This window comes from Poecilia reticulata, chromosome 18 (assembly GCF_904066995.2).
Source record: "Poecilia reticulata chromosome 18, P_reticulata-male-v2, whole genome shotgun sequence".
Lineage (NCBI taxonomy): Eukaryota > Metazoa > Chordata > Actinopteri > Cyprinodontiformes > Poeciliidae > Poecilia > Poecilia reticulata.
This window is the reverse complement of record NC_088847.1, coordinates 2,855,665-2,959,927: the sequence shown is the minus strand read 5'-3', so window position 1 is coordinate 2,959,927 and position 104,263 is coordinate 2,855,665. Positions and strand designations below refer to the sequence as shown.

General features: G+C 39.9%; 3 protein-coding genes and 1 non-coding gene across 5 annotated transcripts; 2 read left to right on the top strand and 2 right to left on the bottom strand.

The window, feature by feature from the left end:
• The first annotated feature begins 10,946 nt into the window (after positions 1 to 10,946).
• Positions 10,947 to 11,020, top strand: trnat-agu (transfer RNA threonine (anticodon AGU)). The gene has a single exon. It is a non-coding gene; the product is annotated as a tRNA-Thr (tRNA).
• Positions 11,021 to 24,046: 13,026 nt separating this feature from the next.
• zanl (zonadhesin, like) lies at positions 24,047 to 67,272 on the top strand. The gene is made up of 90 exons (XM_081599598.1): positions 24,047 to 24,449; positions 24,567 to 24,832; positions 25,069 to 25,153; positions 25,350 to 25,502; positions 25,716 to 25,880; positions 25,966 to 26,063; positions 26,356 to 26,434; positions 28,082 to 28,444; positions 28,546 to 28,739; positions 28,863 to 29,004; positions 29,167 to 29,411; positions 29,674 to 29,822; positions 30,029 to 30,157; positions 30,386 to 30,524; positions 30,755 to 30,896; positions 31,499 to 31,695; positions 32,059 to 32,194; positions 32,347 to 32,412; positions 32,514 to 32,707; positions 32,832 to 32,973; positions 33,132 to 33,376; positions 33,638 to 33,786; positions 33,993 to 34,121; positions 34,352 to 34,490; positions 34,721 to 34,862; positions 35,478 to 35,674; positions 36,038 to 36,173; positions 36,326 to 36,391; positions 36,493 to 36,686; positions 36,811 to 36,952; positions 37,114 to 37,358; positions 37,620 to 37,768; positions 37,975 to 38,103; positions 38,334 to 38,472; positions 38,703 to 38,844; positions 39,460 to 39,656; positions 40,020 to 40,155; positions 40,308 to 40,373; positions 40,475 to 40,668; positions 40,793 to 40,934; positions 41,097 to 41,341; positions 41,603 to 41,751; positions 41,958 to 42,086; positions 42,315 to 42,453; positions 42,684 to 42,825; positions 43,439 to 43,635; positions 43,999 to 44,134; positions 44,287 to 44,352; positions 44,453 to 44,646; positions 44,771 to 44,912; positions 45,075 to 45,319; positions 45,579 to 45,727; positions 45,934 to 46,062; positions 46,289 to 46,427; positions 46,658 to 46,799; positions 47,422 to 47,618; positions 47,878 to 48,016; positions 48,472 to 48,588; positions 48,879 to 49,003; positions 49,831 to 49,976; positions 50,199 to 50,342; positions 50,571 to 50,678; positions 51,780 to 51,949; positions 53,642 to 53,844; positions 54,110 to 54,254; positions 55,232 to 55,479; positions 55,607 to 55,784; positions 55,893 to 56,001; positions 56,186 to 56,280; positions 56,560 to 56,736; positions 58,011 to 58,219; positions 58,307 to 58,451; positions 58,536 to 58,633; positions 59,669 to 59,815; positions 59,916 to 60,080; positions 60,163 to 60,290; positions 60,448 to 60,719; positions 60,800 to 61,008; positions 61,427 to 61,571; positions 61,705 to 61,952; positions 62,032 to 62,161; positions 62,257 to 62,458; positions 63,945 to 64,106; positions 64,185 to 64,315; positions 64,410 to 64,612; positions 64,706 to 64,841; positions 65,254 to 65,394; positions 65,595 to 65,688; positions 66,497 to 66,540; positions 67,039 to 67,272. The coding sequence occupies exons 1-90, from the start codon at positions 24,161 to 24,163 to the stop codon at positions 67,092 to 67,094; spliced, it is 14,160 nt and encodes a 4,719-aa protein (XP_081455724.1). The 5' UTR covers positions 24,047 to 24,160; the 3' UTR covers positions 67,095 to 67,272.
• A 3,956-nt stretch (positions 67,273 to 71,228) lies between these two features.
• Positions 71,229 to 98,010, bottom strand: gal3st4 (galactose-3-O-sulfotransferase 4). 2 transcript variants are annotated; one of them, XM_008434969.3, is made up of 6 exons: positions 97,871 to 98,010; positions 95,589 to 95,868; positions 95,258 to 95,308; positions 78,516 to 78,632; positions 76,313 to 76,613; positions 71,229 to 74,339 (listed from the first exon to the last, which is right to left on the bottom strand). In XM_008434969.3, exons 4-6 carry the CDS (start codon positions 78,629 to 78,631, stop codon positions 73,236 to 73,238), a joined length of 1,521 nt encoding a protein of 506 aa, XP_008433191.1. In that variant the 5' UTR covers position 78,632; positions 95,258 to 95,308; positions 95,589 to 95,868; positions 97,871 to 98,010; the 3' UTR covers positions 71,229 to 73,235. The 2 variants fall into 2 exon arrangements, with proteins under 2 accessions (XP_008433191.1, XP_008433190.1); XM_008434968.3 differs by lacking the exons at positions 95,258 to 95,308; positions 95,589 to 95,868; positions 97,871 to 98,010 and adding an exon at positions 84,810 to 85,130.
• A 666-nt stretch (positions 98,011 to 98,676) lies between these two features.
• tm4sf21b (transmembrane 4 L six family member 21b) lies at positions 98,677 to 102,008 on the bottom strand. Its single transcript, XM_008434967.3, has 5 exons — positions 101,676 to 102,008; positions 100,927 to 100,992; positions 99,618 to 99,766; positions 99,311 to 99,503; positions 98,677 to 99,020 (listed from the first exon to the last, which is right to left on the bottom strand). Exons 1-5 carry the CDS (start codon positions 101,865 to 101,867, stop codon positions 99,018 to 99,020), a joined length of 603 nt encoding a protein of 200 aa, XP_008433189.1. The 5' UTR covers positions 101,868 to 102,008; the 3' UTR covers positions 98,677 to 99,017.
• Positions 102,009 to 104,263: the final 2,255 nt, after the last annotated feature.

Here is a 104,263-nt window from a genome sequence, read left to right as displayed (position 1 = left end):
TTGGTGCTCCGTCATTACATTCTCAAGTGAAAGCGCACGGCCATGCCTTGAATGTTTCTTTTTTTACTTCTTTAGTTATTAAATTCTTGATGCATTTATTTGTCGGTAACGTCAAGATTAATGCCACCACATGTGATTTTTCAAGTTTAAAAAACACAAATAGAAAATTAAAGTGCGTTTATATAATATTTGGAGTATTTGTTAAGGGATTTTTTTTCTTAACCCAAAACAGTTTTTACCACCTGGAGTAGACTGCAGCACATCGCCTTTGAGGGGCTGCCCAAAACCCAACAGGCACACACACATGTTAACCCTCCACCATTCTCACACCAATTCACCCAACATAAACACACACAACAATGGACGTCATACTCCCACTTGTCTCCCCAAACAAACTCTGTACTGCCAGATCCAGGTAACATCCCCTCAATAGGACAGCATGTCCCAGAAAGAGGAGATGGGTCCCTTCTTTATGGGGTGGAGGGAAGCAGACCACCCAAACCTCCGCAGCAGCCTGGACGACAGCCGGACGCCGCCTAAAACCAGCCGTAAGAAAACCAGCAGATCTGTGTGAAAGTTTCATTAAACACCATGTAAGGGAAAAAAAACCCCTCACCAACACTCCCCTCAGCACAAAGATGAAAAAACAAAGAGCAGCAGCAACTGGTCAGTGCAGGGACTTTCTCTTAGATCTACCCAGAGTGTTAGCGACACACACATGTGGCCACACATGCACACACCCCAGTCCATGTGACCCATGGAGAGCAGCATGTTCAAAATGCCAGCCAGATATTGTTAAACAATTTTTATTTTATTTATTTTACCTTTATGTAACCAGGTAATTTTCAACAATGACATGTTCTGAAAACATTAAAACATTACATAACAGAATACAGAAGCTTATCATGAAACAGAGGAAAGAAATTATAGTATATTTAGTCATTTATACTGACTAAACATACTATAACACATGAGCCAACAGTGTTTAAAAGTGGGTCCATTGATCATGTACTGTGGTTTTTAGTGAGTTGATAATGATTGATTTTAAAGTTAGCGTTCTGACTAAAGAAGAAACTAAAGAAGAACTGCAAAACAACTTAAACAAAAATCTCATCTCAGCAAACACACTTATTCTGAGTAGCTTTCTCTGACAAATATGAATTTTTCTTGCTCTGTACATGCGAAACAGGTAAGGCAGATAATGTAATACTCAGGTTGAGTTTCCTCACCACATGCAGAATCACACGCTAGAAACATGCTAACAGGTTAAAGGGTTAATTTACAAGAATTTTCACATAGAATGAGAAATGTGCTGATGTGCTTCTGTTTGTTCTGAGGATACAGGAGTCATTTTGTCTGGAGGATAACTGGATGAATTATGCAGAATGATGAGCTGCTCTGACTAATCATGAATTTTTCCTGCATACAGTGAAGTTCCAAGAGTTCCAGTTATTTGTGGGGAATCAACTATACTGCATCTGTGTTACAGCCATCTTGTCCATTGTCACTTTGAGAATAATATGACAGAATATGCCATAATGTTTTGTAATATTACTCACTGATACACAAGTAGAGAGGATAGAGAACGTGAACCGATGCTCGGAACTTAGAATGTACCTGGAAAGGCTGATCACCATTCACAGCGCAGCTCAAACAAACCAGTTTTAACTTGGTCTCATCTACAGACTTGTGAATTTAACTGTTCGCAGAATGTGTACATTGTCAAACACATAAAGAGTTATAAAACACAGGGGTGCTGTGGTGGTGCAGGGGTTAAGCATAACCCACATAAGGAGGCCTTAGTCCTTGGTGTGGCTATCGCAGGTTCGATTCCTGGCCTGGGGACGCTTGCTGCATGTCTTCCCTTTCTCCTTACCTAGTTCACTGTCTTAGCACTTTCAAATGAAGGTTATTAGAAAAGAACTTAAAAAGAACCCTTAGGACCTTACACAGAGCATGTTTCTGTAATCACAGCATGACTTGAACATGCCATCCTTCCTGTAAATCTGAAATCTGTCTATCTGTAAAAGACAATACAAATAAATCATCTGGATTGTTTGGGTTTCTGGCTGCTCAGGAAGCATTTTCTAATGTTCCTAACTTGTCAAGACTGGTCTTGACAAGTATCAGTCATAAGCAGAAGACTGGAACCGGGACATTTCATTACTCACTCAAATTACTGAGCATGTGTCTGTCCTAGCAGGAGTCCTTAGTAAAAACTCATCAACCCGGTGAGGAACCTGGACAGCTTGGAGGTAGAATATTTGATGTGGTTGTATGACTCGATACGATCTGCTGGTTTGTTTTTTTTTAGATAGAAACGTCTTTAAATAATGAACTGAGCCTGCTGTACTGTTTAATAACCAGGATAACTGGAATGTTTGAATTGAAGGGATTTTTCTAAGTGCCGTGAGACGACAGTCGTTAATTGGCAATATAGAAATAAACTGAACTGAAATTGAACTGGTACTTTTTACATGTAGAGAACAATTTCATTATTTATCCAAGCTTTGTGGGTCAGTTCCCTCAAGCAATGTCATCAGAAATGCTTCAGTAAAGTTCACATTGATACTCTTCACAGTATATATTTATAATGTGCTGCCATGTTGTATATATACATGTTGCACGTCTTTTGGTCGTGTTTTGGGGAAGAATTATTACTGCATGCTAAAGCGTAGATTTTAGGCCTGAGCTGATCCAAAATTCTGGTCGAGTCGAGAGAAAAATAATCAGCTTGATGGTGAGTTCAGGGTGTGGTGGTGCTCGCGCTTCTGTGGTGTGTTTATTAACCTTATATGTACAGCACAGAGAAATTTAAACGAGAATGATCCCTATAAAAGTTATGTTAATCTACTTGCTGCAGTCTAAACAGAGGAGCAGGCAGTCGACTCTGTTGAGGAAAGAAAGAAATGAAGGTGCAGAAGTTCATCAGACTGTAACAACTCAATCACTTCCCAGGTGATTTGTGCTTGACTCACCCTGCATTTACAACAAGCAACAACATGGAGCTGGAAGATGTTACACAAAAACTAAAATGGGAGAGGTTACAATCCTTATTCAAAGTGTAACCTAAAAACAAAAGCAGAAATACCTTAATTTATGTAACATATTGCGTCTATTTCAGGCTCAGGCAGATAATTAAAGTTAGTTAGTGGGGGTGGATCAGGCACAGACACCGTGCCTGTGGGACTGGGTCTGGTCGGGTCGAATATTTTAGGCCTGATCATAACTCTACCTTGTCCTGTACATTTACCAAAAATGACTGCTGTGATTCTGACATCACAAATCCTGACAGGAAAATGATTAAAAGGATTTCACTGGCCAGGAAAGCTACAAGCTCCTTGAACTGTATCATAATAAATCTTTGCTAAGAATAAGCCTAAAAGATATATTACTAAAAACAAAAAAATGAAATGTTACTTCAAATTTTTTTATCTATTCTTTCATATATGGTCATCGCCTGAACCATAATTATATTGTTTGCTCAGTTCTACTTTTATAACATATAGTCCTGTCTTTTCAAACATCATAGCCTAAATTCCACAAATCAAATAAAAAATAAAACAAATCAAAATGAAAGGAAAAGATTTAAAAGGAAACCTTAGTTTAAAAATAAAAAAAACATTAAAGGGGGAGTATTATGAAAAAATTAGTACTTTCAATAGATTAAAAAATTTGATCCAGTAATCACACTCTGGCGCTGCAATTAATCACGATTAATCATAATTAAGCACTATGTCTAAGTTGTAAACTTAAAATATAAATATGCATGTGGCTGTTCAAACCCCTTCTGCTGCACTCCAACCAATTAATATGCAAACAGTTATAATTTTTCGTCAGTGTGTGTAGCAGAAAGCAGGTAATGCCGTCTCCCAGAACTCAATTCTGACAAAAAGGAAACTTTCTCCACTACATGCATACGAGTAGCAAATTTGTTCAGGAGACAAAAAACAGATACGATTTTATTTTCCAGTTGTTGCCAATTGGACTTTTCTTTACAGCATTTAGTGGATTTTAGAAGGTGTTTACATATCATATCATTGCCTCTCAAGGTAATTTTTTTTGCCAAAAGTGACTTTGGCAACAAAAAAAGAACAAAAAAAAACCCCGTCAAATTTAGGACTGTGAAGATACTGAAACATTGTGTGTGAGAAAAGCACAAAACCTGTCAGTTCATTTGAAGCCCTACAGATCAACAAGAGCTGAGTCATGTAAGAAGAATCCTTTTTTCAGCGGTTCTGCTGCAGCAGAGGTCACCCTGCTGTTCAGTCAGTTCACTTTCCCTTCATTGTCAAGAGAGATAATCAACATTCTTACTGTAATATGGAAAAACTTCCACATCCCCCAGGATCTGATAGATTCCATAAAAGGTTGTGAAGGGGAACTTGGTTGGTACCACCCACTCATGTCTCTGTGTGTGTTTATTCACTGTAAGTGGGGCTCGCCACATCCATTGTGTGTCCTTTTCTCCCAGACATCTAAAACATGATGATCATTGAAAAGTTATTTTGAGATAATGTGAGGAGGATCTGTTGAGCTTTAAGTGTTTTTGAAATATCTGATGTTGTTGATGGAAGTGATGGAGGCAGAGGATGAGAAGGAGTCTTTGGCTGTCAAGTGATTGTAAAACCCAGATTATTTAGGAGGTTTAAACTGGCAGGTGGAGTTATTATTTGCCAGATGATGGGAAATTAATCCCATCAACATAAAGCAACTTGGATAAACAATAATCTCAGGAAGATATTACCAAATGCAAGCCTTGTTATGGCTTTATTTTTTTTTAGATGATTAATTTTATGTAATTTCTTATCCTCCAATGGGAACACCTTAAATTTGGAAAGTTTGATGTGTAAGAGCGACTAATCCAACAGCCAAAATATTGTCTGGAGGTTTTCAACTGTTTTAGGGTCACGTTGATGTTCTGAATCCTAAAATCACATTGGTTTTGCTCAATCAGGTCAACTTTCTGAACTATGGAGCAACATGAGCATCGAAATGCAGGACTTGTTCTCACATCTGGAGAATCTGATCAATGAGTGATGAGCAGGAGGAGAGATTCCATCAGGACAGGGAGAGACGGAGAATTTTACAATGAAGACGTGATGTTCAGGTCACATGTACTTAACATTATCAGTGTTTACTCAATTTACATAAATCCAAGTTTGTAACTTTTAATTAATACACTCTGTTAGAAACATTTTTTTCTCGTAAAATCTTTTTTGGATGTGAAATATTAATGGAAATGAACTGATGTCACAAAAATGTCAACAACTTAGTCAGAAGATCCGATTTTTCTAAATCAAATTAGAATAAAAACCTGACCTGATTGGGAAACATGGATCTCATTTTTGGAATAAGTTGTGCAAAAATAGTCCTAATTCAGTTGAAAAAAACAAAGACAACTTCCAAAGAATCGTTTTTTGTAACCCAGTGTTACGTACTTTCATATTACATTGAGTGAAACATTTCAAGTCTTTATTTTTTGGTACTTTTGATGATTATCATTTACAGACAACAAAATTCTAAAATTCATTCTCTCAGAAAATGTGAACATTACATAAGGCCCTGTCCCTCCGCCGCCCTCTGGAACAGATTTTTACCTTATCTATGTTCCACAGACTCAGTGACACTGAGCAGAAGAATGCAGAAAGCCCGCTTCCAGATGCTGGAAGGTTTCTGGAAATGAATCAATCCCATTTTAGTAGATGATCTGTTCAGTGGTGTTGAGTGTGTTCTCTTCTTAATTTAATATTTCATGCTGAAAAAGGTGATGAGGTAATGTTTGTTTTATTTGTGTCTCTGAAATTAACACTTCAAATGCTCATTCAAATATTTAGAACAAATGTGAAATGTAAATTTGCCAGCATCTTGTTTTAGAAGAGAAGCTGTTCTAAAAGTGACTAAGCAGAGCACTGAATCCTGTTCCCTTTCTGATGAATCACCGGCCCTTTAACCACAGGAATCTTTCCTTTGCTGTTTCTCCTGCTTTCCTTGGCAACCGAAAGAGAAACTTTTCAGATCTGTTAGCAGAGGTCAGGAATTGGCCTTGTGTCATGGTTCCCCAAATAGCATGTTGTATAGTTGCTGTCAGCAAACATCAATGCTTTTAGCAAAAGAGGAAGGAGGGGGGGTTCACTGAAAACCACAAAATTGTTTCTGCAGAACAAAGGAAAACATCAAATAACTGAAATAAAGCTGCTGTTGCGCTTTGTGTGTTTACCCAACCCACCACACACCAGGATTACTTAACTTTCCGTGTTCCCCCAACCCGCCTTGGCTGTCAAGGAAAAGCCATTCACACTAATCAAAGAAATATTGTGTAAATAGTGAGATTTTATCCACAGCCTCTATAAAGGATGTTTGTGTTTTTCAGGTTCAAGGAAAAGACATTTCAAAGCAAACAAATTAAATTCAAGTCCTGTTCAGTCTGTATCCTACGGAAGAATTATGACTTTAATCTCAGAATTCTGACTTCTGAGATTAAAGTCAGAATTATTTATTTTCTGTGGCCGTAATCTTCTTCCGTAGGGCCATAGACCTAAAAACACAAAACATGAGAAGTAATAATTTAAAAAAAAATCTATGTTAATGAAACTAATAAAGCTGCTAAAAATCTAGAATCCAGAACGAATGAAAAAAAGTGTCATATTGGGTTTGTCTCTGTTTGCAGAAGTGACCATCTAACACTATACAGATTGCAAATTAAGAAATACAGACTTATTTCACAAATTAGAATTTTATTGAAAACTCCATTTATGTCAGGAACTTTAATTGAAACATCATATGGATTAATTACACAAAAGGATGTGAAAAGCCTTTATTTCTGTTAATCATGATGAATTTCTGCTTACAGTAAACAAAAGCATAACATTTGAAATTAAAATATTACATTGAACCAATAAAACCAAACATTTTTAATACATAACTGTACACTTAATGAAAATGATGTTTAAAAGTACTTTTAATCTGACAAATGAGTCTCATTGGAATGCATGTTCTAGTTTATGGAATGTACTTTTTTGAAAATGCTTGTGAGGAGCAGTCACGCCAAAAAACAAGTTTGAAAAACAAGTTTAATTTATGGACTCCAGATGTGGTAGCAGACGATTGGCTGCCCAGACCTAAACATGCTTGGACATAGGTATGTGATAACATTTACTCTGCGTTGACCAGAACCCTCTAGAAGAGATGCTGTCCAGTGATCAGTGGGACTTCACTGTGATTGGGTCACAGGTTTCTCATGATTTGGTTGTACTGCTTCAGGCTGCAGTTTGTAATAAAACTTTGCTGTTCAATCATAGTCCAGCATTCAGACTCTTATTCCTGAAGCATCACCACACCAACATGAGGACACTGATAGAAGACACCATACCTGTGTTCCCACTAAAATCAAACAGCCAAGCTTCACGCCTCGCCGGCCTTACACTCACTGCATCATCACTTCATTTTTCTCATTTCATTTGGTGATGATTTGGCTCCAGTAGCAGCTGGAGCAGATACAGCCATGGACCCTGAGAACCAAGGTCCAAAGGCACACTCCCCCCACCACACCAAGCTCCCAGTCCTGACACCAGTGCAGAACCATCACTGCACTGGTGGAGAAAATGCTCCTGCTCCCAGTCTCCAAACCCAGACAGTGAACCGACAACAGGGGTGTGGAAAGACCCCAGGCCTCCCTGCACCCACTCAGATGTGGTAATTCTGTTTTCTGGATGTGGGAGGATGCTTTCCGGCCCAACGTTCTCTCAGAGTGGGATCTGGAATACAGATGTGTTCGCTGTTGCGGTTCGTCTCCTTCAACAAACAAATGACTTCATCTGCACAACAATGTCCTGCTGTTGATTCAAAGCCAGCCCAAAGCAAAACAAACCAAGCTCCAGTTCTGGGAGCCCAAACCATCAGGGGCCACCCATAAAAGCTTGAATTTGAGCAAGAAAGCAGTTTCAGCATAGGCAAATATTTTTAAAATTAAACTTTAATATAAGATTTAAAGGTTATGTCAAGTTTACTTTGAAAAAGTTAAAAGAATCTTTGTTTATTTTCTTTTCATCATGTTGTAAAGTTTGAAAGAGGACCCAGAATAAAAAACAAGTTTCCGTTCAATACTGTTAACCGTTCCTGCTTAGTCTGCTGACCGTGGTCAAAAGACACAGGGGAGATCTTCCTCCAGGGCCGAAGTTTCTACTTCGTGGTTAACTCCCTCACTCGCTCTGAACATAAACCATGCAGTGGCACGGAGGTGGTTGGAGGTTAACTTTAATAGCTCTGGCTAACAGGTGAAGGTTGCACAGACTTCTCTTAGTAGCCGCTGCAGCGCCCCCTTCTGACCGGAGGACGCCTGCTACACATCTCACTCACCCACACACAACACACCACTCACTGAGCTAACATCACATACAGTGGAGGCACTTTCCGCAACAATACTGTTAATTTTCAGTAGTTCGTCTCTACCGATCAGATAGCAAAAATAAAACAAAAAATAAAACAAAAAACAAATAACGTTTAATCAACGTTATTTGCTCATTTTGTTGTATTCCAGTTTTTGAAAGTCTATTAATACAAAATAATTTAGCTAAATCTACAATCTGCAAATTTAGCAGATTGCCGATCAACTGCAATCTGCTAAATTAGATAGAAAACTTTCAAACCTAGTTTGAGTAATGAACTGAACTTGACAATACTGTTTGATAAGTATGTAAATTTGTAATAGATCTGATTAGATTGACTTTTTCAACAAAACGTCTTGAAGTGACATGTTTTGTGAATATAATTGAAATGAATTGAACTTGAACTGAACTTTGTTTTTGTCTGTTGTTTGTTGATTCTGTTAAACGTTCTCCATGGTGGACCTGTTGCTAATAAACTCTTTTGTTTTTACTCTGAACTCATGGTACATTAGTGGAAACCATCACTACTGTAACACATCGCACCATCAGCCCTTCTGACCAACACTTTTGTTCTGCCGTCCAAAAATATGTCTTAGGTTTATTGGCCTCTATAAATTGTCTTTAGTCATCGGTAGATGAATGCATTGTTGTGTTGCTGCTGGATGGACCAGCTACCTGACATAGGGTGGAAACTACGTCACGCCTGTTGACAGTTGGAGGAAGGCTGAATGAGACCAAAAAATAAATAAGCATATACAGAAAAAAGTGGAAACACATCTCAAATTGTTTTACCATTTTTATAGACTGGCCCACCAGTCACAGAACATTATAATATTGAGGACTTGGCTTATTTTATATAAATAATCAAAGAGACAACTGGATGATTCAAATTGACGTATCTTATTTTTTTAGTCTGCAAACAACTCTGTCACTACTATTATGTTGATTAGTCCCTTCTGTTGTGTTCCTGCTTCTCTTGTTAATTTTTCCAAACATCATCATGTGGATTTCCTTAGAAAAGACAAAGTTAAATAGTAAATTGAGGTGGAGATATTTTTGCAGGAGAAAGTTAAATTTTTTTGTTGTTAGTGACTTTGACCTATGGTTTTGTTGTTATGACAAGGCAGAGAATTAAAAGAACATTATATTTGTTCCAAATGATGACTGTTGTACTAATAGAGTAAGTATGTGGTTAGGGAATAGGAAGCCCAAAAAAGCCTGTTTTTCGGATAAGAACCAGGAAGTTACTCATGGAAAACATAACTACTGCACACTGATGATGTGTGTGCTTCTATTTTAAGAACATTGATGAACGGAAAGTTGAAAGGTTTCTGTCTTTTCAGCCTAAAGGGAGAAAAAAAAGAACCTTTACAGTCTCAAATGAATCACAAATGTATCTGCTCTCCATTACAACATGGTTTTTTTGTGAGTGTGTTCCTGGAAGGAGGACTTTCTGGATTGGGTCTTGGGGATTTGGTAGTGGAGTGCTGGGAGAGTGATTTTGCCTTAAAAAATGTGACTAAATATAGTCCCCTGCAAAGGGATTTTTATTGCTGCTAAATTACACAATTTAATGTACAACCCTAATCATCTTCAATGCATTCATATGTTATTAAGGTACCGCTTCTTACAAAGAAATACTTTCAGCTTAGAAAGTTTTATGCCACTTTAAAACTCACACTGAGAGTTTACAAGTCAGAAAGGACAAGGCACTTTATTATTTCTATATTTCCAATAGATGTTTCTAAGCAAAACTTTGCTTACATTTAAATCTAGATTTTCTTAGCATTGATCTATTATTTTCAATTAGAAATACCATCCCATTGTTTATCTAGTTCTGCTCATAAAATTGATCATTCTTGTCTTAGTTTGAAATCTTCATTAAAGGTTACTTATCAAAGCTTTTAAGCACAAAATGTTTCCATTGGATACAGACTGGAGGAACATGCTAACCAAGAAAGTATTGGTCAAAAGGTCCTGTGCAACCTGGCTTTGGTGTTTATTCTTTTCATATATGGAATTATGAATAGATTTGCTTATTTAAATGGCTGAAACAGTTTTTCTGCATTTCGCATTAGGTATATTTGATTTTGAAATATTACACTTTTTAAAACTATTTTATGTTGCTTTTACTCTTTTAGTTGAATTAGTGCAACTTTTTATACAGTTTTTTAAAGGTTTTTATTTATTACATTTACTCCCAATTATGAAAGGCTTCGTCGTCTATGCCGGAATTATTATTGACCATATTTAAAATTACTCACAATTTTATAAAAAGAAAAATTCCAATTACTAAATCTGTGTTCCATTCCAGGGCTATCACACCTATATTTATGATACAGTAACTGGCATATCTGGTTAAAATATAATTTTTCTGTCGTACCTTTTAACCTTGGATTGGACCCGAACAACTGTGACCTGTTATATATAACTAGCAACATCTGGAAGACCAAATATGGCTGCGTTGACGGCGAACGCAAACGTAAAACTGTGCAATAAACTGGAACTACTTAATACTATCAATGTTGATAAGCAGTACCATTGTCATGTGACGAGAGCGGCGCCGTGGCTTAGTTGGTTAAAGCGCCTGTCTAGTAAACAGGAGATCCTGGGTTCGAATCCCAGCGGTGCCTTTTCCGTTTCAGAGTTAATTGCGTTCGGTGATTTGTGTTCTGTAGTGCCTATGACTCTTCATAATTATTAAAAATCAACTCAAGAAACTGTTCTTTTCAATAAAAAACTTTTCATTTAACCTCTAGTTTTCTTTTTTATAATAGAACACGCAATATCTCTGACGCTCCATTTTGACTGCTGTGTGCTGTATTGAGGAGCAACCTTATGGAGTCAGTCGAGAAAGTAAATACAGTCAAAGCACATTCTGCTTGACTGTTAGTAGGTTCTGAGCTTCGACTTGCTGCAGCAGACAGAGCCTTAATCAATAGTAATATATTGATAAAAAGGTTTTACCATTAACCTCATTTCCTGTAAAATCACTTCTCACTCAGCCAATCAGGAATAACATTCAGTTCAAATTCCCTCATTGGCGAACGTCAGTGATGTCAGTAGTTTTATGAGACGGGGACTTCCACAATTAGTACTGTAAAACACACACACAGACACACACACACACACACGCACACACACACGCACACACACACACACACACACAAAATGTGTTATCTTTCTTGTGATTCAAGTCCATTAAACAGTCAAAGGTCAGCAGGGTTTAAAAAATCTTATGATTTTCTTCCTTGTTATTCTCACAAATAGAACGTGAGCTGTTCAATATCTGATCAGAGATATTGTTGGCGGTACAAAGGCTAAACACCTTTCAGCATTCCAGGAAAAGCATTTTGATCTCATTCATGTTTAATTATGAATCGGACCAAAATTTAGTCAAACAATCAAGTTCAAAACTTTGAAATGAAAAAGAACAAACAGACTTAAGTAGACATTACTGATATAAAACCTTATCAACAAAACATAGCAAACTTACATGGTCTCCTAGAGAGCAGCTGTTTTCTTTCTCCATTTTTCTCTCCCTCTCTTTCTCTCTCTATCTCACTCTGTCACTCGATTTAGATTTAAATGTATTTTCATTTTACAGAGAAATTTGCTGATTAACATTTGAAAAACAAAAGAATGTGAGAGGACTCTTACAGACAGCAGGTGATGCCACACAGAGTAAGTTTGTATTTGTGATTTTCAAAAACTACGTGTAACATCCTCCATAATCAATGGGAACATTTTGTTCGCAGCTTTACAGGAATCAGTCCTTCTTGTTATCGCTGAGTTTTTTTTGTTTTTGTTTTGTATTTTTCACTGTTATTGATATTTTGGTGATCTTTCATAGGAAATGAGATCCAAGTCTTTCAGGATGGAACGTCTACTCACCATTAGCTTCTTCAACAGATCCTTTCATATTCAGGTAGGGACTATGGCTGGGCCATTCCCACATACATTTATCCTTTTTAGTCAGATGTGACATGTTGACGAAAATCAAAAAGATTATTTTAAACCAAAATCTCCAAAGGCTATTAAAAATTCTGGGCAAACAGGAAACCTGTCCTAAGGTTTTGGTTTATGTTATGTAAAAATGAAACCAGGATCAACACTTCAAAAGGTTTTCCATCTTATTGTCACATTTCTCCCATACATTGCAACTGAAAAACCAATAAACCACTCAGGAGGAAAAATTAAAAAGCAGCAATAACCTGGACTAACAAATAATGTCCTCACAATTTGATCGATTTGATGGACTTTTGGATGGTGGCATGACCAAATATTAATAAAAGTTACATATAGTATGCTGACTGACTTCTATCAACAGGTCGGAAGGTCGTTGGTAGAAGGTTGTATGTAGTTCAATAAGAAGTGGCTTCAACAAAGACTTAGTTTCAGGGTGTGAACACTCATGTTATCTAACCAGGTTATTGCGACCTTTTTGTTTGTTGGAGGACTCCACCTCAAACCTGACTCCTGAGTCGTTTTATTTTAAGTCTTGCTGCATCAGAATTCCAGTTACTCAGTCTCTTTGCCAGCCTGCAGCTGCTACTGTAGCAGCTTCTCTTTGAGTCTTCATTTGATTTATTAAGGATTTTACCTTTGAAGACGTAAAGAAAACATTTAAGATCAATCTGTCCATTGATCTAGGTTTTTAGCAGCTTTATTAGTTTCATTTTAAAAGTTTTCATGATTTCTGCTATGTTTAAATATTGTTTGTAGAACGAATAACAAAACGACAGCGCTGAGGACAGGAAGTGATCAGAAAACACTGACTTATGGGTTTGCAAACACAGTACATGCCAACCTACACTAGCATCAAATTAACATCAATAAGTAGATGACATTCAGTTTAAAACACAGATTAAATGAACTGAGATGACTGTGCTGCACCCAAATTCCACACTAAAAGTCCAGCTACAGAAAACAACCCAAATAAAGGCTTTCTTATCTTCAGATGGCCTGTCGCCTTAATCCAGACATTCTTCGTTCTGTTTTCAACTATTTTAAAGGGTTAATGTCTCCATTGTTCTGACGTTTCTCGTCTTCCACTATTCTAGTTCATCAGTGAACTAATCGATTCATGAATGAGTCATTTCTTCAGTTGTATGTCAGCCTTCGCTACAAAGGACAACAGAGGTCACCTACTGTTATTTAACCCTTTAACTCTCACCCAAAATACACTTACAGGCAAAATAGATAAAGATTTACATTCACCCTCACACACTTTTAATGATAGGATAAATAAACACTGAAAGTAAAAACTAAAAGTGAACTATTTTAAACATTCATGTGTTTACTGTCGATCAACTGACGGGACCACATCATTATTCTCAATTTATGTTATATCCTGTTGATATAACATAAATTGGGAGGAACAAAACGTCCAGAATTAGTAGAGTCCACTTTAGGAAGATCTGAAATCCTAATGAGATTTTTCCATACTCATGTTTATACATTTAAGCTATGACATATGAATACAGATTCAGTATTAAGAAGGTGTGCGTAATAAAGTGGCCACTGAATTTATCTATGTTTGTTATCAATTAACTAAATACATATTTTTGTATCATGAATAATCATCTAGTATTTTTAACAAATTTTCTCAGCACAGAAATATCATTATAGGAAAAAATTTGTTCTTGTACTCCCACTGAATTGTAAACTAAAAGGTACACATTACTTCTTCTTTTTAGAACATGTTTTGCTAGATAAATAATAGAGTGTATAATAATGTTTTACACATGAAATTGCATATATTTTCTTAGGAGCTAATGAAGAAGAGATTTTAAATTTGTTTGGAATATTATAGACATTTTTACCTGCGATTATGTAATTGTGCTCGTTTTAGTGGGCCATATTTTTTGCCAAGCTAAATGCCATTGAACTGAATGGCTGAAAATATTGAAGGTAATAGTTGTAAAACCTCTTGACCCGACCTGCAGTCACCACACCCGAACACGCTGATCTTAGAAATTGCTCTGTCTCATCATATAAAGATGATGGGTGGAGGAGGAAGAGACATGACTTTACTGTGAAATTACATGACAAATAGCAAGTTGCTTGGAAACCGTATGCTTATGAAATCTGTCTTTAAAAAAAAAATTATAATAATTGTTCTTTGAAACATTTTCTCCAGTTAAGTATTTCCTTTTAGACAAACAAACTAAGGTAAACTCTGAATTTATTTATTGTGGGATATATTTACCCCTGTGTGTTATGTATGTTGATTTTTTAACAAAGCCATTGTACCTAGTTGACTCTTTTTTTCCCATCGTGTCTTAAATGTCCTGAGGATGAGTCGGTGTGTGTCTTCCGTGACCTTTAACATCCAGCAGTGCTGCACACGCCTCCAGAATCAGGAGGATTCTTTGTGTTTGTCAGGCTTTCAGACTGGACTGCTGGCAGCATGCACTCACACAGTAGTTGTTCACACTTGCAACTGATATTAGGGAAATTTTGAATAAGAATGTCTTAAATGCTATTTACAATTTCATTTCTTCATTCTTGCAACCAAAGACAATAGCAGATTTAGTGGGTGGAAAGAAGGTTCAGATTCTTTAACTGATTCTGATGTGAAAGTTTTCTGACTCCTCTATTTCTGATGGCCAGAGAACTAATGGATTCAGTCTAGAAGAGATTATAAGATTTTTTAGAAGTAACAAAAGTAAAATGGGATTTGGCTCTAGATGACTTTTTCCCTGATATAATTGTTTGTTGACTCAGCTAAATGGTTACAGAGAGAAATGACTTCTGACACTGAAAGGACACTGAAGTATAAACAATTCAAATGCTGATGCAGAAAATCAGAGTTCGAATTAAACGAGTTACCTAAAAGTAAAAAAAAAAAGCAGCAGATAAGATGTCATATTTTTCTTATTAGATGTTTATTTGCTTGACTGTTAGTAGCTTTAAGGTTATTCGAACCTTAACGGTGCAAAGGATGTGAACAAGGGGCTGTGTGTTATGAACTCTAAATGCATTGACAGCTTGTGCTCAAGAAATCCACAGCAGTGTTGATAATGGAAGAAAGAGCAGGGTGGAGATCTTGTTCTTAGGAATAAGACCTCACAAAGTGCAGGAGTAGCAAAACTTCTTCAGAAATAGTTTCTATTGAAACTGAAGATATTATCTGGAAGATTACTGAAGGTTATTAAATATGAAAATATGAAGTCAACTTTACTGAATGTATATATGCTACTATGACTAAAAGTGAACCTCGTTTTTTTTTTTTTTTTTTTTTTGGGGGGGGGGTTGTTTTTTTTAAGAAATATGCTATCAAGTTACATGATTCTATCAGGTGACTTTAGTTGTTTTGCTGATGATTTGGGAATCATGTGGAGCCACAATGTGTCTTTTTTGGTAAAACTTTTTTAGTACTTTTTAATGTGGAGCATGATCTAACTTTACAATGACTGCAGGAGGCGCTGCTGAGCATGGAAAATGGTAAAGCTCCAGGGATAGATGGCTTTCCTGTGGGATTTTCTAAATCATGCTGCTCTGCATTGGTCGTCCTCAGTATCAGTGCAGTGAGGGGAAAGTGCTGCAGAGCTGTGCTCACTGTTGTCCCTAAGAAGGAGAATCTTTATGAGATAAAGAATTAGAGACCTGTCAGTCTGTTATGTGCTGATTATAACATCTTCTCAAAAGTTCTGGCTTACAGATTGAGAAAAGTGATCAAGTTATACATGTTGATCAGTCTTATTGTATCCCTAACAGATCAATAAGAGATAACATATCATTAATTTGAGATTATTTGGACATAAACTTTGCTCTGATTTCCCTTGACCAAGAAAAGGCATTTGATTGGGTGGAGCACCAACGTCTCTGGAACAGTTTGAAAGCTTTTAGTTTCTCCTCTGGTTTCATGTCCATGATTAAAACCCTCTATGATACTGAAGGTCAATAAAGGCTTAAGTTCTCCTTTTAATGTAAAGACAGATATTCAATTAGGTTGTGTAATGTCAGGAATGTTGTATTTGTTTAGCATTGAACCTTTGTTAAGTCAAATCACAAAAAGGTCACAAGGCGGAAAACTAAATTAAATTTCTTTACTTTTCCAACTTTCTGTACATGCAGATCATATTATTGTAGCTGCAACGGGACAGCCACATGTACTTATTTTAACTGAAATTATCATTGTTTTGGTGGAATTTCTTCATCCAAAGTTAATTAGAGTATGAGTAACTAATTTACCTGATGAATTAAAGTGGGTTCAAAATGGTTTTAAACATTTGTGTGTTTACTTGGGGGATCAGATGGAGGTCTTCCATCAGATGGAGGTTGGACATCCATTGGCTATAACTGGAACCGGTCCTCAACGAGGTAAAGCTAAAAGATAAAAACATATACTCCTTGAAATCATGAGTGTTTCATTCATACCATTTTCATTAAAGCTCATGTTCTTCAACGAAATCTGTGTTTACGTTGCTTATGTAAAATTTAAAGGAGGATATTATAATAAACATGAGTTTCTTTAACTGTAGTCACGCCTTTTCTGTTGGACTGTAACTATCATTATTATTTCATTCATTTTATTACTACCTGAGAACTTATAACATTATGTCATGATGTCATGATACTGATTGATATGAGAAGAGGCTCTGAGCAACATTCAAATATTTTTATATTAAAAAAAAATTATAATTGTCACTGTTTTTGGCTTCAGTCAGTTCCTCTTCTGCTTCACTCTATTTTTTCACACCTCTGGTCTTTTTTAAATGTGAAAGGTGAAATCATTCTTGCTTTTTAGATTCAGAGAAGAAATTTAAATGGGCCCCTTCAGTTTGTTCGGAAGCACAGGCAATCAAACACTGCACCAGATAAACAATTTAAGACTAATTTGTATTATTTTAATTTGGTGCATTTGTTTTAAAGTATCTACTTAACCCTCCTGTTGTATTCATTTTCTGTGTATAGGGAAAACACATAAAAATCTCTGTCATTTTGACCCGAGGACAACAGGAACAAAAGCATGAAGAAAAATGTACTTTTAGTGCATTTTGTTTTCCAAGGAGTGAACTACTGCAGCTGCCCTGGCGGGACGCATACAGGTGATTATACAATACCAAGAAGGAAAGGACTGTTGTACTGTAATTATGAAGCCATTCAATCATTTTACAGCAATGTCTCCAGTTTATTTCCTCAATTTGTGATCTGAGATAAAACATCGGTCCTGTTTGCCACAGTTCTCAGTTTATCTGAGTCAGTTTTGATTTGAAAGCTGTAAGGGGATAGTTTTATTAGCAACTATTCACAAAAAATTCTGGTGATTTACAGTGAAGAATTTTACATGATATTATTACAGTTAGTGCCTTCGTTTGTATTATTGAATCTGTTGTTTCAAATAGATCCCCTTCCTGTTCAATAAGAACAGGAAAGAGATTGTACAAAACAATAAAAATTTGCATTTATTCACACTACTGAGGAAACTTTGGGAATCATTTGGTGAAAGTTTCACATAACTGTATTTTATTTATGGATTTTTACATGACAAAATAATGCAGGAAAAAAGCAGTTGTTGAATTTTTTCCTCTGTGAAGTCAAATTAGAAATTTAGTTCAGCATGAAATAAAAGATACTTCAAAATGGATGAGGTGGGTGTGTTTCAGAATCCCTGGGATTATGAAGGTATTCTGTTTACTGTAAATATTTCTATGTGTTGATTTGAGATTAATGTTTATATGGATATGGACTGAATAAATCAGTTTTTATAAAAAAAAGTCTTACTTTCCGTCATAATGTGTTGGTTGAAGAGGATCCAAAAGCAGAGATGCATCAACGGTTAATGAAAAAAAAAAAAGAATTAGGAGTGCTCCCATGAATTAGGAAAATCATGGGAGCACAGGGAGCCAGAGGAGAACCAAAAAAAGCACAAGGAGAATGACTAGGGGAATATGATCTAGTGGGATTTTTAAACAGGAGGAACCAGCAAGGAGGAATGTGAGAGGGGTAAATAATTACTGGGAATGTGAATGCTAGAACAATAGACCAGACTGACTGACCAGGCAGCAGATGTGAGGGGAGAGAGAGCAAAAATGGGACAAGGAGCGAGTGAGAGCACACAAAACAGAGGAGCTAGGAAAATAAATCTAAGGGTAACAGAATAGATAAACATAATAAACTAGAATCACTGAGAAAGGACTGAACTAAAGTAAAATAGAAACAAGGCTGATGTAATCAAATTAAAAAACTAAGGAATTCAATAATAATGGAACTAGAATGAAAACACCAAAACAGCTCAAAACAACCCAACATCTTAACTCTGTCTTTCTTTCTTTCAAATGGCGGTTCTTACACCCTGGAGCTGTCGTTTCCAGATAAGCTGGGCAGTATAGGTGTCACTGCTGATGGAGTGTCCCAGAGTTCAAAGTGTAGATAGAAAATGAAATCAGTCCTGTTGCTGCGGGAACCAGTTGATCATAAATTGCACTAGCAAAACACAACAACAAAGATGTTGAAAATGGTAACGTGTGGATCCAACATGAAACAGTGATCAGGCGAACGAAAACCTGTTGGACATGAACGTATTCCACTTTAAAGTTTTGTTGAGCTGAAACAAATGAAGCGGCTGATGAACGACTGGGATCCACCGAACAAACTCGGCTCCTCTGGGCAGATTCCACAGTTTATGGCTCCTGAAAATGGATTGACTGTGAATGTGAAAAAGGAGATTTTGAGATCTATCTGGAGTAAATTGGCCAAAAGACAGTAGTGAAACTACGGTTTGCTTTTTAAAACATACTAAGATGTTTCCACAGTTTGTGTTGAAATAGAGCAGACATGTACTGTAAACATTTTATATTTCAATAGTTTGGTTTGTTTAGTTTTTCTAAGGAAGTTTTAGTCATTTTGACATCTCTGTTTGTTCTTAGTAGGAATATACTCATTAATGAAAATATACCCTTTATTTCTGTCTATGTCATCTTGTTTTAGTTACAAGACAACTTGACTCTTCCTCTAAATAAGGACTATTGACCGTTGTCTCCATGGCACCGCTGGTTGTATCTCTTGTCTGTGTTCCAGGAAGTTACACCCTTTGTAACTCTTCCCTAATTTGAGCCTCAGAAATTGATTAGCATATGATGATTGATTTCTTTGAAACTGTTAAAGTCAATGTCAGTTTCAGTTTGACATTTTTACAATGTTAATATTTTGGTAGTTTGGTTTCATGTACAATGGCTGTATCAGTATAACTTAACTTAAAAATCAGCGTTACATTTAATGTGATGAAAATGAGGTACCCTACCATGTGGTAACCCATTATGGTAGGGCTACCATAATGCTTCATCTCACCCTTCCTCCTCTGTCACACTAGCCATCTTTATCTTCCTCCTTCGTACCGTCCATGAACCTTTTGTGTGGTTTTTCTAATTTCCTCCTAACTGGAAGCTGCATGATGAACATCTTTTGACTTGATTATCTGATCCCTGATGTATTTAAAAAATGAGAGTATTATTGAAAAGTTTATTTATTTTAGTAACTCAGTGATAATTCCCCACAGACTGATGTTCTAGAAGCCTTTATGTCTGTTAAAATTAGAATATCAAGGATTAGATGATTTGTTTTGTTGTCATACCACCTTTGCTTGTTTGTGGTACAAAATTCGGACTCAGGTTCCGGATTAAGAAATCTAATACACAAATACAAAAATAAATAATAAAGCTATTTATGTGATATACAGATTGTATATTAAAAAAGTGTGTGCGTACGCATGTGTGTGTTTAAATAATTTTACACACAATATTATTAATAATAATATTGCATCAGACCCATAAAAAAATACTTTTATAGCAGAAACCTGCTAGGCTGCTATTTTCCAAAAGTATTTTTAATCTGCAAAAACAAACCTGCGTATGTTCTGGTTAATGAATATGACAGTAGGCATAGCTGCGCCTTGAACAGATCTCTCATATACCTCACTACTGTCTCACTGTCCTTCTCACTGTCCTTCTCACTGTCCTTGTAGAGAACCTGCAGCACCTTCAGACGCTTTCTGTTTAACCAATAGCATCATTCCTGTGTCGCTTATCTTTATATTATCCTTTGGTCCACAGAGACACCTCTTTTTTTCTGTAGTTCTCCATCAACCACCTTATAACAAACATCAGTTCTGCTGCTCTCTTTCAGCATGAAACCACATTGTTACTCACCTCCTTCTGAAGCTGGTCCTATAACTACAAGTCAGTTTAAGCTGAATGTGTTTCTGGTCTTTTCATAATATTCCACTGGGATCAGTAATAGAAGTGGAAGAAGTCCGTTCAGAAAGGCTCAATCTAATCCTCATTTATGCTTCACTCTCTTTGTCCCAATCTGTATTAAGCCGATTAAGAAGAATACAACAGTAGAGGAATTATATTTTAGTTGTAGAATATTTGATTTTGACAGGCGAAAAATATCAGCACAGTTAAATCTTGCTCTTAAAAAAAAACATCTGAGATTATGTACTGAGAAATAAAATTTTCAGACAGGAAAAAGGTGTTCCTGGGATCAAAGTATCCTTTTTATTACATAATCAGAACTTTTACAGTACACATTCTCATTGTGAATAGCACTTGATGGGCATCCCCACCCTGCTTGTGAACATTCAGCAAGGTCATCAAATAAACACACTCACTCACACCAAATTCAAACCCAAAGGGAACACACCCTGTCCCTATCACTCACAGTTACTTATTTACCTATTTTGCAACATCATGTCCAGTTATTCAGCCTCTGCACCACCCAGCTATACTCAGTTCCACGTGTTGGTTTAGACTTTCTCATCCACTATATATAGTCCCCCATCAGACACTCTGTCTTCTTATGCTGGTCATCATGGAAAGATTCAAGTTTCTGGTTTTGCTCTTATGGGTGTGTGGATGCACGGCACGAAAGGCACAGCAAAGGTTAGTTATCAGCATCAAAAAAATAAATCATCACATTTTCAGAAGTAACCACATGTGATAATCCACATGTGATAATTATTGTAATAATAATAATGATTGCCTTATAAATGCCATATTTAAAAATATATTTCATTATTTTGTTTTCCCCAAATCTTCTAATGTATGGTCTATAATTAACTTCTTTTAAACCCCTTTGGAGTGTTGATTTTATGATATTTATATTATTTATATTTATTTATGTGGTGCAGTGACCTTTAGGATTTGACAGCCATTTTTAGATCTAATTTATTGTGCTAGATAAAGTTGTTAATGCACTGCAAAACATTTGAAGGTGGTTTAACTTGAAAATAAAAGTCCACCTTCTGCCTTTAAAATGTAATTTAAGTAAACAAGAAAAATGTTTTGGTTTAACACAGAAATTAAAGTTTATGAAGTTGTTTCAATAACAAGAAATAAGATGTGTAAACATTGATTTTTAAATTCATTAATCTTAACTTGTGAGTTTTAACAATGCTGCAATTTAAACAAAATAATTATTTCACAATATGCAAGAAAAAAATGTCCTCACTTAGCTAAAGAGCACACATTTGGGTGTAATTTTTTACTCACAATATCAACTTAAAATAGCTACTTATTTTACTTTAGAATAATTTAAATTCTTCTTACAAGTTACATGAATAAAATGTCTGATCTAACAATGAATTTTATGAAATATCACAACAAATTCTGCTCAAAAACATTCAGTATGAACAGAGCATCATACTCAAGTTTTGCAAACTGTTAGTTGCATTAAAATAAAAATGTGTCTTAATAGCACACAAGAGTTAGATCAATGTAACACATTTCCATCTCACTCATATATATAAAATATGCCTCTTAGCACTCGGGGAAATAGTTTCCACTCCTGTCTTTTTCTTTCAGTTTTTTAGGTGCTAGCCTAAAAACTCTAGTTTATTCAACTGTTGGAAGTTTGACAAAATCAATAAAAAGTTAACACAACTTACTGCTGTAAGTATATCTTTCAGAAACTCGCACATTTGGGTTCAAAATCTAAAACTCACTAAATGTATTTACTTGTAAAGTAGAAGATAGTAGACACAACTAAATGCGGCTCAAATGTTTTACAGTGTGGTATTGTTTCCAGCTCAGGGACATTTGCGTCTTCATGTCGTGTTATATGGTTTAAACCAGTCTTACCCAACAAGCTCTGCTAATTCCTAGAAAAACACTGAAAATCCATAATAGTATTTAAGACTTTAAATTGAAATAAGTTTTTATTCTTTCTTTCTTTTACAGCCTGCAGAGAAACCAGAGAGAAGATGGTATGTTGCCTTTGATTTCCTGTGTTTTAACTTGTCTAATATAAAAGGTTTTCCGATTTTACCTTTGCATCTTTCATGATGAATGACCACAGATTCGTGTCGCAGCTTGATACTTTGCATCCGCAGCACCTTGGTGTCCTTGGGAATATCATAAGCTTTATCTAATTACTACTTCTTATCTTCAACGTTTTCACCCTGCCTTCTTTTGTTGGAACAGTCCAAACATTCAAAGGAAAGCAAATAAGCATACATTTTGACATCAAGACTCTGAAACATTAATCATTTTTAACAGTGGAATTTTATTGTATGTTTTTCTAACTGTTTATTTGATGTAGGTTGGGTTTCAATCGTGGCTAGGGCCTTTCTGTCTGGAGAGGAAATGTTTTCCTCTCCATGCTTTAGGCTTCTCCAGGGACTTCAGCTTCTTCCTACCCTCCAAAAACATATAGTTAGAAGGAATGAGGCCCAATGAACAGAAGGGTTGTCCTGTAATTCAAATATTGTATGTTTGATTCCAATATCCTCCTGCCACATGCCAGTGTCCCAGGGGCAAGGCACTAAACCCCAATTTTCCTATAGACTTGCTGGTTTGTCAGAATGGCTTGTTGAATGGTGTCTAGTGTCAAGCATTTAGACTGGTCTATATTAGTCCATTTAACATTTACCTGCCTGCTCTTAAGGCCATTATTTGTGACAATGTGTATGGATGGTTGTCTGCCCTGCGTGTTTCTGTTTTGTCTTTAGAGGGATAGTAAACAAATTAATTAATAGAATTGAACCAAAATAAATAAATAATTAAATAAATAAATAAAGTTTGAATTTACTTTGCTGCACTTAATCCAGTTCAAAGAAACTGATTTGTATCCTTTGCACTCACTTGGTTTGGTGTGAAAGAGATTGTATATATAGTTTTTGTGAAACTTAAGTCTGCAAGAAACCTGTGACACAAAACAAACAGCTGACCTGTAGAATAGAATAGAATAGAATAGAATAGAATAGAATAGAATAGAATAGAATAGAATAGAATAGAATAGAATAGAATAGAGGAAATTCAGGTGTAACAGCAGCATTAAGATATTCAGGTTCACATTAAAAAAAATTAAAAAGTTATAAACATATATGTAAAAAATAACAATAATAATGCTCTGTAAAAGATTATAAGATAAAACTACTGTTCATTTATCAGTGAACTCTTATCCAAGGAATGTGCAACTGACAGATTTTTTTATATAAATGTATATAATGTACATTTGTATTTGTGCATTAAAAAGACAACATACTATTTACAATATATAAAAAAGAAAAGTAGTGCAGACAAAACGATGTGCAATCCCAGTAAAAATGTTAATTCAAATTAGTACAAACTGTGCAAATACCAGCAAGGATGTAAACACCTTTTGATTTTACTGGGAGCAGTGATGGTTCTGGTTCTGGAGCCCAGCAGCTGCTGGGACGAAAGATCTGATCTTAGTGCGTTTAGGATGAATCAGTCTGTTACTTAAGGAGCTGTCCAGTTGAGCAACAGTTTCACACATAGGGTGGGATACATTGTCCATCAGTGATGTTATTTTACTCAGATTCTCCCATCACGTGTGCTGGTTATCCTAGCATAAAGCTGGCCTTCCTGATGAGTTTATGGACCGCTGTAGATAAGCCCTGCAGTAATAAAATGGATCCATGTGTATCTGTCATGTCTTCCACAGCTGTGCTTACCTCATGTGATTTTAATGACGATAGTGAGCCATTCTGCAGCTTCATTCAGGACACCTCAGATAACAGTGACTGGACCCGACATAAAGGTCCAACACCAACAGAACACACTGGCCCCAGCGGAGACTACCCTGATGGAAGTAAGTATAACTACTCTTAGTTCTGGAACGTCCAACAATTGAGAGGTTTAATTTAAAATTCTAAAAGGGAAATCTTCATGAGACTATGAGTTGTCCTTTTGTGCTTCTGTTTTTCAGACGGTTATTATATCTACCATGAGGGTGACAATGTGGCTAATGGACAAAAAGCTCGTCTGCTGAGCCCCGTCATCTCCTCACCAGCGTCTAAGATCTGTATTCATTTCCGGTACTACATGTATGGATCCGACACACTCAACGAGTTGAAGGTTCTGTCAAAAACATCCGGCGGTGAGAGCGAGGTCTGGAAAAAGACAGGCTTTCAGAGTTCAGCCTGGTTGGGAGATTCTATCACAGTGTCCAAAGCAAGCAGTGAGAGTGTTACTGTGAGTGTTTCCACATTACTACAGACATTCTTTTAGTTAGGACAAACATGTAGGTGAAAGAAAAGAATAGACATTCTTATTTAAAATTACTTCTACACATCTAATTTGACGTGCTATTTATAAAAGGTAGAAATTATTTCATCATAACATTATGACCGCCCTACTAAGATGTAAAGAAGACAATGAAACGTATGTCTTCATGTTATCACTGATAATTATTTTTTGTCCATGCACAGATTGTGTTTGAGGCTCGAAGAGGGGTCTCTTCATCCTGTGACTCAGCTCTGGACAACATAGTCATTACTGAGGGAGAATGTCCTGGTGAGTTCTGACACACAAGCTTGTATTTCTTTCATATTTATTTCCAATGATTATTGTCATCTAATCCTATTTGTGACGAATCCTATCCCTCACCACTCCATAACCCCCTGTAACTCTTAACCTAAACCTAATTAGCACATTAACCATAATCTTATTTGAAAAGGTAAATGATTATATCCCTTGGTTTTCTCTACAGCTTGTGACTCTGAATGTGACTTTGACACTGCGGGCGATCTTTGTGGGTGGACAGTTCACAACGATAACCCAGAGGTGTTCGGTTTTACCCAATATACGGGGCCAACAGAGACAGAGGGCACCGGACCTGAGGACGACTTCTCAAAACCTGGATGTAAGGAGACTCTGTGTCTGGTTTTCAATCATCGTGTAACAAAAACTTATGCTAAATGAATAAAAAGGTGTTTTGCGTTGTTCTTACCAAAAAGACAACTTGTGTTACAGTTAGTCATTACAAATGGAAGTCTTAAGTCTTTATGTAAAAATTTAAAACAAAATTCCAAAAAAGTCTACGTAAATTATGACAATTGTTTGTATATGTGTGCAGTTGGAGAATACATGTTGCTGGATTCTTTTGAGGCTATCGCTGGAGAGAGTTCTCAACTCAGGAGTCCTGTGATACCATCCACCTCTGGATGTTTGGAACTCAGCTTTCATTACTACCTGTATGGTACCAGCACCACCATGGAAATCAGTGTCCATGCCATCACAGGTAAAATTATAGATTCAGCTAATGTTACAATGACAACTTTGCCATACTTACTTGGTTTGTTTCCTATTTATTTATTTTATAACAGGTGGAAGCCTTGGAAACCCATTATTTACAGTCAAAGGTAATCAGGGTCAGGGCTGGAAACCTGCAGAGGTTCGCCTGGAAGGAACTGGGAACATTCAGGTAAAATTCATGGAAGTAATTTGTTCTTTATTCTTGTATATGTATGATCAGGACCCTGAATCAGTCTGCTAGCTTTAAAAAGACTGGGTAAAGACTGCATGCCAAAGGTACTGCCCCAACAATTTAACATAACAATTTAACATGATACTTACACAATGTGCAAATAAAAGCAAAAGCTCTTTATGTGGGATAGGAAACCCATTTTAAACCTTTTTTGCTCAATCTCATTTAGGTTAAAAAAAACTGCTACATAAGGAAGTGTGTAAAATTTCTTGTTTTGATTTCTTTTCAGTTTGCAATTGTTGGCAAATATGGCGAAACACCGCTGACTGATGTTGCTGTTGATGCTGTGTGTATCAAGTCCTGCACCGGTAAGGAATTTATGGAGATAAATTAGTCTCATAAAGATTCACAAAGCGTACAATGAGATTTTGTATATGTACAAGTGTACAAGAAAAGCTCAGACTTGTTGCCATAGCAACTGATAATAATGCCACTTACATGTATCAGGATACAACACCAAATATATTTCCCACACAAACACCAGAACATTCATTCCATTTCAGTATCATGTTTTTAGGCTTGATGTGTATTTTGCCATTATTAATGAGTGACAGCTATGGGAGATTAGCTACTGCTGCCTGCCGCTACTAGCTAATATAACACTGCAGATGTTGGTTTGACCTCATTTAAAAACCTGCTCTACTGATGAATTGCTGTGTATGTAGGTCGCCTTTTTTTTGTTACTGAATCGAAACACGCCGAAATCAACATCACACCTGAATATTACGGTTGTCAAAGCATCTCCCTCGCTATTTTTTTCTAATGATTAAAACTTTTTCCTGACCTTGTTAGTTGTCGTAATGTTGACAATGCGTCTCTGTTAGCTTTACCTTTAAAGGGGTTTTGGGGTGCTGTGGCAGCACAAGGGTTAAGGATGGCCCATGTGAGGAGGCCTTAGACATCGCGGGTTTGAGTTCCGATCTAATAAACTTTTCTGCCTTCTTTCCAACAGGAAAGAAGGCTCTCTCATTGCCTTCTTTCCTGTTGGTTCACTGTCAAATGGAAGCCACTAGACCAGTGGTTCTTAACCTGGGTTCGATCGAACCCCAGGGGTTCGGTGAGTCGGTCTCAGGGGTTCGGCGGAGCCTCTGCAGCGGAGGTAAAGACACACTTGTGTAAAGTTGTGATGATGCCCCGCTTTGCCATCACATGCTGCAGAGGATCACGTTACATTGCTTAGCCAATCAGGGGATCACGTTACATTGCTTAGCCAATCAGTGCTGCGGATGAGCACTGATTGAAGGAGCTCCACACTCAGCATGGATTTGAACTTGTGTCTTTATTTACTTCAGCAAAGCTCACAGTTTTTGCCAAATTCTGTAGCTTTCGGTGTACTTCTAAATCTGCTCCTTGGTCGCATCTTTTCGGGGTCGCTACTGCCTCTAGTGCCTTGGGGGTGGTAACACAACTAATATAATTACATTGCTAAATCAGAATACCGCAAAGTCTTTATTATTTATTATTAATTTTTCAATCTCTTAAGAATGTAGAGCTAATTAAATGATCTAAACATGACCTTAAAGTGGTTCCAGTTTCTCTCGATGGCCAACCGGTTGAAACTGTGGCAAATTTTAAATATCTTGGGATGTTCCTGGACAGTCAGCTCAACTTTGCTGAAAACACTGACTAAATTTTGAATAACTGTTCTCAGAGACTCTACCTTTTAAGAAGACTTGGTGATCTTTGGGGTGACTCCTACGTCTTGAATTTGGGGGGGGAAAAAAATCATATTTTATTTATCGCTACAGAAGGGTTCAGTGAATGTGCATATGAATCTGGTGGGTTCGGTACCTTAAAAAAGGTTAAGAACCACTGCTCTAGAGACAATAAAACCGTAAAAAACGTAGACTGAGTGTTTTTATTTAACTTCCTGAATGTACATAAACCATCTTTGCATAATAGAACATTGAAACAATACAATTAATTTCTGAAAATTTCCCTTTACTTAAATTTAGCTCTGCCAACTACACCGAAACCCCCAACCCATGGACCAACTACACCTAAACCACCAACTCCTCGACCAACTACACCGAAACCCCCAACCCATGGACCAACTACACCTAAACCACCAACTCCTCGACCAACTACACCGAAACCCCCAACCCATGGACCAACTACACCTAAACCACCAACTCCTCGACCAACTACACCGAAACCCCCAACCCATGGACCAACTACACCTAAACCACCAACTCCTCGTCCAACTACACCTAAACCACCAACTCTTCGACCAACTACACCGAAACCCCCAACCCATGGACCAACTACACCTAAACCACCAACTCCTCGTCCAACTACACCTAAACCACCAACATCACGTATGATACATTTTGGACTATCTTCACTTTTTCTAACACTAACGATTTAATCAATCTCATTCCAAAAGTTTAATCTGCTGTTTTCCTGTTTCTGTGAACAGAACCATGTCCACCTAATGCAGAGTATATAGATTGTGGTCCAGCTTGTATCCCTACATGCATGGAACCTTCCACCAACTGTTCTGGCTCCTGCATCAGTGGATGCTTCTGCAAACCTGGATTTGTCTTCAAGGGACGAAAGTGTGTTCCACTGGATAAATGTGGCTGTTTGGATGATGACAAGAACTATTATGAGGTCAGATGCCATTTCATGACAACATATCTCTAATTTAAAAATAACAAACATAAGAAGCAGCTCATGGCTCTGCTCCTCCAGGTGAGTCCAGCAACTGATTTCTTGTTTTTCTTCTTATTTCAGCCCGGTGAGCTAGTATCAGGAGATGGGTGTTCAAAGCTGTGTCGCTGTTTGGGGAACTACACCTTTGAATGTGTTGATAACTCCTGTGATCCAACTGAAGAGTGTCGAGAGGTTAATGGTGTTTCTAGCTGCTATCCTAAAGGTAATGATGCCTCAAATATTGGCATTTTCAACAACTGTTTAGCTCTCAAACATGTAACAGAAGTAATTTTCATGCACTAGAACATTTAGAACAAACTGTATGTATCAGAAAGCACTGCTAAGAATCATGTGATGTGTAGCTTGTAGTTTTTCTTTCCCCTAGGTACATCAACATGCGTAGCAAGTGGAGATCCTCACTACACAACCTTTGACAAACACAAATACAACTTCATGGGCAACTGCAGCTATCTGATGTCTGCACCTTGCAACACCACAAGTCTGCCGTACTTTGAGGTCCACACAGACAACGAATACCGATACAACAGGCCCACCATCTCCTATGTCAAGGCTGTGCATGTATATGTGTACATGATGAAGATCTCCATTCTCAAAGGTGGAACTGTGCAGGTAGGAAATACTGGGAAAAAGTTCAGAATTGCACTTGTTGATTAGTCAGCATTGTCATCACAGCTGCTCTGAACATCTGGACCATCTTTTGAGATTCATGAAGCTCTTGCTTCTGACAGTATTTTTTTATATTTTATTTATTATGGTTAATGTTTTCATTTTGGTAATTGGAATAAAAATCATTTGCTGTGTTTTAGTGACAACATTTCCTGTTTCATATCATGGATCTTCATGGTTTTCCTCACCTGCTTTTTCCATCCAGGTGAATGGGACCAATGTAAACCTTCCAGTGAGTCCATCCCCTGGTGTGTCTGTCTTCAAGTCAGGAATACATTACACCGTGTCCACAAACTTTGGCTTAACTGTTCGCTATGATGGAAACCACTTCATGGACATCAAAGTGATCAAGGAGTGAGTGATGACCTCACTTTTTATTAACTTCTGCTGTCGTTTCTTCTGTTCTTCTACTGAAGCAGAGACAGTTTATGGTTCATATGTCTCAAATCCATGGACATCATAAGACATTGAGACAAAAAGCCACCAATATTTCTGAAGAAACATTAATCTCACTTACATTACTACAGAAGTATTAACCAGAAATGTTCTGTGAACCACAGCTATGAGGACAAACTGTGTGGACTGTGTGGAGATTACAATGGAAACACTAAAGACGACTTCCGTAAACCAGATGGATCCTTGACAAGCGATCCAAACGACTTTGGTCACAGCTGGAACACTGATCCAGAGTGAGTATTGGACAAATAAAAACAGATCCTGAAAACCAACAAAATGCTGTTTCTTTAAAAATATATATATATAATTTCTAAAGGGAATGAATGAGTTTTCAAATCTAACTTTAGGCCTATTCAGATGAATTCATCTTTCTTTTGATTCTGTTTGATTTATTCAGTTTATTTAGTTCAGTCCAATTAGCATAATGAATAGTAATTGATGAGCCCAACTCGTGCTGACAGGTGCAATCAGAAACCTAACACCACCATTCCTGGATGTGATCAAGAAGAGGAGGATCTTTATGAGAGCTCTGGATACTGTGGCATCCTGCTGGATAAAAACGGGCCCTTCGCTGCGTGCCACCCCAAAGTCAACCCAAACGTAAGTGGAGTCTAGTAGGAACATTTTATCTGCCAGGCAGCTTTACTGATGTTGTAAAAACCACAGATTATAACAGCTATGAAGAACAATGTAATTTATGAGGAACTCTTCATAGTCAAACTGAGTCCTTTGATGACTGAATGGTTGCTGCTGCTTTCTGTGACACATTCAACATTAGATCAGAGACACCATTAGTACTGTAACTCAGCAAATGAATTGTTTGTTTTCAGAATTACTTCAGGGACTGTGTGTTTGACTTGTGTGAACTGGATGGAGCCAGACCCATTCTATGTGAAGCTATTGAGGCCTATGTCACTGAGTGCCAGGACCGTGGAGTCACCATTGGACCCTGGAGGAATGAAAGTTTCTGTCGTGAGTATTGAAGCTGTGAACGACTAGATGGAGGTTAGAGTGAAGGCTGTGGTGGTTTATGATGCTCAGCTAAATTACTAACGAGCTAAAAATAGTTCCTACAACATGGACTTCATCACAGCTTCCATCAAATGATCAATACGATTAGCAAAGATCAACATTTGATGATCATTGCCACCAAATGTTAGCATTTGATAGCAATGCTAACATTACTATCAAATGTGTCCAGCAATAAACGTCAGTTTTGTAACATGATGAAAGTGTTTCAGGACATTCTAGATCCAAATGGCTTCATAAAGATAATCAGTTATGTTTTCTGTTAATTTCTGGGCATTAAGGTAATTTAACCACAATTACATCTTCTCTGTCAGCTCTTAGGTTCAACTTTTTCATTGTGGTGAAGTTTTTAGATTCTCTGTCTAAACAGAAAACTGACTTGTTTTCTTCCTAAAGATGTTTTGTTCAATCTAAATCTGTGAGATATACCCAGATTATATATGAACAAAGTTAGCATCAAATCTACCTGACTAACAGCCACTATTTAAAACAAATAACTACTGCACTTCTGCCCCTATAATTGACTTTTGGCTGTTTTCTCTTAGCACTGAACTGCAGCAGTAACAGCCACTATGAGCCCTGTGCTGACCCCTGTCAGGAGACGTGCTCTGGAAGACCTTCCTCCTGTGGCGGACCGTGCTCTGAGGCGTGTGTGTGTGATCCTGGTTATGTGCTAAGTGCTGGAAAGTGTGTCGCAAGTAATACTTGTGGCTGCAATCACACAAACGGACAGTATTATGAGGTACAGTGAGACAAATGCAAACAATACAAACTATATTGTTCTTTGCTTGTGGTGTTGTGTGATGAACCAAGACAAAGTTCTGCACCATTGTAAAAGGAAGAAAATTACACATAATTTTTTAATATTTTAAATGTATAAAAATCTTAAAACTCAGTTTATATTTCTATGAAGCTTTGTTTACTTAGTTTTCTAATCTCATATTTAACCCAATAAACTTCTCTTAATATTCTCTGAATCTACTTGTCATCCCAGTCCAACATGCACTTTAGTGTCTTTGTTAAATGAACAGTTGCTAAGAGATAATCAGCTTCTGTTTCCACGATTTTACTGTGTGAGATTTTGAGCTACTTGTGTTTGTTTCAGCCTGGAGAGGAGTTCTATGTGGAGGACTGTAAGCTGAAGTGCAAGTGTAATGCTCCATTTGTTACCTGTGTGGCGTCACAGTGTCCCCCGACGCACGAGTGCAAAGTGCAGGATGGAGAGTTGGGCTGCTATCCTAGTAAGTTTATCTCCTCTCAAAGTAAAGAGAACAGTTACCACAAGAACATCTAGTCAACCCAGACCAAGACCAACAAGTTGATTTGGTTTCATGTTCACATTACAAATGTTTTCATCTGATGTTTTCATGAGTTATTATTTTTATGTGAACAGAACCAACTCCTCCACCAACTAAACCACCAACTCCTCCACCAACTACACCTAAACCACCAACATCCCGTATGATACATTTTGGACTATCTTCACTTTTTCTAACACTAACGATTTAATCAATCTCATTCCAAAAGTTTAATCTGCTGTTTTCCTGTTTCTGTGAACAGAACCGTGTCCACCTAATGCAGAGTATATAGATTGTGGTCCAGCTTGTATCCCTACATGCATGGAACCTTCCACCAACTGTTCTGGCTCCTGCATCAGTGGATGCTTCTGCAAACCTGGATTTGTCTTCAAGGGACGAAAGTGTGTTCCACTGGATAAATGTGGCTGTTTGGATGATGACAAGAACTATTATGAGGTCAGATGCCATTTCATGACAACATATCTCTAATTTAAAAATAACAAAACATAAGAAGCAGCTCATGGCTCTGCTCCTCCAGGTGAGTCCAGCTACTGATTTCTTGTTTTTCTTCTTATTTCAGCCCGGTGAGCTAGTATCAGGAGATGGGTGTTCAAAGCTGTGTCGCTGTTTGGGGAACTACACCTTTGAATGTGTTGATAACTCCTGTGATCCAACTGAAGAGTGTCGAGAGGTTAATGGTGTTTCTAGCTGCTATCCTAAAGGTAACGATGCCTCAAATATTGGCATTTTCAACAACTGTTTAGCTCTCAAACATGTAACAGAAGTAATTTTCATGCACTAGAACATTTAGAACTGTATGTATCAGAAAGCACTGCTAAGAATCATGTGATGTGTAGCTTGTAGTTTTTCTTTCCCCTAGGTACATCAACATGCGTAGCAAGTGGAGATCCTCACTACACAACCTTTGACAAACACAAATACAACTTCATGGGCAACTGCAGCTATCTGATGTCTGCACCTTGCAACACCACAAGTCTGCCGTACTTTGAGGTCCACACAGACAACGAATACCGATACAACAGGCCCACCATCTCCTATGTCAAGGCTGTGCATGTATATGTGTACATGATGAAGATCTCCATTCTCAAAGGTGGAACTGTGCAGGTAGGAAATACTGGGAAAAAGTTCAGAATTACACTTGTTGATTAGTCAGCATTGTCATCACAGCTGCTCTGAACATCTGGACCATCTTTTGAGATTCATGAAGCTCTTGCTTCTGACAGTATTTTTTTATATTTTATTTATTATGGTTAATGTTTTCATTTTGGTAATTGGAATAAAAATCATTTGCTGTGTTTTAGTGACAACATTTCCTGTTTCATATCATGGTTCTTCATGGTTTCCTCACCTGCTTTTTCCATCCAGGTGAATGGGACCAATGTAAACCTTCCAGTGAGTCCATCCCCTGGTGTGTCTGTCTTCAAGTCAGGAATACATTACACCGTGTCCACAAACTTTGGCTTAACTGTTCGCTATGATGGAAACCACTTCATGGACATCAAAGTGATCAAGGAGTGAGTGATGACCTCACTTTTTATTAACTTCTGCTGTCGTTTCTTCTGTTCTTCTACTGAAGCAGAGACAGTTTATGGTTCATATGTCTCAAATCCATTGACATCATAAGACATTGAGACAAAAAGCCACCAATATTTCTGAGGAAACATTAATCTCACTTACATTACTACAGAAGTATTAACCAGAAATGTTCTGTGAACTACAGCTATGAGGACAAACTGTGTGGAATGTGTGGAGATTACAATGGAAACACTAAAGACGACTTCCGTAAACCAGATGGATCCTTGACAAGCGATCCAAACGACTTTGGTCACAGCTGGAACACTGACCCAGAGTGAGTATTGGACAAATAAAAACAGATCCTGAAAACCAACAAAATTCTGTTTCTTTAAAAATATATATATATATAATTTCAAAAGGAAATGAATGAGTTTTCAAATCTAACTTTAGGCCTATTCAGATGAATTCATCTTTCTTTTGATTCTGTTTGATTTATTCAGTTTATTTAGTTCAGTCCAATTAGCATAATGAATAGTAATTGATGAGCCCAACTCGTGCTGACAGGTGCAATCAGAAACCTAACACCACCATTCCTGGATGTGATCAAGAAGAGGAGGATCTTTATGAGAGCTCTGGATACTGTGGCATCCTGCTGGATAAAAACGGGCCCTTCGCTGCGTGCCACCCCAAAGTCAACCCAAACGTAAGTGGAGTCTAGTAGGAACATTTTATCTGCCAGGCAGCTTTACTGATGTTGTAAAAACCACAGATTATAACAGCTATGAAGAACAATGTAATTAATGAGGAACTCTTCATAGTCAAACTGAGTCCTTTGATGACTGAATGGTTGCTGCTGCTTTCTGTGACACATTCAACATTAGATCAGAGACACCATTAGTACTGTAACTCAGCAAATGAATTGTTTGTTTTCAGAATTACTTCAGGGACTGTGTGTTTGACTTGTGTGAACTGGATGGAGCCAGACCCATTCTCTGTGAAGCTATTGAGGCCTATGTCACTGAGTGCCAGGACCGTGGAGTCACCATTGGACCCTGGAGGAATGAAAGTTTCTGTCGTGAGTATTGAAGCTGTGAACGACTAGATGGAGGTTAGAGTGAAGGCTGTGGTGGTTTATGATGCTCAGCTAAATTACTAACGAGCTAAAAATAGTTCCTACAACATGGACTCCATCACAGCTTCCCTCAAATGATCAATACGATTAGCAAAGATCAACATTTGATGCTCATTGCCACCAAATGTTAGCATTTGATAGCAATGCTAACATTGCAATGCTAACATTACTATCAAATGTGTCCAGCAATAAACTTCAGTTTTGTGACATGATGAAGGTGTTTCAGGACATTCTAGATCCAAATGGCTTCATCAAAAAAATCAGTTATGTTTTCTGTTTATTTCTGGGCATTAAGGTAATTTAACAACAATTAAATCTTCTCTGTCAGCTCTTAGGTTCAACTTTTTCATTGTGGTGAAGTTTTAGATTCTCTGTCTAAACAGAAAACTGACTTGTTTTCTTCCTAAAGATGTTTTGTTCACTCTAAATCTGTGAGATATACCCAGATTATATATGAACAAAGTTAGCATCAAATCTACCTGACTAACAGCCACTATTTAAAACAAATAACTACTGCACTTCTGCCCCCATAATTGACTTTTGTCTGTTTTCTCTTAGCACTGAACTGCAGCAGTAACAGCCACTATGAGCCCTGTGCTGACCCCTGTCAGGAGACGTGCTCTGGAAGACCTTCCTCCTGTGGCGGACCGTGCTCTGAGGCGTGTGTGTGTGATCCTGGTTATGTGCTAAGTGCTGGAAAGTGTGTCGCAAGTAATACTTGTGGCTGCAATCACACAAACGGACAGTATTATGAGGTACAGTGAGACAAATGCAAACAATACAAACTATATTGTTCTTTGCTTGTGGTGTTGTGTGATGAACCAAGACAAAGTTCTGCACCATTGTAAAAGGAAGAAAATTACACATAATTTTTTAATATTTTAAATGTATAAAAATCTTAAAACTCAGTTTATATTTCTATGAAGCTTTGTTTACTTAGTTTTCTAATCTCATATTTAACCCAATAAACTTCTCTTAATATTCTCTGAATCTACTTGTCATCCCAGTCCAACATGCACTTTAGTGTCTTTGTTAAATGAACAGTTGCTAAGAGATAATCAGCTTCTGTTTCCACGATTTTACTGTGTGAGATTTTGAGCTACTTGTGTTTGTTTCAGCCTGGAGAGGAGTTCTATGTGGAGGACTGTAAGCTGAAGTGCAAGTGTAATGCTCCATTTGTTACCTGTGTGGCGTCACAGTGTCCCCCGACGCACGAGTGCAAAGTGCAGGATGGAGAGTTGGGCTGCTATCCTAGTAAGTTTATCTCCTCTCAAAGTAAAGAGAACAGTTACCACAAGAACATCTAGTCAACCCAGACCAAGACCAACAAGTTGATTTGGTTTCATGTTCACATTACAAATGTTTTCATCTGATGTTTTCATGAGTTATTATTTTTATGTGAACAGAACCAACTCCTCCACCAACTAAACCACCAACTCCTCCACCAACTACACCTAAACCACCAACATCCCGTATGATACATTTTGGACTATCTTCACTTTTTCTAACACTAACGATTTAATCAATCTCATTCCAAACGTTTAATCTGCTGTTTTCCTGTTTCTGTGAACAGAACCTTGTCCACCTAATGCAGAGTATATAGATTGTGGTCCAGCTTGTATCCCTACATGCATGGAACCTTCCACCAACTGTTCTGGCTCCTGCATCAGTGGATGCTTCTGCAAACCTGGATTTGTCTTCAAGGGACGAAAGTGTGTTCCACTGGATAAATGTGGCTGTTTGGATGATGACAAGAACTATTATGAGGTCAGATGCCATTTCATGACAACATATCTCTAATTTAAAAATAACAAAACATAAGAAGCAGCTCATGGCTCTGCTCCTCCAGGTGAGTCCAGCTACTGATTTCTTGTTTTTCTTCTTATTTCAGCCCGGTGAGCTAGTATCAGGAGATGGGTGTTCAAAGCTGTGTCGCTGTTTGGGGAACTACACCTTTGAATGTGTTGATAACTCCTGTGATCCAACTGAAGAGTGTCGAGAGGTTAATGGTGTTTCTAGCTGCTATCCTAAAGGTAACGATGCCTCAAATATTGGCATTTTCAACAACTGTTTAGCTCTCAAACATGTAACAGAAGTAATTTTCATGCACTCGAACATTTAGAACAAACTGTATGTATCAGAAAGCACTGCTAAGAATCATGTGATGTGTAGCTTGTAGTTTTTTTTCCCCTAGGTACATCAACATGCGTAGCAAGTGGAGATCCTCACTACACAACCTTTGACAAACACAAATACAACTTCATGGGCAACTGCAGCTATCTGATGTCTGCACCTTGCAACACCACAAGTCTGCCGTACTTTGAGGTCCACACAGACAACGAATACCGATACAACACGCCCACCATCTCCTATGTCAAGGCTGTGCATGTATATGTGTACATGATGAAGATCTCCATTCTCAAAGGTGGAACTGTGCAGGTAGGAAATACTGGGAAAAAGTTCAGAATTACACTTGTTGATTAGTCAGCATTGTCATCACAGCTGCTCTGAACATCTGGACCATCTTTTGAGATTCATGAAGCTCTTGCTTCTGACAGTATTTTTTTATATTTTATTTATTATGGTTAATGTTTTCATTTTGGTAATTGGAATAAAAATCATTTGCTGTGTTTTAGTGACAACATTTCCTGTTTCATATCATGGTTCTTCATGGTTTCCTCACCTGCTTTTTCCATCCAGGTGAATGGGACCAATGTAAACCTTCCAGTGAGTCCATCCCCTGGTGTGTCTGTCTTCAAGTCAGGAATACATTACACCGTGTCCACAAACTTTGGCTTAACTGTTCGCTATGATGGAAACCACTTCATGGACATCAAAGTGATCAAGGAGTGAGTGATGACCTCACTTTTTATTAACTTCTGCTGTCGTTTCTTCTGTTCTTCTATTGAAGCAGAGACAGTTTATGGTTCATATGTCTCAAATTCATGGACATCATAAGATGCTGAGACAAAAAGCCACCAATATTTCTGAAGAAACATTAATCTCACTTACATTACCACAGAAGTATTAACCAGATATTTTCTGTGAACCACAGCTATGAGGACAAACTGTGTGGAATGTGTGGAGATTACAATGGAAACACTAAAGACGACTTCCGTAAACCAGATGGATCCTTGACAAGCGATCCAAACGACTTTGGTCACAGCTGGAACACTGACCCAGAGTGAGTATTGGACAAATAAAAACAGATCCTGAAAACCAACAAAATTCTGTTTCTTTAAAAAAATATATATATATAATTTCAAAAGGAAATGAATGAGTTTTCAAATCTAACTTTAGGCCTATTCAGATGAATTCATCTTTCTTTTGATTCTGTTTGATTTATTCAGTTTATTTAGTTCAGTCCAATTAGCATAATGAATAGTAATTGATGAGCCCAACTCGTGCTGACAGGTGCAATCAGAAACCTAACACCACCATTCCTGGATGTGATCAAGAAGAGGAGGATCTTTATGAGAGCTCTGGATACTGTGGCATCCTGCTGGATAAAAACGGGCCCTTCGCTGCGTGCCACCCCAAAGTCAACCCAAACGTAAGTGGAGTCTAGTAGGAACATTTTATCTGCCAGGCAGCTTTACTGATGTTGTAAAAACCACAGATTATAACAGCTATGAAGAACAATGTAATTAATGAGGAACTCTTCATAGTCAAACTGAGTCCTTTGATGCCTGAATGGTTGCTGCTGCTTTCTGTGACACATTCAACATTAGATCAGAGACACCATTAGTACTGTAACTCAGCAAATGAATTGTTTGTTTTCAGAATTACTTCAGGGACTGTGTGTTTGACTTGTGTGAACTGGATGGAGCCAGACCCATTCTCTGTGAAGCTATTGAGGCCTATGTCACTGAGTGCCAGGACCGTGGAGTCACCATTGGACCCTGGAGGAATGAAAGTTTCTGTCGTGAGTATTGAAGCTGTGAACGACTAGATGGAGGTTAGAGTGAAGGCTGTGGTGGTTTATGATGCTCAGCTAAATTACTAACGAGCTAAAAATAGTTCCTACAACATGGACTTCATCACAGCTTCCATCAAATGATCAATACGATTAGCAAAGATCAACATTTGATGCTCATTGCCACCAAATGTTAGCATTTGATAGCAATGCTAACATTGCAATGCTAACATTACTATCAAATGTGTCCAGCAATAAACTTCAGTTTTGTGACATGATGAAGGTGTTTCAGGACATTCTAGATCCAAATGGCTTCATCAAAAAAATCAGTTATGTTTTCTGTTTATTTCTGGGCATTAAGGTAATTTAACAACAATTAAATCTTCTCTGTCAGCTCTTAGGTTCAACTTTTTCATTGTGGTGAAGTTTTAGATTCTCTGTCTAAACAGAAAACTGACTTGTTTTCTTCCTAAAGATGTTTTGTTCACTCTAAATCTGTGAGATATACCCAGATTATATATGAACAAAGTTAGCATCAAATCTACCTGACTAACAGCCACTATTTAAAACAAATAACTACTGCACTTCTGCCCCCATAATTGACTTTTGTCTGTTTTCTCTTAGCACTGAACTGCAGCAGTAACAGCCACTATGAGCCCTGTGCTGACCCCTGTCAGGAGACGTGCTCTGGAAGACCTTCCTCCTGTGGCGGACCGTGCTCTGAGGCGTGTGTGTGTGATCCTGGTTATGTGCTAAGTGCTGGAAAGTGTGTCGCAAGTAATACTTGTGGCTGCAATCACACAAACGGACAGTATTATGAGGTACAGTGAGACAAATGCAAACAATACAAACTATATTGTTCTTTGCTTGTGGTGTTGTGTGATGAACAAAGACAAAGTTCTGCAACATTGTAAAAGGAAGAAAATTAAACATAATTTTTAAATATTTTAAATGTATAAAAATCTTAAAACTCAGTTTATATTTCTATGAAGCTTTGTTTACTTAGTTTTCTATTCTCATATTTAACCCAATGAACTTCTCTTAATATTCTCTGAATCTACTTGTCATCCCAGTCCAACATGCACTTTAGTGTCTTTGTTAAATGAACAGTTGCTAAGAGATAACCAGCTTCTGTTTCCACGATTTTACTGTGTGAGATTTTGAGCTACTTGTGTTTGTTTCAGCCTGGAGAGGAGTTCTATGTGGAGGACTGTAAGCTGAAGTGCAAGTGTAATGCTCCATTTGTTACCTGTGTGGCGTCACAGTGTCCCCCGACGCACGAGTGCAAAGTGCAGGATGGAGAGTTGGGCTGCTATCCTAGTAAGTTTATCTCCTCTCAAAGTAAAGAGAACAGTTACCACAAGAACATCTAGTCAACCCAGACCAAGACCAACAAGTTGATTTGGTTTCATGATCTCGTTACAAATGTTTTCATCTGATGTTTTCATGAGTTATTATTTTTATGTGAACAGAACCAACTCCTCCACCAACTAAACCACCAACTCCTCCACCAACTACACCTAAACCACCAACATCCCGTATGATACATTTTGGACTATCTTCACTTTTTCTAACACTAACGATTTAATCAATCTCATTCCAAAAGTTTAATCTGCTGTTTTCCTGTTTCTGTGAACAGAACCATGTCCACCTAATGCAGAGTATATAGATTGTGGTCCAGCTTGTATCCCTACATGCATGGAACCTTCCACCAACTGTTCTGGCTCCTGCATCAGTGGATGCTTCTGCAAACCTGGATTTGTCTTCAAGGGACGAAAGTGTGTTCCACTGGATAAATGTGGCTGTTTGGATGATGACAAGAACTATTATGAGGTCAGATGCCATTTCATGACAACATATATCTAATTTAAAAATAACAAAACATAAGAAGCAGCTCATGGCTCTGCTCCTCCAGGTGAGTCCAGCTACTGATTTCTTGTTTTTCTTCTTATTTCAGCCCGGTGAGCTAGTATCAGGAGATGGGTGTTCAAAGCTGTGTCGCTGTTTGGGGAACTACACCTTTGAATGTGTTGATAACTCCTGTGATCCAACTGAAGAGTGTCGAGAGGTTAATGGTGTTTCTAGCTGCTATCCTAAAGGTAACGATGCCTCAAATATTGGCATTTTCAACAACTGTTTAGCTCTCAAACATGTAACAGAAGTAATTTTCATGCACTCGAACATTTAGAACAAACTGTATGTATCAGAAAGCACTGCTAAGAATCATGTGATGTGTAGCTTGTAGTTTTTCTTTCCCCTAGGTACATCAACATGCGTAGCAAGTGGAGATCCTCACTACACAACCTTTGACAAACACAAATACAACTTCATGGGCAACTGCAGCTATCTGATGTCTGCACCTTGCAACACCACAAGTCTGCCGTACTTTGAGGTCCACACAGACAACGAATACCGATACAACACGCCCACCATCTCCTATGTCAAGGCTGTGCATGTATATGTGTACATGATGAAGATCTCCATTCTCAAAGGTGGAACTGTGCAGGTAGGAAATACTGGGAAAAAGTTCAGAATTACACTTGTTGATTAGTCAGCATTGTCATCACAGCTGCTCTGAACATCTGGACCATCTTTTGAGATTCATGAAGCTCTTGCTTCTGACAGTATTTTTTTATATTTTATTTATTATGGTTAATGTTTTCATTTTGGTAATTGGAATAAAAATCATTTGCTGTGTTTTAGTGACAACATTTCCTGTTTCATATCATGGTTCTTCATGGTTTCCTCACCTGCTTTTTCCATCCAGGTGAATGGGACCAATGTAAACCTTCCAGTGAGTCCATCCCCTGGTGTGTCTGTCTTCAAGTCAGGAATACATTACACCGTGTCCACAAACTTTGGCTTAACTGTTCGCTATGATGGAAACCACTTCATGGACATCAAAGTGATCAAGGAGTGAGTGATGACCTCACTTTTTATTAACTTCTGCTGTCGTTTCTTCTGTTCTTCTACTGAAGCAGAGACAGTTTATGGTTCATATGTCTCAAATCCATTGACATCATAAGACATTGAGACAAAAAGCCACCAATATTTCTGAGGAAACATTAATCTCACTTACATTACTACAGAAGTATTAACCAGAAATGTTCTGTGAACTACAGCTATGAGGACAAACTGTGTGGACTGTGTGGAGATTACAATGGAAACACTAAAGACGACTTCCGTAAACCAGATGGATCCTTGACAAGCGATCCAAACGACTTTGGTCACAGCTGGAACACTGATCCAGAGTGAGTATTGGACAAATAAAAACAGATCCTGAAAACCAACAAAATTCTGTTTCTTTAAAAATATATATATATAATTTCAAAAGGAAATGAATGAGTTTTCAAATCTAACTTTAGGCCTATTCAGATGAATTCATCTTTCTTTTGATTCTGTTTGATTTATTCAGTTTATTTAGTTCAGTCCAATTAGCATAATGAATAGTAATTGATGAGCCCAACTCGTGCTGACAGGTGCAATCAGAAACCTAACACCACCATTCCTGGATGTGATCAAGAAGAGGAGGATCTTTATGAGAGCTCTGGATACTGTGGCATCCTGCTGGATAAAAACGGGCCCTTCGCTGCGTGCCACCCCAAAGTCAACCCAAACGTAAGTGGAGTCTAGTAGGAACATTTTATCTGCCAGGCAGCTTTACTGATGTTGTAAAAACCACAGATTATAACAGCTATGAAGAACAATGTAATTAATGAGGAACTCTTCATAGTCAAACTGAGTCCTTTGATGACTGAATGGTTGCTGCTGCTTTCTGTGACACATTCAACATTAGATCAGAGACACCATTAGTACTGTAACTCAGCAAATGAATTGTTTGTTTTCAGAATTACTTCAGGGACTGTGTGTTTGACTTGTGTGAACTGGATGGAGCCAGACCCATTCTCTGTGAAGCTATTGAGGCCTATGTCACTGAGTGCCAGGACCGTGGAGTCACCATTGGACCCTGGAGGAATGAAAGTTTCTGTCGTGAGTATTGAAGCTGTGAACGACTAGATGGAGGTTAGAGTGAAGGCTGTGGTGGTTTATGATGCTCAGCTAAATTACTAACGAGCTAAAAATAGTTCCTACAACATGGACTTCATCACAGCTTCCATCAAATGATCAATACGATTAGCAAAGATCAACATTTGATGCTCATTGCCACCAAATGTTAGCATTTGATAGCAATGCTAACATTGCAATGCTAACATTACTATCAAATGTGTCCAGCAATAAACTTCAGTTTTGTGACATGATGAAGGTGTTTCAGGACATTCTAGATCCAAATGGCTTCATCAAAAAAATCAGTTATGTTTTCTGTTTATTTCTGGGCATTAAGGTAATTTAACAACAATTAAATCTTCTCTGTCAGCTCTTAGGTTCAACTTTTTCATTGTGGTGAAGTTTTAGATTCTCTGTCTAAACAGAAAACTGACTTGTTTCTTCCTAAAGATGTTTTGTTCACTCTAAATCTGTGAGATATACCCAGATTATATATGAACAAAGTTAGCATCAAATCTACCTGACTAACAGCACTATTTAAAACAAATAACTACTGCACTTCTGCCCCCATAATTGACTTTTGGCTGTTTTCTCTTAGCACTGAACTGCAGCAGTAACAGCCACTATGAGCCCTGTGCTGACCCCTGTCAGGAGACGTGCTCTGGAAGACCTTCCTCCTGTGGCGGACCGTGCTCTGAGGCCTGTGTGTGTGATCCTGGTTATGTGCTAAGTGCTGGAAAGTGTGTCGCAAGTAATACTTGTGGCTGCAATCACACAAACGGACAGTATTATGAGGTACAGTGAGACAAATGCAAATAATACAAACTATATTGTTCTTTGCTTGTGGTGTTGTGTGATGAACCAAGACAAAGTTCTGGACCATTGTGAAAGGAAGAAAATTAAACATAATTTTTTAAATATTTTAAATGTATAAAAATCTTAAAACTCAGTTTATATTTCTATGAAGCTTTGTTTACTTAGTTTTCTAATCTCATATTTAACCCAATAAACTTCTCTTAATATTCTCTGAATCTACTTGTCATCCCAGTCCAACATGCACTTTAGTGTCTTTGTTAAATGAACAGTTGCTAAGAGATAATCAGCTTCTGTTTCCACGATTTTACTGTGTGAGATTTTGAGCTACTTGTGTTTGTTCAGCCTGGAGAGGAGTTCTATGTGGAGGACTGTAAGCTGAAGTGCAAGTGTAATGCTCCATTTGTTACCTGTGTGGCGTCACAGTGTCCCCCGACGCACGAGTGCAAAGTGCAGGATGGAGAGTTGGGCTGCTATCCTAGTAAGTTTATCTCCTCTCAAAGTAAAGAGAACAGTTACCACAAGAACATCTAGTCAACCCAGACCAAGACCAACAAGTTGATTTGGTTTCATGTTCACATTACAAATGTTTTCATCTGATGTTTTCATGAGTTATTATTTTTATGTGAACAGAACCAACTCCTCCACCAACTAAACCACCAACTCCTCCACCAACTACACCTAAACCACCAACATCCCGTATGATACATTTGGACTATCTTCACTTTTTCTAACACTAACGATTTAATCAATCTCATTCCAAACGTTTAATCTGCTGTTTTCCTGTTTCTGTGAACAGAACCTTGTCCACCTAATGCAGAGTATATAGATTGTGGTCCAGCTTGTATCCCTACATGCATGGAACCTTCCACCAACTGTTCTGGCTCCTGCATCAGTGGATGCTTCTGCAAACCTGGATTTGTCTTCAAGGGACGAAAGTGTGTTCCACTGGATAAATGTGGCTGTTTGGATGATGACAAGAACTATTATGAGGTCAGATGCCATTTCATGACAACATATCTCTAATTTAAAAATAACAAAACATAAGAAGCAGCTCATGGCTCTGCTCCTCCAGGTGAGTCCAGCTACTGATTTCTTGTTTTTCTTCTTATTTCAGCCCGGTGAGCTAGTATCAGGAGATGGGTGTTCAAAGCTGTGTCGCTGTTTGGGGAACTACACCTTTGAATGTGTTGATAACTCCTGTGATCCAACTGAAGAGTGTCGAGAGGTTAATGGTGTTTCTAGCTGCTATCCTAAAGGTAATGATGCCTCAAATATTGGCATTTTCAACAACTGTTTAGCTCTCAAACATGTAACAGAAGTAATTTACATGCACTCGAACATTTAGAACAAACTGTATGTATCAGAAAGCACTGCTAAGAATCATGTGATGTGTAGCTTGTAGTTTTTCTTTCCCCTAGGTACATCAACATGCGTAGCAAGTGGAGATCCTCACTACACAACCTTTGACAAACACAAATACAACTTCATGGGCAACTGCAGCTATCTGATGTCTGCACCTTGCAACACCACAAGTCTGCCGTACTTTGAGGTCCACACAGACAACGAATACCGATACAACACGCCCACCATCTCCTATGTCAAGGCTGTGCATGTATATGTGTACATGATGAAGATCTCCATTCTCAAAGGTGGAACTGTGCAGGTAGGAAATACTGGGAAAAAGTTCAGAATTACACTTGTTGATTAGTCAGCATTGTCATCACAGCTGCTCTGAACATCTGGACCATCTTTTGAGATTCATGAAGCTCTTGCTTCTGACAGTATTTTTTTATATTTTATTTATTATGATTAATGTTTTCATTTTGGTAATTGGAATAAAAATCATTTGCTGTGTTTAGTGACAACATTTCCTGTTTCATATCATGGTTCTTCATGGTTCCTCACCTGCTTTTTCCATCCAGGTGAATGGGACCAATGTAAACCTTCCAGTGAGTCCATCCCCTGGTGTGTCTGTCTTCAAGTCAGGAATACATTACACCGTGTCCACAAACTTTGGCTTAACTGTTCGCTATGATGGAAACCACTTCATGGACATCAAAGTGATCAAGGAGTGAGTGATGACCTCACTTTTTATTAACTTCTGCTGTCGTTTCTTCTGTTCTTCTACTGAAGCAGAGACAGTTTATGGTTCATATGTCTCAAATCCATGGACATCATAAGACATTGAGACAAAAAGCCACCAATATTTCTGAGGAAACATTAATCTCACTTACATTACTACAGAAGTATTAACCAGAAATGTTCTGTGAACTACAGCTATGAGGACAAACTGTGTGGACTGTGTGGAGATTACAATGGAAACACTAAAGACGACTTCCGTAAACCAGATGGATCCTTGACAAGCGATCCAAACGACTTTGGTCACAGCTGGAACACTGATCCAGAGTGAGTATTGGACAAATAAAAACAGATCCTGAAAACCAACAAAATTCTGTTTCTTTAAAAATATATATTTAATTTCAAAAGGAAATGAATGAGTTTTCAAATCTAACTTTAGGCCTATTCAGATGAATTCATCTTTCTTTTAATTCTGTTTGATTTATTCAGTTTATTTAGTTCAGTCCAATTAGCATAATGAATAGTAATTGATGAGCCCAACTCGTGCTGACAGGTGCAATCAGAAACCTAACACCACCATTCCTGGATGTGATCAAGAAGAGGAGGATCTTTATGAGAGCTCTGGATACTGTGGCATCCTGCTGGATAAAAACGGGCCCTTCGCTGCGTGCCACCCCAAAGTCAACCCAAACGTAAGTGGAGTCTAGTAGGAACATTTTATCTGCCAGGCAGCTTTACTGATGTTGTAAAAATCACAGATTATAACAGCTATGAAGAACAATGTAATTTATGAGGAACTCTTCATAGTCAAACTGAGTCCTTTGATGACTGAATGGTTGCTGCTGCTTTCTGTGACACATTCAACATTAGATCAGAGACACCATTAGTACTGTAACTCAGCAAATGAATTGTTTGTTTTCAGAATTACTTCAGGGACTGTGTGTTTGACTTGTGTGAACTGGATGGAGCCAGACCCATTCTCTGTGAAGCTATTGAGGCCTATGTCACTGAGTGCCAGGACCGTGGAGTCACCATTGGACCCTGGAGGAATGAAAGTTTCTGTCGTGAGTATTGAAGCTGTGAAAGACTAGATGGACTATTATGGTATCATCATGGAGCTTTATTAATGTATTACGTTTTGTCTTGGTTCATTGAGGACTTTATTTTTTATTTTCATTGTTGCTTACTGCATCCTGTATAGAAGCCCAACCAGATACCTTCACCAAATAGAAAAAGTGGGAAGTAACTTTTTCCTCTGAATTTTTAATATTAAATTAAAAAGTAAACTGAGGAATGGATAATAGATTCACAGGGAACAGACTTTGTTAATGTAAGAGATAAACAGAGCAGAAACAAATGGAAACTAAAACTACCTGGAAAAAAACAAGACTAGCAAGAGAGAACATTATGTGGATCATCTCAATGAATAAATAAACCACCACAAAAGTCTTACATACCTGGTGGTGAGAGAAAAAAAAAAATTTTTCTTCCTTTAGTGTTCATGTGATGTCATACATCAGGCACTTTACAGGTTTGGGGTTTTCAGTGACTACAACTGAACTTGAAGAGTTTTTGTTCTATCTAATTCAGAGAAACATACCCAGATTGTAGTGTTAGCCTTTTTTCCGTTCTGGATCATTTTAATGATCCAGAACAGATTCTTAATGGGTTTTTTTCTTCCCTTAGCACTGAAATGCCTCCCTAACAGCCACTATGAGCCCTGTGCTGACCCCTGTCAGGAGACGTGCTCTGGAAGACCTTCCTCCTGTGGCGGACCGTGCTCTGAGGCGTGTGTGTGTGATCCTGGTTATGTGCTAAGTGCTGGAAAGTGTGTCGCAAGTAATACTTGTGGCTGCAATCACACAAACGGACAGTATTATGAGGTAAATGGTGCTTGACATTATAGGCCCATAGGTATTTCAGTGGATTGTAGCCCACTTACATTTGTTGACTCAGCTTAATTGAGAACATTTTTCACAAATAAATGTGTATTGATACATTGGTTTATCGATAAGTTAGCATAACTGTTTTTTGTTTCTTATCCAAATTAGCAAATTGACCTTGTTAAATGGTCAGAGGACACCTAGCTGGACAAATCTTACTGCTTGTGAGATTTACAACTTTTTTTTTTATCTGTTTCAGCCTGGAGAGGAATTCTATGTGGACGACTGTAAGCTGAAGTGCAAGTGTAATGCTCCATTTGTTACCTGTGAGGCGTCAGAGTGTCCCCCGATGCACGAGTGCAAAGTGCAGGATGGAGATTTGGGCTGCTATCCCACCGGTAAATACACACACACAGGTCAACTGAAGATGGTGAATGGTTTGACCAATAAACCAATCTATCCTCTCAAACACTCTGTGTGAATGTGGATAACAGTCAGCAAGACTGCAACAGTGTTTTACATAATGCACTGGCAATGATGAAGTTACAGTTGCCATTTGCCAAATTGGTTACCACATATGTGTGGTAGCCATATTGGATTTCGAAGTCCAATTTTCCAGGTCAGAACTTTGACTTCAGAGTTGATCTTTCATATCTCCAGCTGAGAACTTGAAAAATCTTGAATGTCTTAGTAAATAAAAAGGAGCATTAGCAATTCTAGTTGATCTATACAGAACATCTGCTGGAGATAGTTCAGCGTAGCCTGACTCATTCTGACAACAGAGAATGAATTTGTTGATGCTTTGCTGACTGCTCTAGCTTTGGCTCTTGAAGTTTTTTACATGCTTGCACAGGCTCACAGGACTGCGTGGTTTCTGGGGATCCCCATTACAACACGTTTGACAAGAAGTTCTACAGCTTTATGGGAACCTGCACTTACACACTGGCCAGGACGTGCAAGAACAACACAGGTAGGAACAATGCTGCTTCATGTTTACATCATTTAATACTAAACCAAAAGGGTTTCATGCTGTGCTTACACTTTCTGTCTTTGTTTGTAAGAATAGTCAGAAAAACTTAAAAAGATATGAATAGATGGTCACATGGAACTGTGACCAGTCAACGTAAATGTTCATAATGTAACTTCAAGCTAGTTTATGGTGTTACTGCTCCATAATTCTTGTAACGTCCAGTAAAATAAGTGAGTGGTGAATAAATACAGAGTGATAACATTGAAGAGATGTGACTGTTACTTGTGCAGGTCCTTGGTTTTCTGTGGAAGCCAAGAATGAGGAGCGAGGAGGACCAGACCTGTCCTACCTGAGAAAACTCTACATCACTGTGAATGGAGTCACCGTCACACTGATGAAGTCCAGGAGAACTCTGGTCTGTATGGACTGTAGCTTCCATTGCTTTCATATATATATATATATATATATATATATATATATATATATATACCAGTAAAATTTTTGCAGCACTGAATCCAAAAATGACATCCATTTTTCCCAATCAGGTCATCATTTTATTCCAATTTGATTTAGAAAAATCTGATCTTCTGACTAAATTGATGACATTTTTGTGACATCATCAGTTCATTTCTGTTAATATTTCTTATCCAAAAAAGGTTTTAGGAAAAAAAAACTTGTTCTCTAACAGAGTGTATTAATTAAACGCTACCAACTTATATTTCTGCAAATTGAATAATAAACACTGCTAAGGGTAGGTACATGTGAATTGAACATTCTGTCTTCATCGTGTAAAATTCTCAGGAAACCGACCCAGATGTGAGAACAAGTCCTGCATTTTGATGCTCATGTTGCTTCATAGTTCAGAAAGTTGACCTGAGCAAGTTGCAAGTTGAGCAAAACCAATGTGATTTTTGGATTCAGCTCATCAACATGACCTTTAAATAGTTGGAAAAACCCCTGATAATTTTTTGGCTGTTGACCAGTGTAGTGGCTAATATTCCTCATAGAGAATATCCAATTTGTGCTCACCACACATCAAGCATATGTGCTATTCTCTCTGTATCTGAGAGAGAATTTACTTGTTCAAACCAGTATTTGTTGTTCTTCTTCAGCTACTTTATTATTTTTCCATTTTTAACTGTGGCAACTCTTTAAATATAAGCATGAAAGCAAATATTTATTCTGCAGTTCTGTTTAGTTCATCCTTGTTGAACTCATTTTTGACGTGTGTCTGTCTTGCAGGTGAACGGTGTGCGTGTGGCTCTCCCTCACTCCCCCTCTCCTCTCATGTCAATCAGTCTTGCCGGTCAGTACGTCACCTTGGAGACGACCTTTGGTCTCCGGGTTCGTTGGGATGGAAATCATTATGCCCAGATCTCAGTTCCTAGGTTGGTATAAATGTATTTCGTAAATTATATTTAAAGTGTCTTTAACTTTCTCTCCCACAGTGTTGACCTGCTCATAACTTAGCGGCTGTTTCAATACTTCTCTGAAATAGACCAGGAGTTGAAGCAACCCTGGATCAAATCTTGCTTATCCATATATATTTCATTAAAGATTGTATGGCTCATGTTCATCAGGACTCCTCTTTTCCCTTTGTGTTCATCCAGCTCCTACTATGACCAGATGTGTGGTCTATGTGGCGACTACGATGGGAACCCAAACAATGACTTCACTAAACCAGACGGCTCCCTGGTAGACAACGTCAATGACTTTGGAAACAGCTGGCAGACGAAAGAGGACGAGGATGAGAGGTGAGTTTATTAACATTCAACTGATAAATTTATCTCATAATCATAATGTACTGATAACGCCATGTGCGCATTGTAAAAAAAACATGAAATAAAAACATTAAAATAAATTCTATTTGGCGATTTAAATTTGTTTCTCAACAGCCTCTTCCTGCTCTAACATACTGTAAAGTATATAACATGTTGTTTCCATTAAATCCATGCTGATTTTGATGGCTGCTGTTTGTGTAGATGCACTCAAGGCTCGAAGCCGGAACCAGACTGCGACCCCAGCCTGGAGGAGGAGTTGGTGAAACCAGACAAATGTGGCAAAATAGAAGATCCTACTGGACCCTTCAGGTGAGCCACAACATTAAGAACTTTTTTTTAAACAGTGATTCAACAGGACAGCTGTACTTTGAGCTGTACAGAGAACACTGAGGATCCTGTTAGCGTTTATCTTGAACTCTTTGGTGTGTATCTTTTACCAGATCTTTATATCAGTGGGAACTCCCTTTCCTCAGCCGCGTCAGCAGCTTTCTGTCCGGTTTTGATGCTTTTATTGCATGTTGCAGATACAGGGGGAATTATATGATGGCAATAATTCTGTGATGGTTTTATGTGCATGCAGTTATGTGATATTTTTATGCTTGGCTTTGCAACAGCTGAACCTTTAAAACTGCACTGATTGGATGTTTTGTTTTGGAATGGTATCCAAGGCTACTGAAGACTAAAAACCCCCAATAAAGCATTTATTGCACTGAGGAAGACATTAAGCTGCCTTATCATGCTTCTGATTACATTTATACCTTATTTTGGAACACTGAACATAATGGCTTCACACCTATGCACTCATAGCAGCCACTAGAGGTCACTGCATCCTTCCAAATAAGGTCATCAATCCTGGTATCATCAGAGACAGACACAAGACACAACCACACAACCAGGAGGTGTGCCATGCGCAAAGACACACACGCACACACACGCACACACACACACACACACCCACACACACACACACACACACGCGCGCACACACACACACACACACATACACACACACACGCACGCACACACACACACCTCATACCTGTGGCCTGGCTGCAGGAACTGACTGAGAGCTAAAAGCAGACAGAATGTTAGCTCTGGGCCTGACCAATCAGAGTATTTGTTTTCTTTTCTGTCATTATGATTTAGGTTTTGAAAAGTCTGAATAATTAAGATTTACATTTTTTTTAAATCCTCCATAATTCCTTTGGAAACTACTTGATTCCAAAGGAACCTATAAAAACACAAAGTTTTTATGGGTTTCTGAAGTAATCAGTGCTCAGCTCTATCTCCGCTCCCCTGTGTTCTCCTGATCTTACAGAGTTCTATTTTAACAGCTTTTTTGGTGACTGTCCTGAAAAATGTCCTTCTTCGATCCTCGATCGTCCCTAAGTGTGTTTCTCTTTTCTTCAGGGACTGCATCGCTGTTGTAGATCCCACGTCGTTCTTCAAAAGTTGTGTTTACGACATGTGCCAGTTCAACGGCCAGCACCATGTGCTGTGTGACCAGCTGCAAGCTTACACTGACGCATGCCAGAGCGCTGGAGCCACGGTGCACCAGTGGAGAACTCCAGACTTCTGCCGTAAGTTTTCCATGAGAGCTGTTGTCTTCTCAGTTCAGCACCAAGGACACAAATCAAATGTTCTGATAAGTGGTTTAGTCTTACTAAATGTATGGACTGTAACTTATGTTACATGTGTTACAGAAATATGTGTGGAAATATTTCTGATCAGTCACTTTTAGTTGTGGGGTTGTACAAAAGCAGCAAAGGGAACATTTGTGTGTTATCCTAGGTTAACTGATTCCAGATCATTGCAGTGAACTTGTCTGTTTTCATCTAAAAGTCAGTGAGAGTCCTGGCTTGCATGATGCTACCGGAGCTGCAGTTTCCTTCTCTCAGTTCTGCAGCTCAAGTATCAGTACATTATTCAGTAGGGTTTTTTCTTTCCTGGCCGCCGTTGGTGTTCTGCTGTGAGTCAGCCTGAGCTAAAAGAGATGTGAGAAGATAAAGGCGAGAGACTTAACTTGACTTGTTCATTTTAGAGGGTTTAAAAGTGAGCTAGTCTATGGTTAACTCCTCTAACACAAATGTAGCTGTTAGCTATGTTAGCATCCAAAAATGTAAAAATGGTAGGGATGTACAATATTTAATTTTTGGTCAATATCCAATTTGCCAATATACTACTTATCATTTGGCCGATAACTGACACCAATACCAATATTTTTTCCTATACCTACTTACTGAAACTCTGTGGCTTTCTCTACAGTGAAATTAAAATACTGCATTATCTTTGCCAATTTAGCCTGCTACCAAATGCAATTGCTAAAAATGAAGCTGAAAATGATGCAACACTTTCAACTTGCATTATGTTTAATGTCAAATTAATAAACTACTGTTCTATCTCTACTCACTCAGACATAAAGCTAATTTAATCTAGACAAAGGAGTTTCTGTCAGGTATTCTAAGAGCTATATAAACAGAACAGCTTCTCTTCAGGTTGTTAGCCTTAGCGCTTAAGCCTGTGACTGCAGGGCTTAATGCAGGATCAGCTGCAGTGTTGTTTCTGTGCACAAAGCTGGGCTGAGTTTCTGTTTTTAGAGCTTTGTCTGTTCTATCAACGAATGAGAGCGTCACACATCAAACTTCACCTTGAAATAAAAGTATTTTGATACAATATTTTTGTTTTGAGCTTTTTAGTTTCCTTTTATAAGTTCTATAAAGTTCATTCTTTAAGTAAATTGTAATTCAAACTTCATTAAAATGTTTTTTTTAATTTTATTTTAAATAATTTAAGATATTTTTTTTTTATTATGGAGACCAGGCAGTAACCAGGCCTGGTTGAACTACATTTTGTACTTACTGTGGTTATATATGTCTAATGCTATAATTGGTTTCACAATCTGACACATTTACTGTAAGAGTGACAAAATGCAAAGCTAGAAGATGTGTGAGGAGTTGTATTATGGAGATCAAATATTAACTATATTTAAAACAAACATTTTCCAATATCCTGTAAAATGTTTGCTATAGAACAGGTTTGATGTTTCATCATCAAAACATAAGAACTGGGTTGAGGTGGGAATTAAATATTTCTATTAGTGTGATTATTACTTTATCTGGTTTATTATCCACACAACTTATTAATTGTTTTTCTCTTTTTTTGTTTCCTATTTTACCTTTTATCCACCCACCCTTCTATATTCCCTTCTTCCTTTAATTCTGCCTTCCCTTTGTCCACCATTTTGTTTGTCCTCGGTGTGTTTGTCCACGCAGCCCTGGCCTGTCCTCCTAACAGCTCATACTCCCTGTGTGTGAGCTCCTGTCCTGAAACTTGCCTGGGTGTGGCCGGCCCGCCTGGCTGTGAGGACGTGTGTGTGGAGGGCTGTGAGTGTAACCCAGGCTTCATCCTCAGCGATGACAGATGTGTTGCATTAAAAGACTGTGGCTGTGTGGACGCCAGTGGGACGTACTATCCTGTAAGTGAAACCAGTTTTTAACCGATTCACTATGACTTGTTCCTGCTAAGCAGTCTTTGTAAAATAAGACGAGAAGGAAAAGCTAGAAGCTCAAAGCCTCTTTGTGAGAATTGCCGAGAAAGATCCATGTTGGTGCACATAGCACTCATTTTAAGGAGCCTTCTTTCTACATGTCTAAAAATATCAAGATAAAAATCCTTTAAGGAAGCTGTTTTTCACATTGAAGCAGTAGTGAATCAGTATTTATTTGTCCGTATGGTTTCAGGTTGGAGAAGACTGGTACTTGGAGGGTTGTGAGCAGAAGTGTGAGTGTCAGAAAGGAGGTTTGCTCCAATGTTATAACACCAGTTGTAGACCCGGCACTGAGAGCTGCCAGCTGCACAACGGACAGTATGAATGCCGACCTCTGGGTGAGTTAAGAACAGTCAAACTGACACACACTTCAACACGCTATTAAATATGAATGTCGTCTGTGGACATGCACACGTGGCTGCAGGGTCCAACGTTCTTTCTGCAAACTTTTTTCATGGATGTTATCTTTTATCAGTCAGGTTGGCTGCACAAGTCTAGATCAAAGCTGGAAATATGTTTGTTTTAAAAAAAGAGGGAAGTTTTTCTTTATGGTAGGTAATTCTGACTGAGGATGATGCATTTTGGCTGAACTCTATTTTTAAAATACAGTTAAAGTTGATGTCATTAAATATGGCTGTACACTAAAATGTTAGCACCACACCACCATCATAACGGGTCACTGGGGAATCAACCAGTGCACAAAATTACTGATGCAACCTTGCATGGACAGAATGAAGCTTAAGCATGTCCATAACTTGAATGTAGTTGGAAGGTGTTTCCCTCATTTCCATTGTTCACAGCACGTAAACAAAAAAAAATAACTTTGTAAATAATTTAAAAACATAAAGTGGATATAGACGTTGTAGAGATTAAACGTTGTGAGACCCAGAGAACACAGCCAGGATGGAAACATTGACTGGATTAAAACACACGATGGGCCTGGAGCCCAGTGTCAGCCGAACGCTGGGGAGGCAGAATCATGTGACCTCTTCAGACAGCACAACACATGGAGTTCCTTAGATCACACTGCCTGTTGGGTCACATATTAGCTAACATGTTGCTTTGTGTTGGTGATGAAAGATAAAGAATTAATGTTTGGGCAAATATGGAGTACGCAAAACCACCAGGGATCCAACATGCTGGTACCAGTTAGCTGTTTTCTGCATGCTGGTGGTACTGGGTCTATAATTTATATATTCCAATAAGTCAATAAGTTTGTTTCTGCTCTGTCAAGTCAAAGTAACATAGAATAGCTTGGTTTTCAAGGCTGAGTGTCTGAACACAGCTTGGTTCAAATTCAACCTCTCTTTCTTAGGAAATGGTATCTGTTCAGTGTCTGGAGATCCTCACTACACCACCTTTGATAAGGAAACCCATAATTACATGGGTGCTTGCTCCTACACACTAACCAAGCCCTGCAACGAGTCCTCCGGGTTGCCGTACTTCACCGTGGACACCATCAATGAGCACAGAGGGAGTAACAAGAAGGTCTCCTACGTCCGAGCTGTGGTCGTCAACGTGAAAGACGTGACTTTCATCCTTGGCAAAGGCCGCAAAGTCCAGGTCTGAACCGCAAGTACAACCACTGGACACTGACAGGATTCACTTTCCTTAACAGTGAATTTCTGTCAAGTGTGAGTAAAAAGCACTGCATTCTGTGCTGATTCACAAATGTGACTTTTCTCTTCAGGTCAACGGGACTTTAGTTGTTCCACCCGTTACCTCCATCAATGGGGTTCAGATCTACCTGAGTGGAAAGTTTGTCGTTCTGGAAACATCGTTTGGGCTGCGGGTTCGGTTTGACGGGAATCACCACGCAGACGTCTCCGTTCCAACTTCGTACAGCGGCCTTCTTTGTGGCATGTGTGGTAAGAAACACATTAGCGAATTATTTTAGCTTTTTCTCAGATGGCAGATGAAGAAAATCTCAAAGTGCATCATTTTGTAAGTAACAAAAATGTTTCTGCTCCTGACAGGAAATTTTAACGGCGAGCCCGAAGACGACAACTTGAAACCAGACAATACAGCAGCTTCTAACACCAACGACCTGGGAGACAGCTGGCAGGTGCCTGACCCACGGCCGGAGTGAGTGATGAGTATTTGACTTTCTGCTCCAGATTTCATTAAACATTAACAAAATAGTTCCCTCATATCATCTGTCTTTGAAGAAGCTGGAATGTCTGCAGCCTGCAGAGAATCTGGTCGTGTCTCCAGAAACATGGAAATCGATCTCCTTCTTTTCTAATGGACGTTTTTGTTTTTTTTGCAGCTGCACTAACGGTGGAGGAGAGGAAGACTGTGATGAAGATGTGGAGGAAGAGGCACAGAAGCCCACCAGCTGTGGAATGATCACTGATCCCAATGGTTGGTTCACACACACTAATGTTCACACACCTAAGGTGACTGCCATCAGGTGACAAAACAAAAGTTCAAAATATGCAATATATTGGACTTCATAGGGTTTTACATAATATGACTTTAATACGCTTTGATATTTCCATCTCTTGAATCAGAAAGGTCTTTGAGATGAAAAACATCTCAAAGAATAATAAAACGATAGCGATCTATTCTGGTTGCTCTGAGAGTCTAACAGGATGGTGAACGTGATGCTCACTGGCTCTCTGTTTCTCATCTCCTCCTCAGGAATCTTTAAGCCATGCCACTCTGTTGTTCCTCCTGAGTCCTTCTTTGAGAACTGTGTGTATGACCTGTGTGCCACCGGCGGCCAGACCGTGGCCCTGTGCCAGGCCATAGAGAGCTACGCTGACATGTGTGCTGCTGCAGGAGTCCCCATCCACTGGAGAGACAACACCTTCTGTCGTAAGTCTGCCTCAGCTTCATAGTCCTCACCACCAGGCCAACTCTTTACACTTATTACTGGTGATTACTGGGACATGATGGGAATAGATGCCACCACATGCTGATGCTTCTACAGTTTATCTCTTGAGTTGCCCTTTGAATATTGAGTGAAGTTATTGGTATGATTGTTCCTATGACTCCTTGTGTCTTGACCAAATTGTTTTTTCAGTGTAAGGGTGGGTCCATGAAGAGGAGAACTATTTCTCATTAAACAAGCCGCTAATATAATCTTCACCAACCAGTACTCTGCTGGTTTTACCATTATGTCTGCCATCCAATTAGATTGCTATAAACCTCGTTCTTTCCACCAGTTTATTGGGCGTGGACCACACATTGTATTTTGCTGTCAGACGTCTGAAGTACTCTGGAACAAGTCTGGCAGTAAAACTTTAAAGGGAACGTATTACGAAAAAAAAACTAAGCCTTTTTGAGATTTGCATCATGTTATAATATTATCCTCATCTAAAACATACCGGGAGTGTTTTTGCCTTGATTCTTTCATGCCTGTTTGCGAAATCCTTTAATCTCCCGTTTCAACCACTAAACGCTTGGTCTCGCCTATTCCCACAACGCTCCTCCTTGAAGCCGTAGTCCAAAGTCGAGCTTCCGCCTCACAGAGCACCCTCTCCCCTCTCAGCTCCTCCAGACTAGCGGCAGCAGCAATTAGCAAACACCTGATGAACTGTACATCTGCTGAGTTCATCATAGGAACTATTTCTAAGTCTAATGCTCCTAATGCTGATTGTAAATGGCATATTGGAGAAGCACTGTTGTGATGACGTGCTGAAAGAGGACAAGCAGCAAAACCAAAGGAAAAACTGTGGAAGCTGTCATATTTATACGTGAATATGAAAAGAGATTTTACATCTTAACAATTTCCTTCAGTTATTTCTTTCAGTCTGTTTGGTGTAGTAAACAGACTGTAGTAGAAATGAAGCCATGAAGCCTGAACCTGTCCTGGCAGCTGTTCAGTTTGTGCAGTTTTTATTCATTCCCTCTTGACTTGTGCCACTTTAATACCGCAGTGTAGCTGAATGAAAGAGAACACCTGTGAGAGGTTCAAATGAGAGCAAGTCACTTTAGTGGTGACCGAATTTATAACTCAGTCTCTTTCAATGCTCTGATATTGCAAATTAGACATGTGTGTGTTTTTGAGCTAAGTTGACGGAGCTTCTGGTTCCAGAGACCATCCTGGTTTTTAAGAGTTGCCTTCTCCGCCTTTCCTCCCCCTGCAGCTCTGAAGTGCCCTGCCGGCAGTCATTATGAGCCGTGTACCTCTGCCTGCCCTCAGCCCAGCTGCCAGGACCCTGCAGGTCCCGGGGGCTCCTGCAAGCACCCCTGTGTGGAGGGCTGTGTGTGTAACGAGGGCCTGGTCCTGAGCGGAGACAAGTGTGTCCCACTCAGTGAGTGTGGATGTACAGATGAAGATGGGAAATACAGACCGGTGGGTATTCATTGCAAGAATAGAAAACCTGTGTGACTCATGGCAGGAGTTGAACGCGTGTGCATGTGTGTGTGTGTGTGTGTTCAGGTTGGAGACACCTGGTTCACTGAGACTGACTGTTCGGAGCGCTGTAAGTGTAACGGGAATCTCAACGTCACCTGTGAGCCGTGGCGGTGCAGCCCGGCGCAGGAGTGCAAGGTGGTGGAGGGAGTTCTGGGCTGTCACTCTACAGGTAACCTGGAAACACACACACATCCCAGGCATCTGTTCCTGCATCCCTCTGCCACTGGTACATCACTTCCTCTTCCTTCCCCAGGTAAAGGAGTGTGTCATGTCGCTGGAGATCCACACTATTACACTTTTGACGGTGTGATGCACACGTTCATGGGTACCTGCACATACACACTGGTGGAGGTGAGGAATAATCAGCTTCCTGATTCATCCCAGCAGTAGAAGACAGGCTGTTCTAGTCTAGACTGACATTAACATTATCAAACTGATTCAGTTCCAAGAATGATAACCATACAGTCTAAAGTCAATTGCTTGGAAGAAAGGCTTTACTTACACTGGGTTACAAATAAATATTTTTTGGAAGTTGTCTATGTTTTAACGGAGTTATGACTATTTTGCTGAATCCAAAAATGATATCCATTCTTCTCAATCAGGTCAAATTTTTATTCTAATTTGACTCAGAGAAATTCGATCTTCTGACTAAATTGATGACATTTTTGTGACATTATCAGTTCATTTCCATTAAAAAAGGCTTTGGGAGAAAAAAATAAATGTTTTCTAACAGAGTATAAATTAAATGTTACAAACTTGGGTTTCTGTAAATTGAATAATAAACACTGATCAGGGTAAGTACATGTGACCTGAACATCACGTCTTCGTTGTAAAATTCTCCGTCTCTCCCTGTCCTGATGGAATCTCTCCTCCTGCTCATCACTCATTGATCAGATTCTCCAGATGTGAGAACAAGTCCTGCATTTTGATGCTCATGTTGCTCCATAGATCAGAAAGTTGACCTGATTGAGCAAAACCAATGTGATTTTAGGATTCAGCTCATCAACATGACCCTAAAACATTTATTATTATATATAATCTGTGGTCTGGTTGAGCAGAGCACCAAAGAAGCCATGATGCTTATTAAACTGAGCTATACAGTTGTAACTTTGTCTGATTTTAAAAAAAAATGTTTTAAATAATATTGATTGGGATGCAGCAGAGTGAACGGCATTTCAGCAGGAAGTATCAGATAAATCTCCCTGATATTGACTCAGGAGTTACTATAGAATTTGAAACGTGTCTATTTGTTGCTTCAGTTGAAAAATACTTTATTAATCCCAATGCTTTTGTGACTCACATGATAAAGCATTATTGTCTGAGGTCATACTTCATTTGGAGACAATCAGACATTTTCATTGTTTGCATTTTGTCCAAATCCTACAGGTGTGCAACAGCAGCATGGTAACTCCCTTCAAAGTGGTGGCTAAAAACGAGGAGCGTGGTCAGCCAGAGGCCTCCTACGTCCGCTACGTCAAAGTCTACCTGCCTCACGACACCGAGGTTGAGCTCCAGAAGGGCCGCAGAGTTCTGGTAATGTCTCAAACTCACTGACATGAGCATGGATGATGTAAAGTCAGCAAAAAAAACAAAAACCATGTCCAACGTCTCATTTCATGGCGTCATGTTTCAGCTGAATGGGCGGCGTGTGCGAACCCCGCTCACCATAGATGAAGCTGGAGCCAAGGTGATAACCAGCGGATCCTACATCCTTCTGGACACAAACTTTGGCCTCCAGGTGAAGTTTGATGGAGTCCATCACCTGGAAGTCACCGTACCTGGAGAATACTTCAACAAGGTAGAGAGAGCATTTGACATGTTTTACTCTGTCATTTGTGAGTGTAGGACGCTCTGTGAAGCTTGGTTTCTGATTTGACCAGGTGTGTGGCATGTGTGGGAACTACAACCACGATAACTCTGATGATAACCTGATGCCTGATAAGAGACCAGCCAAGGACGTGATTGAACTGGGCAACAGCTGGAAATCGGATGGAGACAGTGATCCTGGGTAAGTGTCGACAAAATCTGATTAACTGTAACTATCTGAATGGTGCGTAGCTTTGTTTCAGCAAATATAAAAATACCTAACTGCACTCTAGGATATTTCTGTGTTTGCAATGCAAAAGGGACACTTAGTAAAGTTGAACGAATTTTTTTGTGTGTAGCTGTCAGCCGGACACGCGCCCCGACATCCACCCCGACTGCACCACAGAAGAAGAGAATCTGTATACGGCTCAGTGTGCTGAGGTCATCATGTCTGACCGCTTCAAGCCCTGCCACTCTCTCGTGCCCCCCGAGGCCTTCCTTGGTAACTGCATCTACGACATGTGCGAGTATGACGGCATGCAGGCGACGCTGTGTGACAACGTGGAGGCGTTCGCCCAGGCCTGCCACAGCGCCGGCGTCACCATCAGCTGGAGGAACAACACTTTCTGCCGTAAGTTTCATTCATGCTGATGAGTCACGGTCCAGCTCAGAGGTCACTGCTTTACCCCGTATGCTCCTTTCTCTTCACAGCGCTGCCCTGTCCCACGAACAGCCACTACTCAGACTGCACTCCGCCCTGCCCTCCCACCTGCTCTGACCTCTTCCCCATATTCTGCCACCTTCCTCCAACCACCTGCGTGGAAGGCTGTCAGTGCAACGCCGGATACGTCCTCAGTGATGACAAGTGTGTTGCTCTGGATAAATGTGGCTGTGTGGGCTCGGACGGAGAGTATCATGATGTGAGTTTGACAGCAAACATCAGCCTGGATGTTCAGTAATATAACAGCAGAGTATTTTAGACAGAAAACTATTGTTGTTTCCATGGAATACATTTTGTAGTTTACAGAAACAACGAGGGATTTGAGCACAGAGTTTACACTCTAAATTCTTACGTCAGTTCGCCTCAAAATTGTCTCATGACAATTATCATGCTGACAAATTCAATCCAGTCTATAATGCACTGCAGTGAGATTCAAAGAATCACATAAAAATAAGAAAATGTTCCTGGAACCATGTTTATGTGATATACTGATCAGGAAATTACATTTTGTATGTAGGAGTCGGGAATAGGAGTCAGCCTAGACAAGAAAATGTTATCTGACTGTCTCTTGGGGTACGTGGATAAATATGACTGAGTATCCGTTTTCTTGTGTGCAGGTGGGAGACTCATGGCTGACAGATAAATGTTCTGAGTCGTGTACTTGTAACCTTGGTGGTGGAATCACATGTAAAAGCCACAGCTGTAACTCAAACTCAGTGTGTGCCCTGGACAAAAACGGAGACGTCTACTGCCAGCCCAGCAGTGAGTTTAACACTTAACCATCACACATCCTAGAAACATCAGACATGTGCAGATCAGAGACTCGTTGATTCCTGGCAGAAGGCAATTTAGTTTCTGTTTTTAACCGACTCTTTGCCATCGTCATCCTCTGTAGAGTTTGACCGGTGCAGCATCACTGGAGACCCTCACTACAGGACTTTCGACAGCTTCAAGCATCACTTCCAAGGAGCTAACACCTACATCCTGACTCAGGGCCACAATCTCCTGGACTCCCAGGTTTCCCTGCTTGTGAGAGGAAAGAATATCAGGCGAGGTTTGAGCAAGAGAGTGTCCGTCCTCGATCAGATGTATGTTGACGTCTACGGCGTCAGCGTTCGTTTCCTGCAGAAGAACGTTGTCCTGGTGAGTTCTGGAGGAAAACGTGCATCGGTGCAACCTCTTTTTGTAAAGAAAACAAGTCACTGACTCTTATTTCCTTCAGGTGAACGGAGAGCGTGTCACACCTCCTCTCAGTCCGGTCAGGGGCTTGACAATCACAATGAACTCCAAGGAAGTCCAGCTTTCCACAGACTTTGGACTCACTGTGCGCTTTGATGGCAAAATCCGTGGAGGTAAAGTATCAACCTCACATACTGAGACCTTCCTTCAGCCTACGTATCGATGCCTTCATCCCCATCACTTCCATTTTCACTCTTGGTTCCTTCAGAAATTGAGCTCCCCAGCACATACAGGCACTCTGTCAGAGGACTGTGTGGAAACTATGATGGCATCACAGGAAACGAGTACATGAAACCCGATGGGACAGTGGTCAGGAGTTTGAATGAATTTGGAGAAAGCTGGAGAACCAACGACCGAGAGGCTGGTGGGCTGAAGATCTCTGACGTTCAGAAGGCCGTTCATGTCCACAGGTAGGAGAACTGCTTGTGTTCAAGTTGGTTGATGAGGATTTTACTCCTATGTGAACATTCCTCTTCGTAAATACTAGTGGTGCACCGATGTCCCCTTTTGCTCTGCCATGAGAGAGGCCAAGTGACAGACACACCCAGCAGGTCACGTCTGCATGTGTGTAGTCAGTAGTTGAAACAACACCAGTCGATCCATTGATATCACAACGGGAATCGGCAGGTAAGGTGTTTTAAGGAAGGAGATCATCCTGAAAACTGCAATCGGTGCATTCCTAGAAGTCTGGTAACACAGAGACTTGTAAATAATCTCATTTTAAATGACAAATTGATATGAGAACAGGGTTCTGATGGCTATCAGAAAGTTTCGGCTTCATCATTCTGTTGGTTGTTTTAACAGATTGGTCACCCTGCCATCCTGATGTTGGTTCAACATGTTTTATTAATGTCAGTCTGGAAGGGAAACCTGATGAAGAGAAACTGAGCCAGTGTTGTAACTGCTTCACAACGACTCCATCTACTCTTTATTTCATCAGAGATTTTCCACTGAGATACAAAATCTCCTCTTTCAGGGGGTTCTGATCAAGATGCTAACACCAGAACGGCTGCATTTAGTGGCATAATAAACCTTTTGCAGTAGTAGTGGGACATGATGAAAATGTTTAATTGAGTTAACAATGCTAGGCAACATTTTCAATTCAAAATCCTTTTTGCTACTAAATTATTGAATAAATAGACATATGAGCTCAACAACAAATAAATTGACAGCGTTAATCTGTTCTTCAGGTTCTTCAACCATCAAATTGGACCAATGTTCTATTCTATCTGTTCTTCTTTCCAGAGTTTTAGGAACGCCTGATCATTCATGGAACTTTACTAACATCGGAGACGTCTGTGCTGCTGCTACATGTTTAGCATTGAGATGCTATTTTAGGATTGAATAGTTTGACTGATAGAGTAGCTCAAGTTAGCATGACTTGAACACAACAATAATCTTTTCCAGAATCCAGTCAGATTGTTTTGAGAAGCAGACATGAACCCCTGTGGGTCTGTACAAGCAGCTTTGTGGTTTGTGTTTTTTTGAATCTCACCTGTCCGTCAGATTTATGGGCGTACTGGAAACGCATCGATACAAAGGTTCCAACTTAAAACTCAAAAATCTGTGTCATTAATTCATCAAAATTAACATGTTGAAGTCCAGTCCCCACTGCGCATATATCACTGCGTGTTTCATAGACGGCAGATTTTAAAACCTCTAAAAAACAAAAATGTTTCTTTAGTTGTTACATGTAATGCAGATGGACAGTTTCTTCGACTATCACATCACTCCTAGAAAAATCCAGAATAAAACGGTGTAGTTTACATAATGGGTCAATGCAGGCCTACAGCAAACACACTGAAATGATTCAAGATTTGCCTTAGTCAGTTTTTACCCAGATGAGTGTGCCTGAGCAGTCAGTCACGTTTAACCCAAACCTCTGTCCTTCTCCAGGCGAGAGGTGGAGACAGATCCAGAGTCAGGATTTGAGACGTCTGACTGCTCCACATCTCAACTCAGCGACTACAACAGCGTGAAAAAGTGCGGAGCCCTGTCAGACCCTCAGGGGCCGTTTGTGGCCTGCCATGACATTGTGGAACCCCAACCCTACCAGGAGTGAGTAACCCTGTGGGCACCATGTGGAACCATGTATGAGGAGTTGCTCATGTTCAATGTGTGTGTCTGTCCTTCTAGTGACTGTTTGTTTGACCTGTGTGCTGAGGAGGGCAGCGAGGAGCTGCGCTGTGGCGGCTACGAGGCGTACGCCACCGCCTGTCAGGAGGCTGGAGTTGAACTGGGAGCCTGGAGGCAGAATCTGAACTGCGGTAAGATTAATAATCCACAGACACGAGGAAGAGGAACCTGAGCCCGCCGCCACAAACTCCCTCACAAACCTGACTGTCTGTGTTTGGGTTGCAGCCCTGACTTGTGGTGCCAACAGCTCCTACTCCCAGTGCATGACGGCGTGTCCATCGTCCTGCGGCGACCTGGCAGCACCCTCTGAATGTGACATCACTTCCTGTGTGGAAGGGTGCCAGTGTGCCTCTGGTTTCGTGATGAGCGAGGGGATCTGTGTGCCGTACCCAGAGTGTGGCTGCACCTTCCTCAACAGATACTACCCTGTGAGCCGCCCCCCCCCCTTATCACACCCAGGGTATCCATGTTTGTGCGTCTCTATGGATATTTGCTTAATCTTTTCTCTCTCCATCCTGCAGCTGAAGGAGAAGTTTGTAACTGAAGACTGCTCCCAGTCCTGTGAGTGTACCAGCAGGGGAGCCGTGTGCCAACCCAAGAGCTGCCAGGAGGGTTATGTCTGCACCATCTTCGACTTAAAGCGAGACTGCTTCAAAGGTTTGTTTTCCTTTAGGAGAAACAATTTTAAAAACTGACTGGAGATTTTTAACTTATCTCAAAAAGCTGGTGTCTTATTTGAGAATGTTTGTTAGCTTACTCAAACTTGCACACATGGATTACGATGTGTGCGTAGTTCAGTAGCGGGTTCCGATATGGGCAACCACCCAGGGCGGCATCTTCTCGGGGGGAGGCATGAACTTTAACCCAACATGTCACTGTAAAAATGGCATGTTTTGCTTTAGTTTATCCACTACATGCTTTTCTGGAGCTGGTTTAGCTTGTAGTTTTAATGTAAGGTGTTAAACAGTAAAGACGAGGAAAATGTCTACTTCGGTGCGCTGATAACTTAGCTGATAGTATCACTGCTGCTCTTGTATTAGAAGCTCATCTGTGTTCTTCCTTCATGCAGCAAGTCCCTGCCTCAGTTATCCCTGTCTGAACGGAGGAACATGTGTGGCAGACAACAACAACACATACACATGTACATGTCCAGAAGGCTTCTATGGCGCAATCTGTGAGATGGAGGATACTGATGCTCCAGGAGGTCTGGGTAAGAGCTGCTCAACTTTCTCCTCATGAACTGAGTTAACACTCCAGCACTGAAGCTAATGCAAGGATTCCATTTTGTTTTGAACATGCAGATCAACCAGTGGTTAGCTGTTTATGTCGCTGCTGTTTTTGTTCGGTGCGAGCAGCAGAATGTAATAGTAGGGCGGTTTCTCATTGAAATGTCTTTGTTGTTTCTTACAGCAACCAAGTGGATAATCCTAATTGCAGTCTTGGTCTCGGTTGCCGTCGTTGCCATTGTGATTACTGTTGTGTGTGTGTGCACACGGAAAAACAAGTGAGTCCCAACAGAGTTTCAGTCCAGATACAACAGACTTTTTAGATCACTTGCGTTTTCACAGATTCCCATAAAAACTCCCAGATGTTCTAGAATTACTGTCAGTATGGTAACATGTCCATGCATGTTCATTTAGAGGCTCTGATATGCTGTTTAAAGGGGCAATATTATGTAAAGTCCAGTTTTTTGAGCTTCACATCACATTATAATGTCACAGAATCATGCCTGGGGTGTGACCCTGATTTGTTTATACATGTTTGAGAAATCCTTTCATGGCAACCATTCAGCTGTGCAAAACGCCTGGGTGGACGTCACTCCACCTCCTCAGAGCTGCCTCACAGAGCAGCTCTTCCCCTCAACTCCCCCGCTCAGCTCCTTTAGACTAGCTAGTGGCAATTAGCACACACCTGGTGGAACTGCACATCTGCAGAGCTCATTATACAGTCTAAGGTTGGTAAAACATTGTTAGTTATTAGAGAAGCCATGTTGTGGTGACTTCCTGAAGGCGGAGTTTCAGAAAGAGCAGGAGGTTTTAAAGAGACAGAGGCTCAGCTTCAAGCTGTTAAATTATGAAGTCAAATTTCTTTTAAGTCATGTTTGATATACATAGCATTTTAATAACAAACGGGATTAACATAGCTATTTCAATATGTGCCTGAAGAACACATAATATTGCCCCTTTGAATCTTGCCTTTGTTAAGTTCACTCAGTCAGTTATTTCAAACTAACACAGAACATTTTAAATGAATCACAATTCTATCATTTCTCATGGGGGAAAAAGTCTCATTTCTGCCCTTTCTGTTCGCAGGAAAAGCCTTTCTGATGACGGAAGCATCAGCTTGAAATCAGCAGGTAAAACTTGCTAATCTGATCAAAAGTTAGACTTACACAGCTTTTAAATTCTGAAAAACTGAAATAAAAATTAAAGCCATTTTAAAATCATAAGTGAGAGATTAAAAATGAGAAAATGAAAATGGCCTCTTTTTGAGGTCATTCATTTTGTGGAAAATTTTGGGGTTAATTACAGTTAAGCTTCATGAAACTGCTGATCATTTTGACTTGAATAGAATAGAATAGAATAGAATAGAATAGAATAGAATAGAATAGAATAGAATAGAATAGAATAGAATAGAATAGAATACCTCTGGTTGTGTGAAATGCTTTAAAACAATTGAGTTTTTTAAAATTAAGTAACTGAAAAACTTTCAGAATCTTAAAACAAAATCTAAATGTGTTAAATAATTTTAGAAACTTTTCTGGAAGACACGTTACTGAAGTAGCTCATGCAGCTTCAGCTTTGAATGACTGTGGTTGTTAATGTGTAACTCTGCCCTGCGCTTTGTCTTCCAGGTTATCCATATGAACAGATGGATGATGACAAGAAAGAAAAACGGACCAACATGTGATGATGGTTCACATGTCAACTTCTGCTCTGCTCTTCTTCTTCATGTGACAAACTGACACTTTTTAACTTATATTTTTGAACTAACCTTTTTTTGTGTGAAATGTTAATGTTTCGTTAATGAACTTGTTCTTTTTAAAATGTCTGTAATTTGTGAATAAATATGCCTTTGTTGAAGCACATCCTGAATGTTTTCTGGTTACTAAGCGCCGTCGCTCTTTCTTTGATATTTTCTCTTGTTTTTAGAAATGCCTGAATACGACATACAATACAAGTAGCAAAAAAAAATTCAAACAGTCTGGAGTCTACAGTCTGTCTTAGTAATGTGACAGAAGAAAAATTGCCAGGGCTCAGTAAAGCACTTCTGTGTCTCAGAATAGTCTGCTGTGGTTATTCCATGTTTCACCATTGAAGCTGAAGTGAAACCAGTGTCATAAGTCTCTGCCCACAAACTACAGAGTCCAGAGGTTTCATGTGTTCTGCTAAAGGCTCTTCCTTGGCTTCCTGAGAGGCAGAACCTGAAGCATGGAGGGAGGAAACAGAACCCTTCTGCTTGTTGAGACACTGAACTGAGGCTGAGAGGGAATCTTCACAATTCACTTTTTCCTTTTGAAGTATTATATCCCCTGTTCTTTCCACTACCAGCTAGTTGAGGCACAGAACTGCTTGTCCTGAAGCTGCTTCTGCTAAACGGTTTTTACCTCAGGATTGTCTCTACCTGCTCAGGCTGGGATTGCATCTGCTGACATATTTTCACTAATTATAGTCACTTGAAAGCTCTGAATTGGGTGGATATGGATATATATATATATATATATAAATCCATCTCAACACATATTGTGAGGTATTTACATATAATGTATTTTTATACTCAGTAGAACTGAAAGCCAAATGCAAATCAACTTATTTGCATTTGCCTCCTGTTTTCCTAATAATCAAATAAGACAAACAACATAACAGAAAATTACTGAGTCTACATGAAATGAAATCTGGAAAAATGGCAAATATTATAAACAACTATTCTAATTCAACTATCATGATATGGGAAGAAAATTATCGGTTTATGTTTTGTGCTTGTGAACCACAACCAGGTTCTAACTACAGCAAAAAAATAAAAATTAAAACTAGAGCAAGACACAAAACTGAAGGCATATGACTGAAAACTGTTATGATCTGTATCAGTTTAGACTTTTAGTTTCATTTTTGTTTCTGCTTTCGATCGATCATTTCTTTACCGTTTATTTCCTTATACTTTACCATTTTGGTTAACTCTTTGTGTTCGTTCATTTGTCCTCATTGTTTAAGTTTTGGATTTTTTTCTCTTAGATTAGTTTTATTTCTGTTCACTCTTTATTTTAGGTTCAGGTTTCTTTTCTCCTTTTCATGCTTCCCTGTCTGCCAGCTCTCTTTCCCTCCCAGGTGTTTTCTATCATCTCATCTTTCCTCTGCCTGCTCTCTCTGCTGCAGTCACTCACCTCCGATTGGCTCTTCTGCTCATCATTTCTCTGCCGCTTGCCCCGTTTACAGCTCCCTCTGTTATGACCTGATGTCTCTGTTGTCCTCTGTTCTAATCCTGCTCTTCCTCACCTGCCTCTTATATATACAAAAGGTTGCTTTTTTACATATTTGTTCAAAATATCACTATGGCAGGACAGATAATTACATGAGACAGATTACACTGGGTTATAAATACATATTTTTTGGAAATTGTCTTTGTTTTTTCAACTGAATTAGGACTATTTTGGACGACTGAATTGAAAAATGACATCCATTTTTCTCAATCAGTTCAGGTTTTTATTCTAATTTGATTCAGAAAAATCTGATCTTCTGACTAAATTGATGACTTTTTTGTGACATTATCAGTTCATTTCCGTTATTTCACATCCAAAAAAGGTTTTGTGAACCATAAATAGTTTTCTAACAGAGCATATTAATTAAATGTTACAGTGTAAGTACATGTGAATTGAACATCATCACTCATTGATCAGATTCTCCAGACGTGAGAACAAGTCCTGCATTTTGATGCTCATGTGCTCCATAGATCAGAAAGTTGACCTGATTGAGTAAAACCAATGTGATTTTTGGGTTTGGCTCATCAACATGACCCTAAAACAGTTGAAAAACTCCTGATAATTTTTTTGAGAAAAATCTGCAATAAACTCTCAATTAGCACAAAAAAATGAGGGGATTTGTAGATTTTGAGTGAATTTCCACAATAATTCTCAGGAAACTGGAGGGACTGATTGATATTATTTGGCAGTAAACAGATAAAAACTGCATTGATTTGATTGACAACATGATATTTAAGCACACTTAGTGTTTAATCTAGACTCCAGAGGGCCACATAAAAAGCTATGAAGGGCCGGATTTGACCCACATTCCTTGAGTTTGACACATGAAGAGCAGAGAGATCCTTCATCCTTCTCACCTCACCAGCCCGATCCAAATTGCCCAGACTTGGATTTCTGTAAGCTCAGTCACTTAGAACAAATTCAAAAGTGAGTGGGTGTAGAAGAAGCTCGACCTTTACTCTGCACAGAACAACCACAGTTTGAACTGTACTCTGCTGAGATTCAAAGGCAGAGCTGAAATGTGTGGCGGAGCGAGATGTCATCAGTTAGAAAAAAAAAGAGAAGACAGTCTGACCCAGAGAGCGCCTGGTTTCTTCCACACTGCACCTTTAAAAAAGTATAATTTAAAACAGCCGTTCTAAAAGGCTGTGAGGAAAAGTCAAGCAGCAAAACGTGATGAGTTGTGTTTCTGTAGCTGGCAGTCTGGGCTGTGTGCAGCTTCTTTGCTGGTTTTGCTGGGTTTCCTGTACATGCCATGCTGCTTTTCTGCACCACAACACAGATGAAACGTTCAATTCTGAAACTGCATCAGCTGTTTATGCGTAACAACTTCCTCTGTGCTGACCACCGAAGCCAAATGTGTTCAGGAAGAACAGTGCACAACATCAACACTCAACCAGCTTAAAAAAAAGAGGAGCTGCCGACTTATTCACACTAAACTTTCTCTACATTTTCTAAACATTTTTTAATTTTTTTTTTCTTTTAGAATTTTTTTTTTTTTTTTTTGCTGTTTGTTTCATTCAGTGATAAAGTTTAAGGATTTCTATAAACAAAAAATGAAAAGTTGAAAATCATTGCAGAGAGGATGTTGCTGAGCTGGTAGCTTTGCCGTTTGGGGCAGAGCAGCCGAGCTCTGAGAGGCCGACCCGGTTCAACAGAGCAGAGCAGAGCAGAGCAGAGCAGGGGACAGCTTGAACTCATCACTGGTTGCTCCAGTTGAAATGATTGACTTTTTGTGGCATCTTTGCTGTAAAACACTAAAATAATTTTCTTTGGGAAATACATTTCTCCACAACAGTCTGAATACAAACTAGAAGCTGTAAAGTAATTTATTTGAAATTTTTTCATATAATTTTCTGTGACCTTCAGGTTTATACCGTAATTGTAAGCCGGATACTTTCCATCTTTTATAGCAGACAGTGGAAGAATGAGGTACAGTATTAGAGCTAATATTATCATAGGATACAAGGACAATACAACCAGACCCTGGCAGGCCATCAAGCAGCTCCAATTAGAAACATGAGCTGTGGATTGTTTTTCCTCTCGTGTTACTCAGAAACATTTGAGGCTCAGCAGGACGAAGGTTCATCCTGCTGACCTGACCAGCAGCTTCCACGTTATCCAGCATCGACTGATGAACTAAAACTGACTCCAGTGGCTGTTTTTCCTTAGCTCAGTGTCTCTCTCCGTTACTTACTAACCCTTCTGCCACAATTCGAGAGCACACAATTTCAGTTAATGTCTTTCTTCTCAAAACGTTTAGTGCTCATACTCAGAACTGCTGCTCTCTCTGTGCTTCCTGAAACGTTTCTCCTCGCGCTCAAAACTTCCCTCTGCTCAGATCTAATCTCCCCTCACAAGCCTCTCTGCTCGCTTGCGGATCATTTTGTGCTCTCGAATTATGGCAGAAAATGTCCCCCCCATAATTGCTTAGAAGAAGGAATGCAAGGCAGCTGCTAGCAGCTCACTGCCGGATGCCGCACAGAGCTGCAAAATCCTCCAAGCATCCATGGAGGGTCGGAGTTACTCCTGCAGCACAAGAAGAGAAAAAACAGTTTGGAAGCTGATGAGAGGGGAGGGAATATTTTATAAAGTCTTGCACATTACATCAAGCTCAATATGAAAACTCTTACAACCAGGAAACAGGCTGTAGCGCCAGTTCTCTTATACAATAAAAGGCAGTACCAACATTTTAAAAGTTCATGTAAAAAACAAGAAAACAGACAGAACACAGCTTTTTGATATTCTTGCTAGGGCTGGTGGTGATGTAGGAATACCGACTCAGAAATGACCAGAGCACCACTTTGGAAGGGAGTTAAACAGTTGGTTGGAAGTTAAAGTGGCCTGTGCTCTGGTAAACATACTGTACTGTGAGGTCAAAGCTTCTCCATATCATACCTGCTGTGGGACAGGAAGAGTTTATCATTCGTGACATGTACAGTTAAAAAGGGCGGCTCAGACATCTTAAAAGTATGGTTCTGTGGAGTAGTCATGAGTGATTAGCGTATTACTGCAGAAATCAATTTATCGTTCCAGTCAGGTTTGACTGTCCCACTAAGCTAAGGTCTCAAAATTCAAGCCAGAGATTTAAACACAACGTAGTATTTTTTTATTTTTACAACACTTTCCTTTCTCGTTCAGCTACAGTTCTGGGTTTCCTGTGTATGGTTATTTTAAAAAATATTTAGTAATACCACTGATTTATGATAACTATAAATGACGTAAAAACATCTCAGACAAGTGTGGTTTAAAGGTTTAGGAACATTTGCATAAACCACAGGCCTCAACCTCTGAAAGGTTACAGGAGATCTGAGCTGCAGGGTCTAAACACCGAGGAACTCCAGTTCAGTTCAAAATCGGAGCTTTGCTTTTGTTGTTTGAGGTTTTGTGGAGTTATTAAGATCCAGTAAAACTCTTACAGCTTGAAGGAATAACAAACATACTAGAACATACTAGGGATACTAGAATGCTTCATGGAAACAGTTTTAGAAACTTCTGAAGTGTCTTTCTTTTACCGCTGAATGGGTATTTAAATAGTCATGTTCCTAATTAAACCGCTTTTACTTGAACAACTACAAAATGTCTGGAAAGAAGTAATCTGATTGGTCTATGCTCCCCTCTGATTGGCTGTTAGCCTGACCATCCAGTCGCTGTAAACTACAACTGAAGTTTTCCAGCCATTAAAAAAGCCTGACCTGATTACAGTGTTGGTTTCTTTTTAATAACCGACACTGTCAGTTGTCACCAAAGTCTCAGATAACACAGGAATTACATTAGTCGCGGTTCGGATAAAAACATTTTTTTTTAAAAGCTGCTAAAAGGTATCTGAAACGCCACTAAATATAGCCACAAAGTCTCTAAGTTCAGCCGTGGCCCCAGTCAGTCTCTCACAGCAGAGCAAAGGGGACAGTGGCTGATTTCCAGACCTTTGTAGAGCTCAGAGCTCGGTTGGCTGGCCAATCAGTGGACCCCTGCTTTAAACCCCAAACCGTCCCTTTAAGAGATGAACTGCAGAGATTATACTCTACACCAGAACAAGTCTGTGATGATAAAATCATCTTCAACTCACTCCATGACCAAAGTGTTAGCATGTATTCTAGCTAACCAAACCAATCAAGGAATTTTCATTATAAAATAATACACTGCTGCTTTAATTACCTGCACACCATAGAGGAGCGAGCAGAAGCAGAGCTGACTAGTAATTATAGGAGTCAGTTTTATGAACACTTTTCTTCACATGTTCAATGATTGTGTTTTTAGAGGTGATGACAGATCAATATGGGCTGTTGAATGGTCATTCATTCATTCATATCATCTCAAAATGCTCAACAGTCTTTCCTGGCAGACAGTGATATGATAACAGGAAGGCTAAATTTGATCAAAAGCAAACACCACCCAGCCCTAGTGACTGCTGCTATTATAACATCTGATGACCACATTAACTACAGTTATCATAGTATTTACAAAAACAAGTCAAAATAGAAGAGCTTTTTGTTTTCACACAGGTAAACAAAACTAGTATTCATCCATTTCTAAGTCATCTCAAGCATCCAGAGACAAAAAACAACAGGTTCCTATCTAAGCCTTCCTTTTTCATGCTCTCGTACCAAAGTCTGGTTGTTCCTAACTAAATGGCTGCCTTCCGAGTCTTTCATTCCCTCCTCCAAAGTCCTTCCTCCAGCTCCAGCTTCTCCTCCCGTCTCTTTTCTTCCTTTCCTGGGTGGCTCTTGTTTTATAAAGGTCCCACCAACGGCCACCAGCAGCCTCTGGCTATGTTGCTGAGCTGGGATGGCGTGGAACTGTGGAAACTGCTTAGAATCCAACACGTCCTTGTACTGGATCTCAGGTCTGATCATCCTCAGACACGACATCCGAGTGGTATTGTCCAGCCCTGACTGGAGCTCATAACCCAGAATTTTAACTAATCCACTTTGGAACGGTCTAATGTTTTTGTCCCGGATCCGATGAGCTTCCACAGGCTTCCCCCCGTCCCTGAGGCACACCCGGGCCAGGTCTTCCCTACGCATCCTGAGCAGACGGACTTCTTTTTCCATCTGAGCATGACCAAACTTGTCAATTTCCTCCCAGAAGGTTTTGTTGAAGGTTTTGTATAGGTACCAATCAAAGGCATTCCACTGTCTGAGCTTTTCCCGTTGCTCCGGCGTTAAGGAAAGGTTCGGTGGCATCTTTGCTTGAACAAGCCCGCCTCTTATACCAACACCAGCGGCTGCTGCTGCTTTGCCCACCCAGGTCCCAGCCACCCCACCGGCACTGCTGGGCTTCTGCTGCCGAGCGTTCAGGCTGAAGAAGACAACGGCATCCAGTGGCCAGCAGAGGGCGTGTCTCAGCAGGATCATGGACTGGTCGAAGTACTCGGAGACAAGAATCAGCTTGAAGGTCCGCCGGATCATGTCCTCTCCAAGCCGAGCCAGCGCCAAAGAGAAATTGGCGTTGTTGTCGAGGCCAAAGTCGAACCACAGCAGGTTGCGGGCGTAGTGGTTGTTCCGTAGACGAGGGTCGTAAAATTTTTTAGGGTCGTCCGCAAACTCCCCCAATCCTTTGGCTTTCCGGAAGGCCGGGGCCACTTCTTTATAGTAGGCAAAGGAAGACTCAGCCAGAGCGACCGGGTCTCTGATGATAGAGAAGTAGAAGGTGTCGGCAGGCATCACCTTCTCCACCTGAAAACAAGAGCAAATAAAAAAGATACATTATATTAAAAAATAATAACGGACATTTCTAGGCAGTAGAACATTTTCATGATGTTGAAAAGAAAAGCGGTATGATTGATGAGACAAAAATGTCAATTAAAGCTGCAGTATGTAACTTTAATAATGATATCTTTTTCTGTTTGTTAAAACTGTCACCATGTCGTTTGTTATGAGACAGATGATCTATGAAAAGATCGAAATGCAGCAGCCAATCAGGGCCAAGAGGAGGGTTTTAATGCTGTCAATCAATTTCATGTACCCGATGCTAAATGTGCTACTAATGGACACTTGAAAATTATTTTTCCACCATCAATGATGGCTAGTCTAACTAGCCTAGCATTCAGGACAGGCTCTGCTATTGGGGAGAAGCTGTAGCGTAGCAGAGCCCCTCCTCCTGGATCTGATTGGTTGTTTTGAGTTAGCACCGGGAGAACTGGGAGAAAAACTTGATTTATTTTTTTCACAGATTATCTGTCTTATAATAAACTGTCAGAACATAGTAACAGAATAAATATGTATTATAAAAAAAGAAAAACATAAACCTATTTTTAACCAAAGTTACATACTGCAGCTTTAAGAGTAGAGTATTATGCAATTATTATATTAGTATTATATTATACAATAGAGTAGTTTTATACAATTAACCTCAAGATAAACATTTATCACTATGTGCTGATTTATAAATGGTTCACACTTTGAACCTTCACACCGATAAAAATGTCAGAGTCTGTTTGAAGCAATTAGCCTTGAAATTAGAAAAAAGCATAACAAAAGTAATAAACCTAAATGACACCAACAAGTCTATGTTGGTGAGACCATCTGATGGACGAACGTATAGCTGGCTAACTCTGAAGCTTCTTCGCATCAACTGAGGCTCAGATCAGCCCTGAATCATGTCTGGCTGAGTGTGCATGTCACCAGACGGACGTCAAGAGTCACTTCCTGCTCTAGGCTCTGGAACAGGAAGTCTGAGCAGCATGGAGAGACTTCAGTTAGAATGAAGAACTTACAGATGTCTTGTGTTTTTATCCCCAAATAGTGGGATATGCAATAGTGAGTGATAAGATTACCGTTTTAGATTAAAACTGGACGAGCAAACATTTGCTTTCTGCCTTAGTTAAACAGTTCACATTGTTTCAGCGTTAATCAGGCGCCTCAGTCTACCCTCCATCTACAGTGCAGAGTTGAGTAAATAAAATATTCCAGTACAGGACAAACAGCCAATATTTGTCATATCAGCGATTGAACACATGACCTATAGTAGGATAGAAATTGTCCAATAGAAAGCTACATCTGGCAGAGCGATCTGTGATCCATAAAGCTGGAACCTAAAGGACTCCAGCAGCCAGAAAAAGAGGCAACTATTTGTAATTGGCATTCTATAAGGGTTTAAAGTGAAATCAAAATCATTTGTTTTTGTCATAAATTTATTTTAGATATATTATAAAAACCTGAATATGAGTATTAAAACAATCTTGTGTCACATCTGGTTTGTTCCGGGAGTTATTTTCTACAGATGTTTTTCATGGAGGACTCGCCCCCAAAGTGTTAAAGCTCCAGCTGTGGCTACAGGCAGCGATGCACTGAACACATGATTGTCAATAATCAATCAGAAAGCATCGGTCAGTCATGATGACCCAACCAACCATGAAGCACAGAGGCAGTTCAAGCGTAGAGAAACATGTTTCTACGGTTGGTAGAGACGCTTCAACGACAATAAAACATACGTTAGGAGGGTCTTCCTAAGAAACCGTAGAGCTGACATATCAAAGCAGTCACTGCTGTCACAAGAAGTTCAACAAATATTAAGAAGCTCTGGGATGATTTCATTATTCCATCTTACCATTTCTCAGAGAGAGAGCGAACCGACATGCTGATTTCTTATTCTTATCCAACTAAATTCTACATTGTCCTCATGTTTTCTGCTCCTCTGAAGAACTCACCTCCGGCTTATTAAACCTCATGTGATTCCCCATGATGTGGAACTCGATGGCTCTGGGACCTCGGTAGCCTTTCACCCTGTGAGCGTTGAAGGGCAGCGGGTAGCCCAGCTGGTATCCCAGCGGCAAGGCGAAGCGGAGGCTGTGCTCGTCTCCGAAGCGGTACAGCATGTTGAGCACCGTGCTGCTGGCCGTCTTGTGGGTCTTCAGGAACATGATGTGAGTGTGGGGCTGACAGGAACCCAGAGACGGCCCCTGAGCATCAGGGGAAGAAAAGATGGATCGTGCAGCTGGCTGGACATTGCTGGAGAAGAGAAAAGAATTTTACACAGAGGAGATTTCAAACTGTCAGAAAAAAAATTAGGAAAGCAGGACATTTTTATAATGTTTCTTTAAATTCCATGCTTTTCCTTATTAAATGAATCATTTCATAATTTTGGTCTTGATGATTTTAACGTGTGACCTGAGGACTTAAAGCAATTCTATGTGGCATTGTCAGCATGCCACTTCATCCAACTTGACAGGAAAAACCTCCTCAGAAGCAAGATGTGAGTTTATTGAAGATTTGTACCTTTGGATCAAATGTTTTCTGTCTAAATGAAAACAAGCGGAATGTCCCAGCATTCGAACAATGCTGGGTTTAATTCATCTGGGACTGAATCAAACCCAGATGAAATCATTTCTGGATAAATTGTGGGGAAATATATCATCTGACCAAACATAAACCTGTTCTGGATTTGATGTTTGACTGGTTATTGTTGAGCCAACTATTTCACATACTGAGATTTTAAGTTTATATTTGAAGCATTTATACTCTACAAAATGAAGGACTGCTACCATCCACATTCGCATGACGAGGCCTTGTACACACGCAGCCGGGTCTTTATAAAAATAATCATCTCTGCCACATCATTAAAAAAAATAATATTGGACACACAGGATCGGTTTCAGAAAACTTTTCACCTACATGAACCCAAACAAATCCGCCCCCGAGCGTCGTTTCAAACATGCCAAAACAACAGAAATTAGAAATGTCTAGAACCGAGACATTTGGTTCTTACAGTCTTTGATGAACTGGAAGAACCATCAATGTCTTTTTTTTATTTTTAAACAGTTTTCGAGCCATTACAATGACTGTGATTGTGAAATAAAGCTTTGTGTCATGAGACCAGTCAGTACGCTGCTCTCAGACCATGTGACTCTGGTGTCACTGGTTCATAGCAGAGCTGCACAGAATTCCAGATTTTTCCATACTCCAATAAAAAAAAAAAACGCATGCAATTTTGAGAACATTTTAAACATTCAAATACAAAATATTAACCTTAAACCTGTTGAATGACAGTCAGCTCTTTTTGAACGTGGCATAAAGCCATTTCACTGATTAGGTACAAGGAATGGAGTACCCTAGACCGCATTTCGCCTCTTTAAAGAACAGTTTGTGAACTTTGGTTCATTGTTGTTGGCAAAAAATCCAATAGTCTTTTAGTGTTTAATTTAGAAAGAATGTTGTTAAGTACGATGCAACAAAAAAAAAAAAAACACAGGTGGTGAATCTCAATGCGCAGTGACATAAATAACATGTGGTGGCGTTTTATCCATATTTTATCATTAAAATATGGATTAAACTAAAGTCTTGTTAATGCTCAGCTGTTAAATTTAAAGGTATTTTACCCAATCAGTACAGTACAATGGCAGACACAACCAGGAGAACACTTATTTTTCATTTTGGTAAAAAATAGTAGTGGAACTTGTGGAGAATTATTTTTTTCTCCATTTAGGTTCTTAATGTCAGTGAGTTGAATTCATGAATTCCATTTATTAAGACTAATATATAGTTCTGGTCCATTATCATGCAATCCTTATGGGCTAACACAATAAAATGGCACCTGACAACAGCTTCTAGTTCCTTTTGTTAGCCGTTGTGTGTCAGATTTACGGGCGTACCAGAAACGCAAATACAAAGGTTCCGTATGTATGTAAAAGAAAACGCGCTTAACGGTGTTAACAATTTTGAATGCATTAAATTCTATGTAATTTAACATCTGTTGGCACATTCTGATTCTGCTAGTTGTTTATAAATGAATACACATATTTTGACTGTACCAGCTGGTTTAATGGTGTAAAAGCTTAGCTGTACTTCAACTAAAACTACTAAACAATTACACCCGAGATACAAAAATAAGAAATATGGAAGTATGTCACATACCTTTTGTTGAAGATGACTCCCAGCAGCTGACCTGCAAAGGCAATGGCCAGAAACAGCAGAAGTGCTTTCCACATCCAAACTGGTCCCAGCCGACCACACACCAGCCACCGCAACATCCTGAGAGGAGAGGAGAAGAGGAGAGGAGAGGAGAGGAGAGGAGAGGAGAGGAGAGGAGAGGAGAGGAGAGGAGAGGAGAGGAGAGGAGAGGAGAGGAGAGGAGAGGAGAGGAGAGGAGAGGAGAGGAGAGGAGAGGAGAGGAGAGGAGTTAAAGCATCATCTGTGAAACAATAATAGAGAAAAACTGTGGCTTAACAAAAGGTCTGAAGATGGATGGATGGATGGATGGATGGATGGATGGATGGATGGATGGATGGATGGATGGATGGATGGATGGATGGATGGATGGATGGATGGATGGATGGATGGATGGATGGATGGATGGATGGATGGATGGATGGATGGATGGATGGATGATAAATATGTGATACAGACAGAAACAGAGGAGATAAAAGAAGGAGGGTGAGTTGGACGGAGGTCAACGAGGCGAAGTGAGGGAGGAAAAGAATGGAGTGAGTCATGGAAGAAGCCTGACTAAAAGCATCATGACTGGGAGGAAAACAGTCCCACACCATCAGGAGACATTCCCCACTCCCCCTGCACATTACATCACTGTGGCCTGTTTACAGTGGAGGCTTTTGTTTTTGGAGAAATACACAAATCGGTTATAACATGAAGACTGACGTTGAGTCGGTCAGCTTTAAAAGCAGGATCATTAACCGTGACTCACTGACCGAGGCCTCCAGCAGTCCAACTTCTTCCTCACCTTCTCCACGTTCTTAGCACAGCTGGGATTTGCGCAATTTGAACGTCTGAGGAATTTAAATAAGGTCTAACAAAGTTTGTGATTTAACGGGGTCAGCCAAAATATTTTGCATCATCCACATAACCAAGACCCAACGTCTCCCAGCAAAATAACGACCAAAGAAACACGCCTCACCGGCCTACAGCTACGCAGACGGACATGCTGTGTTGGATGGATGCGAGTCTTGTTTGCCTGTGAACCTGAACTGTTTACTGATCTTTGTTGGAAAGCTCATCCTTTTTGATAGCTGTAAGTAGAAAAAAATGGTACCACTTTACAGTGTTCATAAGACTGACATGACATTGTCATAAATATGACATGTCATGAGTCTTCATGGTGTATGACTGTTGTCGTGAAGCGTCATTCAGTAAAGAATGACACTTTTAATGCAAAGCCGCTTTAAAAGTTGCATTAAGTTAATTGAAAGTGTCAACTTTGCATTAAATGTGTCATTCTTTACTGAATGGCACTTCATAACAGTCATAAACAATGACTGTTATGAAGTCTTTCATGAAGACTCCTTCATGTTCATGACAGATGTTATGTCATATCCATTTATTTACTATTGTTCCTTCAGATTAGAGTTTCTAATGTTTTCCAGCTCCTACGCTTTCTCATTTGTGTGATTGTGCATTTAGTTTTTCATTTTGAGTCTTCATATTTAGGAATGATTTCGTCTCCCCTGTTCTCTGTGTTTCCTTTGGGATTTTGTTCAGTCTTTCGCTTCCATTAGTTTCCCTCAGCGCCTCAGTTTCCTCCTTTCCTTACAGTCAGTGAAGCACACTCCCAGCTCCAGTCCTGATAATCTCTCCTCTCCTCCCAGGACATAAACGTCTTTGTTTTCATTCAGCCTCTGTTCGATTCTCCTGTTACACGCCCGATAGTTGCACTCCCTGCTGCTCTCCTGTTCACCGTTATCTCTCCACATTCTCACAGCTTCTGGACTACCAGCTGAAATCATTGCTGCACAATAACACAATAACAACGATAAAGCTTATAGAATGGGCCACCTCAGTAATTATGCTGCTTAATCTGCTGGAGGACATAATGACCACTTTGTCCAACTCTGCTAAAGTCTCCTACTACTTTCAAACTTTGTATTATTTGATGTTATTTCAGCTTTTAACTTTATGTTCGAGAACATGCCTTTCTAAGTAATTGTCCAAAAATATCTAAAAATAAAATTTAAACGATGCGATCCTTACCTGTTAGAAATTGCGAAACTCTGGCATCGTTACTTTCCGCACCTCCTTATTCACTTGTTTTGAAAAAAGTGAAAGCAGAGGCCATGTTGGCAGGTTGCAAACCCCTATGTAAATACTAGCTATAGAGAGAATGCACTCAGCAGGAATGTGTGGCTCTAACAAGCTCTGGAACTGACACACACACTGAAAATCAAACATTTTATTACAGTAAGTGACAAAGACTTCCTGAGAGTGTGAGTTGAACAGGTGACCTCAGTCAGAGTGTTTGCACTGTTGACAATCTGCAGGTCTGCTTTTGTTGACGAGCCACAGCTTGTCGTGATCCGTCAGCCTCCGTGGTTTTGCCATGTCGAACATTTTTGGTTCTCTGTTCCCTACAGACATGCAGCAGCAGCTCAATGTTTCATCTGATATCATTTTCAGACACGCCATCGAAACTAAATGAGCACCAACCAAACATAAATAAGGATATTTTTAGACATCTGCAGTTGTGCAGTATTTATAGATTAATTATTCTCCATGTTGTATAAATTAATCCAACCTATTATAGTAAAACTGAAGTATCCCAGTGTCTCCTCTGGATCACAGATTCTGTTCAAAGCTTCCAATAAAAATTGTCCTGCGCTTTAAGTACAGCCCGGTGTTTGACACTCAACCACTGTTTTGCCCTGACCACAAAAACCTCTCATAAAAGGACAGAGAAACGGACTGGTCGTTAACGAGTCAACTAACAATGTGCAACATATACTGTTTACGTCTGAAACGTGTGACAGATGTTCATTACATTCAACGCTGTTGAGAGGCTTTGAAAGCCGCTGGATGCTTAAATTCATACTGACGCACTCTCTGAACACAACTTCAAAAACTTCTTTCGCAGATTTCAGTTCAGTTTTTGATATACCGAATTATTCTCAGAATTGTGCAATTAATTCAATCCAATTGTATGAACAGATGATTAAATTAGTTTAGCCCTTAAAACGACGTGTTTTCTATCTAAGAAATCCAGCTGATTGGATTAAGTCACTGACTTTGGATGGTTCACTGTAGGTGGACTGATGCACTGTAGGTACACTTCTCTAGTGACACTGACCACTAGAAACACTTTCACAGTGGGGTCACACTGAACAATCAGTCATTCAACCCACACACTGGCAGCCAGGCTGGAGCGAAGAGCCTCACACAAGCTGGAATCAAACTCACAACCCACCAACTGCAAGACCACTACTGATGTTACTGGCTTTTTTTGTGCTCACTTGTTCTAAACTTATTAGTCATTCACTGAATATTAATTGTGTATCAATTGATACTGATTGATACCAGTTGATTTGTGTGAAAACATTTTGTAAGTATTATGAAATTTGACAGAAAGATGTGGCGTTCTCTGTGATGGTTTGGTTTGGTGTGACGTGTGCTGGAGATGGGCGGCAGGTTTGAGGCATGTGCTCATCCAAAAGGCCCGTAAGCACAGAACCGGTTCAACTCCTGGTTTAGTACAGGGGAGCCGCATGGGCCGCAATATCCCTAATGGAAGAATTCGTGTTTTATCAGCCAACAAGTGCTGCTGATGGCCTTGGAAGAGTCGTGAAGACAAAACAACAGAAAATATATCAGCTTCAGAAAGCCTTAGTATTTTCAACTAAATCAAAGGAGACATTTATATTCCGCTTGTCAACTTTTCAAATCAATCATTTACTCCACAGCTTTCAGGCATCAGAAGTAACATTTTGATTAATTTCAGCCATACAGAGTTCTGTTCAATAAAGCAGCTGAAATACACATGGAATGAGAAGATGTGAGAAGAAAACTGAACCAGACTGAAGGGACTCAGGACCTCTGACTGTCTGGCCTTGAAGTTTTGCTTCCCCCACTTCCACTGGGACACACACACACACACCCCACACACACACACACACACCCCACACCAGTGGTAGAGAAAGTATTCAAAAAATTTACTTAAGTAAAAGTACAAATATACAGTCAAAAATGTACTTAAGTAAAAGTCAAAGTACCACATTAACATTTTACTTAAGTAAAAGTAAAAAAGTCCTGGCTTTTAAAAATACTTAAGTATTAAAAGTAAAAGTACTCGCTGAATGCATTACCTAATCGCTAATATCATTAAGTGTGCCGATCGTATTTAATTTTAATACATCAGAAATGTGCCATTTTAATTAACACTACCACAGATTAAACATGTTTTTATAGTGTTTATTCTCTGTAACAGTTTAGACTTGGATATGTGATTCTATGCATCATAATTTCAGGGATGGAAACATTTTGTCTCCTGTCCTAACATAGCATGAACTTCATTAGTCACATTTATTTAGAAAGAAATCTAACTGAAAGGGGATGTAAAGACGGTGCGGGCGGGGTGGAGGACATGCAACCAAGGAGCCATGTAGCAGAGTTGTAGTCAAGACCACCGAACCCAAGACCAGAGCCCCGCGCTAAATGACACAATAATATTAAGTTTACCTATCAAAATTGGTTTTCAGATTGATCTGAAAGATCCACATTCCCATAAAAACACCTAGATATTAAATACTTAAGAGCTGAAATGAATTTAACCAGTATCAATTAAAACTCACTTCAATCTGTTTTGCTTTCATCGCTGTGCAACAATCCGCAGAGGTCTCCTGCTATTCCTAGAAAAATAACGCCCTGGGCGGTTGCCCATATTGCCCATGTCAGAAACCACAACTGAAACATCGCAACGTTCAACTATGAACACTGTCCAACAGCACAAGTAACCAAGCAGAAGGAGCACGTGACTGTTTTCATCCTCCCTCCCACTGCGATGTTTGCCACCATGACAGGAGACAAATCAATCAATGAGCAATGAGCATGCTCTGTGTTGATACGTTCAACTTTTACTTATTCAGCGATTAAATAAATAAATGTCTATATATATATATATATATATATATATATATATATATATATATATATATATATATATATATATAGCTACCGCAGTGTACACAAGAACAAAGAACGGCTCTCAGTGCTCAGGACTTAGTAAAGATCCGTCCAGAAGAATCGGATCGTTCCTGAATGTCATATCACTATATTGCAGACTTTGGTCACAGCGTTGTCCCATATATGCGACACCTCAGTCAACACCTCCACACAATAATTCAGCGCATGAGTGACAACTTTTTTTATCAAATGCAACATGTGTCTCAGTACAGCTAACTTTGCTAGCACAGATCTTACCTTTCTTTAAGCTTTCCTTCCAAGTGACGCTAAAAGTTGGACGAAGTCCCCACCGTCTGTGAAAGCGAAGCGCTGCTGATTTTACATGTCGCCATATCAATTTATGCAGCGCTATTATATTATAGACAAACATCTCCTCCCGCTCAAAGGAAACCACTGCGCATGTCTGGAGCTCCGCGTGCGAGTAAAGGTGGAGCCGATGGGTGACAACAGACACTAAGTCACGTTATTGCTCGGATTTTACGGCGCCACCTTAAGTCCCTGAACTTCACATTTTAACGGGCAAAAAGCGCAATGCGACTTGGATGTAACGAGTAACGCGGCAGTTTTGTAGAAATGTAGTGAAGTAGAAAGTACAGATACTGTAAAATGTAGTGGAGTAAAAGTAGAAAGTCCCCATTATTAAATCTACTTAAGTAAAGTACAGATACACAAAAACTCTACTTAAGTACAGTAACGAAGTACTTGTACTTCGTTACTTCCCACCACTGCCCCACACACACACACACACACACACACACACACACACACACACACACACACACACACACACACACACACACACAGCTAACATGATGTGCTAACATCACATTCACTGGGTGGCACAACAAACAGAAGCCATGATGATACAAGCAGACACCATCAGTCAAATGCTAACCACAGCACTAAATACCACACATACACAACACACACACACACACACACACACACACACACACACACACACACACACGCCAACAGGCTGCATCTGCATGAAGCTGATCCATGAGATGGAAGGAATATCAGAAGAAAATCCTTTGTGTGTGAGGGGCCCTTCCAGCCCTCCACCCACATCCCCTCCTTCTTTCCTCCATCCCCCCTCCTCTACACGACCACAACCGGCCCCTCCACTCCTCTCAGGCTCAATCACTGCATCCAGAAGCCGTCGTTCCGCTCGGCTTTCAGCCTCACATTCTCCCTCCCTTCCCCCCCCCCCGCCTTTCTGCCAGTGTGCGGCCGGACCACCGTTACCTGGCTCTCCGTCTGAAAAACATCGCTGAGTCCCCGGGCCGGTGTCACTGTGCAGCTGCGGAGAGCTCGGAGCATCTCGGAGTGTTCAGCAGCAGCTGGTCCACCGCCAGTACAGGCCATGGAATCAGAGCAAACCCCGCTCTGCCACACGGAGCCGGAGCGCGCTGATTCCCCCGCGGTCCTCACTCAAACCACTGGAACTTTCTTTGAGAGCAAACGAAGCTCTGCAACCTAATATGCCGACGGCCAAGACTGACAGCCAGAGAAATAGATGCGGGAGACTGCAGACGACTTCCGGTGTTATCAAAATAAAACGCTCTTTTGCACTGAGAGATTTTGCACTGAATCCTGTGGCTACGATTTATTCAGACGTTAGGAGTAAATGTTGGCTACATGTTGAAGAGTAAGTGTAGATTTTACACAGTGGGATTCTGCAGTTATTATCTTACTTGCAGAAGAGAACTCCACTCGGTCAGGCTAAGATTTATTTTTTTTAAGTCATAATATTTTGAGAATAAATAAAGACGTAATACCACTATAAGACTTTTGTAAAACTACGAGAAAAAAATGGCTTTAATGAGAAAAACGCTTAGATAAGAGTTCTGAAATATCTGACGGAACCTGTTCGGGGAGTCCTTGTGGTTCTTGGATTTGAAAGCCGTTTACCCAGCAGAAGACCGGCGGGAGGCCCAGCGGCATGGGCCCGCCCAGAGTCAGCCGGGCCCGCCCTGGATTTGAAGCAGAATAAGCCAAAGCCCCCCCAGCACCCATCTGCTGGATCACAGTCCTGCTACTGGTAATACTTCAACGCTGATAAAAGATTAATTATTTCCTTCTTTGTAAGATGATGCCAAAGTTGAAAACAGCTCCTCATTTTATTTTTTTACAATAATTTTTTGTGTGCGACTTCACTTTCATATTGTTACCACTTTATATTCTTTCAACGTTACTGTACAATGTTTCTCCCATTTATTCTCATAATTATAATTTTTCTTAGCCGGCCTTAAATTTTTCCAGACAGTGTATAACATGTAATGCATATTTTATTCCTTGTTCCACCTTTATTTATTTAGTCATTTGAACACCATCTCCATATTTCTTCCCCCTTTGAAAATGCACACGTCATTTTTTTCCAATATTTTGTGATGAACATTGTGACTTAATGAGTAAAAATTAGGAAAACTGTAAATCGCTGATGGAAATGTCAAATCACTGTGGTGAGTCTGGTCAGAACCCCAAAGAAGCCAGAGTCGGTTGGTTCAATCTGCACTTGCTGTTCAGTCTTTATTTCGCCGTAAAGGTGTGGTTCTACAAGATATAAATAATAATACATCAGTGTCTGATGAATACATGACTGAAATAACACACTTAACTGCACCAATAAAGGTTACACAATCATTCTTTCTAATTAAACACGACACAAAACCACGTTGTGTAGCTCAAGTGCTACATATAAAAGGTAACAACTGCAAAAGGCAACTCAAACTACTCAAATGTTATCGGTAACTCGACTCCTTCCTTTTCTTCTCTCCTTTTTTCCATCTGCGTGCTGATCCACAGGTGCTCTAAGCTCCGCCCCCCTTAAAGAGCCTCAGCTCTTAGGCAGCCTTTTTCACAGCCGCCCCCGTATTCACCTGTGAATATGAATAACCGAAAAAAGGCTGAGTAGAAGCAGTGATTAATCGTCCTTAGGCAGGGCAGGTAGGCTCACAAGTCTTGCCACGGGTCGAACGTAGGTGCGTCCCTTCACAGTCACTTCAGCTGATCTGATCCGGGTGTCTGGTCCAGGAAAACCTTGCGAGACTTTACCCACAGGCCAAAGTGCTCGCGGAAGCTGGTTGTCCACAATCGTGACCACATCTCCTACTTGTAGATTGGCTGACTCAGTCTGCTACTTCTGGCGGGCTTGGAGTCCTGGCAGGTAGTACTTCAGGAAGTTCTGCCAGAAATGGTCAGCTAGAATCTGGCTGTGCCTCCATCTTCTCCGTCCGAGAATCTCTGGGCTGTCGTAGATGACTTGCGGCAGCGAAGCATCCCGCCGCCCCATGAGGAGATAGTTAGGGGTCACTGGGTCAGGATCCGCCACTTCAGATGAGGTGTAACCCAAGGGTTTTGAATTGAGCATCCCCTCAATTTCAATTAGAACAGTGTGCAGCACCTCCTCAGTGACGATTTGGGCTCCGATGATAACTCGAAGAGCAGTCTTTAGTGAGCGAATTTCACGCTCCCAGCAACCTCCGAAGTGTGGGGAACCAGGAGGATTAAAAATGAACTTGATTTGCTGGCAAGCTAGCTGCTCTTTCAGGTCTGGGTGAAGAGTTCAAAATGCTTCCTGCAGCTCACGTTCTCCTCCTCGGAAGTTTGTCCCCTGATCACATAGAATCTCCGTGGGTTTCCCACGCCTGGCTATAAAGCGTCTCAGAGCCATTAAGAAAGCATCTGTGTCCATACTGGGGATCAAGTCAAGGTGCACTGCTCTTGTAGTTAGGCATTTAAATAGTATTCCCCACCTTTTCTCATTACTGCGTCGGATTTTTATGGTGTATGGCCCAAAACAATCCACACCCGTGGAATAGAATGCCGGCTTGAACAAACGCAGTCTGGCTGGAGGGAGGTCCGCCATCCGATGTGGGTTAGGGTGACCTTTCCACCTCTTGCACTCAACACAGGATCTCTGATGGCGGCGTACTGCTTCACGTCCACGTAGCACCCAGTATTTCCTTCTGATCTCGGCAAACACCCTTTCTGACCCGGGATGATGGAGCTTACCATCATAATCTTGTATGATGAGTTGAGTTAGAGTGTGTCTGTGGTCCAGAACAATGGGGTGCACTTCATCTACAGTCAGGTCAGGATTCCGACGTAACTGGCCTCCTACTCTGATGAGCCCTGTTTCCTCATCGAACTCAGGTGTAAGTAGAAGAAAGCGACTGGATTTGGCAATAGGCTTGCCGGCCTTTAACTGGGTGATCTCCTCCAAGAATGATTCCCTTTGGGCTTGTTGTAGGGCTTCTACCTCAGCAGCAGCATAGGAATCAGCGGTGAGAGGGTGGTTGGGGTCAGCCGCCCCGTGAAGCTGATGTGCTATGGCCTTTATGTAGCTGTCCCAAGTCTGATGCTGGCATGGATCTGGAACATTAGAGCTGGATGCAGTCAGACAAACAGCTTGTCGTTTCAGCTCATCTTCAGGATCTCTCTGAGGTGGGGGTGGTAGATCAGGCCAGTAACTTGGAGCTAGTTTCAGGAATGCAGGTCCATCTGTCCATCTGCTGCCTTTGCTGATGTATTGGAGAGTGAGGCCACGAGTGATGTCACCACGAGTGAGGGCACATACCTCCATGTGGCAGTTACGGTCATGTCTTGTATTTCCGCCACACGAGTGCCCACGAACACCTTGTATCTGCAGGAGTCTGAACTCAACCAGGTTAGGACTGTGGCTGAGTCAGACCACAAGATGCAGCTGCGTATGGGAAGAGTTAACTCAGAGCTGATGACCTTGTAGAGCTGAGCACCTGTTAGAGCAGCACACAGCTCTAACCGAGGAACAGATTGTTGCTTCTTTGGAGCAACACGAGACCGAGCTGCAAGGAAGGCAACCTCAACTTCTCCCTCAGGACTCTCTGTCCTGAGATAAGCCACTGATCCATACGCCTGTTTGGAGGCATCGCAGAATACATGAATATCTCTCATACAGTTGGGTTGGTCTAGCCTGGGACTGGTGTAGCATCTAGGCAGTGTGATCTTGTGCAGCTGTTCCAGCTCTGCTTCCCATGCTTGCCACTTCTGCAGCAGCTCCTCAGGGAGTTGTGGGTCATCCCAATCCCTCTTTTTCTCCCACAGGTGGCGTACAATAACTTTGGCTCGGGTGGTATAAGGAACTATGTACCCAAGAGGATCATACTGGGTGGCTAAAACTCTATAAATATTCCTCATAGTAACCACTGAGCAATGGATGTGTCTGTGTTTGTAAGTGAGGGTGTCAGACTTACAGTTCCAGTGTAGCCCAAGGGCTGGCTCTTGGATGTCAGACTGACCTTGACTGAGCCACAGTTCACTGCTGGATGACCTGAGGTCTGGAGGAAGATGGTGGATGCCGTCTGGATTGTTACTGGCCCACTGTCTCAGTTCAAATCCCCCTTCAGCCAGGAGGTGACGCAGTTTGTCAACGAGTGTCTTGGCAGCTACTGGGCATGTAAGACTCTGTAAGCAGTTGTCCACATAGAAGGACTTGTTAATGGCAACATAAACATCTTCTTCTGGTTGGCTGTGATCCATGACGTGTTTCTGTAACGCGAATGTTGCACAACAAGGGCTGCAAGTAGTTCCGAATGGAAGTACCTGCCACTTGTAGACATCAGGGGGCTTGTCTCGGTTCATGTCCCGCCATAGAAATTGAAGCAGGGGTCGATCTGCAGGTAGGAGCCTCACTTGGTGGAACATGCCACAAACATCACTGCTGAAGGCCACAGCATGTTCCCTGAAACGTAGGAGCACCGCTAGCAAGGCAGGGCCGAGAGTGGGACCTGGTAAGATGAGTTGGTTTAGGTTGTAACCTTGGTGTTGGAATGAACAGTTGTACACCACCCGGTTCTTCCCATTATGTTGAACCATGTGATGGGGTATATACCAAGCTTCACCACCGATCTCAGGTTGATGATCCACCAACTTCACTACATAGCCAGATCCTACAAGCTTCTCGATCTCCATCTGATAGGCAGCAGCTTGTTCTTGTGACTTAGCTAGACGCTTCTCTGTGCTTCTCAGGAGAGGCAACACTGCTTCTGGTGTGGCGTTCAGGAGAGGCATGTTCTTGGTTCGAAGAAGGGGTGTGGCATAACGCTCAACACCACTGACATTAACTCTCACTGTCTGTTCTTGCAGGAGCCTAACTGCCTATTGATCTTGTCGTGACCTAACTGCTAACTTCTCACTGCGGTAAGGGAGCACATCCATCTGCCATAATTTCTCTACACAGGAGAACAGCTCTGTGGGTGATGATGCAGATGTGAAGAGGCAGTGACTCACATTTGGGGTGGATTCTATGGCTTGAGCAGGTCCCTGTAGCGTCCATCCGAGGAGAGTCTTTACTGCTGCCGGCCCACCAGGTGGTCCTAGTCTGATTGGCTCCACAGGTGTAATGAGGTGTGTGTAATCAGTGCCAATCAGCAGCATGGGACAGACTCTGTGTAGAGGAGGGAGAGGCAAACCTGACAGATGTTTATACTTCTGCTGGAGTGAGACAACTGGATGGGAATGCTCTGCTAAACTCAGTTGCTCGGCTGTGAAGGCATTCTGGATGCTCTACACTTTGTCAGGGTTGGCTGCTGGGGAAATTGTGAAAGACACGGTCGCCCCATGGAGCTTCTCCACTTCTTGTCTGACTGTACGAAGAGCCAACACCTCTTTACTTCCTTTAAGACCCAACTGCTTGGCAGCAGACTGAAGCAGGATGGTCCGTTCAGATCCATCGTCCAAGACAGCATATGTCTCAAGGTACTTGTCACCGTTTCTCAGAAGTACCTTACTTATCTTCAGTAGCACCTTACAGTTGTAGACAGGTCGGTCAACGTACATGACTTTGTTGGCAGTGTTCACAAGGCAGTTTTCTGCTGGAGGTGGAACTGATGCTTGTTCCTCCTCTGCTCTCTCATTCACCTCATGCAACACAAGCAGATGTCTCCTACCACAGGTTTTGCAGGGAGCTTTAAGTGTACATTTTGCCGCTTGGTGATTGCGTCCACAACGCCAACACTTATTATTTGTTTTAATCCATGTCACCTTCTGTTCTTTGCTCAGGGTCTTGAAGTTAGAACAGTTGTTCAGGAAGTGCTTGTCATTGTCACAATAGGGACAGTAGGCCGTAACCTTCTCTATTCCCCTTGACTTGTTGACAGCAGGTCCAGGTGTAGGTGGTGCTGCTACACTATTTGATCCAGAGACCTTCTCAGTACCCAGGAGGATAGTAGCAGTCTTACTTGAGGGTTTAGGAGTGCGCTTGGTATCAGGCTTCTTGTTAAATGACTCCTCTCTCTTGGGGGGCTTCATGCTGTCTTCCTGAACTTCTAGCTCATATTCTAGCCAATCAGCAAAGTCAACGAGGGTAGGAATGACTACTCTGAGAGGGTGGATGAATCTCTTAAAACTGGCGTTGAGGTCATAGGGGAGTTTACTTAAAAGCCTTGAAACATGAGAGCCGCAGACTAACTCGACTTGGCCTCTTTGCCCCAGTTGTTCCAACATGCCTACTAGTGACCGGACATTGAGGGCAAACAGGCGAAAGCTCTTAACATCACCACTGCGTATATTCGGACCGTCCATTAACTCTGCAATCCGTTGCACTGCCAGCTTGTGGGGCTGTCCATACATCTTTGTAAGAGCCATCATTATATCAGTGTAAGGTTGCCTTGAGTTGCAGTAGGAGTCTGCTACAAGTGAAGCTTCTTCACACTGAAGGTGATCAGTGAGGATCTGGTACTTGTATCTTTCAGTAGCATCACCTGGTAATAGATTCTCTATTACCAGGTGATAATAAAGAACTGTGATGGAGAGCTCAACGTTCAATTTATATTTCTTGTGGTACATAAGAGCATGATTTAGTAAACTTTTATTGTACCTCCATTAAAAGCATCCCAACCTATGGTCAGGCTGCATGCTCTGACTGCTGCACATCAGGTGGTGTCTGTGTGACGTAGTGTCAGCTATAGCCAACCTAAAACATCAGCAAAGACAAACTACACCAGGGTCATCATCTGTTCAACTCAGGGGCGCTGCCAGGAATCTTGGCCCCCATGACAAAAAATTAGATTGCCCCCTCTCCCCCCGTTTCCCCCATGCAGTTGCTGTTACAATTTCTTGAGTCTATTTGACCCACAAAAAGCATCTCAATTTTATAGGCTTGCAACTGCCTTGCTTTCTTTGGTCCAATACTGATACTAGGTCAATATTCACTGCTCATGAATTTTACATACAACAGTTCACATACAGTATGCAAGTAGGTTGCTTACATTTTCTATTACTGAAATGTCTCTCCCCACAAGCAACAGTCAAAAAACGTGCAAAATATGCAAAGCAATCCAGACTTCTCAAAAAATGCTATGTAGTTGCATTTTATTCAAGCTGCAGTATATGAATTTAATAAAAAAAATATGTTTTCTCCACATTTGTTAAAGCTGTCACGATGTCGTAGCAGTTTGTTATGACCAGGGGTGAAAGTAGTTTTAAATTCTTGGGGGTACTATGACATATATATATATATGGCTGTAATGTTGATACCTTGAGATGCCTTGAGACCTAAATCCTGAACATCATGGCATGGAGTGCATCCCAGTTTTCCATGTCTGGCATATAACCATTCATTTTAGCTTTTAAACTGGTTCTATTGATCCTGTGTCCAGACAGAGGGACAATCAGTAGCCTAGCATCATGACCTGTTTGTTCTGAAGATCCTGCAGCTTCCACTTCTCTTCCTAACATGGTGCCTCCTCACCCTGACTCTCATACTGATAGGAGGAACCACAGAGCTCTGTTAAGTTAAAAGCACATCTTCTGAAGTTGGGATATTTTTCCTCCAACAGGTTCCAGAGAATCACCTCAAACCAGATGTTGGACTGGATTTTATTTCAATGTCATTTGTAAATGTTAGCTCCTCATTTTCAACAGTTGAGCTATAAAGGTTGAAAAACATTATTTTGGAGAAAGTCTTATCAACATCAATATTAAGACAAAAAACAAAATTGTTTGATAAAGGAAAAGCCTCTCAGACTCTGAGCCCGACAGCGCCAAACTATTTTTTATATTAGACAATTAATTTATTTTCACACAATTATCGTGGTAGAAGACGTTTGTTTATTAAATACTTAATGAAACATATTTATCGTGTTTGATGCTTGTTGTGATTGACTTATACTCACAAAGAACGAGGTAATTAGTCCAAGTTTGTAGTTTATTGAATGTTCAGAAACTACAGCGGCTGTGATGCACCAAGACAAAGGTAAAGAAAGTTAAAACAACCCGAACAGATGATCAACTCTAAACGATTCGCACATTTTTACTCTCCGCCTCTCTGTCATTTAAGCACACCCGTTGCCAATGGCACCTCCTGCGCTCCACAAGCCGACCAGAGATTATGCTAAAAACATAACATTCAGTCCGTTACGATATTAGGTTTTCAGGCTTGATATTTATTTTGCGATTATTAATAAGCCTCTCATGAACACAGCGGTGGTGGATTAGTTCATTTTAAACTCCTGCTCTGCTAGTTATTTTGATAATGGAACCGAAACCCACAGAATTGCGCAACACCTTGTTGAAACAATAATTACTGAGATTATTATTGTTGTTGAATCATTAATTTGAACATGTTTTGTTGTTCTTTAATAAAGTTATTAACGTTTTGATAAGGAGTCAGAGGAGGACGTGCTGGTCTCAGCGTCCTGGCAGCATTCAGTTTGTCACCTAATGCTGAGACTCAAAACCTTCTGCGATCGACGTGTTGCAGCCCTGCTCTAGTAAAAAAAGTTATTTATTAACTGATTAAGTCTGTTTTATATTGTTCTTGAAAAACGAATCAGTCACGGGTTAGGGTTAGTGGGCGCAGTCGCGGCTGCACAGTGAACTCACTGATTTTTAACAGCAGAAATCCGCTCCCTTCTCTTGCAGGTACTGCGTACTCCCTCTAAATCTTTTAGGGGTACGCAGTACCCTGCCGTACCCCCTTACTTTCACCCCTGGTTATGACACAGATAATCTGTGAAAACAATCAATCTCCTCCATCTCCTCCCTGTAGAGGGCGCAATAGCGTCAGCGTTCTCAGTGTCCTGCCCACCGCCATAAAAAGAAGAAGTAGGCTATTTCAATGCAGATCGATCCTGAGATGAGGCTCTGCAACCAAAAGCAATCCTCTCTACCTTTTCATCAGACTTATCCTTCAGGATGTCAGGGCTTGATGTCAGGCACGGAGAACAGAAACGACCTTCAGAAATGTAGAGTGGAAGAGATGGACCTGCCTGCCTGCAGTCCTGATGTTAATCACTCTGAACACTTGTGTCAGTTTGCACATGCCAGAATGAACAGCACAAGCGCATTGACTGATATGAGTAAGTAAACACTTGATTTATGGTATGCCAAGCTAATGACCAGGAGGACGTAGCAGGTTGTTGTGGTTGTGTGTGGTTTCCCAAACACTGCTGATACTCCTCTTTGTTTAGTGAATAAATTGTTACCACAATTTTCACTGAATATCAATCATCCAATTCAATAAGCAACAAAAATACAAATCAACAGACAAATGAGCAACGTGGGACTAGCAGAGAGAACCCTACCACAATCCATTTTCCTTTCAAATGTGGCACAATTTAAAGGGACATGAACAAGCTAAGAGGATAGGATTCATTACCAAGAAGCATTGTTACAACAAAGACATGACGGACCAGGAGTTAGACTCACTCCTCACGCCTCTCGTTGCTCCATCATTCACCTCCATGTAATCATTCTTGAATACTCAAATGCATTGGGTCTTTAATTTGACAGCAATGTCTCATTCTGAGGATGTATGTAGCAACATCTGAAACAAACCGGTTACCCTGTTCAACAGAAAGAAACATGGCTCAATGCCACGCTGCACTAGCCAACGGCAGTCGAACATTTTTGGCCATGCTGGATAGTGGAGCTTTAAATCAATCAATTACTGGATCAGACCTCTCGTTTAAAGAGATTTCAAGTGAAACAAACACTCATATTTGAAGGTACATTGGTAATTCCAAATACAGCCATGTTCCATTCATCAACAGGCTTTGGGACATTTGCCTTGATATCATCTGACACTGTTAATCACATGCTATCATTCTAAGAACATACACAGGAGGACAAACATTCACAGACATGGGGTCTCATTCATAAGACATTGTGTAGGAACTATACGAAAAGTGCACCTATGCCTAAAAGCCAAAAATGGCAGATGCCAAAAATGATCCAGATTTATAAAACCATGCACATGCATACCGGAAAGCAATTTTCCCTTTATAAAGCTCAGCTACACCTCAACATTTGGATACAAGGTAACCACATATTAACACATAAAATGTGATAAGGTGTGAGGCAGTCAGACTGAACAAGTAAATACAGTGACACTGGTGCATAATTCTGTGTGATGGATTGGCATGGCTGGGAGACCTTGTTAAGGGGAACACCAGGAAGGAAATGATAATTTTTCAGACCTGATGTACAGATGGACTATACAGTTGAGCACTCACACCTGTGATTACCAAAACTGAGATGTTTTTATTTCTTGCATCACTCACCAGAATATTTCTGCCTCTGTGAAATTGTGTCTCTTTCCCTTTGACCCCATGGTTTCCTTTTTTTTTTTATTCTCTGGCGTTTGGCTGTTCTTACATATTTAGCATAGATCCTACACAATGCTTCCTCATTGATTCAGTAGGAGACAGTACCTGTCTGTTAGCTTTCTGGAGAAGTCATCCACTGACTAAATGCTGTTGTATCTGAAAAGCAGTTCAATACAAGAACAAACAAACAAACAAAAAAGACCATTTCAGATTTTTAAATTTCATATTTAATCATTTTTAAGACCTACAGTGCTTTACAGAAAATACTCCTGAGAGAGCATTTGACTTGTTGTGTCTAGTAAAACTTGTGTAGAACTTTATAATGTCTCATTCACTTTCTAATCATTTTCACAAGTTACAAAACATAAGCAGTGCTTATGACAGTAAATTTACCAAATCTTTGTTCAAACCAGGTGAAGTTTGAGTTCAAACTTACTTGCGTCAACATGATGGTCTGAGGATTTAGGATGTTCTCTCAGTCAGCTCCCTGTCATGGCTTCATCTCTTCTGTTTCAGGGTTGTTGTTGTTGTTGTTGTTGTGTATGGAACCTGGAAAACTAGGCACAATGCTGCCACCTGCAGGACATTTATGTAAGTCGATGTTGAAGTGACAAATGAAAGAACTGGAAAACAGTTGATCCGAGGTAGGAGATGAAGCTGCTGGTGATATAGTCAGAAGCTGGAGGAGATGTCCTGGAGGTGGTGGGGTAGGGCCGCTGAAGGAAAAAAAAAAAACATAAAGTGAGGGAAGAACCCCTGGTGAAAACTTGCAGGTCTGTGGTTGTGGTTGTTTGAACTGAACTCCACTCCACAGAACCACACAGAACATTACAATTTAAATCCTGGAAATGATGTGTGTAATCCTTACTGATTTAAAACAATACGAGAGAGAAACACCAGTAAGGTAAGGTCTTTATACAGTGTAGGTAATCATGTGGTATCAACTGCAAAATATAATAGTCTGTGCGCCACTGCTTTAATGAGGGAAGTAAAACAAGGTACAGAAGGAAACTAATTAATTATGCTCATTAAAAGTGGACGGTGATAATACAAAGCACAGCTCAGCATGGACAGGAACAGGTTCTGCCTCCAGATTTAGAAGTAAAGCCGCTAATCACCTAGCTAAGGAGGTTAAGAAGCACAGCACCAGCTGCCCCACCCCCACAGCACTCATTCCTCCATATGGACAAATTCAAAACAAAGCCTTCAGTCTGCTCATAAGATTACTTCAATACAAGGTTCTGAAATGTTGTTCTGAAACATGTTGATCCAAAATCACACCGTGCCTCGGAGAATACACACAAAACTAGGAAAGCTGCACACACAAGCACTGATCTAATATTTGTCCTTTTCACACAAACTATAAATTTGAAAATCAGACCATAAACAAACAAAATGTGTTTAACTGAGCTACTTCTTACCGACATGACACAGACAGACATGTTTTTTTCTGCACTCGCTTGTTGGAAATATGTCTGTTTATCAACATGGATGAACCCAAGAATCAACCTGCAAACAGAACGCTGAAGAGGAGGTTGAATCTGAAAAAACTGGAACAACGTCCACTGTGCTTTCCAGTCCAGACCAGTTTAACATAGTGGCCCTTCACGGGAACCAGCTCAGAACCAGAAGATCAACACTTAGCAGGATAAGTTCACAAATTAGATCCTGATCTGCTTCTGACCGAGTAGATTTTAAACTGAGGAGGAAGCCGCCAGCCGGGACCTGTAACTTCCTGTGTTAGAAGTCATTTAGCAGCTGGTAAGGCTCCAGGCTGATTTCTATGATGCTAACAGAAAAACAGAAGCACAAAGTGAAATGAATCAAAGCAAAATGTGGAATGATGAGCAGATTACCACTGTGAAGCAATGACTGCTTTGTTCTGATCAAATAAATGTTAACCGTTTGAAACTGAACTCTGGATGCTCCACATTTACAACTAAAACCGTCTCCAGAGCCGAGAGCTTCTGCACTCCAGCTGAAACAGGTCGCATCTGCACTGCTGCAACAAAACCTGGATATTAACTGAATCCACAGTTTTCCACCATAAGATTACTTTTGAAACTTTAAAGGAAACAGGCTATTAAAGTGCTGCTGCTGCTCTGTGACTGTTAGAAATACCGTTTTTCTTGTTTTTAGTGGAATCCGGTAGATTTTGTGTGAAAAGTAATAACCAAAAAAAAAAAAAAAAAACAAGGCAAAAATATCAAAACCTCAGAAGTACTGAGTAAAATTATGATATATGTCATCTACCTTTATTTTACTGTGTAGGTAGACCTTAAACTTTATTTTACTAGATTCTATTTTACTATTGTTGTTTTTTTGCTCTAACGGACACAACTATAATAATAATAATAATAATAATAATAATAATAATATGTGAACGAAGAAGCCCTTATAAATAAATGTGTCAAGGAGCTAGTTTTTTTAATCCACTTCTTGCAACGCGTGTACTCAAAAATAACGGACCGGTCAGATACCGGATGCTGTGACACCTGGACAAGAATAAACCTGGAAACAAAGCTTTTAATTTCATCTCATCAACGATGAACTATTATTTATCATGAACTGTTATTTATTTATCACTGCGCTCCTTAACTTAGTTTCACCTTCACATTTGATGCTGTGGTGTGTTTTGTAGACTGGATTAATAAAATAAACAAGACGAACTTACTCTGACATAATAAGTGTGTTGCTAATTAGCTAGCATGGACTCACCTTCAGCCAGCAGCAGACCGCAGGCAGACGTGGAAGTTCCCGTTTGAGCTGAGCTCCTGCTGGAGCTGGAGCTGGAGCTGCGGCTCCCCAGCTGGTCTCACCCTCCATTCGGCTTCTTCAAAACGTGCTGTGACCTGTTTGTGTGTGTTTGTCCAGTGGCTGCCAGCAGGGGGCAGCGTGGCGGAGCGGCAAGAAGACAGCTGCAGGTGGAACCGTATCTGATGGGGAAACGCGGATTGACGCAACACCGGAACTGTGAGATGATAGATTTAGAAGGGTCAACCCAGACCCAACGCTGACATTCACCTCTCCACTGGCTGTAGACTTGTACTGTTTTCTTCACACACTCATCTTTTAGCGTTTTATTGCACCTGCATCAAACTTCCAGCATCTCCTTATTCAGTATTTGTTTTAAACATCACCTTCATCCTCCAGCCCAGGACTGTTGGTCTTTACATTATTTGCTTCACCTCAGTTGCTTGTAATAGTTTGTCAGTTTTTTTTTTTTTTTTGCATTTAAAGTTCTTTAAATAATTAACAGATGTTACTGATTTTATTCAATTTTCATTTAAAATATATTTTGCATTGATAATTTATGGTTGTGATAGAAAAATACATGTGCCAAGGAGCAACATGTCCTTTCCAGTCATTTTTGCATCTCTCACAACATTTATCAGAAAATTTTGATCAAGTTCTAGAAGTGTTTACAGGAGAATACAAAACCATCTGGAAAGTTGACTTTATATTTTCAGATCTGGTCAGGTATTATTTTACTGGAAACAAAACATAAAAAGAGAAAAAATATATATATGATGTGTTCAAAGTTTTATTACAAAACATAAAAAGTAACTTTACATGCTCAAGTACATAATGTATCCGAGATGAGATTTAAAATTTTAATATTTGAAGAAATGCAAACAAAAGATACAATCAGCAGTAATCCCAGTCAATCCTCTTGACGAATCCATATCAGTAATGGACATTTAAAGCACAAACAGCAAGCCTGTAGTGTTGCCAGTTAGGCGTAAACTATTGTTTTAAATATTATGGAAAAGAGAAACCTATTGGTTCATGCTGACAGTGATGGTAAAAAATCTCTCTCAGGTCTTCGTCAAGAAGTCATGGTGTGAAGTTGATCTGCTTTGCTTTACTGTGGAGAAGACAGAGACAGAGATCAGACATCGTGCTGCATCACCTTCCTGCAGAGAACAAAGGACTTCCAAATTCCCCTCTAACTTCTTATACTGTTTTCTAGTCACTTATATGCTTTATATATATATATATATATATATATATATATATATATATATATATATATATATATATATATATATATATATATATATATATATTAAATATATATATATATATATATATATATATATATATATATATATATATATATATATATATATATAAAACTGGACTTTATGGGCTTACATCCTCATCCTTATCAGAGCAGGTTCCACAGATACAGCCAAACAGTCCGTTGATCATCTGGAAGGCACAGAGGATGACCTCCAGGGCGGCGGCCACCAGCAGGGTGGAGAACAACCCTAAGTTGAATTCAACCACATTGTCTGGTACCAAACAAGTTTTCCAACTGTCCTTGTTACTCAGATAATTTCCATCACTAAAAGGAAGAAAAAGGGGTTGCATTATCACAAAAGAGGAAAATAGCAAATATTTAAAATATAATTATTAAATGAACCCTCCTCTCACAGTAGTTTCAGGTAAAACTACATACCTGTCCATAAAGGGTCTTCCCCAAATATTAGTGCCATTTTCTGCCGTATATTGACAAACTGGCCCATTTTGAAGACCCACAGCTGCAACGGCCAAACTGTAAATGGCTCCCACCACACCAATCGCAGCAAACCCAATGGACAGGAACATCTCCACACAGAACACAAGGCAAGGTTAGATTATGGCTCTACAGTCATAAAACTAAAGGCATGGCACACAGCTCAAAGATCAGTAATAACAGTAAAGTGTTCATTCTAGATCTGCATAGTACTGTGAGTACAAATGATGACAATGCAATCATTCAGATGTTAGTGTAGCTTTGGACTGATGGAACCCACAGAAGCCCAGATGAGTACAGGAGCAGCCAGCTGGGATTGAAGTGAATCGATCATTTAAAACTCCACACTAGGAGCCATCCAAGCATTTATTTCATCTTAATGAAGTCAAATTAGCAGATGAATCCACTCCACTGGTTGCCCAGCTTAATACAGCCTGTGTGTTTTAAACTGCTGAAAAGCTTCCCTTCAGGTATTAGGCTACTTCTTTGGATTGGACCGGTTCCAGTGCAGGTTGTAATTCATGCATTATTGAGGCACTGAATCATCTTTGAACTGCATTTGTTTGTATCAAGTATCCTGAAGATGTGATGCTTACAAAATGACACCAGATAAATTTCTTTGGCAGCTAATTTCTTCTTCATCCTGGATATTTTGAGGTTCTGGTTAAAGATGGTTAACTTAATTTACTGAACCAGAGATCTAAACTTTAGCATTTTTACCATTTAGTACAAAAACAATATGCATAACTGTATTGCGATACAAATCCTGTAATTAACTTTTCATGCTTCAATCACAACAAACATTTTTAACATGGCTTTTAAATTTCATTTGTCAAAATGACTTATGGGCAACATTTTGGTGGTAAAGAGTAAAAGATGCTGGCTTCATCCCTTTTGGCCTGATCGACATCAACAGGTAGAATCAGAAGAGTTAAGCTCTTTGATATTGGTGGTCTGACTAAAGGAAGTTAAAACTATTTAACATTTAATGGTTCATTCGCAGGTTGAACCATCAGATCCTGACAACCCAAGCATCAAATCGTTGCCCTGATTGAAAAAGTTAAACCAGGTGACTCCGACCACCCCTTATCAAGCATCAACCTGGACTTGCTTATGTAACAGATTTATGGTATTAATAGTTAATCTTAGGTCAACTCTTCCTGCTTTCCAACCATGCAGCCTGGCCCTTATCACTGCTGATCAACTGAGTGACTGTGAGACATAATTAATTAGTGCCAAGGGTACAACTCACCCCACAGCGGTTGGAGCAGCACTTCTGTGCACTTGTCAGATGAATGTGAATGGCAGGAATAAGGATCTTTGAGATGAAAAAAGTCAAGAGAGCACAGGGGGAGAAACATCAGAGTTATGTGATCTACCTGTCCAAACACTGAGCTGTGAAAAATTCACATTGTAACGAAAAAATAGAGAAATAACTACAGAAAACTGAAGGGAACCTGGACAAATGTTAAAATGTTAAACATTCATTTTCAGTTTGAAGATATTTTTGTTAGTGTAACTCTGCAAATCTATCCTTTAGCAAAGGAGTACTGTTACCAGCAGTTACCGTGCGTCTTTAAATTACACCATAAAGTAGTTTTATTGCTCTCAATGAGATTACCGCCAGTTTTTTGACTAGCTGGATTTTGCTTGATAATCCTCTCAAGCCAAAAAAAAATCTGTAAAAAAGGCATTAAAATCTTTAAATTCCTCTGTTACCAATAAAACTATCAATTATTTAAAAAGAAATCTGTGATGTGGTCCCAAGAGACTGAAAGCTGAGCAAGTCAAAAAAAAGAATGAGGCAGGAACGTTCCTGATAATCAAGTTCTCCTTATTTGGCTTGTATCAAAGCATCAAAGCCTGATTCCTGTAGGCCTACCTGACTAAAGAAGCATTTTGATTGTTATGAAGGTAAACCACACTGCTCTGCCTGTCATTCCTCGGCTCAAATCTTTAAAACAAACATTCCATCCACAACATAGCAGGTAATCTACTCACCATGATTCCTCCTCCAATAAAGCCTCCCATATATTTCACTTCATCTGTGAGCTTTGGCTCACTTTTGCTGTCTGCACTTGCATAGTCAGTACTAAAGTCAGGGAAGAAGAGCATGATGTTGCAGATGACCGACACCAGAGCCAGGACATAGAGAGGGATGGCAATAAACTTGGAGCATGCCCCTGTGCACATTTTGCCTGACGGATGGAGAATTTGTCCTTAAGCAAAAGAAATCAGTTTCTTTGAATAGATCCGGTTGATCAAATACTTAATTAAATTCCAAACCGCTTCAGTGATCAGATGCAACTGGTGGAAACTGATGAGATGCTTAAATATGTTACTAAGGGTGCAGCAGTTAAAGGCGGAGCAACAGGAGATAAGGAAATACAAGTTAATTATCATCTGAATTATGACCTAATCTGTAATTTGTCTGATTGTGTGGGTGGAAATAAGTTTCCATTAAAAATATGGCTTGTTAGGTACAATAATTCAGCGTCTTAGAGTCACATAGAATAAAAAAATAAATAAAACACTGCAAGCTGTCCATGTTTTAGAAGCTATTAATTAATAATACACTTTGAATATCAATGCGTCATTCTTTGGTGGTGGTTATTGTGAGTTATGGATGTCCAATAATTTTGACAGGTTTTGATGTTTAATATTTTTAGTTATGCGGTTTGTGCCATGGTCAGTGGTGATCTCAGAATGGCTGACTCAGAGCTATATGCCACTATCTGTCATCAGAATGACAGAAAACTGATAAAGACCAACCCTGTCCTATCCTATAAGTGCCGATGACTGTGTTTATTTATCTTATCAATTGATGGACTTTATTCACAAATTGTACAACACTGTAATCCCTTAATAGATAAAAAATAGCGCCCAAGCATACATCAGAAGCTTTCACTGAGCTATGCTGCCATTTTTATTGTGATATAGAAACACTGCACTTTCATCACATTTTCCACTGAAGCTTGGTTTTAAATTTTGGTGGTTATCATTTTGTCTAGTTTAGGGAATGAAAACCAGAATCCCCTCCAAAATCTTAAAACAACTAAAATGGTGTAACTAAAATGGTGGAGATCACTGGTCCACTGGTGATGTCATGGTTTGGACAGTTGGTACCCAAATTAAAATGTCAGAAATGTTTTACAACCCTTGTATGCTGAGTATGTAATGATGACCTTCTCAGGTCATGTACATTATGTAACACAGAACATTGACTGTCTGACCCAAAGCAATGCAGTGGAACATAGAAAGCATGGCAGCGGTGCATTAGAAAGCTACTTTGCTTTATTTTCTTTCAGGTAGTTATGTTGGCCATCTTAAAGTGGAGAGGGATTGTTATCTGGAGCGTTAGCTCCTGGTGGAGTATGACATGGCAGTTTCAGGGTAGAGGTCAGACTAAGAGCAGTTTGGCGAAATGGCTGATCACAAGAAACTTTCCCCAGATCAGGCAGACTGGAGCAGCCTGTGGCGCCAGGCTTAGGGGAGGCTTGCTTGTCAGCAAGCACCTATAGCGTGTTTCCACCCAAAGAACTTTTCTTTTGGTACAGTTTGTCATCCTTTGAACATTGGTGCTTTGTTAAGAGCCAACTCCCATGTCTATCAGTTTTGGCCATCAAGGACGGATCATCAACAGGGTATTTATATTTTTATGTATTTATATGTATATTTGACCAGCATCTATAATAAAACATACCACATGTATAGCAGCTCATTACAACTCACTACACCAGCAGCTGATAGGTGATTAAATATGAGATTTTGTAAATCGCACAAACTTGTTTTAAAGCGTGTATGCAGAAACATACTGATATACAGGTCCTTCTCAAAATATTAGCATATTGTGATAAAGTTTATTATTTTCCATAATGTAATGATAAAAATTAAACTGTCATATATTATAGATTCATTGCACACCAACTGAAATATTTCAGGTCTTTTATTGTTTTTATACTGATGATTTTGTCATACAGCTCATGAAAACCCAAAATCCCTGCCTCAAAAAATTAGCATATCATGAAAAGGTTCTCTGAACGAGCAGTTAACCTCATCATCTGAATCAACAAAGTAACTATAAACACCTGCAAAAGATTCCTGAGACTTTTAAAAACTCCCAGCCTGGTTCATTACTCAAAACCACAATCATGGGTAAGACTGCTGACCTGACTGCTGTCCAGAAGGACATCATTGACGCCCTCAAGTAAGAGGGTAAGAGACAGAAAGAAATTTATGAACAAATAGGCTGTTCCCAGAGTGCTGTATCAAGGCACCTCAGTGGGAAATCTGAGGGAAGGAAAAAGTCTGGCAGAAAACGCTGCACAACGAGAAGAGGTGACCGGACCCTGAGGAAGATTGTGGAGAAGGACCGATTCCAGACCTTGGGGGACCTGCGGAAGCAGTGGACTGAGTCTGGAGTAGAAACATCCAGAGCCGCCGTGCACAGGCGTGTGCAGGAAATGAGCTACAGGTGCCGCATTCCCCAGGTCAAGACACTTTTGAACCAGAAACAGCAGCAGAAGCGCCTGACCTGGGCTACAGAGAAGCAGCACTGGACTGTTGCTCAGTGGTCCAAGGTACTTTTT

Excerpts from the sequence above, each read along its gene's own strand:
- zanl (XM_081599598.1), top strand. The coding sequence starts at position 24,161 with ATGTTATTTTACTCAGATTCTCCCATCACGTGTGCTGGTTATCCTAGC. Across the intron at positions 32,708-32,831 it reads ATGACAAGAACTATTATGAG|CCCGGTGAGCTAGTATCAGG; the intron begins GTCAGATGCCAT and ends TTCTTATTTCAG. Across the intron at positions 60,081-60,162 it reads CTGGAGAATACTTCAACAAG|GTGTGTGGCATGTGTGGGAA; the intron begins GTAGAGAGAGCA and ends TGATTTGACCAG.
- gal3st4 (XM_008434968.3), bottom strand. The coding sequence starts at position 84,832 with ATGTTTTTCAGACGGAGAGCCAG. Across the intron at positions 78,633-84,809 it reads TTTTTCAGACGGAGAGCCAG|GATGTTGCGGTGGCTGGTGT; the intron begins GTAACGGTGGTC and ends CTCTCCTCTCAG. Across the intron at positions 74,340-76,312 it reads TGAGGTTTAATAAGCCGGAG|GTGGAGAAGGTGATGCCTGC; the intron begins GTGAGTTCTTCA and ends TCTTGTTTTCAG.
- tm4sf21b (XM_008434967.3), bottom strand. The coding sequence starts at position 101,867 with ATGTGCACAGGGGCATGCTCCAAGTTTATTGCCATCCCTCTCTATGTC. Across the intron at positions 100,993-101,675 it reads TTATTGGAGGAGGAATCATG|ATCCTTATTCCTGCCATTCA; the intron begins GTGAGTAGATTA and ends TTCATCTCAAAG. Across the intron at positions 99,504-99,617 it reads GGAAGACCCTTTATGGACAG|TGATGGAAATTATCTGAGTA; the intron begins GTATGTAGTTTT and ends TCTTCCTTTTAG.